Source organism: Podarcis muralis, chromosome 15 (assembly GCF_964188315.1).
Source record: "Podarcis muralis chromosome 15, rPodMur119.hap1.1, whole genome shotgun sequence".
In the NCBI taxonomy this organism is placed as follows: domain Eukaryota; kingdom Metazoa; phylum Chordata; class Lepidosauria; order Squamata; family Lacertidae; genus Podarcis; species Podarcis muralis.
In genome coordinates, this window is record NC_135669.1 from 38,349,260 (window position 1) to 38,491,846 (window position 142,587).

A 142,587-nucleotide genomic window follows, 5' to 3' on the forward strand; every position below is an offset into this window, starting at 1 on the left:
ACCTGTGTGTACAGGTTTAGGGGTGAGATAACTTGCAGAATCCACTGGCATAAAAGTCTGGGGGGTTTTCTTCTTCCTCCCTTTGGATTTTGCGTTTTTTCACTCAAGGCTCTGCCAAAGTGCTTTTTAAAACAAAAACAAACCAAGACTCCTCCAGCTATATGGCAAAGGAGCCTCCTTTGAACTCAGGTATTGTTTTCCAGAAACAACCACACACACACACACACACACACACACACCTCATTCCATCACAGCTTAAAATAACCACTGCCCACTCTGGAAGTTAAATTATTATTTTTTCCTGCTGCGAACACAGTCAGCTGGACACTTCCTTGTTGGAGCTATATTAAACAGTCTTCTTTTCTCTCTAGCCACCCCCCCTTTCAAATACACCTCTGGAGGAAAAACTGGAGAGTGTTTAAACAAAACCGCCTAGGATTCTTTGCTCAGCCTAAATGGCCTTGGAACCGGCCATGCCCTCAGTTAAGGTTTTTTTTAGTGGAGGCAGGTAAACAGACCTGGAAAGGAGCAGACACCTTTGTTGTGTGTGGCTGTTAAATTTCATTCAGCTTCTCAAGTAATTTGGTGGCATGCATATATATATCTCCCCCAAATTAAAGGCGTTTTGATAGTCAGTAAATAAAGAAAAATGTTTCACTGGGACCTGTCCGACACAAACAAATAAATAAGCAATCGAGAGTGCGATCCTATACTGGTCTACTTGGAAGTAATTTCCACCGACTTCGGTGGGGCTTACGATCAGGTAAGCAGGCGCAAGTTAGAGTCTTCCGTTGTGATATCCAATCTCCTGCTGCTGAAGACATTTCCTAAATGTAGATTGGGAGTGGGGGGGGGAGTTGGTTGCAGATCTGGTGGGGGTTCCGTGTACTACTTCGCTCTGCCTATCCGTGCAATCCACGGCCACGTGCAAGGTTGAGCCTCTTGCGCACATCGCCACAAGTTTAGTCGCTTCTCCAGATCACCGGCTGAAGTGATTAAAAAAAACGAATCTCATTTTTAAAAGCCATACAGACATTAGGACCATATTGCTTTTCTTTGACATGTTCAAAGGCAGCAACTACATCGCCCACTGACACTGTGTGTATGTGAACTTTAAGGCTGCAGTTCTATGCACGCTTAAGCTAAGAGTAAGTTCCATTGAACACAGTGGCACTTACTTCTGAGTAAACATGCATTGGCTTACTGAAGGAAAGAGAGAAGCACATGTCTGAGACTGGCCACACTTCTACCAGGAAGTGAGTCCTTGGACACAAACAGCGGAGCTTACGCCACAATCAACATACCACCCCGTTCTCTGCTTGTGTTTACTTAGAAGCAAGTCCCAGTGAACTCTGTGGGAATTACTTCTAAGTAAACACGAATCATTTCAGAGGGCTGCAAGCGCTTAACTTTAGCCGGACCCTGCCTGCAAAGTGTTTAATCGTTTTGTTTTAACTGAAATGTATTGAGTTAAAATGAAAGTTTGCTCATTACAAATCACAAGCAGGGTCTTTTTCGTTGTTTAATTAAGAAATGTTTGTTGACACATGTACACATGCAAGGAAAGTTTACCTAATGCGTTCTTGCAAAGTACAACTTATTTTTTCAAGTGAAAATAATCATTCCTAATTTCAATTCAACTTATTCTCAAGTAAGTGGATCTGGGCTGCAAATAAAAACCAACAAATCCTCCAACGTGGAATTATTTTTAAATGAAATATCATATTTCATTTGAAGTATATATGTTTTGACCAGTTTAATCATGCAATATATTGTTTTCTATAGTTCAAATTTGGACCCAGATCTCGAATATAAAAATACATACATCTCAAACGGCTTCTGCCGTTGTTCTAAGTCTTGACAAATTTCTCTCTAATGAACCTCAGAAAATTGGAACTGGTAGTGAGTACTCGGGGCATAAGAAGGAGAAATAAATCATAATAATAATTTGGTAGGTTCTTCTACCTTGCGAAGTGACAGGTAATATTTGTCCTGTCAAGGTTTTCCTTACCAGACTTGAATCCAAAAAGAAATCGAAGGAGATAGAAAGAAATCAGGGGAGTTATAGCTATAAAAACGGAACGTGAAATTGACCAAGCCACTATTTTAAGACAACGGTGAAACTGTGATCCCGGCAGAGCCGGTCAAGGGATCGGGACCCATCTTTCCCCAATTTATTTTCTTTTTAAGCGAACGGGGGGTTGTGGGAAGGTTTCGATCCTGCACGCTTAGCTCAATTTTTTGAGTTTACACGACGAGGCGAATCGATCTAATCTCCCCAGCGGTTTCCAGATTAGCTCCCCCCTCCCCACAAGAAGGAGAGACTCTCGGTCGCCCTCGATAGCTCACCTCACCCTCCCTCTCACTCTCTCCCTAAACAGGTTCAAAGTACAGTGGTGAAGAAGAAGAAGAAAAAGATTTGGCGATCTCTTAGACACCCTGGTTCTGAGCGCAGCCAATTCTAGACGCCGGGCAGGGGAGAGAATCCTGGTGCGGCTCCCTCTCTCCCTCTCCCCCTCTCCCCTCCCCTCCTGCCCAGTACCACCCCCCTTGCCCAACATTTGCATGCTGCAAGAATGCCCCCGCCTGCCCACTTCATTTGCATATCTTATATTGCCTAATGGAGATCATCAAATTGGAGTAGAGGCCGGCCGAGGCATCCTTCGAGGGCGATTCTCCAGTGATCCTCTCGGCAGAAACAGGTGTCAAGACTGGAGATTCGGGGGGTTACCATCCGAAAGGGAAGCAAAGCTGGATTTCTGAGGGTCGGGAGTTTTTTGGAGGGTCTCTTTCCTCACCCCTTCCCTAACCCTCCCCCCCCCCTTTCCCTCCCTTTTCTCTCTCTCCTTCCCCCCTGGTTTAAAATGGTGTCCAAATTGAGCGCTCTGCAGCAAGAACTTCTCGAAGCGCTCCTCACCTCGGGGGTGACCAAAGAGGTCCTGATCCAAGCTCTGGAGGAGCTGATGCCCACCTCCGGCACCGCCAGCGGGAATAGCAACGCCGCCAGCAACGGCGCCTACGGGGTCAAACTGGAAAACTTGCAGCTCTCGCCCAGCAGCGGCGGAGGCGGCGGCGGCGGCCCCGACGTGGACAGCAAGCCGGTTTTCCACACGCTGACCAACGGGCACGGCAAGGACAAGCTGTCCGGCGACGAAGGCTCCGACGACGGGGATGACTTCGACACCCCGCAGATCCTCCGCGAGCTGCAGGCGCTCAACACCGAGGAGGCGGCCGAGCAAAGGGCCGAAGTGGAGAGGATGATCAGGTAAAAATTAGGCAGCGGGGACGGACGGACGGATACCCGGGCTCCAGGCAAGCCGGGGGCGCAGCACCGCGCGCGGAGTGAAAGGGAGAGGATGGAACGTTCGGATCAAAAGGGGAGAGGATGGAACGTTCCGATGGAACGTCCAGATCAAAAGGGGAGGATGGAACGTTCGGATAAACGGAACGTTCGGTCGGAGGGAGCGTTCGAAGCCGGCGGGAGCCTTTGGCGCAAAAACTCTTTTTTAAATAGAGCACGGAACGCTTAAAGAAAAATGGGGGGTGGAGTCGTTTTAGAAGTTTCCATTTAAACTCCCCCTCTTCGCCCCCACAGTGCATCCCCATTTATTTCATGTCTCCTATTGAAACATGGATCGATTGGGGAACCCACCCACCTAAAAAAAAAAAAGTTTGCCCAACCACGTTGTTGTGATCCCCGTGGCCAGCATACATATGCCTCACCCGCGCGCAATTTGAGAAGGCTGGTCTGGATTCAGGACGGAGGTGTTCCCCTTATTCTGCCACCCCCTTTTAAATGCATGAAAACTGATTGTCATGCTCCCTAAAACATAAGCCGAAAAACCTAGGACGCGGGCGGCTGGATCTTGTGCTTGTTTTACTCGGGAGTTAGTCCACTGTGTTGAGTGGGGTCTTCCTTACCTAGGGAGCCTGTTTTAGGGGTGCAAGTCCCGAGAGAAATGAAAAACTCCCGCCTTCCCAGAACCCCCCCACGTGAAACCCTTCCCTCTCACGCCCAGCAAGCTAGTAAACAAATTGTCACGGTAAGCGGGGTATATACAATGTTTTTATTATTATTATTTTACAGAATTTGTAGATTGCTCAAAATCGAAAATAAATTAAAAAAAAACCCTCTAAACCACTTACCATGATTTCACCCGCCATTTCAACAGGTTAAGCGGGAGGAAAAGTAATATTTGGACTGGAACTTTTTAAAAATAGAAAAGCCGAAATATTAGCCCCGCTTAGGGGAGAGTAAGTCCCATAGAATGCAAGGAAATGAGCGAAATTCGCCTAGGATTCCGCTGCAGGGAAGAAGACGCAAAAGAGCCCCGTCGCTGCTCCGCTGCTACAGCTGTTCTTGGGGTTGTGCTTTTTGAAATCGACTTACCTAGAAGTTGAGTTTCCAGCTGCCCTCTGCCCCTCCCCTCGGACGCTTCTTTGCCCAAGGTGAAGGCCAAAAGGGAAGAAGGACGAGACTTAAACCGCCTGAGGGAGGGAGGGGGGTGGAATAACGTGGGAATTCTTCCTTTATTTCACACCATCTTGTTTAAATGCGCTATTCTTCGTGTGAGCGTGCACCTGTGTATACATAATTTGTATAATACCGTATACATAGAGTAGATAATCACAACTGCTAGATACGTATGTACTGTATTATGTCGTGCCTTAATTAGGCATTGCACGCGTTATATGGATGACGCACGTGTCATTCGTGAAGGTCAAAAATTTGGTGGATTTTGACAGTCTCAGGTGAATTTCGGGACGGTCGGAAACTAGGCAGGCAACTCCTTGTGATTCAGACACAAATCGCTGGCGATTAGTTTTGGTTAACCTCGGCGTATTATACCCGTGCATATAATCGAGTTTTCGTTTATTCCCAAAGACTGCCTGGAATTGGCAACATCGACGCAATGTCGAGAAGTGGCCAAGTTTTGTGGGATTCGCTGACATTCTCTAATTTATATTGATGAATATACAATGTTTTCATGAAATACACACATGGTGGGGAATTTTCAGCACCTATATATGTACATGAATATCGACAAGCGGCCAACTTTTCCGAAGTCGCTCTTATACAACGTTGTCTGACCCATATTGTTGAATATATAATATTTGTGTGTGTGAGTGTGTGTAGATATATACTCCTCAGTTGCTTTTCTAAAGACAAATCATAAGCAAGATAATCCATAATAAATAATAATAATAATAATCTGCCATCATCTAGTCAATAAGCCATCCATCATATTCAATCATAATAGCGATATAAAGTCCATAAAGAGAAGTGGGAGTTTGTTGTTAAGGGGTATATAACAACAACAACTAGTAATTGTAGTAGTAGTGGAAATATATTTGTGGGTAGGCCCCAGAGAGAGAAGTGTGAGTTTGATTAAAAGGGAATCTAATAATAATTAACTCCGAGTAAACCCTTCCACTTCCTAGTAAGATTTCCCTCCCTCCTCTCTCTGCAAAAACTTTTCTTTTGTCAAATAAGCACCTCGTTTGCTTCCATCCCCTTCTCCAGTCCAAGTTCCTCTTCTCTTCCCTTCGATTTGTTAGCTAAAGATCTTATAAATATGTGTGTATCTCCTAACTGAAAGTCAGCTGAACGGCTTTGACAAGTTGGTTACTAATTATCCCGCGTAGTTTACGATTTTTTTTTCCTTTAGCAAAATATCAACTAAATAAACTCTGCTATTTATTAACCCCACGCCTCAATTTAAAGAGAAGCTGGGGATTTCTTCCCGGTTTAGCTCGACTCTCCTCGGCGGCCTAGAAGCCAACAGCTCAAAAATGGCTTTCAGTCTAAAGGTAACTTTTTAAAAAATAATAATAATACTTTTTTCTTGATTTATTCTGATGGAATGTGATTGACTAGAATTAGGTTAGGTTAGGAGAGCCAAGCATAAATATATTTCCCATTATTCCCATCCTGCTTTTTTAAAAAAAGCTATTTAATTGGAAAAAATATGAGGTGCTTTGTTTTTTTAAACAGAATCCAGGAAATTCAGTAGTTTATTGAACGATTTGTTTCGTATAATTCAATTTCGTTGAAGTGTGTTCAGTGGGATATGCTTAATGTTTTGAGGATCGCAGCCTGAATTATTTAGGTACTTTTTGGCACCCGATCCAACGTATAATTTACTCGGCAGCAAGTTCCAGGGAGTTCAGTCGCGCTTACTCCAATGGGCAGCATAGGATTTAGTGAACGGGGCTTTTCCGAAGAAAGGTGGTCAGGAACGGGGGCTGTGGGGGCTGCCAGTCTACTATTGCCCCTTTACTTTGGAAGCAACTCCCTACTCCCATCCAAAAGAAACTGTGGCTTACTTCAGAGTAAACCTACCAGAACAAGGCCACGCTTTTGGATCCCATGGGTTGGCTGGGGAAATTCATCCCGGAGACCACGTTTCCTTCGTTTATTTCCAAAGGCGCTTACTTCTGAGTAAGCGTTTTTTAACAGCCTATATAAGAGGCAGATCCTGCGCGCGCCTTTGTCCACAAGTCAACCCCAGTGAGTTCAACGAGGTTTACTTTCCGGTAAATACCCAACTGCTTGGTTTAAACTGGTAGGCATATCGCCCCAAAGAAACACTCCGGTCCCATTTGGACGTAGCAAACTTCCCTTGATTTTCAGTGCAATTTACGTACGGGTAATAAATGTCACGAGGGGTGGGTTTGGGGAACGGACAATCTCCTCCCCCCCCCTAACCCCCTGAGATTTTCAGGCCAGTATGTCAATCCAATTGTCTTGGAGAAACTCTGGAATAAAAAAAAAAGTTTGAAACCACTCTGCCTCATTTTAACAGCTCCGAGAGAGCAGGGACCAGAAGCCCCTTCCCCACCGCTTGGTCCGTTTACACGCCATATCATAAAACCGGAGCATTTGTATACGTGCTGCCCGAGCATTTGGAAATTCGCAGTACGGTGCTCTTTCAACATGTCTGTCCTCAGAAAGAAACACCGCCCCCCCACCCCCAATCTAGGATTGCGGCCTAAACGTTGTAGAGGCTGCAATCTTATCCACGGCTCCTCGATTAGAAAGGAAGAAGGAAGCGAAGTCCGGGGCTGACTCACGAGTAAACACGCACAAGATCAGGCCGCGCCCTTCTGGGAGAGAGAGAGACCCTTGGCATCTCTTGCAGGCTAAAGGGATTTGGCAAGGCGTTTTGTGGATCCTAATCTGGTCACTTTCCCATTGATCTGAATTATCTCCATTCGCAAGAGGGCCAGGCCTCTCTCGATCCACGCTCGGACCGGTTTGTAACAGTCTGATCCAATGAATGCGTATTTACTTAGAAGCGAAGCCCGTTGAGTTCAATGAGTTGGGCTCCCAGGGAAGTGTGGGCATAGGATTCCCAGGGCGAACTTACTCAGAAGTAAATTCAGTGGGGATTGCAGCCTAGGAGAATTCCACGGGAAAGACCCCCAGCAGCACGCAGAAACATTTCTTCAGTGACTGCATTTTAGCTCTGTTCCACGAGGCAGGAACCAGTTTGGAGTGCCTTTGCGCAGCATAGAAAACATGCAGAGAGGACCAAACCCATTTTTATGGAGGGCTTTCATCCAAATTCCCAAGTTTTCATATTAATTTATTTTGGCAGATATTGTTGCAAATATTCAGTCCACCAAAATGATGGTTTTGGTGCGTGTGTTTTGGTGTATTATCAAATGTTAGGATGTATGGCAAAATGGAACCTCCCAAGTCTGGAGCAGTCTACCTCTGGGTCACAGCTGCTTGGTACTGATAGCAGGGGAAGTTCATCTCTTGCCAAGGGTTCTGAAACGCATGTCTTTCAAGGGGAGGTTGCTCAGCTTGTCAGGAAACAAGAATGATGGACACTTTCCCCTGATCCGTACAATGAAGCAGTTCTTACGTTTAAATAAATCTGACCCAAATCTGATGGCTTGGAAGATACTGGAGAACATAAACTTCCAGCACGTGGGGACTGGCTGTTATTAATTTATTTCTATAAATCATCAACAGAAAGATACACAAGAGCTTGCGATTAAAAAAAGAGAGAGAGAGGGGAGGAGGGTTATTCATTGGCGAAGTTGTAAATCAAATCCTGGTTTTGTGTATGTACCCACATGTGTCTCTGTGTAGCGGTGGGGGGAGATGTTGGTTGGTTAAGAAGTGAAGAGGGAAAGCCTACACAGAGATTTCCCGCCGCTGCCACGTCTTTCAAAGCACACTCTTAAATAAATCAGCAGAAGCATGGTAGTTGTGCTCTTGCAGGAAGGCTCCTCAAATATTGCCTTGGCCTGGCCAGCTCTAGTCAATTCGCTCCAAGGCAGGTCATTCCAGTTGGCACCCAGTCTTACCTGGAACAGGGACGCGGGTGGCGCTGTGGGTTAAACCACAGATCCTAGGGCTTGCCGATCAGAAGGTCGGTGGTTCGAATCCGTGCGATGGGGTGAGCTCCCGTTGCTCGGTCCCTGCTCCTGCCCACCTAGCAGTTTGAAAGCACGTCAAAGTACAAGTAGATAAATAGGTACCACTCTGGCGGGAAGGTAAACGGCGTTTCCGTGCGCTGCTCTGGTTTGCCAGAAGCGGCTTAGTCATGCTGGCCACATGACCCAGAAGCTGTACTCCGGCTCCCTCGGCCCATAAAGTGAGATGAGCGCTGAAACCCCAGTCAGTCACGACTGGACCTAATGGTCAGGGATCCCTTTACCTTTACCTTACCTGGAACACAGGAATCAGCCTTATACTAAGTCAGACCAATGGTTCCTCTAGACCAGTGTTGTCTACACTGACTGACAGCTGCTCTCCATGGCTTCAGGCAGGGGTCTCTTCCAGCCCTACCTGGAGATATGATGCAGGTTGAACGTGGCGAGTTCTGCATGCAAGGCAGATGTTGTACCCTTGAGCTAGGGCCTTTCCTGTCATATGGTGGTGCTGGATTCACATTTGTGGCTGGTTGAAAGGGGCACCCCCTCCTTAGAATCATAGAACGGTAGAGCTGGAAGGGACCACGCGGGTCATCTAGTCCAACCCTCTGCAATGCAGGAATCTTTTGCTCATGACCCTGAGATTAATAGAATCTCGTGCTTGTGCGGGGAGTGGAGGTGAAAATGGAACTGTGAAATCAAAGGACGCTAATAGGGGAACTGCTACAAAAAACAATTTCCTGTAAGCCTGCTAGATGCCATTGGACTTCAAATCCCATCAGCCCCAGACAGCATAGCCAGTGGTCATGGATGATGGGAGCTGTGGTTCAGCAACATCTGGTGGTTACAGGTTCCCTATCTCTGCCCTTGGGACATCTGGCTAGTTCCTGCTGCAAAGAAAGGCTGGACCTTATTGTATGGTCCAGCCAGCCAGTCCTTATATTATTAGATTCAGGTAGGTAGCCATGTTGGTCTGACGCAGTCGAAATAAATTTAAAAATTGTCCAGTAGCACCTTAGAGACCAACTAAGTTTGTTCTGGATATAAGCTTATACCCAGAACAAACTTAATTGGTCTCTAAGGTGCTACTGGACAATTTATTTATTTATTTATTTATTTATTTAGACTTATATCACTTCTGGGCTCTTGCAAGACTAACACCCCCACGTCAGCCCCCCCCCCCCAAAAGTGAGGAGATAAGCTCCCTCTTGATGGTAGGAAAAGCAGGGTGGGGTCATGTGATGCTAAAATTTGGCGCACACCCCCCCCCCCACTGTTCTACACTGCAGCCAACCAGTCACGCTTCCCTAAAACTGCCTCTGGTTGGGTTGTGAGTGTTAGAAAGTGCCAACGTTTATTAATCTGAATGAAGTGTTTTGAAAACCACTTTGTGACTAAGGTGGAAAGTTGCAGGGATCCTACCCCTCAATATTGGTCTCCCATCCAAGTACTAACCAGGCTTGACCCTGCTTAGCTTCCGAGATCAGACGAGATCAGGTGTGTTCAGGGTAGTATGACTGTAGACCACCTTAAGGATGGTGTAAAAGATGGTACTGTTCCTGCACTATTTAGAAGAGGGATTTCAGCAGCTATAGCTTGTCATGTGAAGGGCTGCCTTTTCTGTCTTTCCCATGTTCGCAAACGGAGTCTGAATACTGGCAAGACGGAGGGTCTGTGGGTGAGTAGATCCCAGGTCCTAGTCTGGATGGGATCACAGTCCCCTTGAAGGAGCAGCAGTTTGGGGGGTGCTCTGAGATCCAGCTCTGTCACTGGAGGTGCAGCTGTCCTTGGTGGCTAGCGAGTTTTTGTTGGTGAGACAGCTAAGGCCATTCCTGGCTTGGGATATCTGGACCACAGTTGTCTGTGCATTGGTAACCTCACGGTTAGAATACTGCAATGCACCCTACATGGGGCTACCCTTGGGACTGATCTGGAGGCTGCAGTTGGTGCAGTGGCAAGGTTGCTTGCTGGAGGCAAGCTATTGCCAGCATATAACAGCTTGCTTTCAGGATTTGCAAGCTGGCTGCCTATTTGCTATCGAACCAAGTTCAGGATGGCAGTGCTAAGGCTACTTGAGAGATTGCCTTGATGCTTATACACCTAGCAGATCACTGCAAACTTCGGGGACCGTCTTTTATGCAAGGTCCAACATTTACAGAAGTTCCCTCGATGGTAATGCGGAGCAGCAGGGCTTTTAGTGTGGCTTCCCCTGCCCTGTGGAATAGCTTTTTCCTGTTGAGATACAAAAGGCACCCACAATCTGCACTTTCCAGAAAAAGCTGAAGACTTACTTGTTCCAGTGGGTAAATGGACAAATGGGTCTTTACCATTAGTGTTCATTTGTAACAGTTTTATTCTTGTTTTATATGTATTTGTTGTTGTTGGCTTTTAAACGATTTTAAATTATTTATGTGTAAATCACCTGGAGACGGTGGTTTAGGTGATTAATAAATTAATATAATAATAATAATAATAATAATAATAATAATAATAATAATAATAATGGTGAATACCTAGCTCATAGGTGACCAACCTCTGCTGGATGACTTAATTAACATCAGAAGTTGCCTTATATTGAGTTAGATCTTTGCACTGTCTAGCTCAGTATTGTCTACACTGACTGGCAGCAGCTGTCCAGGACATCTGGCAGGAAAGCTCTCCCAACCCCTTCTGAAGATGTTAAAGGTAAAGGTAAAGGAACCCCTGACCATTAGGTCCAGTCGTGGCCCACTCTGGGGTTGCGACGCTCATCTCGCTTTACTGGCCAAGGGAGCTGGCATACAGCTTCCGGGTCATGTGGCCAGCATGACTACGCCGCTTCTGGTAAACCAGAGCAGTGCATGGAAACGCCGTTCACCTTCCCGCCGGAGCGGTACCTATTTATCTACTTGCACTTTGACATGCTTTAGAACTGCTAGGTTGGCAGGAGCAGGGACCGAGCAATGGGAGCTCACCCCGTCACGGGGATTCGAACCGCCAACCTTCTGATCAGCAAGTCCTAGGCTCTGTGGTTTAACCCACAGCGCCACCCACGTCACCCTGAAGATGTTAGGGATCATGTAACTTTCTGCCTGCAAAGCAGATGCTCTTACCACTGAGATGCAGCCTTCTCCAGCAAGGCAGAGCCTGCTCACCCTTCTAGGCAATTGGATCCATCCCTGAAGAGTTCCTAGCATATGTAAGTTTATTCTAATTTGAAGTGGTGGGTTTTATTCCCTTGAAAAGCATTGCATTAGAAAGGGTATGGTGTGTGTTAGCAAAATCCCTTCTGTGTGGTTACCACTGGCACTATTTGCACTCGCGATGTTGCAGACGTCACACAATGAGCACAGCTGTGCAATAAAAGTGTAACGCCTCACCTGTGCTGAACACATTGCTTGAAGGACTAGTCCCAGCAGTTTGTCAAAACCTTTTAGATAAATTTTGTGCTAACTGCTGTCGGATTTATTTTAATGCTGTTACTGTATTTTTAATGAATGTTGTTGTAAATCGCCTTGCGATCTTTTCATATTAGGCAGTACTATTTTTAATACATATTCATATTTCTAAGAGAGAGAAGAAATGAAAAATATCTGATTTGGCCTCAACTGAGAGTTCAAGGGAGTTGGATAATGGATAACCAAGACAGTACCCAAAACACTCAATCAAAGCTACACTAAACTTTCCCTTAAAAACCTATAAGGAAGGAGATTCCCTAATTTTCCTCAGCTGGCTGTTAATTGCCAAACTGCTCATCTAGATCCACGGTTTTCCTTAATATTTAACACCAGCCTTTCTTTTTTTTTTTGAATAAATTTTTATTAGTTTTCCATAAGTAAAAAAGAAACAAAACAAAAACATAAACACAAAATCGACTTCCCCATACCACCCCTTTTCTGCATTCTTGTTTCAAGATTTTTCAGCAACCCTTTCGTAATAAACTTGTTTATATTTCGTAAATTTAACTTCCATAAGTTATTAATACAACTGTAGTTCTTTATCTCTTATTACCCTGAGCCCCTAATTTTCCAAATTACAACAGTTTTTAAGATAAACTTTGAATTTGTTCCAATCTTCATCCACCGCCTCTTTCCCCCGGTCTCGAATTCTACCAGTCATCTCTGCCAGTCCCATATAATCAATCACCTTCGTCTGCCATTCTTCCAACGTGGGTAAATCTTGCGTCTTCCAATACTTTGCTAAAAGAATTCTTGCTGCTGTTGTGGCATACATAAAAAATGTCCTATCCTTCTTTGGCACCATTTGGCCCACCATGCCCAAGAGAAAGGCTTCTGGTTTTTTAATAAAGGTTCTCCTCAGAACTTTTTTAATTTCATTATAGATCATTTCCCAGAAAGCCTTAATCTTCGGGCAGGTCCACCAAAGGTGATAGAAGGTTCCCTCCGTTTCATTGCATTTCCAACACTTATTGTTGGGCAAATGATAGATCTTTGCTAACTTGGCCGGAGTCATGTACCACCTGTAGATCATTTTCATAATGTTTTCTCTTAAGGCATTACATGCCGTGAATTTAACACCAGTGGTCCATAACTGCTCCCAGTCAGCAAGCTCAATGTCATGCCCCATATCCTGTGCCCATTTAATCATGCTAGATTTCACCATTTCATCTTGGGTATTCCATTTCAACAGCAAGTTGTACATTCTTGACAAATTTTTAGTATTGGGTTCTAACAGTTCTGTTTCTAGTTTTGACTTCTCCACTTGGAAGCCTTTCTTTCTGTCCTGTTTAAAAACTTCATTTATCTGTCGATAATGTAGCCAATCTCTAACCTTAAACTTCAGCTTCTCGAAACTCTGCAATTTTACTTTTTCACCATCTTGTTCTATGATTTCAGAATATTTAGGCCAATTAGAACCCATATTCAATTTTTTCACCTCTTTTGCCTCCATTGGTGACAGCCACCTAGGGGTTCTACTTTCAAACAAATCTTTATACCTTATCCAAACATTATACAAAGCTTTCCTCACCATATGGTTCTTAAAACCTTTGTGCGCTTTTACCTTGTCATACCATATATATGCATGCCAACCAAATCTGTTATCAACACCAGCCTTTCCTTGTACGCTTGGGCGTATCTTCATTCCCTGCTAGGGAGGTCTGAAAATACTAAACATACATTGTAAACAACTTGACTCACCCACAGCCAAGCAGGGGTTATCTTCAATCTGTGACACAGAGGTAAAAACGCTCAGGTGTATAATAACCCATAATCCAGGATGCCCCTCATTTGAACTCCACTGAACAAGGTATGGAGCTCATGGCTGATGAGAAGAAAAATATGAAAACAGGTGTTCTGTTTTGTTTTACAATTCCCATTCCAGGTTAATGGGGCTTCTGTTGCTACCATTGTTATTTACGGCACCTGCATCTGTAGAAACGAATCTCCTAGCACAAAGGTAAAATGTACATTTGTTGTTCTGCGCGCTTTTGCCATGCCCATCATATGCATAAGGCCCTCGGGAAGTTGCTCAGTAGGGAATGTGGCCCTCAGGCTAAAAAAAGATTCTGCCGCCCTGCTATACACACCAGTGTGGTGTGGTGGTTAAGTGCAGTGGACTCGTAATCTGGTGAACCGGGTTTGATTCCCCGCTCCTCCACATGCAGCTGCTGGGTGACCTTGGGCTAGTCTCTCAGCCCCACTCACCTCACACGAGTGTTTGTTGTGGGGAAGGAAGAGAAAGGAGAATGTTAGCCGCTTTGAGACTCCTTAGGGTAGTGATAAAGCGGGATATCAAATCCAAACTCCTCTTCTTCTTACCTGGGACTGAGTCGCACTGAACTAAATGGGACTTACTTTTGAGGAGAGCTGCATAGGATTGCGCGCTGCAGAGCTACAAACCTTTGCATGTGTTTAACCTGCGAGTAAGTCCCATTCCGTTTCATGGCATTTTCCTTCTGATTTTGCCATCTGTACTGTAATCGGTCTTTGCTTTACACAAACTAGAGCAGCTATCCCTGTCCTTATCCGAGTTGCTATATCTTGTATTTTCCTTAGAATTTGCTTGTCCTAAATGCATTCTAATTCCCCAACGCCACCCATTACTTTTAGTGATCTTGATCTGCTGAAGACCAGAGAGTAGTTTGTAGAAAAGAAGGGAAAGAACAGACTATATTGTTGAGATGATATTTTCTAAATTGCTTTGGGAAGTAGTAGATTAGTGGCCTGCTTGTCCTTTCCAAAATAATATTCCAATCCTTCCTTCCTTCTTGAGTAAATTATATCTTGAGAATCGGGATGAAAGGAGTAAGAAAGCACAAATCATGTTTGTGATTGCAGTTTTATAATACAAATGGTATTTAGTTCATCTCTAAATTGCAGCTCCATTTCCCAGTACAGCAGAGCTTTCCAAACGGTGTGTTGCAACACTTTAGTGCATGGGTAGGTAAACTAAGGCCCGGGGGTCGGATCAGGCCCAATTGCCTTCTAAATCTGGCCCGTGGACGGTCCAGGAATCAGTGTATTATGAGTAGAATGTGTCCTTTTATTTAAATGCATCTCTGGGTTATTTGTGGGGCATAGGAATTCGTTCATTCCCCCCCCCAAAAAAAAGTCCGGCCTGCCACAAGGTCTGAGGGACAGTGGACCGGCTCCCTGCTGAAAAAATTTGCTGACCCCTGCTTTAGTGTGTCAGCTGCAGTGTATAAGTGTGTTGTGCCATATGTGTCCATATCTCTTATAAGGGGTTAGTTGAACCTCTGGTTTGCTAGTAAAACTGAATTACTGTATCGCGAAATTATGCATGTCACCTGCATGAAAGGTTTGGAAAGCTCTGCTTGTACAGGCTTCCATAGGCTTGCATTGTAGCATGTGGTACAGGGATTATTATTTATTTATCTGTTTCGTGCACTTGTACCCCACTCTTCAGGCAAAAAGGCACCCAGGGCAGCTTACATATAATCAATTCATAGAATCATAAAATTATAGAGTTAGAAGGGACCCCATGGGTCATCTAGTTCAATGCAGGAATTAAATCAAGACAGTCCCTGCCCACAGGCTAATGATGATGATAATGATATACACAAGGGGAAAAGGACAGGAAGGGAAGGGAGTGGAAATCCAGCTCAGTCTCTATAGACATTGTTGTCTTTATCCCCCTCCCCTTTTGAAACATGTAACAACCAAAGATAGACACTGTTGAGGAATTATCATGCACCTGGGACATAATTTTGGGTATTTTGGTAGGGGAGGACCTGTGTTTTGGAACAGATCCTTTCCCACCCATCCCAGTAATTCAGGACTGGGGAATTTTTTTCACTCTTAGGTCTTCATTCCCTACTGATCAACCTTGCAGGGGCCGGTGGTGGGTGGGGCTAAAGGTAAAAGTGGCCTAAGCAGCAAATGTAAATATTACCTTTGTGTAGTAGTTGACTGTTTCCTACACACACTCCCACCCCTCTCTCTATCCTTCATTCAGGCAAGTGAGAGGCGTTATCACAGTCCAAGGACGCATTCCAGACAGGCAAAAAAGATTTTGGGTGCAATACTGTGCTGGTGGGGGGGGGTGAGGTGTGGGGAGAGACTTCTTGAGGGCCAGACAGAGAGGTCTGGAGGCCACATTTGACTTCTGGGCCTGAGGTTCCCCACCTTACTTGATCACCTGTTTCTTTTGTCTTTTTGCCTTCTGTGTTGGGGTAGGAGGTGATTTTCCACAGCTGATGAGTGCAGACTGGTTATGAACTGGATTGAGTCAGAGATGTCACAGTATAGCTTACCTGGTGCTGTTCAGCCTAAAAGCTGTTTCTTTCTTTCTTCCTCTCCCCCGCCCCCCCCCCGGGTCATGGGGTGGAGGGGTGGGGGTGGTGGACTGTAATGACAGTTCTTGTGACTTGACTAAATTGTGTGTTCTCATGGCTCATAAAGCAGACGACCAAAAGAGACCAGTCTTCAGTGCATAATTAAAAAGTAAACAGAAGTTTGCCGTTTGAGGGCCACCCAGAGATGCAACTTCCTGGTCCATTGGGGACCTATAACCTATATTAATATTAGAGCAGCGGTTCCTTCCTCTTTTTTTTACCCGCACAGACCATTTGAAAATTGCTTAGGGTCTCTTGGTGGGTTTTCCCTGTGTCTTCTGTTGATTGCCGTTCACTGTGTTTGATGTTGAATGATTTTCAATTGTATTCTTATTGCTTCTTTTATTGCAAAACACAATAGAAGACATAAAAGAAGCAATAAAAATCCCATTAAAAACAGTATAAATATTCAATGCAATGGATGTGCCGTCTTTCAACACACACACACACACACACACCCGGTTTTAAAATAGTCTGTACATTGCTTTTGCCCTGATTACTATTTTTTTTAAAAAATCAGCTGACTGCTTTTAATATTCTCATTTTAATGTATTTCTTTTAATCTGTTTTACTGTGATTGCTTAACTTTTTCACAAGCTTACCTGGGAGGGGCGCAAGGGCCGCTTTCTCTCGTGAGCAGCTTTCCAGGGGCCACATGCCCATAATGGAGAGAGGCCAGAGAAAAAGTTGATGGAGCCAAAAACAAAAGTGGGCAGAGCAAGAGAGATATGTGGCTTTTACCTTTGTGGAATAGCCAACATTCCAACTATGAATAAACCAGGTGTTCCTGCCCATGCACAACCACTCACTTCTCTCATGCGGGCAAGGAGGAGATATTATCAAGAACAGATTCCAGCTAAACAAAACACCCAACGTGGACCAGTGGCTGGCATGGGCTGCGGAGACTCCTACGTGCCTGACAAAGAGAATTGGAAGCCCATTTCCAGCCTCTGAACCAGAGGTTCCCCTCCCCAGGCTCAAATAAATATCCAAGAGCGGTGAAGAGGTAGACCTCAGCTGAGGAAACACAACCTGAATCACGATGCCATTGCAGCTTCAGTCCTCTCCCCTGATGCAGTTTTGGATGGAGAAGACCCACAGAGCCCCTGCCCCAAGTGCTCCCGGGTTTCCAGTGTCAGGGCAAAGTTTCCCTCCTGTGCAAACAAAAGATCAATCCCATGGCCGTCCCTGTTTGCTTTAAAGGGAGCCTTTGTACCTGGAGAAGAGGCTGGCTTTAGGGAGCCTAGTTCAGGGCTGCCCACAGGCCCGCTGTGTACCGGATGATGAGCACAAAATAATAAGCACACATCCATCCCATGAGAACTTATTTTGCCATCTAGGGTAGGGGCGGTGACCCCGTGGCTCTACAGATGCTGCTGGACTATGGCTGTCATAATCACTGGTCCTGTTGGCTGGGGTTGAAGGTAGCCCAACACCTGGAATCCTTGATTTAGGGAGCATGGACACATGTTTCATGGCACATATGATTATTCTTCAAGAGCATCTAGGACAGCGTACCTACCATATATTTAAAGCACATACACTGAAAAGAATCCTGGGAACAGTAGTTTATACCCAGAGCTACAATTCCCAACACTCTTAACAAACTACATTTCCCAGTATTGGGGGAGGGGGAAAATATGCTATAAATGTGCTTTCAATGTGTACGCTGCTGCTTCTGCTTCTTCTTCTTCTTCTGCTTCTTCTTCGGCAATCACTCGTAGCCAAGTAAGGTTGTCTTCCATAAACACGGTTTTAACAATGAGTCTGTAAGTGACTGTGGAGGCCAATTCTGGATCCACACATCCTTCCACAGTGGGGACAGTGGTCTGACCACCTCACTGTTTTATGCAACAAGTTGTTATTGCTATTAAGATTTCAGGTACCTTGTTGTTTCATAATAATAATAAAACCAGAAGTAATAACAGCATGATAAGAATGCCTTTTGTAGGAACTCAAGAAAGCTTGCTCACTATGTTAGGGACACAGGTAGCTGAGTCAGACCATTAATATGTCCTGCTCAGTATTTCCCACGCTGATTGGCAGCACCTCTCCAGGGTTTCTGACTCTGGTTCCTCCAGTCCTAGTGGTTGCCTGGCACCCTCCGTGGATTCAGTTGTTGGCTCATGTCCCCATGAGGGAAGAGGGGAGATGGGAGTCCTGGTTCCTCAGCAAGGACAAGTTTTATCCTGGAAAGGGGGAAGTACAAGCCTCCTCCAGTCTCTTTCCTGGGACTCATAAAACGTTTGGAGTGTGTTTTACATGCAATATACAATGTGACACTAGATGGCGATGGTGAGCCTTATGGAAAATTCAATATATTTTTAAAAACGCTTTTTTAAAAAATCATTTTCAGGACGTTTTTTAATATATGTTTAGATTCCACCCAGGTCTCATCCTCCTGCTTCCCATCCTCCGTCATCTTAAGGTCTGCCACTCCACTCCTGAGCCTTGCAGGACTTTGGGACTCATGGCAATGTGGATGGGGAGGGAAATGAAGAACTGGAGGGGAAGGGGAGCAGATTGGAGTACCATGGAGGAAGGTATGGCTGGCACAGGCTCCATAAACGCCATACAATTAAAAGCACATTTAGATCACATTTCCTGGCCCTGTAAATAATATTGGGAATTGTAGCTGTGAGGGGTAAACAACAGTTCTTGGGTGTGGGAGAAACACTTCATACGACGACGTTTTGTTACTGGTTAGTTACAAAAAAGTAACAGAGAGTCTGGAGGAACTTTGTAACTTGGGATACCTCCAGACACCCTTTTAATTGTGTGTTCATGATTATTTCTGATCGTTTTAGTATTAGGGTCAGTCCCACACGGTCCCGCTTTTCAATGCTGTTCGTGCCTGCTGCTTTGTTGCCAAACAACACATATCCTGCAACTGCCTGCTGAAATCCCATTGCTTTCTGATACCGCCAATATTCTGGTTTATTTTTGCTCTGCTTTTGTTGCGCTCTACCCCTTCCAGACGGGACGCGGGTGGTGCTGTGGGTTAAACCACAGAGCCTTGGACTTGCCGATCAGAAGGCCGGCGGTTCGAATCCCCGTGACGGGGTGAGCTCCCATTGCTCGGTCCCTGCTCCTGCCAACCTAGCAATTCAAAAGCACGTCAAAGTGCAAGTAGATAAATAGGTACCGCTCTGGCGGAGAGGTAAACGGCATGAAGCGGCTTAGTCGTGCCAGCCACATGACCCGGAAGCTGTACACCGGCTCCCTTGGCCAATAAAGTGAGATGAGCACCGCAACCCCAGAGTCTGCCACGACTGGACATAATGGTCAGGGGTCCCTTTACCTTTACCTTACCCCTTCCAGACAGCAATAATGGGATGTACCACTAGGGAAGCCCCACGGCACCAATGAAAACAGGAGAAATCCACCACAAATGCTCAATTATTGGGTCAAAAACACATTGTAGAATGTACCCACAACCCCCACCACCACCGATCTCAAGGAACCCTTAACAGATATAAAACAGGTGAAAGGGCAGATTTTGGAGGAAGAAGTTTGTGTCTCTGCAATGCCTGGCTGAGCAGAATCCCCTTTCTACGTGAGTGGAGATATAGTTAAAATAGATTTTCTTAATCCAGAGAGCCAGGGTGTGTGTTTTTTTATAATCCAGGAGAATAAATTCTTGGCATATTTCTTGGGAGGATGTTGTGGGGTTTTATTTGCCTACCCTTGTTGTGAAGATGGCTGAGACGCTGAGGGCGGGAGAGCAGGGCAGGTAAACTCAGTGACAAAACTTATCCGAAACCACAAACTTACGAGCCGCCTGTGATTGGGCAACTTCCAATGTTTGTCGGAGGATTGGTGTGTTTTCCTGACCTCGTGCATGTAGCTATCGTACGTTTCTGTGACTCAGCAAAGGGCCTGACTTCCATTCAATAACTCTGGGTACACAAGGCAAGAAAAGATCACAAAGTAGTGTGGTTTTATAAGAAAAGTTGCCACTGTCAAATATGCACTCCCTGGTAGAGTGAGAAAATGTTCAGAGGCCACATTTTCAGTTGGTTAGTGACAAACTCCAGATGTATAGCCATATTGGTCTGTTGCAATAAAAAGACATTTTAAAATAATAATGTGGCAGGATAATTTTTTTGGTGTGGGGTACTTGTGAAGGGACTGAAGGCAAGAGGAGTTTACATTTAATTTCTACACTGAGTGCAGATGGTGGATACTCTCATTTACGCCCCCCTTCCCACAAAGAAGCACTTTGTCCATCTGTTGAAGCTTCAACGTCCTGCTCAGATGTGGATTAATCGCAGAGATGAATCTGGCCACCCTCAGGCAGCTACTGCCCCCTGTTCTGGACTTCATATTGGTAATAGTGGTGAGTGGCCATTTTGCAATGCCCAGTGTGGGATAATGTGTGAAATTAAAATGCCACTCTCTTATGGGATGCCAACATTATTAGACTACTTCCACATGTCCTAAAGACCTGTAATTTGGTCCATGAGTAACTCAACACGCTCTGCTGATTTTTTAAAAAATCAGGAAGGCAATTTCTACATTTCTCCCTCAAAATGAGAGCATGAAGTTTTACCTCACAACGGAGGCCAGCCCTTGAGAGCAGAGCAAATGCGAGGCCATCACATCTGAGGTGAAATTTCAGGCTGTGAGTGTTCTGCGTCTTCTTCACACACTTGAGTCAGCCTTCGAGTGATTTCCAGTTAGAACCAGTAATGCGTATCTAGAATTTCCCAGAGTAGCTGTATGATTCATTTTATAAAAGTCAAAACAGAAATAACTTCGTGTATGTGTTTGTGTACGTACATGTGGGTTTCTTGGCTTATTTGAAGACCTGAGTCTATGAATGGCTAATTCTGTCCTGTATCATTGCATCATGGCTTCTAGTCAGCTTCTGACCGGCCCTGTCAGTAGGCATTGTGAAGTGGCTTGCCTAGGGCAGATGCTTTGGGTGACATAGTTATTTAATTATTTGTTGTTGTTGCATTTTTACTGAGAGGAATGGGGAACTCTCTGCAATGCAGGGATTTCAACTACAGCATTCATGACAGATGGCCATCCAATCCCTGCTTAAAAACCTCCAAGGAAGGAGAGTCTACAACCTCTTGAGGGAGTCTGTTCCACTGTCAAACAGCTCTTTGGCCTGGGTGCCTTTGTTGGGGGCGGGGGAAAGGATGCTGTTTTGCTATTCAGCCTCAGGCGGCAAATATTTTAGAACCACCCTGGGTTGAGTCATCAGGTAAATTTTAAACAAATTTCTCTCCAAATGTGCTTTCCCCTCAAGAGAAGAAGCATAACTCCCCATCCTACTTTTTGATCCTCAACACTCCAAACATTTTACATGCCTAAAACTGTTTCTTCTAGTGCCTTCTACAGAGTGGTAGTTAACTGTCATTTCCCCCCTTTCTTAGCGAGGACCCTTGGCGAGCGGCGAAGATGATCAAGGGTTACATGCAGCAACACAACATCCCCCAGAGGGAGGTGGTGGATGTCACTGGACTGAATCAGTCCCATCTCTCGCAACATCTCAACAAGGGGACGCCCATGAAAACGCAGAAGCGGGCGGCTCTCTATACGTGGTACGTCCGGAAGCAGAGGGAGATTCTCCGGCGTAAGTATATATTTTTTTGCATGTTGTTGTGTGTGTTTGTGTGCATGCGTCCACATTGTGTAACTTGACAAGAGAGTGGGTTCCAGCGGGCGACCTGTTGACGTGCACTTGCCATGCGGTTGAGCTGCTGTAGTTCCATCACCACAGAAGGATGTTCTACATTGGCTGCGCTCTACCTCCACTGCCTGAGGCAATGTGCCTTTGCTGGGAACCCCAAGTGAGGAGAATAGTGTTGTTGCACTCAGGTCCTACTTGTGGGCTTCCCATCGGGGCATCTAGTTGGCCACCGTGAGAACAGGATGCTGGACCACATGGGCCTGATCCAGCAGGGCTCTTCTTCTGTTAACCCCAGCCAATGTAGCCAGTAACCAGAGATTATGGGGGTTTTATTCCAACCATAGGGTCCCAATATGCAGCATCTCCAGGCAAGATTAGGAAATGTTCTAGCACATTTGCAAAGCTAAGCAAGGTTTGGTATGGTTTCCAATGGAAGGACCATGTGTTTGAGATTACAACATTGCAGGGGTGTGGATTAAGATGACCCTCTGTCTCCTTTACAACTCTACAATCCTATGATTCTAAGTAGACCAGGGGTAGCCAATATTGATTATGGCTCCCATCATCCCTGACCATTGGCTATGCTGGCTCATGCCGACAAGAATTGTAGTTAGTCCAAAACATCTGGACTATACCATGATGGCTACCCTTGGCATGGATGATAGTGAGCTAGACGATGGGTAGGCAAACTAAGGCCCGGGGGCCGGATACGGCCCAATCGCCTTCAAAATCCGGCCCGCGAATCAGCATGTTTTTACATGAGTAGAATGTGTGCTTTTATTTAAAATGCATCTCTGGGTTATTTGTGGGGCATAGGAATTCGTTAACCCCCCTCCCCCCCAAAAAATATAGGTCTGAGGAACAGTGGACCCACCCCCTGCTGAAAAAGTTTGCTGACCCCTGAGCTAGACAGACCATTGGTCTGACTCAGTATTAAGGCAGCTTCCTGGGCTACCCTTCAATTTTAGGGGATGGGGGACCGGTGCCACCCATCACATGTTATTAGACTACAACTCCCATCATCCCCCAGCTAGCATGGCCAATGTGAAGGGAGTGTTAGTCCAACAGTATTTGGAGAACCACACTTCATCCTGCTCCACCGTGATCTGCAGACAAAGGACAAAAGTGTCTGAGTGCTCTATCACAGAGCCTCACCTACCCTATTGATCAGGGAGCTGAGGCTAAGATAATCTTGTTATCACTTATCTGGGCATTAGCCCCGTTGAGCTCAGTGGGACTTGAGTAGCTGTTTATAGGATTGTGCCACATATTCTGTCACCTCCCATCTGGAAAGTTGGGTTTCTGTCATCTCTGCTCTCCCCCCCCCCCCCCAGCCAATCCCATACACAAACGTTTCATTTTGTTTTTGTTGTTTGGCATTGTGGCACCGGAAACCTTCCAGGCTTGTCTACAGAGATCTGAGTAAATTTAAATAGGCTATTGTGTCAAAATGCAGCATGATCGCCTTGGGGAGGACAATGTCATGCGGACAGAGTGATCCAATTAGCTGGTTGCGTTCTGACACATCCAAAGATAAACTGGTTGACTTTTGTTTTGCTTTCTTTTGTTTTATGGCACCAGGTTTAAGCAGGGCACAAGATACCAAGGAGGTATTGCAAAGTATACGTAATTATCACTGTTTTTGATGAATAGATCTGAGGTAGATCAGAGCTTCTCAATTAGCCAACACGTATAAGATTCTTGCCACACCCTAAAAAAAACCCCACCTCTTTTCTTTTTATCTTGGCAAAATTTCTGAGTATTTAAACAGCCGCACAAAAGGCAGAAATATAGCAGCTCAGGTTTTCAACATGCAGGAAAAAGCTTAACCTTCTGAATTTCTCGTGTGCTACTGAAGCCTACAAGGAAGAGAAAGAGAGTTTGTCCACACGAGACCAAAATGTGAACATCATTCCAGAGTCTTCCTGGACCCATCCCCATTTCAAATGCAAGATTTTCGAACCCTGGCTGTTTCAAAATTTCCAAAGATCAAAAGGCCCACATTTAAAGCGGGGAGAGATCTGGGATAACGCTGGGATGGGGAGGACATCATATTGATGTCCCCAAATTAATGGGGAAACAGGCTGGTGCAAATCCACATTTTTCTCTGGTGTATGCAAGCCCAGAGAGAGAAAATGTCAACCTTACAGGCAATTCAAACTCAAAACTTGATTAGGGTGTTGGTGGCCCAAGGGGCTTAGACCAACCTCTCTAGAGACATAGAACCATACAGAGTTGGACAGGACCTTGGAAGTCATTCAAGTGCAACTCCCTGATTCATACGATCTTCAGTGTAGGATCCTGTGGTGGCCTTGACTGGTGGCCCATTTCGCCTCTGCTCAAACACCATGGCTTGCTGATGGCTTATAACCATGGTTTGTTACACCTCTGAGCCCAAGCCTTGAATAAGCGTGGCTTGTTGGGGCAGTCACCTCAAATGCTTGTCAAGAGCAGCTGGAAAACCAAAAGCTCTGGCGGAACACACCCTGGTTTGTTTGCTCATCTGTGAGACAACTCACAGTTTGTTTGAACCAACTGGTAAAACAAAACCCTGACTTCACATTATGTTGTGAACGCAGCTGCAGTTTGTCATAGCTTTTGGTTAGTTTGTGGCTTCTCCTCCTATTGAGGGTAACAGTCAGGCAGGCAGTCATGCCCTAAACCAGACAATCCTTTCCACCTCCTGCTTTTCTGCCCCTCTCACAGTCAGTCAGTAGTCTGTGCCCACTTAGGATTCTCAGTTTTCACTGAGATCTCCCGCCGCAAATCTTTTGTACTTGTGCAAACCTTGGGTTCTTCCAAGTCGGCTTCTTCTGCATGGATTTTGGCTACATAAGGACCCATACTTGGGGCCCACAGCAATTTAAACTGGTATGATACTGCATTAAAAGTCTAGTGCAGATGGGACCTAAGCGTACACAGAATTATAGCCGGAAGCTATATACAGTATTCTGCTCTTCTATGTCTCTTGTGTTGAAATTTTTAAACTCTTGTTTGCTTGTTTAGCTTTTTGCTTTCTATTTTGTAATGGCTAATAGCTAAGAAAATACAGTTATTGCCTACAAACAATGGGTATTTATTGTATGTCTTTTATCATTATTATTATTATTCAGTTGTCAGGGGGATTTTTTTAACGAAAGGGCGGGGAATTCTCTAAATGCAATAATTGACCAAATAAACAATAAGCACACTGGAGCCTTTTTGAGCTATTTGTCCCTCGCTAGATTGGAGTTTAAACATTTCAGCGTTGCTTGTCTTGGGGTGGAAGAACTATATGTCGAGCCTGGGCCTTTGAACATGGACTGCCACTGAGCAATTTTCAAGGGAAAAAACACCTGCTGGAAGGGGAGGCTACTTTTTCTTTTAACTGGGATTATCTCAATGTGAGCTTGGAGTGGAAGAAAAATAGCTTTGGGGGGGTGGATCCCAAGAAGGGTTAAGGATTCCCTTCTGTTCATGGATATACATGGGGCGGGTAAGGGGGCAGCCCCCGACCTGATGAAACATAACCCCCAGATTCCCAGTTTTCATTTTAAAAAATATGTTTCTAGCATTTGCACCTATGAGGTAAAATTTAGACGCACTGTTCTCCCCATTATGCGTCAGAAACTAGTGTGCTCACCACTTCCATCGTTTACTAAAGCCCTTCACTCTGTAGCCACAATGCCTCCCTGTTTTGAAACAGGGAGACATTGGGGCTGCAACTCAACAGAAATATTCCTGCAGATTGTGGCTTCTCTGCTTGAAAGCAGGTTCCCAACCCACCAATTCACTGTAGCACGTTCAAAGAAATGGGCCCGCCATGTGCCTTTCTTCGCTGGAAAGAGGTTTTTAAAAGCTCGACGTGTTTCCTTAATCACACAATCTGTACAAAATGGAGGATCGTAATTGTTGTAGTGGGAAGCAATTGCAGTCCCTTGGGCCAAATAAGATCTCCAGAGGGGTTGTTGCCTGCTCTCCCCACACTTAACCTAGCAATTCAAAAGCACGTCAGAGGAATAGCCAAGGGCAGTGCCCTCCAGGAGTGGATGGACTCCAGCTCCCATCATTCCTGTCCACTGAGGCTGATGGGAGTTGTAGTCCAATAACATTCAGAGGTTGCCAGGCCAACAATTTTTTTCTGTCTGGGTTTTCACAGTTTGAAATATGGCAACCCTAATGTTAAAGCTACCCTTGCCCCAGATGCGGGCCTAGCAAACTGCATCATATAGGCATAGCGGCCAACTTTTCCCTTTTCTTGCGAGGAATCCTATTCGGAATAAGGGAATTTCCCTTAAAAAAAGGGAAACGTTGACAGCTATGCATATAGGAGAAGCTTGATCAGACTGTCTGGCTTCCATGAAGTGAAGTTTACTCTTGTGCAATGAAGGTTTTCTTGTTGAGTGGCGGCGGCTATAGGCCCGATCAAAATCTGCTCCTTTCTCTTTTCAGAATTCAACCAGACAGTCCAGGGTTCGGGAAATATGACAGACAAAAGCAGTCAAGATCAGCTGCTGTTTCTCTTTCCAGAATTCAACCAGCAAAGCCAGGGGGTGGGTCAGCTGGACGACCCCTGCGCCGAAACGCCCAGCAAGAAGATGAGGCGGAACCGGTTCAAGTGGGGCCCCGCTTCGCAGCAGATCTTGTACCAGGCCTATGACCGGCAAAAGAACCCCAACAAGGAGGAAAGGGAGGCCCTGGTTGAGGAGTGCAACAGGTAAACAGAAATAAGGGGGGGAAATAAACGCCTAAAACTTAAACCCTGCATAAAAGACAAAGGCGTCTTCCCCCCTGTCTTGCTCCTAATTAGTTGTTGGCAGAGGGCAAAGCCTGCATTGTTTTCGTTAACCCCCATTGTGTGAAGTGTCTGGCACGTCCTGTGTCAAAGGAAAAAGAACCTGGTATTCTCACCATCTAGAATAAGTCAACAACGGAGAGGAAAAAAATACCGGGGAAGAGGGTAAGGCTTGCAGAAGTGTGAGATTCAGCCCTCCACCAAGTTAAATTCAGTCCCTGAGGAGGCTTATTAAGGACGGACCCCCAAATTAGGGATCCCCTCCAAACCTGTGCCCAAACGTGGGTTTTCACTGCAAAACTTTGGCACAGGTTTGGAGGGGATCCAAAGCTGTGGGGTTCATAGTTAACGGAGCCTCCACAAGGGATGTATAATGGCCCCTGGTTTTGTAGGCAGCTGAAAGAAAAATATAATCTGGTTATTCTCAGTGGGATTTCCAAGACGCCCTTCACAAAAATTGCCCCAGGGCAGATTATGACGATATAAAAATGCAATATTGAAATGGATTAAATAAAACGGTTGAGCTCCTAGTGTTGAGTTGAGCAACTTCTTCCTGTCCAGTGGCAATATTTCATTGAGGGCAGCATTTGGCGATGTGCAACCAGTCACTACTGCAGACCTGGGCAAAGCAATGGTATGATCCCTACATTTTACAGTATGTTGTATTTCAGCCATGCAAAAGGCAGAGGTTTATATACCCACATCCTTGGGGGGGGGGGTAGAAGGCCCCAGAAGCATTCATAGGCATGTGTTTATGCATTTTAAAAAGATGTGCTGGAAAGGGTTCGTGGTGAATAACAAACTTTTACATCATTATTATATACCTGGAGCAGTTTCAGAAATATTTTGAATGTATTTTTGTACTTTTGTTTCATCCGCACAAGTTCCCATGTAGCCTTTTCAAGGTTGATGATGATAAATACGATAATTTAAGCAAACAAATATTTGTTTACTGTATTTAATAAGATTCATACAATGCTTGACTGCAAAAAAACCCTAAAAACATTTTGCAAAAAGATAAAACAAGGAAATCAAGAAAAAATTACAGCCACACTTCAAAACATAAAAAGTTCAATTGCTAAAACAAATGAAACTTCAACCTTCTAAGCCAGGACCACTGGTCCTCTTAGCTAGGGATGATGGGAATTGTAGTTCAAAAACATCTGGAGGGCGGGAGTTTGCCTATGCCTGTTCTAAGCATCCGGGTAAACTTGTGTAAACAAGAAAGTTTTTAGCAGGTGCCAGAAAGAGTCCTGTGACGATGCCTCCTTGATCTCAACAGGCAGGCAAATTTAAATTTGTCTTAAATTAAAAACACCAACCTGTTACAGTACTTTTATTTAGAGTCTCTCTTTTCTGTAATAACATGGCTTAAAAGGAAGGCCACGTTTTATACAAGCATGTTAATTTCCTTCTGCAGGAACCCTATAAGAACGTCCCACCTTGGAGGCTGATGGATCTGTATGGATTCCTGAGAGCCCTTTGTGAAGTGGAGGCTGGTTTATTTCGGGGAACTGCCCTACCAATCCCAGTCTGCCCTCAGCCAGCCCCCAACTCGCCTGCCCCCTTACTAATCATCAGGCCAGGGGTTGAGACTGGCTGTCATCTTCCTCCTCTGCAGTCTCAGTGTCTCCCTTGTATAACTCAACAGGGAGGAGGATGGAGACAAAAATAGAACTGGTCCCCTCTCCCTGTCCAATGGGCACCAACCAGTGCAGTGCACTGCCTTGGATCATTTTTGCTTTGTTCAGCTGGTGTTCCTGTTGATGCTTAGATTGCTCTGAAGGGTAGAGAAGATAGCCCAGGTGATGCGATTGATAGAACCAAAGTACCCTCTCCTGCTGTGCAAAGCTTGACTTGCACCTTGGGTTTTCGGCTCCCATAAGTCCCTATTGAGTGTGGCCAGTGTTCAGGAATGATGGGACTTTTGCTTATTTATGTGGCAAAATTTATATACCCATTGACTGTAAGTCAAAATTCTAAGCCATTTATTAAAAAAAAGTCAATAAAAGACTAAAGTTGAAAATGTGTGTATGCAATCGTAAATATAAGTAAAATCAAGAGTTAAGCTAAAAACAGATTAAAGCACATTTCAGCTTTTACATGTCTGTATAGGTTGTCCTGAACAAAAATGGTTTTTTATCAGGTGCCGGAAGGAGTACAGCAAAGGCACTACCTGATGTCAATAGGCAAGGAGTTTCAAAGTGTAGGTGCTGCCACACTAAACTGTTACAAGTGCCTCATAATATTAGTTCTGAGCTCGTAAGAAATCAGTTCAACAGCTCAACTTGAAGCACACCAGCAGCAGATTCTAGACAGCTGCTGTTACCCCCATTAAGTCCACATATGGTTTTCTGAATGCCAGTGGAATCTGTTATCCGTAGAAGCCTATCCCATAATAAATTTGTTAAGTCTTTAAGGTGCTTCCACTGCTGGAGGCAGCATGCTTCTGAATGCCAGTTTGCTGGAAACCACAGAAAGGACGGATCCTGTTGTGCTCAGGTCCTGCTTGTGGGCTTCCCATAGGCATTTGGTTGGCCACTGTGAGAACAGGATGCTGAACTAGGTGGACCACTGGCCTGATCCAGCAGTGCCAGGATAGCTCTGGTTGCCTACCAAAGGCTTTTATTGCAAGCTTTTCCAATGAGCTCTCTTTATTCTTCTCCTCCTAGGGCAGAATGCCACCAGCGGGGCGTATCCCCCTCTAAGGCACATGGACTGGGTTCAAATTTGGTGACGGAAGTCCGGGTCTACAACTGGTTTGCGAACCGGAGGAAAGAGGAGGCTTTTCGTCAGAAGCTGGCTATGGATGCTTACAGCACGGGCCAACCTCACAGCATGAACCTTTTGCTCTCCCACAATTCCCCCCATCATGCGCAACCCAGCTCTTCCCCACCAAGCAAAATGTCAGGTAAGGAAATGCGGGGAGAGAGAATTATGAGAATTACGTGTTTCCCCAGCAAACACTGTTAAAAGCACTTGCGGTGTTTGCTGTTTATAGTACATTTCAGAGTAAATGACGACTTAACAAAGTGACATAAACCAAAAGTAGTTCATTGCCTGCAAGAAGCTTACAATCAAAAACAGACAACGGGGAACTCAGTAACAGACTGCTTGTTATACCAGCATTTACGAAATCTCGTAAATGCTGGTCTTGAGTTGCTAGGAATTGCAGGTGAGCAGAGTGCTATTGCATTTGGGTTTTGTTTGCTGTTTGCTGGCCACTGTGAGAACACAGTGCTGGACAGATCTATGGCATGTCCACATTTGGAAGACTCTGCGCAGTTTGGAAAAGGTTCAGAAAGGGGCAACCAAGATGAGGAACCCCTATGGGGAGAAAGGTTGCAGCATTTGGGCTTTTTTAGTTTAGAGAAGAGGCGAGTTCGAGGCAGTGTGACAGAGGTGTATAAAATTTTTCATGGTATGAGAAAAGTGAATATAGAGAGAAGCTTTTCTTCTCTCAAAACACTAGAACTTTGCGCTATCCAATGAAGTTAAATGCTGGACAGACAAAAGAAATACTTATTCACACCGTGCATAGTTAAAACTCTGGGATTTGCTCCAAAGAGATGTAGTGATAGTCACCAATTTGGATGGCTTTAAAACAGGATAGGGATGCAGATGGCACTGTGGGTTAAACCACAGAGCCTAGAGCTTGCCGATCAGAAGGTTGGTGGTTTGAATTGAAATAAAAAACCAAGGTCATATATACATACAGGCAAACATGTACATAAATGTATGGGCCACATGTCTGAGGCAGCACAGGAGGGCAGTCCTGGAGCCATTTTGGCTCCCAAACTGACCAAATGTTTTCTCTGCAAGGTCAAAGGAAAATGGAAAAGCCTCCCCATTGTCTTTTCATTCACAAAAGGGTATATCTGTGTATGAATAGGGTGAGCCTGTGACCTGGCTCAGGAACTAAGTATTTGTCACTACAAAATACTGGCCAGGCTCCCCAGGGTATCCAATCAAGTAAGCATTAACAGGTAACCTGCCAGACAGGACAGGAGATAAACAACGACAGGAGATAAACAATGCACTCAGATTTCTATGATGTAGGTATGATGTGTCTGGGGGTGGTCTTGAGCTACACCCCTTCTGTGATGTATGTATGATGTTTCTGGGGGTGGTTTTGGACTCCAGGGCGGGCAATTTAAAATGTCTATATAAGGCCGGGCACACGTGGGTTCTGGGTCCTGCTCCTTTCCTGCGTGTGAGGGGAGCACCCTGTTGCAACAGTTCAATAAAGATCAGGCTTACGAGCTGCTTTGCTTCTCAATATTCTCTGGTTGACCTCTGTTCTTTTCTCCGACCAATGGAGAACCTACAAAGGACTCTATAAGGGCTCTTGTGTCCCCCATAAGGGAATAAGGGCAGATTTTCGTTTATTACAGAATCCCCACGACGGGGTGAGCTCCCGTTGCTCGGTCCCTGCTCCTGCCAACCTAGCAGTTCGAAAGCACGTCAAAGTGCAAGTAGATAAATAGGTACCGCTCCAGCGGGAAGGTAAACAGTGCGCTGCTCTGATTTGCCAGAAGCAGCTTAGTCATGCTGGCCACATGACCCGGAAGCTGTACGCCGGCTCCCTCGGCCAATAAAGCGAGATGAGCGCCGCAACCCCAGAGTCGGCCCCGACTGGACCTAATGGTCAGGGGTCCCTCTAACTTTAAAACAGGATTAGACAAAATGACGGAGGATTAGGCTGCCACCAATGGCTGCTAGCCACAGGGGCTATACTCTGCCTCCACTGTCAAGAGGCAGTGTCCCTCGGAACAACAGGTTTTTTAAACCTTCCTGATGCCATCATGGGCACAAATCCTCATGGATGCACAGTAAAAAAGGGGACACCCAGAGGGGAACTTTCACTGCCTGTCTCATGCTCTCTCCCATCTGTGTTTATGGCAAGCCTTTGGTCATTTTATAACTTGTGGGGTGGACCAGAGGGTTGTCACAAAAGCAAAGCAGGATAATGGGGGAGGACGAGAGATGGGGAAGCAGGCACATTTAAATCAGGAGAGTTTGGAAAGGGACAAGGCTGGAAGAGAGTGGCGCTTAATTGGGGGAGGGGGGAGGCTATCTCAAGTGACTGAGTGGTGCAGAGCAAGGAGCATTGTTGGCCAGAACAATCCCCATTGTTCTTGTACCTGTAATCTACACACCAAAGTCAGCGAGCTCAAGAGGCAAACAACAGAAATCAGCTTTCTGACAAGCGTTAGGGTTGTGTTGGGGTCAGTGTGGGGTCACTAGCTCTTTTCTTTTGGGTCTCTGCTGCTGGTTCCTTAAACAATGCAGCATCCTCAATCTCTATCACTCTCTCTCTCTCCACCCGCCCCCCCCCCTTTCTAAAGGAATGGGTGGAGGGAGACAACTAATGTAATCCCACCCAGTTGCAGCATGGAAGGCTGCAGAACTTCTATCCAGCATTGCTGGTTACAAACAGGGAACTGATAAATGGGTCCTTCTGAGTCATCTTTTATGATGGAAGCACTCAAAATCTTGCATCACACTTAGGAACAGCCACTGTGCTAGAGTTTCTGTTTTCTGGTTGGGATTGAATCACATGCCAGCAAATTCAGGTTATACGATTAAAGCTGATTTGGTACTCTTGCGCAGCACAGCTACTTGCCCCCTCCCTCCCCAAAAAGGATTTTATGTGGTAAGGAAAGTTATGGGATCATCCACTTGGAAAGTGTGGGATGATGACTGCTTTGTGCAGTGTTGTCTGACCCCTCCACCCACCAGCCAGAATGAGTTCTCACTAAATAATTAAATAATGTTTTTGTTTAAGAAGGCTTTTCCTGATGGTTGACCCGGTCATTTAAAAGATATCAATTATAGATCTGCACAAATATTCTTCTTTGGTTTTTAGAATTTGTCAGAACGATGCTATTGTTGTGAGAATGTTACATTTTGGGGTCTGGGTCGGATTTCATCTTACACAGTGCTTTGATGGCTTTATGCTATAAAGCAATCTTTGAATAAATGTCGGTTGCACGATCCACATAATGCATTCAAAGCACATAAAACCATAAAAAGGAAGCCTGGGACCTGTCATTTGCTAAGGGTGCTGGGAGTTTTAACTCCGGGAGGCTACAGTTCCCAGGATCCTTTGGGGGAAGTCATGTGCTTTAAATGAATGTGACTGTCTTCCGATGTCCTCACAGTGCAAACGAATCATCAGAATAAACACTCAATAAACAGGGTGTCTGGGAGCAACCTGAATTCAGTATAACACTGGCGGTTCCACAACCCTGGTGCCACCAGTGTAGAAGCTCGCCTCCATGCTGCCACACGCTGGTAATAATCAGGCTGTGGCAAAGCTATATAGATCCCATTAACTGATTGCAGCTTGTTCTAGAGGGGAATCACAAAACCACTCCTTGCCGCCAAGATTGAAAGGGGACGGGTCCTGAACCTTAGAATTACAGAGCTTGAAGTCGTCTAGTCCAACCCAATTGGAAGCTTACAATTATGATTATTGTTGTTATTAATTACCCACCTCTGAGCTGATAGGCAGAAAGGTGGGTTGGAAAATACAAATACAGTGGTATCTTGGTTCTCAAACTTAATCCGTTCTGGAAGTCCGTTCCAAAACCAAAGCGTTCCAAAACCAAGGTGTGCTTTCCAATAGAAAGTAATGCAAAATCGATTAATCCGTTCCAGACTTTTAAAAACAACCCTTAAAACAGCAATTTAACATGAATTTTACTATCTAATGAGACCATTGATCCATAAAATGAAAGCAATAAACAATGTACTGCAGTCACACAATCAATCAACCAGTAGCTGAACCGGGTTCCACACAGTCACAAAAACAAAACAAAACAAAAAAGCCACAAAAACGCAAAATAAATAGCAAAAACAGACAGACCTCAGCATAACGCTCAAAACGGAAGCGTAACTCTCAAAACGGAGCACGTTCGGCTTCCAAAAAATGTTTGCAAACCGGAACACTTATTTCCAGGTTTGCAGTGTTTGGGTTCCAAGTTGTTTGAGTACCAAGGCGTTTGAGAACCAAGGTACCACTGCATAACAAAAATACAAATAATCATGGGAACTGTAGTTGAAGGGTGCTGGGAGCAGTAGCTCTTTGAGGGGTAAACTATGGTTCACAGGGATGTTTGTTTTAAATATGGTTTAGACGTATGGTGTGTATGTAGCCGTGTTCCTTCCTTGTAGCAAATGCAACAAGCCAAATCTGGATGTGCTTTGAAGCAGCTGCCTAAAGCGGCTCCACTGTCTTCCCCACTGACCACGATGTGACCCTAGTGGTGGAATGTCCCACACAATACCCGTGTGACAGAGAGAGGAGCTTGCTCTCTTCTGTCAGGGCCTGATTGCTTACAAGATGCACTACCAGCACACTGTCAGCAAAATCAGCTGTTTTCAGTGTTTTCCCTGCTTGCCTTTACAATAATACGCCAGCATGGAGTCGGGAGGGGGGGGTTACCCTGGCTTTGTTTCCAGCCCCCCCCCCCAGCCCCACACAACTCCTCCCGGTTATGCATGCTTAATTGACAATTAAAGTTGGGGCTTTGAACCGTTGTGGATGCCTTTGATGTGTCCTCCGCATCCCTCCAGCATCTGTTGAGTTAGCCGATGACTCTCTTTTGTTTTTCCTCTTATTACGGGGCCACTGAGATGGTTCAGCCAGTGTCCAGTTTATTCCGAGAGGATGGAGAGGCTCTTAAATGTGGTCCTTTTAACCCATCCTCCCGATATCCCTTCCTTTAAACAATAAAATAAATAGCATTGTACTGTGGATCAGCAAGGTTTGCCATTACAGGCCTCGTTTGCCTCAGACTTCAGTCTGAAAGAAGAGGGCTCTGCCAACCAAATTGAAATTAAACACTCTGAGAGACATGGAATAGTCACCATGCTGATTGCTGCCTTATACTGAGTCAAACCAATGGTCCATCTGGCTCAGTATTGTCTATACTGACTGGCAGTAGCTCTCCAGGATTTCAGACAAAGGTGTCTCCCAGCCCTATCTGGAGGGGCCAGTAATTGAACCTTCTGCATGCAAAGCAGGTGCGCTGCTGCTTAGCTACGGTGCATTCCAGGAACATTGGAAGCTGCAATATACTTCACAGGTCCATTTAGTTCAGTATTGTCTGCACTGACTGGCAGCAGCTCTCCAGGTCTTTCCCCTCACCTGTTACCTGTTCTTTTTAATCTGGGCATGCCTGGGACCTTCTGCATGCAAAACAGGAGCTCTACCACTAAGCGGCAACCCTTCTCTCTCCTCCCTTTCCTGGAAATATCTACTTAGTTAAAACTTGTACCCCTCCTTTCCACAAGTTTGTAATGGGTTCCAGGAACTGTAGCTCTGTGGAAGGTAAACTACAGTACCCAGGAATCTTTGGATGAAGTCTTGTACTTTAAATGTATGGTGTGTGAATAAACATCTGAAATATCTGAAAGACCATCTCCTTTACAGACCCTTCTTGGGTGTTAAAACTGGCACAGGGGAGGTCCTCTTGAACTTAGAATCCTAGAATCATAGAGTTGGAATAGACCACAAGGGCCATCGAGTCCAACCCCCTGCCAAGCAGGAAACACCATCAGAGCACTCCTGACATATGGTTGTCAAGCCTCTGCTTAAAGACCTCCAAAGAAGGAGACTCCACCACACTCCTTGGCAGCAAATTCCACTGTCGAACAGCTCTTACTGTCAGGAAGTTCTTCCTAATGTTTAGGTGGAATCTTCTTTCTTGTAGTTTGGATCCATTGCTCCGTGTCCGCTTCTCTGGAGCAGCAGAAAACAACCTTTCTCCTTCCTCTATATGACAATGCTGTTCTTGAGAGTTTGCAAGTTTGCACAGAGAGAGCATCATGATAAGGTGCTCTGTGGCAGCCCCTGAGCTCTGAAATTCTCTCCCGACGGAGATGTCCCTGGCTCCTTCATTGCACAGCTTTCGTCATCTGCTGAAGATGCGTCTTTTTGCTCTGGCCTTGGACACCTGGTAAAGTAAAGGTAAAGGGACCCCTGACCATTAGGTCCAGTCGTGGCTGACTCTGGGGTTGCGGCGCTCATCTGGCTTTATTGGCTGAGGGAGCCGGTGTACAGCTTCCGGGTCATGTGGCCAGCATGACTAAGCCGCTTTGGCGAACCAGAACAGCACACAGAATCGCCGTTTACCTTCCCGCCAGAGTGGTATCTATTTATCTACTTGCACTTTGATGTGCTTTCAAACTGCTAGCTTGGCAGGAGTTACTTGCACTTTGACGTGCTTTCAAACTGCTAGGTTGGCAGGAGCAGGGACCGAGCAATGGGCGCTCACCCTGTCGCGGGGATTTGAACCGCCAACCTTCTGATCGGCAAGTCCTAGGCTCTGTGGTTTAACCCACAGCGCCACCCGCGTCCCGGACACCTGGTAGATATAGATTAACCCATATATTTGGGGCCCATCCTATTCTTATGATTGTAAATTGTTTCAAAATAATTTTCATCCTGTGTTTTTATATTGTTGTATCCCACCCTGGGAGCTTATGGTGAAGGGTGAGTAAGAAATCCAATATATAATAATAATGAAGAGGGAGAAACCTTTATCCATTCCTGCTACCTCTCTTCAATGGGCCAGATATTGAACCAGGGGCTTTCTGCATGTGGGCATGTGCTCTCTTGCCGAGCTGTGACCCCCCCTCTCAATAACTGGTGTGTGGTCTGTAGGGCCTGTTCTAATTGATTGATGGAATCTATGATGATGTCTACTGTCTAAGTTGGCTTTGAAAGGAGATTAGACAAATCGAACCGGAGGACAAGTCTATCAATGGCTCCCAATCATCTTGGCTATATGCTTCTCCCAGGTTCAGGCCCAGAAGCAGTATGCCTTTTAGTAGTAGAGCACCTGCTTTGCATGCAGAAGGTCCCAGGTTCAATCCCTGGTATCTCCAGGTAGCCCTAGGATATACGTCCTCTCCGAAATCCTGAAGAGCTGCTGCCTGTCAGTGTAGACAATACTAAACTAGGTGGACCCAATGGTGTGACTTGGTATAAGGCATCTTCCTATGTTCCCATGTCTAGGGGGAAGGGCCATAGCTCAGTGTTAGGGCACCTGCTTTGCATGCAGAAGGTCCTAGGTTCAAAACCCAGCATCTCCACGTGGTTGGTGATGGGAAAGACCCTTTTTTTGCCCTAGCCTCTGCAGAGCTGCTGCCTGTCAGAACAGACAATAGTAAGCTAGGTAGGCAAATAGTCTGACCGGGTATAAGGAATCTTCTTATATACCAGTGGCTGAGAATCACAAATTGGGGAGAGCGTTCTTGCTGTTATGTCTTGCTTGTGGGCTTCCTTAAGACATCTGGATGGTCTGTGTGTGACAGAGGGTGGTGGGCTAGATAGACTCTTGGTCCAATCTAGCAGGGCTCTTCTGTGTTTAGAATGTATCCCATAATCTTTTGCCACACACTGGAGATCCTTCCACAGCTGATGTGCAAAGGATCCCTTCCGGAGACTGAAAGAAAAAGAGCTGAAACCTACGGCCGCAAAGCTCTTCGTTGGAGGTTTAATATCCCCGCTTTAATTTACTCACCTGCACAATGCAAGGGGCAGGGGAGAGATGGAATTTGCAACTCCCCACAGGCCGGCTGTTGTTTTTTTTTGCTGACCCCACTGATGACTCTCCATGCTGGGATTTGAACTGTCCTTGCACTGTTTCTGTAGGGTTGTCTGGAGCACTAAATTCCTTAACTGCTTAATAGCATGCCTCAAATCGTCTGCAACCCTCTTCTGTCCCAAGCCACTCTAGCCAGTACTAAATAATGTGCAACAGTTGTATGCAATTAAGCTTTGAATTCTGAAGGGATGAGGAGAGAGGTATAGCATAATTTATACATTTTGTGTGTATGTGTGTAACTTTCTTTAAACCTTCTTAAGAGGATGGCAAAAGGGGAGAGTTTTTAGTACTGGCTAGAGTGGCTTGGGACAGAAGAGGGTTGCAGACGATTTGAGACAACCCTACAGAAACAGTGCAAGGACAGTTCAAATCCCATCTGATGACAATTTTCATTGTGTCTGCTTGCACAACAACCCTGTGATCTATAACTCCCTATAACTCTATAGAGAGTTCACTATAACTCCTATTTTACAGATGAGGGACTGAGGATCCAGACATAGGTTGCTTCCAGACCACTTGCTTACTGAGCGCTCATCCTGATTTGTTTGCACAAGGTTTGTGGGGAGGTTAGACAACATTGGCTGTTTATTAAGCATTCGTTCTGATTTGTGTGCAGGAAGGTTAAACAGCGTCACATGAAGCAATTGTTATTCCATAGTTTTCCAGGGCATCTTCTCATCACTTTCCTTATCGCAAAAAGTCCCCTTTGTCTTTGTCTTTTTTCTTTCTTTTTGGAAGCAGGCTTGTTGCTCAAGAGCTCCAAATGAACTTTCATTACACAATCCTGAATTTGCCAGGATGAGGTTAAATCCCACCTGAAAACAGTGACAGTCTGCCCCATAGATACTTCCCTAGTGCAGGTTCAGCCCAATATACTTTGCTGCCTGAAGTGTTATCCTCCTTTCATGTGCATTTCCCTATAACTTTCTGTATTGCAATCATCATCATCATCATCATCATCATCATCATCATCTTTTCAGCAAGTGGATTTGTCGCTCAGGAGCTCCACTTCAACTTTAATTCTGCAACCTGAATTTCCCAGTAGGCAGTTAAAATTTACCCGAAAATAGTGACAGTCTGGGAAGTGCCCTCTATAAAATCAGACATTTGAGGGTAGGAAAGTAACAGGTAAATGTACTAAAGAGGGTGGGATAAATGACTGCATAACCACCCTGCAAGCAAATAAGGACAAATGCTCATTTTTGTATAATCTTCCTGCAAACAAATCTGAACAAATGGTCAATGAAGACTGGGCATTATTTAACCTCTGCATAAGCCTTGTGCAAGCAAATGAAGATGAAATGCTCAAATAAACAGTTCATCTGGAGAATCCCAAGATGGTACTTGGGACTTAATTTGGGCCAGGATTGAGCCTGGGCATCTGCTTTCAAATAGCTAGACTTGACCCTGAAATGTGTGAATTAAAGAAATTAATTAATTACATTTCCCGTGAGTGGATTTCACTCACTGTGGAGTAGCTAAAGAGAGTTCAGCCACACCAGAGATGAACTGTGGTGTTTTGGAATGGATGTGGCATCCATTCTGACATCTCTCTTTCTAGTATAAATCAACTCATCAAAAGTCAACCAAATCAGAGATATTAGCACAACATACCAACTTACTCTTCACGTAAAGGAGACAAGTGCTTTCTTCTTTAATTATACCTGTTTCTACGTGCCTTAAGATTTTCAGTCCTTTGGAATAAAGTTGTAGGGGTTAGTTCTCTGGGGGAAGGGGAGCACTTAAAAAGGTTCTCAGTGATTTATTCCCCATTCTACTGCTAGGAGGAGCAACAGAATGCTGGATTTGAATGCCAAAGGGGGACAGCCCATCCAAGCCCCATATTTTACGCTTTCTTGCTCATTATTGTGTTGTATCAGCTCAACACGTTGTTTAGGAACCTTTTCTGGTTTTATTGGGGATAATTAGAGTTTTATGGCACCAGCCAAATAGGCAAAAGAGGACAGTCACAATAAACTGGTTTATAATGGACATAAATGATTCGCACTACAACCGCAGGAGAGTAACGCTTTCAAGCAGCTTTTGAGTGGCAGTCTCTTGTAGTTTTTGCTGGCTCTCTCAATAGGATCCGTGGGCTCCTGTAGACGAAATGGTACAAAGGGAGAAATGTTTGGTTGATCGGCCTGTTGGTGGTGGGGTGGAAAAAGCTCCCGCCGCGAGTCAGAAGAGTTGGGGGTTATCCACACTTCCTCTATCCCTGCTTCTTCCCCAGGGAGAAACCATTCCTTAGTGCTCAGTCAGAGGCAAAAGGCACTCCGGTTTTCAGTGGATTACTGTTTTTTCTGATTTAGAACCACTTGTGTGTTGTTGTTTTTTATAAGATATTTATTAGCGTTTTACAAAAAACATAGGTTTACAGAATAAAAAGAATTAAAACAGAAATTAACATACTAAAAAGAAAACATAAAAGAGGGGGGAAAAGAAAAAAAGAAAAAATACCAAATTCAAAAAACAAACAGCTAAGAATTTTTTTAAAAAAAATATCCATTTTTCAATATCTTTAAGTTCATTTGCTTGTTTCCTTGACCTCCTCGCACCTCCCCTTTTTGTATTCCCATTTACATAATCAATTCAGCAAATCCTTGCCCTCTTTCATTTATCTTAACTCTATATCTTAACCTATTATAACTATGCATTTTCATCCATTATCAATCCATATTTGCATATTCTTATTAACCTTGTTACCAATACCACTTATTTTCAATCCAACATCATTTTAACATTCATTAATGTTACAGTATTTCTGCAAGTAGTCTTTAAATTTCTTCCAATCTTCTTCCACCAACTCTTCTCCCTGGTCTCGGATTCTGCCAGTCATTTCTGCCAATTCCATATAGTCCATCACCTTCATCTGCCACTCTTCCAGGGTGGGTAAATCTTGTGTCTTCCAATACTTTGCAATAAGTATTCTTGCTGCTGTTGTTGCATACATAAAGAAAGTTCTATCCTTCTTTGGCAAGTGATTTAGAACCACTTGGACCCATGCCTTCAGAATTGTAGAAAAAGCCCTGAGTGACTTGGAGACTTTGTGGATTATGGCGTAGGTTTCCTTCCTCTGCTATGTGTGGCTTATGAACTAAAAAGTCACAGCCACCCCATACATTTAAATCCCTGTTGCACCACTTCAACTGCCATGGTTCCCCGCCTAAAGAATAATGGGGACTGTAGTTTGTTAAAGATGCTGGGAATTCTAGCTCTGTGAGGCGTCCCCTAAAAAACAACAACACCAGCATCCTTAACAAACGACAGCCCCCAGGATTCTTTAGGGGAAGCCATGGAAGTTCAAAGCTTGGTATCATAGTGTTTTCAATGCATGGTGTGAATATAACCGAAATAAAACATCCAGTTTTAGGAGGGGAAAGTATTAAAAATAAAACTGCTGGTAATGACATGCTTTTATATTATAAATACAGTGGTACCTCAGGTTAAGTACTTAATTCGTTCCGGAGGTCCATTCTTAACCTGAAACTGTTCTTAACCTGAAGCACCACTTTAGCTAATGGGGCCTCCCGCTCCCGCCGCGCCGCCGGAGCACGATTTCTGTTCTCATCCTGAAGCAAAGTTCTTAACCCGAGGTACTATTTCTGGGTTAGCGGCGTCTGTAACCTGAAGCGTATGTAACCTAAAGCCTATGTAACCCAAGGTACCACTGTATATGGCATGTCCTGTATATGGCATACAGTGGTACCTCTGGTTGCGAATGGGATCTGTTCTGGAGCTACGGTCACATCCCAAGGAATTCACAACTGGAGGTGGCGCTTCTGCGCATGCACGTGGCGCGTAGAGCGCTTCTGCACTTGCGCACGAGGCGAAACCCAGAAAAATACTTCTGGGTTTGCCACATACGTATCCTGAAGGATACGTAACCGGAGGTGAACACAACTAGAGGTACCACTGTACTTGAATATGGTTAGGAGCAGAGGGACCTGCCTTATACTGTGTCAGACCGTCATCCATCTAGCTCAGTATTGTCTACACTGACTGGCAGCTGTTCTCCCAAGGCCAGGGACATTCCCAGTCTTGCTTGGAGATGCTATTGGGGAGTGAACCTGGGACCTTCTGTATGCAAAGCAGATGCTCTCTACCGCTGAGCTACAGTGGTAATAAATTTATTAAATTGGTATACAGCCCTTCACCCAAAGATCACAGGGCAGTTCACAACAACAACAAAAAATACAAAATGAAAACACACATGATAAAAACAAGAACAAACCCATACCCCCCCCCAAAAAAAACACATTTAAAAGGACATAGAATGAGCCCAAGGCCTGGTTAAAGAGAATGTTTTCGCCTGGCACCTAAAGTTATGTAATAAAAGCGTCAGGCAAGCTGAAAAAGTTGGAAAGGGGCAGAAAAAGGCAATAGGACTTGTGTATGTGGAATACCTCCCATAGGAGGAAAAGACAATGCATCTGAGGCTTTCTTGTTTGTGCATAGGGGAGAATGGTTAAGGTGAGGTTTTATGAAATTATGCATGGCATGGAGAGTGAACCTTTTCTCCCTCTCCCATAATACTAGAATTCAAGGTCATCCAAGTTAAATTCATGGGTAATGCATCCAGAACAGACAAAGGGCCTCTCCAGATAGCTGTTTTATTGTGGGTCTGTTCTGCAGCATGGTGTTGACACAGAAATAGTGCATTAGTGGTTGATTTATTCTGCTTTACTTTATTTTGTGGTGTTTTTCTATGAGCACTGTCTCAAGGGGCTATAGTGGAACAAAAGTGGAACAAAAATAAACCCAGGACATGGTGGTGTAAAAATGGGTTTGGGGTTCCATCAGGAAGTTACGGGATATGAACCACTGAAAATGAAGCCGTGTGACTGCCCCAAAACTTTCGCAGGTACATACAGTGTTGGAAGTGGGGTTGTGTGTGACCGCCCAGATGCTATCATAAGCACAAATCATCATGAGTGTTCAATAAAAAGGACGTCTGGAGGAACCCAAAAGGAAATATCCCCCCCCCCTCCACCTACCCACAATGTGAATTTGAGATGGGATCTGCTTTGGAAAGTTTCACCAAACAAGCCAATGTGGTTAGGAAACCACATATTTTCTGTGCTTGGGCAGGAAAACATGAAGCAGCCAATAAAGGCATTTGATGGGCTCTGCAACCTGGAGTCGGAAACAATAGTTCAGGTCCCATAAACAAGACTTTTATATTCCGTCTGCTCCTCTACTAAAGCCATCTTTATGAAGCAAGGCGCAGTCACGCAGAGGTGGTTTTTCTGTCAGGCTTTGCTGCTGAGAACTAATGGCAGAGGGAGCTCCGGGAAGAATGAAACCTCTCCATGCCACAAGAGCCTCACGCTGTGGCAAGGGAAGAGGGCGAACAATGGGCTGGGCTTTTCAATGCCTGTCTCGCCCAGGTTTTCCATAAACCACAGACAATATCCTTTGCACAATATATTATCCCAAGACATTCAGAAGCCAGGGAATGTTTACCTTCCAGGCGTGCTGCTGAGGATTCTCAATATTTATTCATTTATTCCAAGCCAGGGATATCATGTTGGTTGCTGCCATTTCATTTCCAGGGCTAGTTCAAAGGGCTCACATTAGCATTTAAAGCCCTGAACGACTTGAGCCTCAGATATATTTCAGAATCCACCTCCTTCCCTATAGACTGTCTCAGGTGTTAAGATCATCAGGGGGGGATTCCTCTTGGCAGTCCCTTCACCATCAGATTTTTTTGGGGGGGTGTCTGCCCAGGAGAGGGCATTATTTGTGGCAGCCCCTGAATTGGGGAGAATTCCCTCCCCACAAAGGTGTACCCGGCACCTTCACTGTGTAGTCTTAGTTTGTTGAAGGCGCAACACTTTGACCTGGACATTGACTTCACACACCCATACAGAGAGAAGGCAGGCAAGAGAGATCAGGAGTGGGACTGGGCAATATATTGATTTATCGTCCAAAACCGGTTTGAAGTCCATATTGTGATATCCGTTTCATAATTTTTGACCTGGCAGTATTATCACAAATCATGATGTGTGTGTGTTATGCAAAAATCACAATGGAGGAAAAACCATGAAGCCAGCCAATGTGTCTACATAGCTCCACCCTTATTTCAGACATTGTGATATATCAGTACAGTGGTACCTCTGGTTACGTACTTAATTCGTTCTGGAGGTCCGTTCTTAACCTGAAACTGTTCTTAACCTGAAGCACCACTTTAGCTAATGGGGCCTCCCACTGCTGCTGCACTGCCGTCGTGCGATTTCTGTTCTCATCCTGAAGCAAAGTTCTTAATCCGAGGTATTATTTCTGGGTTAGTGGAGTCTGTGACCTGAAGCGTATGTAACCCGAGGTACCACTGTATATCACAATGTTTGGCTGTGATATATCATAATGTTGAAATCCAGGTGTCGGCCAGCCCTAATTAGGAGCCTTCCTGTTGTCTTCCTTGTAATCTGTAATGACGGTTAATCCATCATTAACTGTTATAATATTGTACTGTTAAATTGTCGCAGCCCACCCTGGTCCCACCTGCTCCCAAACAAGCTTCTGAAGTAGAGATCTTTCCAGTCTGCATCTTTACTGGAATTGTTTTTCAATGACTTAACTGTTTTATCGTTTGTGAGTTTGGGCTCATCCACACAGCCCTGAATGGGAACATTTGTCACTGAGTTTTCTCCAGATTGACATTTGCTCTGATTTAGGTTCTAAAGAGCTGGTTTTCCAGGGGAAAGCAGCAAGTCAAAGGCTTAACCACTTACGTGGTTAGTGGCCTAGAAAGCACAAGACAAGTGGGAAACTGTGGGATATGAACTATTATTAATGATAATAGCAATAGGCAAGTAAGAAACGTTGTTGTTTGTTTCCTTCTTTTGGTATGTTACGCTGCTGTCCCACCAAAGCACCCCCCCCAAACGACTTGCCAACCCATTAAAAACACACATGGCAATAAAATTCAGTCAGTTTTGCCCTACACTGCAACTGCATTTTCATAGAATCCTAGAAATGTGGAGTTGGATGGGACCATGAGGGTCATCTAGTCCAACCCCATATGCCTCCAAGAGCAAGGTTGCTGAACTACATAGGCCTTTGGTCTGACCTAGCAGGGCTCTCCTGATGTTCTTGCCATCTCCGCAGGTAGGGTCATCTTGAAGTATTTCTCTTCCTGAGGTGAAATACAAGACAGCACCATTGCAGAAGCTGGGTGGACTGGGAGTTGAACCTTGCTTCAGTCCTAGCTCCAGGCAATGGAAGAGTGTTCACTGAGAGCCAGTGTGGTGTAGTGGTTAAGAGCGGTAGACTCGTAATCTGGGGAACCAGGTTCGTGTCTCCACTCCTCCACATGCAGCTGCTGGGTGACCTTGGGCCAGTCACACTTCTCTGAAGTCTCTCAGCCCCGCTCACCTCACAGAGTGTTTGTTGTGGGGGAGGAAGGGAAAGGAGAATGTTAGCCGCTTTGAGACTCCTTAAAGGGAGTGAAAGGCGGGATATCAAATCCAAACTCTTCTACTCTTCTTCTTCTTCTCCACTGCTCCTTAGGGGAGCAGGCTAGTTATGATGGTGCAGGGACAGACCACATGGCCTGCACACACTCAGGCCTGTCCTTCAGCAGAAGGGTACAGCCAGGGGGTTGCCAATGCCATCTCCTAGCATCTTCTGCCTGAAGCAGTTCTCCTCACTGCCTAATGATAGGGGAGGACCAGAGAACATGATCAGAAAAAGCATATTTGTACTTGGTTTCTGCAGTGCTTAAAAAGAAATCCATTCTGTCAGAAGACCCTGTATCAGCTGTAACCACCAGTCTGTAACTAGAAAGTTTAGGATTTGGGGGCCCAAAAAGTGTGGGGGGAAGGGTGGGGAAGTGGAAGAGAATCAGCACAAGAATCTTCAGAACTCCAAATATACAGGCACCTTAATATGCTTGGCATTATTTAATTGTATTATGTATTAATGCAATAAAATACATAGAATGTCCCATAAAGCTTTAATTATCTCTTAACGGGATTTTTCACCAACTTTCCTAAGCAGAAACTGATTCTCCTTTTAAAATGGCAAAATCCATGTGGATTGTGGGTGGGGGAGGAGGTAATGAAGGAATCGGTGTTATTTACGTTTCAATTAAGAAAAAAACAAACCCCCGTCCCTCAAACTCAGCTCTCTTTGTTCTAATTATCTTCCCTCCCATTGTTCAAACAATGTTTCAGACTTTCTGATCTGGCCCGAGCCTGGGCACCCTTTGCATGAGGTTAGGAATACAGTCGAAGAATGCGGGTGTACAGCGCTTCAGATTGAGCAATGTTTACCCTGTTCATGTCTGGGGCATCCACTTGCGCTGGCAAAGGTCCATTTGTCAAAAGAGCATTCTTCCATTATCAGGGATGGGGAAAATAGAGGGTGCCAAAGACATCTCGAGAAAAAGGCCTCTCAAACACTTTCCGCATCTGTGGCATGGGGTCTATATGGGTCGCAACATCCACACACCATACATTTAAAGCAGATTCCTTCCGCCGAAGAATTCTGGGAACCGTAGCTTGCCTTGCCTTTCACGGTTCCCAGCACCCTTGGCAAACTACAGTTCCCAGGATTGTTTGTGGGCGGAGAACATGGGCTTTAAATGTATGGTGGGTAGATATATTCTGGGTTGAGGTCAACTCAATGGATTTGCATGGCTTGACTGGGTAAGTGTATATATCCCCTGAGATACATCCACATGGTTTTCTGTGCAAAATTGCATCAGATATCCATCTAATTCAGAATCCTGTTTCCTGCATTGGTCAACTGGCTACTGGGCTTCAGTGGAGTAATCTGTTGGCTCAGGAGTCAACAACCCTCTAGAATGTTGCTGGACCACAACTCGCATCATCTCCAGCCTGCATGGTCCATGGTCTGTGATGATAGGTGGGGTGTTCCAATAACCTCTGGAAGGCACCATGTTGGTTACCCCTGCTTCTCCAGACCTAGACTGCAGGGCAGCGGTGGGGCTGAGTTCGAGTCTCATCTGGAGTGCAAATCTTGGGAAGGGACCTTGGACTGGTCATGTTTCGCATGCTGAAGTTCCCAGGTTGAAGCCCTGGTGGCCTCGCCAGTTGAAAGAATAAGCTGGCAGGTAATGAGAAAGACTTCTATGAGAGCTGCTGCTGCCAGTCAGAGTCAACAGTACTGAGCTAGATGGACAAAGGGCTCTTCCAGACGGAACTTTTATCATGGGATCGGGTGCTGCTTACGCCACAAGCTTTTTGCAGCATGCACACCCACGTTTGTGTTTGCATTTATTCTGTGCTTTTCCCCACTAGAAAAATAGGTGCAGGTACTCACCATGAAGTTGTTACAGTAAGTAATAAAAAAAGGAGAGGTGCCAGTGCTGCATACCCTTGGGTACCCCCTGAAAAAAAGTATTTATTATTTTTATATACCACCTTTTCTTTGAAGGAGTTCAAGGTGGTGTACATGGCTCTCCTCCTCCCATTTCATCCTCACAACAACCCTGTGAGGCAGGTTAGGCTAAGATATGGGCTGCTGGCCTGATCCAGCAGGCTCTTCTTAATTTTTTAATGCTAGGATTTGAACCCAAGACCTTCTGCAGGCAAAGCATGGGTTCTGCCATTGATTCCTCCTTTACCAGGTCCACTGTGGTCACTTTAGCTGCCCAGGTGCTGCCTGGGCTTTATCTTCCTCCAGCGGCTCGCCTTCCAACAATGCTTTTGGTTTGTGGCGCATGACGGTGCATAACAAATTACCTCTTGAGCCCCAGGACTGATAAAAGGGATTTTGTTTCCCAGCTGGCTTCCTCAGTTAATTATTTCTGATCTGCTCTGTGTGCCTTTCAGTGCCGCATCCACTGTATCCCATGGCTGAAGGTTTTGAACATTATATTAAAAAAAAACCCTTAAACACACCTACGGTGAATCATTTCATACCTTCCAACTGCTCCTTGTTTAACAAGACGAGCTGTCTGTTTTTCTCACAGCTGCTGGTGTGTATTGTTGGACACACATCTGGTATATGGGAAGGATGTACAGTGGTACCTCGGAAGTCGAACGGAATCCGTTCCGGAAGTCCGTTTGACTTCCAAAACGTTCGGAAACCAAGGCGTGGCTTCCGATTGGCTGCAGGAAGCTCCTGCAGCCAATCAGAAGCTGTATTGGACATTCAGGCTCCAAAGAACATTCGCAAACTGGAACACTCACTTCCGGGTCTGCGGCATTTGGGAGCCAAAACGTTCAACTCGCAAGGCGTTTGACTTCCAAGATACGACTGTATAGGGAAGGACCACAGCTCAGTGGCAGAGCATCTGCTCGGCATGCAGAAGGTCCCCTGGCATCTCCAGGTAGGGCTGGGAGAGACCCATACCTGAAACCCTGGAGAGCCTCTGCCAGTCAGTGTAGGACCTTACTAGCTTGGATGCAGGACATCTCAATGACTGCCTGATTCCTTATATGCCCAGTCACTTGATTCGGGGGGGGGGGGTGTCTCTGTTGGTAGTCCTCCATGCATTCAGTGTTGTGGGCCCAGGCCTGACTTGAGATGAGACAGGAGCCCTCCTTGCTGAACTTCATGTGAATGACAAAAGGGGTGTACAACAAGTGTACAACCCGCGTGCCTGTGTGATACAGATAGTGGAGCTGTACAATAATTTGCATGTCCTGTTAAAACAGTGTACAGTCTTTGCATGCATGTATACAACAGGTGAGCTGTACAAGTGAAAAAGTGTACACTTTCACACCAGAACGTGTACTTGTGCAGAGACAACCTGTGCCTGCGTCCTGTCAAATACACGTGTGAACAGCTCTTTCGTGGACACAAAACGGCTGAGCTGTGCACTTGTATAGTTATTAACATGTCATGTTCAACATGCACACAGACTCTGTGTACAGAAAATCTCAGCTGTAGAAAGCAACACACCTGCACGCTTTCACCCACACACTTGCACAGCTTGTATCTGTGCCCAGTGTAATCTGTGAACAATCCTAAATACTCTCTGATTCCAGGAGGCATTTTAAGGTAGCATCCAGGTTTCTGTGTGGGTTTTATGGTGATCTTTTAAGTTGCTTTATTCCCTATATGGCTTTTTTTATTAACAAATGTACACCGCTTAGAAAGTGCTAATGGTGAAGCAGCATATAAATGCCTTTAAAACAAATAAATAACATGCCTGAAACTATTTGAATTATCTTCTCCCCAGGAGTCCGCTACAGCCAACCGGGGAGCAATGAAGTCACTTCCTCCTCCGCCATTAGTCACCATGGCAACAGCTCCATGGTGACCACCAGCCAGGCTGCCCTACAGCAAGTGTCTCCAGCCGGTTTGGACCCAGGCCACAGCCACAGCCTGCTCCCACCGGACGGCAAAATGGTGAGCACACCTGCCCTATTGTAGCTCAGGGACTGATAAGATAAGATGGCCTAGCAAGCAAAACAAACAAAACTTTCTCTTTTTCATTATTATTTTTTTGAAAACTCTGGGGGTTTGTGTGTGCATGTGGGTTTTTTTTGCACAAGACCTGTGTTAAAACAATGAGGCATTTGTAGGGACGGGAAGGGGGAAGCCAGAGTACACTGAGGAAAAAGTCATCATGCTGACCTTACCTTTTCCCTGGCAACAGGTAGTGACACAGGCTTTGAAACCCGCCAATAAATGTGACACAGAGCCGTTCTCAGGGTATTGATTGAATGCCTGCTAAATTGGAACGGTGGGGTGGATCATTGTTTGCTCTTCGCTGTTGATGACATTCCATTTGATTAAAACATACACACACACCACCTTCAATCATTCCAGCCCCACTGAAGTCATTTAGCAAACTCCCATGATCCCTTTCTCTTTTAACCCCTATGACTATCTACATTCAGGCCAACAGATGTTAGCAATGTTAGCAAAAGTAATAATGGCCTGGTTCGTATGTAACAGTAAACTATGGTTTATTAAACTATGGCATAGTGTTATGTGTGAACCCAGCTAAGCAGTTTAACTATGGCTTGTTAACTATGGTTAAAGATGGATAACTAAGGTTTGCAGTTGGTTTATTAGCCTTTGTTAACATTAACCATGGCTTAACATTACAAGCAAACCTCCTTCTTAATTATGATTAAGGAACCATCACTGCAAGTGAAGAGCGGTAAAAAAATTCAAGCCACTCTCAAAGCTTGGCTGCTGTTGCTAATGCTTCTAACAAATCTGTGGCATAAAAAACACCCCATGGTTTAAGTAATTGTCTGCCAGATGCTTCAAATCTATGGTTCATTAACTATGGTTATCATTAGGCATGGTTATCATTAGGCATGGTTTAGTGTTACTTGTGAACCAGGCCACTGTTTTTTCCAATAGAGATAGAAAGAATGACAACACTAATAGCAGGGTGAGCTCTCTATCTCAAGCAGACATTATATAAAAAGAGAGCTCAGGGCAGACTTCTTGGCCATTGGCTGATCCCAGCTTTGTCCCTCCTTGACAAATGAAAGGCACCTGTTGGTCTTTCTCCCTCTGCCATGTTTCAGGTGGACTCTGCCTTTTGGGGGAAGGGAGTGTTTGTGTGTGATTGTTTTCAAAAGCAGAGTTTGCATATTGAACCATCCCTTAATGACGTAATTAGAATCTGAAAGTGTTTTCTTAAAAGAAACCCTGCAAAACTAACTTGAGATTGGGGGTATGGGTGATTTCCTAGCGATGTCATGGGCACTGGCCAATCAGTGTGTGTGTACAGGTAGCATTTAAACTGTGCTGTATCATGTTTATATGTTACATAGAAACTCTTAATGCAAGGTACTGGGTCCCCTGATTAGAACTGGGACAGATTTAGGTTGTGATTGCCCTGTGAAACTAGTTAAACACAGCATGTTTTTCAAAATCCCTTGGAGCCTTTAAGAACTACAGTGGTTCCTTGGTTTAAGAACAGTTTAGTTTATGAACAACTTGGATCAAGAACGCTGCAAACCTGGAAGTAGGTGATTTGGTTTGTGAACTTTGCCTTGAAATAACTCACTTCCTGTTGAGTGTGTCCCATTTGTAAATTGAGTCCCCCGCTGCTATGGGAAAGCACACCTTGGTTTAAGAACGCTTTGGTTTAAGAATGGACTTCCGGAATGGATTAAGTTTGTAAACCAAGGTACCACTGTACTTTTTATCTAAGCAGAGGTGGGGAACCTTTTTTAAACCCTCTAGGAGCCAACTGGGCAGACCAAGGGCTAAGGAGGCAGGTCTGAAGAGGTGGGGCTACAAAGGTCCTCTTCTGCTAGATATAAACAGGAGCTGAGCTTTTGTGCAGGTTGGTGGGTGTCTAGATGAAATTTAGTTATAATACTACAGATTTACTTCTTTTCCATTTTGTAGGCTTATAGAATTATTACCACATTGATATTTAAAATGGTTTTATGCTGCCTTTCATTTAGACTTGGGATTTCTGTTTTGATGTATGTTGTGAGTGCTTTGTGGTGCATGATCGTCAAAAAATATTATACATCCTTCAAATAAATAAAATCAAATGAAATCTGTCTCCTAGCCCCATCGGGTAAAAATCAGAATTTGCATTGGAATTTGCCTAGGCATTTTGCCAATGTTTTAATTCCCGACATGTGTTAGTCTGATCTCTGGGTGTGCAGTCAGTCTTTTATGACTCTGCACTCAGGGTCATAACGCTGGAGAGTGCCTCTGCAAGTTTTCTTTGTGACCATGGGGTCGAATTCTTTCCTGGTCAGGTGACTCCCCTCCCCTGTCCTTATTAATTCATATATTTTTCTGTCCCTAATCGCTTTTTCAAGATTTGCTGATGCATTAAATGGTTTGTGTAAATGGGGTGGTTTTTTTGTATCACATGCATGCCTGACTGAGGCGACCTGGACTTGAGGAATTTCTCCTTCCTCAAGGTAAGCATACAAGGAATTGTGTCCTGTGTTGAAGGCAGCCCCCCCCCCCCCTTCTTATAATGTATGATCAGAGAGTGCTGAAAGCCTTAGTAGATATGCCCTCTGTAAACTGCTTTCAATCCATCTGTGTTTCTGGTGGACTGTAAGGTAGAAATAGACAAATCTATAGTGTTTGGTTTCTTTACATCTCCGCAGCAATTTACTATTAAAAAAAAAATCTTCATGAAAATTTTCAGCAATTTAGTGCAATTCCCCCCCCCCCAATAAATACATATTTGTATGCAGTTTTGACTAATATAACCATTTCTGCAAGCCAGTTCTCATAATCTAATGCATTTTTCTATGTTAACTTCACTAACGCACGCATCTTTATGCACACTTTCACCTAAGCATGCATTTTTGGTTGGCTGGAGAGCTGCATCACAAAAATTCAGAGACGTGCCATTTTTGAAGGATACTTGCATTTCAATTTGCGTATTGGTCTGCAAAGTGCAAATACCTTTCTCATTAAAAATGAAAACACAAGCCAGTTTTCTCCCCCATTCCTTCCCTAGGTTGCCTCAGAGGTTTATCAGAAGTTCCTCAAGGAGAAGGGATAACTCCAACCTTATTTGTTATTTATTTAATTATATTGATAACCCATCTTTCCTCCAAGGAGCTCAAGATGGAGTACAAGGTCCTCCCCATTTTTAACCTCACAACAACCCTGCTAGTCGTGTTAGGTTATAATAATAATAATAATAATAATAATAATAATAATAATAATAATTTATTCTTTGTACCCCGCCCATCTGGCTGGGTTTCCCCAGCCACTCTGGGCGGCTTCCAACAAAGACCAAAAATACCCTAAAATGTCACGCATTAAAAACTTCCCTGAACTGCCTTCAGATGTCTTCTGAATGTCAAGTAGTTGTTTATCTCTTTGACATCTGATGGGAGGGCGTTCCACAGGGCGGGTGCCACTACCAAGAAGGCCCTCTGCCTGGTTCCCTGTAGCTTTGCTTCTCGCAATGAGGAAACCGCCAGAAGGCCCTCGGCGCTGGACCTCAGCGTCCGGGCAGAACGATGGGGGTGGAGACGCTCCTTCAGGTAGACTTAATATATACTTAATAACTTCAGGTTGAGAGGCAGTAACTGGGTAATTTATAGTGGCAGCTGCCCAGCATGCTTCTGTGCACCGGAAAAGAGAGCCCTGGGCAGTGGCAGTAGCTGCCCGAGGATGCCCCTCTTATGACACCAGGCTTGAAAGACTGCTCACCTATCACTAGATAGGCCTATCACTTGATCTTCCACTCAGTGTGTGGCCAGAATGGGTGTGTTAAGTGTGTTGGGCGGCATGTCCTCACTGAGGCCGGCTGCCTGGCCAATGACCCCCGTGAGGAGAATGCGAACTTTAGCACAGGCAATGATGCCGTTGCCATGGGGCCAGGCAAATGGACCTTCCTGCCCAAAGTGTAATGGCAGCCATCTTGAAAACAGTTCAAAACATCCACAGTTCAACCTCTGAGCTGTTTTTGCCCTCTCTTAGCCCCTTGTTCCCGAGCCCCCGGTTCCTGGTATTATAACACTTATTTCCCCTCTTTGTTTGGGCAATGCCAGCTTTCAGTACCAGAAGTGTGAGAATATTCTAGAAATTCACCTTGTGGGGTTATTTTCCTTGGCCTAGCTTGACTGATTCATGTCACACTGGGTGGTTTTTATAGTTGCTTTCTCTCCCTTGGCCAGGGATGCATAGTTCTCTTCTGAGACAACCTGGCCTTCCGTCCAGAAAGTCGTTTATTGACTACCGTAGCCAGGCTCACACGGCACTCTACAAATAATGTTGCCCCCCTCCCACGAAATGTGAGGCCAGTTTTTGGAAGGCCAGGTGATGACGCCTGTAGGAATGTTGAAGGACTTTTGAGATATGAATAGCAAAATCATTCAGGGCCAGGGAAGAGCATGTGTGGTGTTGTGGTAAGTGTGTTGGACTTAGGACCTGGGAGCACCGGGTTCAAATCTTCACTTGGCCCATGAAGCTCACTGAGCGACCGTTGGCCAAATGCCGTCTCTTAGCCGGAGAAGGGTTGTGAGCATAAATTGGGGCCGTGGTAAACAGTGTTAAGGCCCTTGGAGAAGAGGGATGTTAAAGTAATAGTAAATATATAAAAATCTCAGGTGCTACTGGGTTTCCCCCAAAGGAAAATCTGAGGCGAATTGGAAGGCCTCTGCTCAAAGTAAGCATCTCTGGGAATTCTGAGGTAAAACAACAAAAGATTTCCAAAAGGACATACAACAGTAGTAAAGACTGCATCACAAACCTCTGTGCACAATCTTACTTATTTGTAACTTTTATATCCTGACTTTCTGCCTGTATGAGAAACACAGTGGAGCCAGAGCTGTTTGGCTGACTGTCCATGCCTCAGTTTTGAATTGCCTCTTCTTCCTTTCTTGGCAGATTACGGCGCCAGGAGGTGGGCTTCCCCCGGTCAGTACTCTCACGAACATCCACAGCTTTCCCCATCATAATCCACAACAGTCCCAGAACCTCATCATGGCGCCGTTATCAGGTGTCATGGCTATCACACAAAGTAAGTGCTTTTCTGCTGGACTGGAAGGCTGTATCTTTCTTTCGTATTTATATGATATGTGTGAAGGGCATTTTACAGGGAGCAGGAGACCAAGTCTCTCCCCTGAGGATCTTACAGCCCAAAGTTCAACAATGGGAGCAGTGGCGTAGCGTGGGTTGTCAGCACCCGGGGCAAGGCAAGTAATTTGCGCCCCCTAACCCGTGGATTTGCGCCCCCTAACCTGTGGATTTGCCCTAACCCCAGATGTTGCGCCCGGTGCGGCCGGCCCCCCCTGCACCCCCCACGCTACGCCACTGAATGGGAGAAGAACCGAGGAAAATGGAAACAGGTGTGAACACGGAAATAACATGTTGTTATTTCCGTTACACATACTTAAGCTTAGGTACAGTTGGATAGGTATAGCCAACATGGTACCCACCAGATGTTGTTGGACTGCAGCTCCCATCTGCCTCAGCCAGCATAGCCAATGGGAATGGATGATGGGAAATGTAGCCCATCATTCGTATGGGAAGCACCACATTAGGTGTCTTCAGCAGAGCACGTGGTGATGAAGGGGTTGGGCCAGAGGCTTCATAGAAAAAGTGGGCTTTGAAGAGGGGAAGGAAGGAAGGCTCTTTTTGGCTAGCTGTGGATTGCATTGAGTGTTAGTCATACACAGAGTAAACCCATTCATGAACATAGCTAACTTAGGTCTACTAATCTCATTGGGTTTACTCTGAGTACACCTTTACCTTTACCTTTTTCACTCTTGAGTAAACTTTAGAGACTTTCATTAAGAATTTCTAGAAATTTTATACAGTGGTACCTCTACTTACGTACCCCTCTTGTTACGTATCCTTCGGGATACACATGCGGCAAACCCAGAAGTACATTTCTGGGTTTCACCGAATGCGCATGCGCAGTAGCACTCTGTTGCGCCATGCGCATGTGCAGAACAGACACCTCCGGTTGCGGAAGCCTCGGGATCCAACCGGAGCTCCAGAACGGATCTTGTCCACAACCGGAGGTACCACTGTACCACCATGTGTGAATCAAGGCAGGAAGGTAATTGATGTATGTTAGGAATAATCTGGGGGACTTTTTCCAGCTCAAGGAAGCATTCCCTTGCAGGAATTGCGTGACAGTGGTGGTCAGAGCTGGAAGCAAAGTGGGAAAAGCAGCGGATGAGACTCATATGCCTTTGTACTGTGGATTACATTCCGGACATGCAGAAAGCTGCAAGGGCCCAGATTCCTCACCCTGCTCTAATTTGTTTCCCCTTTCCCCCTCTTCCTCTCTCTCTCTCCCAGGCCTAAACAGTTCCCAAGCACAGAGCATCCCCGTCATCAACAGCGTGGCCAGCAGCCTGGCAGCCCTGCAGCCCGTCCAGTTCTCCCAGCAGCTGCACAGCCCCCACCAGCAGCCCATCATGCAGCAATCGCCCAACCCTATGGCACAGCAGCCCTTCATGGTGACGCAGCTGCAGAATTCACACAGTAAGGATCTTGTCAGGTATTTCCCGAGGTGAAAAGAGCGACTAATTGTGCCCACGTCTCCACCTTACATTTAAAGCGGTATTATAGCGCCTTCACAGCCATGGCTTCCCCCACAGGATTCTGGGAGTTCCTTGGGGAGGAGGGATTGATTGTTAAACTGCTCTGGGAGATAACAGCTCTCTGTGGGAAAGAAGAGAGTCCCTAAGAACTCTCAGAACCCTTAGTGGACTACATTTCCCAGGATTCCTTGGGGGAAGCCATGATGCTTTAAAGTGCTACAGGAGGACTTTAAATGTATGATTCAGATGTGGCCGAGGTGCTGTCTGTCTGTATTGTTGGGAGGAGCAGTTGCTACAGGGGCCAGAATTTTAAAACATTGAATCTCCTTCCTAGTTCCCGGTTTCCCAGGGGAAAAAACCAGAATCTGTGAATCACTGCCTTAGCGAAAGTAGGGTTTGCCTTGCTTTTTACAGAACACAGCCCTGCCTGGTCCAAGTCCAGTTTAAAATAAAGAACCCTAAGACGGGAGAGTTGGGGGGGCCTGGACAGCAGACTGAGAAGCGAAAACAGGGCAGAAGGGACACTGTGGTGTAGTGGTTAGACCTGGGTTCAAATCCTCATTCGGCCTCAGAGCTTACAGAGTGATGTTGGGGCCACTCAGCCTTTCTTAGCTTCAGTTCTGTCATTGGTTTGTTCCAAAGATAAGGGATGGCAGGGGCACTACGTTAGGGGCATAAGATGGAATTGATTTCCGTTCTGACCCATATTTATTGCATGCAGCACTGTATCTATTCTGCTGCAGTTCAGCTCCCAATATTACCGTATTTTTCGCTCTATAGGACGCACTTTTCCCCCTCCAAAAATTGAGGGGAAATGTGTGTGCGTTCTTTGGAGCGAATGCAGGCTCCTTGGCTTCAGCGATAGCAACGCTAAGCCTCCGAAGTGCAGAGGGAGCACTCCCTCCGTGCTCCAAAGGCTTTGAGTTGCTTTCGCTGAAGCCTGGAGAGCGAGAGGCGTCGGTGCGCACCGACCCCTCTCGCTCTCCAGGCTTCAGGGATAGCCGCGCGCAGCACCTCTGCCTGCACGGGGCTATGGCTTCTTTAGCCCCGCGCAGCCTCTCCCGGCATGGAGAGGTTGCGTGGGGCTAAAGAGTAAGCCAAAACAGCCAGCGGGATCCATCCCGCTGGCTGCCTTGGGTTGTGACATACCGCACGCAACCCCTCCGGCAGGGAGAGGTTGCGCATAGCCTGTACACTCCTCTTTGGGGCTGGGGGGGAAATAAGATTTTTTTTCTTAAGTTCCCCCCCTAAAAACTAGGTGCGCCCTATGGTCCGGTGCGCCCTATGGAGTGAAAAATACGGTACATTATTTGCCTCACTGTCTGCTGGGGTGGGAATTTACATAATTATTATGTAATTATTCAGTTTCCAAGCTGAAAACAACAGCAAATACCAACGCATTCACTGGATTGGTTTCTGTTCTGGATGGGGGACCAATAAGCGTAATTTGTGCTCCCGCTTCCATTTCTAACAAATTTTAAAACTCCATAAAATAAAAACCCCCAACTAATAATATAAGAGTCATCGTCTCTTGGAGTGAGTCTTTCTCCATTGATGGGGTGAGCCTGTTTATACTGTAGTTGCACGCTAAAAGGGCTGCCTGTCTTCCCCACTGCCTCACATGACAGAAGTGCTGTTGTCGTTTCCCTCCACAGTGTACGCGCACAAGCAGGAACCCCCTCAGTATTCCCACACATCCCGGTTCCCTTCAGCCATGGTGGTCACGGATACCAGCAGCATCAGTTCGTTAACCAATATGTCTTCCAGTAAACAGGTAAATAATGATCAGCCAAGTCTTCTTTGTGGAAACTGGTACGCCAAGCAAAGGCACAGGTTCAGAGCACAGCCCGATATGAGCTGGGGTTCTGCCAGCCTCCTAGCTGACTGACAACACTCCTATACAACTAGAGTTGCCACATCTCCTGAGGGAGGCGAGCCCGGGAGTTAGGGGCTGGAGCCTGATGAGATGAGGAAGGGCCTAACAATGTGTTAGCACTTGGAGGGTCTGAGGAAGAACCTTGTTGTGCCTAGTGCCTCAGGGGTGGGATTTGAAGTCAGGAGAGGATAGCCCGGCCCTTACACCTCTTTTTATGAAACCTTTGGAGACACGTCAGTGCACCCCCCCTCCAAAAAAATGAAATAAAAATCCCCTAACCAGTCCATTTTGCTGTAAATGGCCTGAGCCATTTAGCGAGGAGTTCTAACAAAAGGTCCTCTTTTCTCCTGCTTTAAAGGCAGCTTTGCAGACCGTGGGAAATATTCAGCCTTTATCGATTAACAGATAGTTAGAGGAGAAAACCTTGAACTTCTCAACAGATAAGCTTTCGCGTTTTAAAAGAAAACAAGGCGTGCCAAAATTATTATAATGGGCTGGGTTCAAGAATGTCTAGAACGAGAGCCTGGATTCCCATACAGGGCCAGTGTTTACTGGAGGTTGCTCAGAAGGGGCTGATGAATGGAAGTCTCTGTGGGTGCTTACAGCGGGGGTTTGCATGAGTGTTGGGTGCGTTGAGAAAGGGCTGCCCATTGCTCAGTGATTAGAGCACATTTTTCACTTGCGAAACTTTCCAGGCTCAATCTTGAGCCTCTCCAGACAGAACTGGGAATGTCTCCATTCTAAAACCCTGGAGAGCTGCTGCCAGTCAGTGTAGACAATACTGAGCTAAATGGACAAATGGTCCAATTGATGTCAGGCAACTTCCTATGTTCCTAAGTCCTAACCTCCTAGTGGTGCAGCAATAAAACTGCTAGCACATTTTGAAAGGGTCCATTATGGTTTCAAAATGGATAGAGGAACTGTGTTTTGAGATTTCTGCACTGCAGGGGGTTGGACTAGATGACCAGGGCTCCCAACCAACTCTACATGGTTCTATGATTCCACAGAATTTGATTTGACTGGAACTTCCATCCCCTGGCAGACTGCTGAATGGGGCTAAGTCTAGTTTAACTGATCATTATGACCAGCCTAGCAACCATAACGCCAAACATGGATCAATGAGAAATGGGTGTGAAACCCCCTTGGAGAATTTTGCTCTTAGCTAAAGTTTAATTCTCCCCTTAAAACTATTCATCAGATATTTTTGCCTGATGCGAAAACCTCATTCCAGTCCTAAGGATGTCTATAAACATACAAATAACCCTCCAAGACATTTTGCCCGGTTTGGTAAGGATGCTTTTGAGAAATCTCTCAATCGTTTTGCCTAAGAAAGAACCACAAGATTAGGTCCCATCACAAGCAGTTCAGATCCATCACAGCCAGTGTGTGAAATCTTTGTGTGAGCAAAAATAATTTCCCCCTCTAGTTTACACCAATTTACAACACTGAGCTTTTGTTCACCTTGTCTGGAGAGTTCCTTCTGGACATCTTCAGTTTGCACCATCCTGCCTGATTTGTTTATATGAGGGTGTTGTCCATATTGGTTGGTGGCAACCGTCTGGATTTGGAACCACATGGGGCCTGCGAAGAAGTGTTTACCACACTGCACTGGAAGGCGAAAGTGTTGTTTTCAAGGCCCCCCACTCCTGTTGGGTTCCCACCCTTTGTAGTGAGCCGGAGAAACCGCTTGCCCACCATTCTTCATCAGTCAAGCAATCAGGCGCATCCACACCACTGGGGGAAGAAGACCATTTCCTTAGCAAGGCTCTATCGATTCATCTGCCAGGCACTCAGCCATAACTCTGTCCTTGATTGATTATTCCATCTTGCCCTCCAGTTGACTTTGATGCTTGCGTGTTGGAACAAGCCCTCCTGGATTCAGGAAGCGTCCTCTTAATCAAAACCCAGCACGATGCTGCTTGCTCGGCCTCGCTGGGGCAGTCAAACGTGGGCATGGGTGGTGGTGGTAAAGAAAACTCAGCTTATCGTTAAAAGAGAGCTGTTTGGGATAATCAGCAGCAATTAGCTGTTTCCCCATATTTATATTTATATTCAGCCATTTATTTACACAAAAGTTTTACACACACACACACACACACACACACACACACACGAGTGCTTAATCAAAAACAATTTCTTTGTTATTAAATTTATTTGTTTGATTCCATTTATGAGTCACCTCCCATAAAAATACCTTGTTATAATGAGGTGATTATTGGACTGTAATTGAAAACTAATAAAAATTATTATCAAGAAAAATACCTTGAAGCAATTTGACAGCAAAAACCTCAACAATAAAAAATACCATTATGTCAAATCAATTAAAGCAATTCCGCATGTCGAAATGACTGCCGTACACATACACAAACAATCAGAAGCAATTCCATATTATAACAACATATTAAAAACAATGTCATATGTAAGAACAATTTCAAACCCAAGTACAGTTAGAGACTGGAATAAATATACCTATATATGTATTTTTAAGCTGCCTTTCAGACTGTATCCTTCTCAATGTGACTTGCATTAATAACAGCTAACAAACATTAGAGCATACAATCCAATTTACAGTGTAAACAGTCAATTTAAATAAATCCAATATAATAAGAAGAGCCTGCTGGATTGAGCCAATGGCCCATCTAGTCCAGCATCCTGTTTTCACAGTGGTCCACCAGATGCTTGTGGTGAAACCAGCAAGTAGGGCCTGGGCTCAATAGCACTCTTCCCTTTTGTGGTTCCCAGCAATTGGTATTCAGAAGCATTGATGCCTCTGTCAGTGAAGGTAGAACATAGCCATTGTAGCAAGTAGCTATTGAAAGCCATAGAACCATAGAATTGCAAAAGTGGAAGGGACCACGTCCAACCCCCTGCAATACAGGGTGTGTTTTTTTTTTTTTGCCCAAGGTGGGGTTCAAACCCACAACTTGAGATTAATTGTCTCATGCTCTACCGACTGAACTACCCCAGATGGCCTATTTGAAAGCCATCCAAGTTGGCGGCCATCACTGGCTCCTGTGGGAGCGAGTCCCATAGTTGAAGTTTGCTCTGGGTGAAAAAGTACCTTCTTTTGTCTGTCCTGAATCTCCCAACCTTCAGCATCATAATACAGTTCAGTAGTCGGCAGCAAAGACCCCAGCAGTAGCATGTGAAATCAAACCTTCAAATAACAGCCACAGAAGATTTTTTTAAAAAATCCTTTAAAAAGTCCTTTAAAAAACAAAACAAAAAACTTGAATTGATGTAGCTGGCTGCATATTTACCAGACACTGAGGAATTGGGGATGAGGTCAGGGGGGTTCAGAGTGGAATAGTCTTTGGTGCCATCCCCAGATGTGCCTACTAAGCCAGAAATACTTGCACAAGAGAAGCCCATTGTGCAAGTAGCTTTCTAGTCCAATGTGGCTGCTTTGCCTTCCTCTGACTTGGGAAGACTCCAGCTCAGAAGCCCTAGTGCAGAAATAGCCCTCCAGAGGTTATCCTTGACCAGGCTGGCTGAGGCTGATGGTAGTTGGAAACCCAACAACACCTGGAGGGGCACCATGTTGGCTACCACTAGTGGTAGCCAACTGAATTCTCCCCTGCTCTATCAGAGCTAAAGTGCTAAAGCAGGGTGGGCCCCTTTAAACGAAGAGGCTCATCTCAGCTAGCTACTGAGGACTGAGCTCCTATTTCAGGCTCAGTCTGAGGGTGGCTGCTGCTGAAGCAACATTTGAGTGCTGCTCTTATGGAGCTGCCAGGCTGAGCTCTGCAGGGAGCTGTCCAAGGTGCTATTGAAGCCCCGCCCTGTCTCTGTACTTTAACCTAACCAGCTGAACTGATTTGTAAATGTCTGGAACCTTTCATACACATACCATAACAAACAACAATAACAACAATAATTGTATGCCACTCTTCATCTGTAGATCTCATGGTGGTTTACAGCATAAAAATGTAAGATCAAAACACCATCCTACAGTGTAAAAGAAGGGACGCGGGTGGCGCTGTGGGTTAAACCACAGAGCCTAGGACTTGCTGATCAGAATGTCGGTGGTTCGAATCCCCGTGACGGGGTGAGCTCCCGTTGTTTGGTCCCTGCTCCTGCCAACCTAGCAGTTCGAAAGCACATCAAAGTGCAAGTAGATTAATAGGTACCACTCCATTGGGAAGGTAAACGGCGTTTCCATGTGCTGCTCTGGTTCACCAAAAGCGGTTTAGTCATGCTGGCCGCATGACCCGGAAGCTGTACGCTGGCTCCCTCGGCCAGTAAAATGAGCGCCACAACCCCAGAGTCGGTCACGACTGGACCTAATGGTCAGGGGTCCCTTTACCTTTACAGTGTAAAGAAATGCTCTTTTCTCCACTCAGTGCTACTTTTCTTCAAGGTAATCTTTTTGTATGTGGCAGGTGTGGGAAACCCTTTTGATCCTGAGGGGCCACATTCCTTTCTGAGCAACCTCCTGGGGGCCACATGCCAGTGATGGGCTAGGCAAAAGTGGGCACAACAATGAATGTAAACATTACCATTGTGCAGTAGACTAGCTGATACACACACACACACACACACCCTTCTCTGTCCTCCCATCTCAACAAGCAAGAGACATAATCAGAGTTCAATAACACATTCCAGCCGGGGAAGAACACTCAAGGAGGGCCTGAAGCCTGGCCAGTGAGGGGGTGGCCTGGGGAATTTAGCCTCTGGGCCTGAAGTTCTCCACTCCTGGAATATGACTTCTAACCTCTGCCTCCCTCTTCTTTCCCTCACCTAATACCCCTGCCCCTTTTAGTGTCCGCTGCAAGCTTGGTGATGCTCCATACCTCACTTCCTTTGCCTATAGCAACCAGAGATTATTTCCCCTCATCATCCTGCCAGCGAGCGACGACAGAGTCCTGGGGCCAGGAGGTTATCAAGAGGTCTGGCACCATACCAAAGAGAGCCCACCAAACCTGGCGAGAGGGCTGGAAGTTTCAAAGACAAAACATTTCGGTGACTTTTGCAACGGGTGCAAAGATGACATCCCTGTGGGTCTCTGTCACACCACACACACCCCAGCCCACAGTATTTTGCAAGACTTACTGTCTTTTAAGGATTTTGAAAGTATTTTTCCTTCCCTGGGGGCATTTCTTTGCGAGAGAAGTGAGAACAAAATGGATATTGGACCGAGGAGGAGTTTGGAGAGAGTGCAAAAGCTGAAGATCAATCATATTTATAAAAAGTTACATTCCTCTACCAAAATGGACCAGAGAGTGAAATTGGGGCTGTTACTTCAGGTTGTGGAGGATGAGCTGCCTGTGCTGTCGAACTGAGCCAACGGAACTGTATATAGAGAAACGCGGTGATTTCCCGGCTCCTCCCTTTCCTCCCCCCCCCCAGCCTATCCAGAGAGATTTATATATTAAAGAAAGTTAATGTTGTCCAATGGATGTAAAAGAAATTAAGTGCAATGTTCCCTATTTGTACATAGAACTACAAGGTCTCTTTATTATTTCTCTCTCTCTTTTTGGGAAGGGCAGAAGTTAGGTTTGCAGTAATCCCAGGGTTTTTTGTTTGTTTAGGGGTTTTTTTTAATACACACAAGAGGGAAGGAGAGAACAACCTGAGGACATAAGAGCTTGCTGGATCAGGCCAGTATCCCACTTTTCCCACAGCATATTGCCTCTGACTGCAGGTGGAACACCTCCCTTATGGGTAGTTGTCTTGTCTCCCATGTTCCTAGCCAAATGCGATCATTTACCAGCATTCCCTGTGGTGTGTTTCGGGTGGGGAGATAGAAAGGATTATGGTCCAAGCGATGTCAGAACTGAAGACCGAAAGTAACACTTGGATTATTGGCCACTGTCAGGCTTTGGGAATCAGATCCCTCCCCCAGTGGCAGTAATTAAACAGATCAAACGAAAGGGAGCATTCTTGCCAGATAGTTTCTTTAATAATCACAGCGAGAGACAAATGAATGCATATCTCTCTAAAAATAGTGTGGGTCCTAGTTAAGGTTCACTCCCTCCATCCCCATTAATCTACATCACTCCTACGTTTGGTAATCTGATCTTGTTACCTCTGCGCTTTCTGTTCTATCACTCTCAGAGCCCGTCTAGTCCTAGGCGAAGGGGAGTCAGGAATGCTGTCCAAGGACACTGAATCTGCCAGCTGCCCCTCTCCTAGTGTTCCCTCTTCTAACTGTTCCTCACCCAGTATTTCCCAGCTTTTCCACTCTGGACTATGCCCCTCTGCAAGCCACTGTTCTAAATCAATACTGTCCTCCTGGCCTTGGGAAGGTGGGGGGGGGGGGGCTCCCACCATTCCTCCAGCCCCTGACATCCACACCTGGGCAACATTGCAAGGGCCACCTACCAGGGTGAGTGTGTCCAGAACACATGCAGCATTCTCCATCCAGGCAAGCAAAAAATACCATCTCAGTTCAAAGACACCTTCTGGCCAAATAAACATTCATGCAGGAAGGGTCAGTGAGGGGTGTGGCCCGGGCAAAGTCCTGAAGACTGGACAAGAGATGGCTGGAAGACTGCATTTGGCACCTGGTCTCAAGGTAGAGGGTGCCTAACAAAATCTGCCAGCCCTTCTCCCCCTAATTTAAGCCAAACTCTTGCTTCACTGTGGCCTTCTAAATGCAGCAATTCAAGGAAGAGGCCCTCTCCCACCTTCGTAATCCAGGCCACTGCCACGAAAGGGACTGAATTGCGTGTCTTGGGCTTGGGTGCATCAACACCATAGACAAATGGTTCTGAATGGTTGCTTTGTCTCTGCAAGGCAGGACCACATTCCCTTCTGGGCAATGTTTTGGGCCCCACACGCCAGTGGTTGGGAGAGCCAGAGGCAAAAATAAGCACATTATTAAATGTGAATTTTGCCTCTGTAAAGTAGACTTGTTTCTACACATGCACACCCCAACCATTGCCTCTCTATCCAGACAAGCAAGAGGCATGATCTGAGGGCACAAACCAACTGGCACAAAAATTCAAGGAGGCTGCAAAGCAGGGTTGGCAAGGGGTGTGGCCTGGGAAGGTCCTGAGGGCCTGATAGGGGAGAGGCTGGGGGCCATAGTCGTCTCTTAGGCCAGAACTAGGCCATCCTTGTACTAGGACTTTGAGGAAGAGGTCTAGACCCCCGTTATCAGCAGCGATGCGAGACGCAATTCTTGTTATTTATTGCAAGCCTGGTACCTGGCGACTCCCAAGGAAGGCCCTTCTCCCAATAAAGGACTGAGCCTCTTCCCACCAGCTGCCATTCACTCTCCGGTACCTTCACACAGGAGCAGAGGTCACAACTCCATGGTGGCAGATCCATGAGGGCAAATGGCCCACCAACCTCCACCTGCCTTCTTCAGCCAGTGAACATCTGCCTGCCTTCTTACAGTCTCAATGGGCATTAGTCCCCACCAGATCACATAAAAGGATTTGTCACGGGGAGGCGTTAGAGCACTTAGCAGTGGGGCTTGTGGGTTGCCCCTGAAAGGAGCTTCAATCCTCAAACAGTGGGGCAGAGTCTGAGAAGAGTTTGGGCCTAGAGAGAAGTAAAGTTTATGCCTGCAGTTGGGTCTCTGGGAGCTTCTGTCCTATCAGGTAGCAGCAAATTCAGGTTGTACACAAAGCTGATTTGTTGCTCCTGTACACCTAGCTCACTTCCACCCCTCCCCCCCAAAAAAAACCCAACCACTGGGCTTTTTGCAGTTAGGAAAGTGAAGGTGAATGCACTGTGTAGTTGTAGACAACTCAATAAATAGCTGGTGCTGCCCAGTCTTCCTGCAAGCAAATTGGGAGGGATGCTCCATAAACAGATTGTCTGGAAGACACCTCTGTTGCAGCAAGGTGCTAGCTCTCAGTGACCTGTCCATGGTCCTGCAAGCCTTGAGAATGACTATCCTTGCTATGTCTGGAGGCAGTTATAGCCCGGGATCATCCAGAGACCCTGAAGTGCATGCCTTGTCCGCCCTGATTCTCTCTAGCATGTCAGTCTTCCGACATCACCTCCTGTTTCCTTGACTGTAAGCGGCACCTGCCCTCCCAGAGGCAGAGCAAGGGCCAAAGGTGAGCAGCTGAGAAACCACAGGTCCAAACTGCCATGCTGCAATAAATACGCCGTAGCTGCTGCTCAAAACTGGAACTGCCCTTTCTGCAAAACTGCAGCGTTTACCATCATGATTAGGGACAGACATACCTGTCGATTTCAGTTCCTCCTACTTTCTCAGTCGTCCAATCTGAAATCCCGTTCCCCACACCACCTGCAGCAATTTGAATTTAAAAAAAAATCTTCATGAAAATTCATCAGCATTTTTGTGCTAATTTCTCCAAATAAAAACATATTTTGTATGCAACTTTGCCTATTCCCGCAATCACTTCCTCCTGATATAATGCATTTCTGCACGTTGTTTGCACAAATATGCATTTGTAGGCACACTTTTCCTTAATGCAAGGATAAGGAACCCTTTTTCAGCCGGAGGGCCAAATTCCCATTTGAGCAACCTTCTGAGGGCCACATACGAGTGGTGTGTGTGCGGCAAAAGGGTGTGTGGCCTAACGTACAGCCCTCTCAATCCAGTCAAGAAGAAGAAGAATAAATTTTATTTATACCCCGCCCTCCCCAGCCAAGACCGGGCTCAGGGTGGCTAACAACCAATAAAAACAAGTTGATTAAAATACAAGTTAAAAAACAAGATTAAAATACAACATTAAAACAATAACATGCAGCCTCTTCACAGGAGGAGAAAGGAAAAAAGAAAGAGGGGGAGAGAATCAAATTGATTCTAAGCCAAAGGCCAGGCGGAACAACTCTTACAGGCCCTGTGGAAAGAAATCAGATCCCGCAGGGCCCTGGTCTCATGAGACAGAGCGTTCCACCAGGCCGGAGCCAGTGTTGAAAAGGCCCTGACTCTAGTTGAGGCTAATCTAACTTCCTAGGACCCCGGGACCTCTAGGGTGTTGCTATTTATGGACCTTAAGGTTCTCTGTGGGGCATACCCCGGGAGAGGCGGTCCTGTAGGTATGAAGGTCCTAGGCCATGAAGGGCTTTAAAGGTCAAAACCAGCACCTTAAATCTGACCCTGTACTCCACCGGGAGCCAGTGCAGCTGGAAAAGCACTGGGTGAATATGCTCCCATGGCAGAGACCCTGTGAGGAGCCTCGCTGCAGCATTCTGCACCCGCTGGAGTTTCTGGGACAGCTTCAAGGGCAGCCCCGCGTAGAGTGAATTACAGTAGTCAAGCCTGGAGGTGACCGTTGCATGGATCACTGTGGCTAGGTTGGGGCGGGAAAGGTAAGGGACCAACTGCTTAATGCGGCGAAGGTGGAAAAATACCAAGAGGTATAATCCTAGTTAGTTCAATGACACTTTCAAGTCAGTAGGGGGCGATGCACAGCAGGGCGTGGCCTGGGTAGGCTCCCAAGGGCCGGATACAGAGCCCTGGAGGGCCAAATTTAGCCCCTCCTGCCCTAATACAGTCATTTTTGTACACATCATTGGACAGGGAACTGCATCACAAAATCTAGAGTAGTGTGTGCATTGAAAGATGGATGTGTTTCACCTCACCCGTTGGTTTGAAAAGTGTGGATTTGGCCATTTCTCATGAAAATGCAAACAAAATCAAATTTCTTTCCCCATCCCTATAGTCATGGGTATAGAAAAAGGGGGCTCCTGATGACTGGAGAGGGGAGGGAGCCAGAAAAAAAAGAATGCCACAGTGAGAGATTAGATTTACTATAGGCAACAGGAGGGTAGTTACTTGAATTTTATTACATTTCTAGCCTTCCTTTCGCTCAAGCAGCTCAAGAACACAACCCTCATTTGATCTTCACAACAATCCCCGAGAGGGAAGTTAGCTTGAGGGATAGAGATGGGCCCACAGCTTGATGGCTGTGTATACATTTGAACCTGGATCTCATTGGATCTGATCTGGCTCCACACTGGTTCTATTTGGTTGCAGTCCACACATTCCCTGTTAACAACATTTTGACCCTCATCACCCACAGCAAGCTGCAACCCCCAGGATCCTTTGCAGCGGACATAGAGCCGTGATAGTTAAAACCAACGAGAGTTCGTAGTGCAGAAGGTAGGTTGCCAACTGACCTCAGACACCCGTTGCGACCTGCTCTTGTGCCTCTTTTCAGAGCCAGCTGATGTGCAGTCATCAGGAAGCGTGGGTTCCCCCCCCCCCAGCACAACTGGAGGCAGAAGTGTTTCTGAATCCCAGTTGCCGAAAACCACAGGAGGAGAGAGATCTCTTGTGCTCAAATCCTGCTTGCAGATTTCACACAGGTTGGCCACTGTGAGAGCAGGAGGCTGGACCAGATGGGCCATGGGCCTCATCCTGCAGGCTTCTCTTATGTTCTTCTTTTCTGTTGCTCATGTCTGCAGCTCAAGCTGGTATTAAAGCACAGGAGCACAACCTGTTTAATTGGGGGGGGGGGGAGAGGCAACTTGGCAGCTGTCATAGACACCTTCATCATTTAATAACCAGACTCAGACCACTGAGTTTTAAACCCTTGCCCTGTCCCAATTCAGTTCTGATTGACACTCTCTTTTTGTATTTTTCTCTTGTCGCTCTGGATAATTAATTGCACAGGACTGCCGTTTTAATGTCAGTGACAGACAGCGGGGATTTACACCAGCAGAGGGGAGCTGGTCCTGTCAGAGTCTGCAACAGCATCCCTCTTTGGCTCGCTTGCCAGATGAAAAGCCGTCACTTTGCTTTTGGATATGTGGTCAAAATTAAATAGTAAGGGACACAATTAACCTGGCCTGAAAGGAATGGGCAACTATGCATTGGGCCCAGACGAGGACTCATTTGCCCCCACGCCTTTTCTGATGCTGGTACGTTATTCAGTGTTAATAGAAAAACTGCTCCTTTCCCCTTATGGAGTACCCAAGAGCCCGTATAGAGTCCTTACATAGGTTCTCTATCGGTAGGAGAAAATAACAAAGGCCAACCAAAGAATATTGTGAAGCGAAGCAGCTAGTAAGCCTGATCTTTATTAAACTGTTGCAACAGGGAGCTCACCCTCCCCACACACCCCCACGCAGGAGGGAGGAGGAGCCTAGAACCATGGTGTGCAAGCCCTTAAAAAGACTTTTAAAATTCCCACCCTGTAGCTCAAGACCACCCCCAATACATCATACATACATCACAGAAGGGGTGGTCTACAGCAGAATCCTGTCTGGCAGGAAACCTGTTATTTATTTTATATCTTAGACCTTAAAATTCTCATAACATTCAGCATATCCAATTAGGAACTTAAAGAATTGCAGAGTTTGCAATGCAGGGGTCATAGCTAAAGTCCTGGCATGTGGCCATCCCATCTCTGCTTAAAAATCTCCAGTGAGGGAGAGAGTCCGGCACCTACCGTTCCAGCTTCTGCGACTGCCCTGTGGAAAAACAAGCCTAGACCTAGACCTAAAAGCCAATACAGTGGTACCTCGGGTTACATACACTTCAGGTTACAGACGCTTCAGGTTACAGACTCCGCTAACCCAGAAATAGTGCCTCGGGTTAAGAACTTTGCTTCATGATGAGAACAGAAATCGTGCAGCGGCAGCGGGAGGCCCCATTAGCTAAAGTGGTACCTCAGGTTAAGAACAGTTTCAGGTTAAGAACGGACCTCTGGAACGAATTAAGTACTTAACCTGAGGTACCACTGTATAGAGACCTCAATCAGATGGTTATCAGGAAGAAACCATCGCTGTTGCCTTGAAAAGCTCAGCTGTGACGCAGAGGTGCGCGGTAGCAGACCTCTTGGTAGGGGCATTAAGAAATTTGGTGGGAAGAGAGCTGACCTCTCGGTCACCCTCCCGAAGAAAGTGAGGCCCGGCCCACACCTGTTCAGACAGGCAAATCCTCTTTGCCAACAGTGGCGGTGTTTGCTCTGGAGGAGGGCAGGTGAGATCGGAGGGGCAGATGTAGCCAGGTCATGCGGAGGTTACCAATTCCACTGGCACCGTTGGCATTAGGGCCTTTGATAGCACGGCCCTGTTTTGCATGGTGTGTGTGTGTGTGTGTGTGTGTGTGTGTGTGATGCTGGTGCATCGCAAGCAGAGGTCGTGACCCACAAGTGAGTCAACAGATCTTGAAATTCTTATGCCCACCACCAATGCCCTCCTGGCCAAAATAAAATAAAATCATAGATGCTAATATCAAACATAAGTGCTGATGGTTATGAAAACCGAAGCAGGGTTAAAGAGAAATGATAGATCCGTATGCTTGGTTTGCAGAGGCAGAAGCAATATTTTGGGGTGGGAAAATTAAGGGAAAACTGTCCCTCCCCATTAAAATAGCCCGATGGGGATGGTGTATGCTGTCTGTTGTGGGAGAGAAGCCTGTGGTGTGTAGTGGTTAGAGCAGGACCTGAGAGACCAAAATTCAAATCCCCACTCGGTCATTAAGCTTATTGGGCAGCCTTCGGCCCAATCCTAGCTCTCTCAGCCCAGCCTACGTCATGGAGTTTTTGTGGGGGTAAAATGGAAAGCGGGGTGTGTGTGTGTGTGTGTGTGTGTGTATGTCACCTGAAGCTTCTTAGAGGGAAGGTGGGGTAAAAGCAATAAAACCAGGAGGAAGGAGGGAATCAAATGGAGAACTTTGAAAGAAGACATGGCTGGCTGGCTGGAGCACTGAACAGGAGCGCTCCGTGCTGCAACATTTTATTGCAGTGCCATCCTGTCGGGAAGGAAAATGACACATTTAGAATAAAATAAGAGGTACCAGTTTGATTAATGTTCAGTGTTTGAGACAAGGGTGGAAGATTACCTTTCTTAAATAGGAGGAAGGGAGAACAGAGATTGAATGACACAACTGACTCTTCCAGGCCATAGACAACAGGCCTCTGAATATTGTTGTTTGACTCCAATGCTCGTCAGCCCCAGCGAGAATGGGAAGGTAAGAACATAAGAAGAACTTTGCTGCTGGCTATCATCTGGAACCAGCGTGACGAGCTGTTTGAAAAGGACTGGAGTAAATTTATACAATATATGAAAGAACATTGTAAACATTTGAAAACATTTGCAGGCTTTACTTAAAATATTTTGTAATGTTGATATGTGGAACTGGTTTACAAACAGGGAAGTAAATTTCTTTAAGGATAAAAAGGGGTGAGATAAGAATGCTAAGACGAAAGCGTATACCTAAGAAAGCCAGGGAGTGGGGGGGGGGTAGTCGAGGCTCAGGATGAGCAAAGATGTTTTGATTTCGTTGATATGTGACAAAGTATAAAATGAAAAACCTAATAAAAATTATTATTATTATTTTAAAAAGGGAGCTGCTTGACGGCAGATTTTACTAGCGTATTATTTACTTGAGGGAAGTGAGAGCTAGATTATAAAGGCTGATTGCCGAAGAATTGATGCTTTTGAATTATGGTGCTGGAGGAGACTCTTGAGAGTCCCATGGACTGCAAGAAGATCAAACCTATCCATTCTGAAGGAAATCAGCCCTGAGTGCTCACTGGAAGGACAGATCCTGAAACTGAGGCTCCAATACTTTTGCCACCTCATGAGAAGAGAAGACTCCCTGGAAAAGACCCTGATGTTGGGAAAGATGGAGGGCACAAGGAGAAGGGGACGACAGAGGACGAGATGGTTGGGCAGTGTTCTGAAAGCTACCACGTGAGTTTGACCAAACTGCAGGAGGCAGTGGAAGACAGGAGGGCCTGGTGTGTTCTGGTCCATGGGGTCACGAAGAGTCGGACACGACTAAATGACTAAACAACAAACTTACTTGAGGCGCAGCAGGCAGCTTCCGAGCATGCATTGCAGGGAATAACAATACTTGAGGACTGGCATGGAGTTTCCCAGCATGCATTACAGGAAGACACAGTACTCAAGGAGTGGCAGGGATTTTCCCAGCATGCACTGCATGGGAGAGACAACGGGAGCATCTCAAGCAAGCGCTTCCAGTCATACCTTCGCAGGTCGGCTGTCACCAGCCTCTTTCCTTTGATGATGAGTCAGGTCAAAAGGGAAACAGTGCCATGACTCCCCTGCAGACAGCAAATACGTACAAGTCCTTTGAAGTCTGCTGGGAGATTTGCTTAGCTGAATCCACCTACTTGCCATGGGAGAGGAATGGAGAACTCAGTTGCAGTCTGGCCCGGCTGCTAAGCCCCAGGGATCTGTGTGGAGCTGATGTCTGCAAAAGGCCAGCTCAGCGCAGAGGACGGTGGGATCTGTTGCTGTTGAGATGTGCCTCTGCGTTCCAGCTAGGGAAAGGGAATTAATTTGATTCAAGCTTGCATTGAAAGGTGACCCTGCCAAGTTTACATATTCCAAAATGTTAAAAAGGTAAAGGACCCCTGACCATTAGGTCCAGTCATGGCCGACTCTGGGGTTGCGGCACTCATCTCGCTTTATTGGCCAAGGGAGCCGGTGTTTGTCCGGAGACAGCTTCTGGGTCATGTGGCCAGTCACTTCTGGCGAACCAGAGCAGCGCACGGAAATGCCGTTTACCTTCCCGCTGGAGCGGTACTTATTTATCTACTTGCACTGGCGTGCTTTCGAACTGCTAGGTTGGCAGGAGCAGGGACCGAGCAATGGGAGCTCACCCCGTTGCGGGGATTCGAACCGCTGACCTTCTGATCAGCAAGTCCTAGGCTCTGTGGTTTAACCCACAGCGCCACCCGCATCCCGCTCCAAAATGTTATGTGAACTGAAACATAGCCACCCTTGGGACTTCACGCTTTTCCTGATTTTGCAAGGCACACAACATCATCCAGCCAACTTGCAGACAAATGAGTGCTCATCTAATAGCTAACTTTGGGCAACCAAACTGGGACGAATGCTTAACAAACTGGTCTTTTGGAAGCGACCTTACTTCCAAAGTTCTTACAAGCGTTGCGTCAAGGCAAGAGTTTCCCTGTGCCTTCGAGTGCCTTGTAGTGCCAAGCTGTTGTTTTTCCTCCTCCCTCCCCAATCCCTTTCCCCTTTTGTGACATGTCTTTTAGATTGCAAGCTTGAGGGAAGCGACAGTGTGTTTTGTTCTGGGCTGCAGAGCAGGGCAAAACTGCTTCAGAACAAATAAATAAAGAGGAACTTTGCACTGATCCCTTTGCGGAATTTAAAGCCTTCTGTCTGCCGCCTGCCCATCACTTTAGTTGCTGGCTCTCTTTCCTTGTGAGTCTGTCTCCTCCCCTCCAAGCATACTTGAAAGCTGCCTACTGCAGATAATCACAGGTGTGTCCTTCTGGGTAAACCTCATAAACCTTACCTCTCCAGTGCTCTCTGTTTACTTGGAAAAGACAGCCTTGATTTTCTCCCGGGACAGCCACCTAAGTTCTCTCGCTGACCTTCCAGCTTCCCTCTGAACCATACCAGATTTCTGTCCCAGATTAGCTGGGCAAGGAGAGGCTCGTTCTGCCTTTGATGGGATGGCTTTTTAAAAAAAATGAGGTTTTTTGGGGGGAGGACAAGAGGGGGAAGCATCTTCATTTGAGGGCCAGTTTAATTGCTTGGCAGCTTGATGCTAATGAACATCTTGGGGAGGAGATCGGGAAGCAGCTATTGACTGGGAGGTGTCAATCAACAAAATGGGACTCTTAAAAGTTTCTAAGGATCCATAATAAATAAATGTGGAGGGCAATGGGGTGTCCTGTTCTGAGCACCACCTGAACAAGGTTGTGAAAGTGAGCCTCCAAAATGTACAGTGGTACCTCGGTTTATGAAAAGCCCTGTTTACGAACTATTCAGTTTATGAACTTCTGCAAAACCAGAAATTTACCTCGGTCTATGAACTGTACCTTGGTCTAAGAACTGAAACCGAATGGTGGAAGGGCACTAGCGGCGGGAGACCTCATTAGGGAAAGTGTGCTTTGGTTTAAGAACGGCTTCGGTTTAAAAACGGACTTCCAGAACGGATTAAGTTCGTAATCAGACTATGTTCTATATATAGACTATATTCTATATTCTATATATAGAATATACTATATAGACTATATTCTATATATAGAATATACTATATTCGTATTGTAACTTATTATTTATTTTAGATTTGCATACAATGGTCTGGTTTTCTCGTCACAGTTAACCGTGGTTTAAAAACAAGCTGTGGTTTGCGGAAGTCCCATGGCACAATGGACCAGTGAGTTTGGCTGTTGGCCAGGGACGTCTGTGGGCAGGATTCCTGAATTGCAGGGGGTTGGGCTAGATGACCATCGGGTCCCTTCCAACTCTTAAGATTCTGTGAAATCTCTTGTGCAAATGTTCAGGGTGTGGGCACTGCAGGGCAAGAGCTGTAGCTCAAGGGTAGAGGTGGATGTCCCAGTATGAATCCTCAGCATCTCCAGGGTGAATGGAAAATACTCCTACCTGAAACACCTGGAATTTGGCTGCCGGTCAGTGTAGACACCACTGAGCTAGATCACAGAGCAACTAAGAAAGCGAATTGCTGTGTGGATGGCGCAGTATAAATCCACCACTAATGCGCTTGCAATTTCAAGCAGATTCTTAGGTATGGCAGAAGGGATCTGAATCGTGGGAAGTTTTAGATTTGTCAAAGGGTGTGTGTGTGTGAGAGAGAGAGAGAAGAGGAATGGTTCATTATTCCGCAATTGTTCCGCTTTTTGTACTCCTCTCTACTGGACACTGCTGGAGACAGGATACAGGGGAAGAAGGATGGGTTTGGCCTCCCTTGTTTTAATTCACACCTCTGATGAAAAGCCTCTGTGTTTCCTTTTCTGCCACCATCAGCACTTACTCAGCAGATTCCTTGAGGGCTGCCGCTGTATACAAACGAGACTCTCCCTTTTACATGACCAAGCATTCCCATTGTCCGCATGACCTTCCCAAAAGCTCCAGTCCTCAGAAATGGCTAGTTCCATCAATGATTGGCCACGAGACGGATGCTTCACATTCAAAGCGCCAATGGTCAGGTTAAACTGTATGCCCCTTGCAGCAGCAACACTCTTCCCTCCTCGAGTTTCCAGCAACTGGTGCTCAGAAGCAAACTGCCTCTGAGGGAGGCAGAGGACAGCCATCCTCCTGGCTGGAAGGTGCTGGTAGCCTTCTCCTCAGTGAACTTGACTACTACTCCTTTAAAGCCACCTGAGTTGGCGGCCATCGCTGCCTCTCGTACGGTGTGAGGGCAGACCATTTGACGGACAAAGATAACTGCTCCTCAGCCGATCTGCCTCTGTGTGCCTGTGTGTCCTCTGTGGCTACAATTGCACTGTGCATGTAAAGCACTATGATGGCCACTTTAAACAGTCATGGCTTCCTCCCAAAGGATTCTGGGAGCTGCAGTGTGTTAAGGGCACTGAGAGTTGCGAGGAGTCCCCTGTTTCCCTCACAGAGCTGCAATTCTGAGAGTTCCCTGGGATGAGGGATCAGTTGTTCAGCCTTTCTGAGGGAAACGGGGGCTTCCTCACCCCTCTCGGCACCCATAACAGACCACAGCTCCCAGAATCCTTTGGGGGAAAGCCATGACCTGATGCATACCTAAGGGTTGCTGAAACGGGCCCTTGCCAGGGGCGCAGGCCCAGGGAAGGGGTTGCAAAAATTACCTTTCAGACCTATGGAGTGCATGACATATATGTGCGAGGCAACATATATGTCAAGATCAAACATGGGAGGAGCTTCCCGCCCTTCTGGCCCTTACAGCACAAAGGCGTGCAGATGTTTTCTGCCCTTCCTTCTCACCTTGCACTCACTCTGGACACTTCAAGTGCTTGGGTCATGTAAAATGTAGTAATTCCTAAGGTGTTTATTGAAGTAAAGTGATTTTTGGGGGGTGGGTGGGGGGACAATACAGATCCTTGCCAAGGGCACAAGAGACCCTCCATATGCCTCTGGCTATGACTGCTTAAAGAGGCATCATAGTGCTTTAAATGTCAGGTGTGAATGTGGCGTGTGTGTCTGTGTGTGTCTGTGTGTGTCTGTGTGTGTGTGTGTGTGTGTGTGGAGGGTAGCCACCGCACACACTTGGCCACACCTTCTGCCAGCATATAGCAGTTTAAACACTTGGGGAGGACTATGTAAATGCTATTCTCATTAGCCCTCCGACTCAGCTAAATGAATTCTAGCTAATTGATTAATTGTATAAGGGGGGGGGACAAAAAAAAGGACACTTATTTGATTTCAGACGAACTGAGGGAACGAAATGGAGTATCATCTAAAAGGGCATGGCTGGCTGACTAAGAACCCTGAACACTCCACACTGCAGTGCTTTGATGCAGATCACACATAAAATCATAGGATTGTAGAGTTGGAAGTGACCCTGAGAATCATCACGTAGTTTTTTAGGACAATGACACGCACAGGCCCAAAATCCCTTAGTGCGCTTAGCAGAACTGAACCTAGGTCTCCTCAATCCCCGTCTTAGCCTCTAACAACGTCATCACAATCCATTCGCGTCTTAATATGTACAGCAATTTATATCCTTCAGCCGGCGAGTTATAAATACAGAAGCGTTGCAGACTTGGCCGTGACCCTCGCTTAAACTGCGTTCGCTGCTGAGCTTTCTAACTCTCCTCCTCAAATTAGGACGGCAGAGACCAAATTGACCCTTGAATCCAACCCCAACCTGGGCAAGCGCCCCTCTCCTTTCTCCAGGCAATAAACGAGAGGTGATTTGTCTTCTTCAGAGGGACCAGGGCAGCTCACTCCATGGCCCTCCTTCCAAAGGAAAGCCATGTTTCACAGGAGAGGAGTTAGGGAGTGATGGAGAGAGACGGATCAAAGCAGCTCCTCCCGGGGTGGCGAGAGAGAAAAGGAGCCCTGCTTTGGATGAAAAAGGGATCCCGGTAGACAAACGAGAGGACGATTACAGGGCCCTCGGGAGAGGCAGGAGGTCAAGAAGTTGAGGACGGGTTGGCAACACGGGGAAACAGAAGGGCGAGACAATGGGACACCAAGTGGAAGCAGAGGGATGAATGGGGCAGGCCTTGTTTCTTTGCTGACAAGAGAATAGAGGGGACATCAATATACACTGAGTGCCAAGGCCTGGGGTGGGGGTGGGGTTGCTGTAAAGAGATTATATGATGGGGGGAGACACAGCAGGGGTCAGAGGTCACCGGGGCAATGATGCAGATGAACTAGGAGACTGGAAAAAAAGAACCGAGCAGGATCTTGGAGGAGAAGGGAGACGGAGGAAGGAGATCGCAAAAGGGTCATTTACCAAAGCACAAAAAATTCCTCCGTCTTTTTCAGGTGCCACTGAATGCGAGGCCATCTCTTGAGCCGTTTACAAAACAGCAGCAATAATAATAATAATAATAATAATAATAATAATAATAATGTATTGAATGAAACTGGAAAACCTCAATAAGATCCAAAACTACAATAGGTTACAGTCAAGACCCCAATCAAAAACACAGTGGTGTATTTGTTGTTGTTGTTGTTTAGTCGTTTAGTCGTGTCCGACTCTTCGTGACCCCATGGACCAGAGCATGCCAGGCACTCCTGTCTTCCACTGCCTCCTGCAGTTTGGTCAAACTCATGCTGGTAGCTTCGAGAACACTGTCCACCCATCTCGTCCTCTGTCGTCCCCTTCTCCTTGTGCCCTCCATCTTTCCCAACATCAGGGTCTTTTCCAGGGAGTCTTCTCTTCTCATGAAGTGGCCAAAGTTTTGGAGTCTCAGCTTCAGGATCTGTCCTTCCAGTGAGCACTCAGGGCTGATTTCCTTAAGAATGGAGAGGTTTGATCTTCTTGCAGTCCATGGGACTCTCAAGAGTCTCCTCCAGCACCATAATTCAAAAGCATCAATTCTTCAAGAATTCCTTCCCTCTTCACCAGACACCTCGCTCAAATTAATCTGCAACCCAATTGTAAATATATTTACACTGAAATGCAGTACAAAAGGCCAGCCTAGCATTCTTTAGTCCCAGATTGGGCTTAGCTCACTGTGAGAGCAGACCCACTTAAACCAATGACTCCCTTATGCCCCATTGATTTCAACGGGTCTCTCAGGCTGCAATCCTAAACCCAGGAGCACCCTATTAAATGCAACAGGATGTTTGGACACAGGCTGGAAAGGGCTGATGGGAGTTGTAGTTCCAGACCTAGCAGTCACCAGGTTGGGGAACGCTGCACTAACAACCGTGGCATAATAATTGGAGTTGCCTCTATTAATCTAGTCCTCTAATGAAGGATTCTGTTTTTGGAAGCAGAGGTGGCTCACCTGTGGCCTTCCAGGTATGGAAGGGCTCCAACTCCCATCATCCGCAGCCAGCATGGCCAATGGTCAGAGAAGCTGAGAGTTGCAGTCCAGGTATATCTGGAAGGCCGCAGGCTAACCACCGTGGCTAAAGGGTCCCAACTTCCTCTACATAAGTTCTTTCAAGATTTGGTGTTTGGATGTTGCGATGGATGACTGATGAAGAACCCTGCTACCAAGGCAGGGAAGGAAAAACTCCGAGGGTGGGAGTCTGAGAGAAGAAATGGATGCTCCCAGGTGATAACTGGGAAGGTCCACCCCCCTTTTGTGTGAGATAAGGGTTAATATTGTTGCAGAAAAATTTGGGCTTGGGCTGTGGTCTTTGGTTACAGGGTTGGGCGATTTCAAGTCTTTAAAGGTTCTTGCAGACTTTTGTTCTTGGTCTCCTTGCAAGGGGGGGGGGCTCTGTTGCAACAGAAAAATGAAGATTTTCCTTGTTTTCCTTCTACTGGTTCCTGCCTCCATCTATTCTTCTCTGACCGGTTATGGACTTAGGGAACTCAGAGTCTCTTGGGGAGTCGGGCAGCAAAAGCTAACCCCATTTCCCCCCCCTACAAGCTCTAGCCCTGATAGAGAGTTCTGTATTTTATTTCTCTCTATCGTCCCTCCTATTTCCCCCCTTTGTTTTCTCTCCCTTTCTTTTCTCCTTTGTTTCTTTTCTTTTCTTCTCTATTTTTATTTAGATGAGTTTGGTTTTTATCGTATGTTGAAAACTTTCAATAAAAATTCATTTAAAAAAAAATAATTCGGTGAATGGAGAAGGAATTGCGCTTGGCTCTTCCTTCCGCTCTGCAACAGCGTGCGCCGTATTGTTTGCCTTCTACAAAAAGGAAACAAATGATGAAATAAGAGGCATCAGAAGTCTGCTTGTCAATGGAATCTACCCAGGCTGATTGCCACGGCCGATTGCCGTCCGGTGACGTTAATCAGCCTTGCATAACCTGCGCTGCAGCATGAAAGCAGGGCTTGTAAAATGGGGCCAGCACCTTTCATTTCAGACTCCCATCAGCCCCACGCAGCACACAGAGAGACAGTGTGGCATAGTGGTCAGAGCACTGGCCTTTGGGAGACCAGGGTTCAAATCCCTACTCAGCACATGGAAGCTCAGTGGGTGACCTCGGGCCTCTCACTGGACTGTCAGCCCAATTTACCTCACAGGGCTGTTGTGAGGAGAAAACAGGGAGGGAGAAAGCCCTGTACCATCACTTTGAGACCCTAGGAGGAGAGGTGGGACATAAATATAATGTCATATAATAAGAGTTGTAAATCTGAGAGTGGTTTAACAATTTGTCAGCCACAGCTGACCAACGATTCAGGGGCCCTGGCCTTTTTTTGTGTGTTTGTTTGATCTGCCCTAAGCACCTCACAACTATTCCCCAGTACTGAGGTGGGGAATCGGCTTTAGCCTGAGGGCCGAATTCCATCATTCAGGGGCCAGAGACAGAAAGTGGGTGAAGCTATGGGCGGGACTCATACCCTATGTATATTAAGTCAGTAGAGAGCCTGTCAGAGTGCTGGACCAGAGTGTGAATCCTCACTTAGCCGTTAAGCTCGCAAAGTGACCTTCAGGCCGCTCACTGTCTCTCCACCTTCCCTACCTGTACCTATGTACCTACCTCACAGGGCCGTTGTGAGGAAAAAAATGGGGAGGGAAGAACCATGTACAGCACCTTAGACTCCTTGCAGCTGTCCTCAACCTGTGGGTCCCCAGATGTTGTCGGACTACAACTCCCATCATCCCTGAGCTCTGGCCTTGCTAGCTAGGGGTGATGGGAGTTGTAGTTCAACAACATCTGGGGACCCACAGGTTGAGAAAGGCTGCCTTAGGGGCAAAGGTGGCATATAAATAAATAAGGGCATTCCAGCTGCACAAAATTCACACACCCCCCTCTCCATCCAGCCCAAGCAAGAATTATCACGGTTCAAAGACACATTCCAGCCAGGCAAAGGCTCTTGAAGCAGGGCTGTGACAGTCCCAAGGACCAGATGGAGAAGCCTAGAGGGCCGCAGTTGCCTCCAGGCCTGAGCTTCACCATCCCTGCCCTACAGCTTAAGCTCTGTTCCTCCTGTGAGCAGCGGCACAACCTCAACGATGAGGTCGATTGTCCTGTGAGAACAGCTTGAGCCTCGTGCCCCTACACGTTGTGGGCACAAGTTGCCGTTTGCCAGGTGCCCACCGCTGATGGCTAGAGAGGAGCTGTAAAAAGTTCTCATGGGGCCGAGGCTTCCCGTCAAGAATCTCGCCCGACGAGTTTTGCCAGAGCGAGAGAGCTCACTCCCTCTTTCTTCATCGCTCCCATTGTTGGGGCCGCCCTCCGAGCCACTCAGCCACAGCTAATGGAACGCCAAGGCCATAAAAGTGTTCAGCGTCTTTACAGTCCCACACTGGCGTTTGTGGCCTTTTGTATACCCCCGCAATTGCGAGTTCATCCAGCCGGCTGCGTTCCCTCATTTTTATCTCCCCGTCCCCCAGGAGAGCGAAAGCCAGGCACATGCCCTTGCCTCGCTGCAGCAGATTCTCGTCGCCATACTGGCACATGTGTTGACATGACCTCACGCAAGGAGGGCCATGGGTCAGTGGGCAGAGACCCATGTGTGTGTGAGTGGAGAGCCACAGGTTCAATCCCCAACAGCAACTCCAGGCTCTCCCCAAACCCTGGAGAGCGGCATCAGGGGTGGTTTGCACCCATTGGAGCTGGTAGGGCCGGGAGACCAACAGGAGGTGGAGCCAAGGAGAGGCAGTGCCAGCCCCTGATTGGCTGGAAGGAAGGAGGGAGGCTGGCTGTGGGCAGGCTGAGATTGGTGGGGCAGTGCCCCATTTGCCCTGAGGAAATGCTTCCTCCCACTGCAGCTGTTGGCTGTCAACACAGACAGTGCCGAGATACATGGACCAGTGATCTGACTCCGTATAAGGTAGCTTCCAAACAGTCCCGTTTGAGTTCTGTCCCTTCCATCTGAGCTTGTCAGTCGCTTTGTAAGCTCCAAGTGCTCTCATTTACCCGGGGGGGGGGGACCCTGTCTGCTAATATTTCTCCCCAGTCAGTAGCCCTGTCTCTGTTTCTGACTTCCATGGATAAGGACCCTGGAGAAGCTTCTGCAAGCCAGAACCCACCTCGTCAGATGCATGAAGTGTTATCCTTCCAGACACAGACGATTTAGTGGCCCCCCAGCATTGCTCTTCTGCTTTAATTTCAGGGTGAGGAGAGAAGAAACGAAGGCAGTGCTACTTGGGTAGGACAGGGCTAAAGTGACCAGGATAGTACCTAGGGAGAAGAGAGAGAAATGCCTAGAGCAGGGGTCTGCAACCTTTAAGACAAAAAGAGCCACTTGGACCAGTTTATGAAGAAAAAACAACCTGGGAGCCGCAAAACCATTGCGACATTTAAAGCATGCGCGCCGCTGCCCTCCGATCTGACAGCGGGTGGGAAGGTGACGTCGGGACGGTGCGTGAGTAACGCACGCACTGCCCCCATGCGACGTCACAGCCAGTACAGCGCCCGCCACAGTGGGGAGTGTCGGGGCGCACAATACACCTCCTCCCCTCGCCAGTATCCGCCCCGGAGCCGCGGCAAAGGTGTAAAAGAGCCACGTGCGGTTCCGGAGCCGCAGGTTGCAGACCCCTGGCCTAGAGCAATTGAGAGAGGCAGAACAGCTGTGCTATTTAAATCCCACTGAATTTAAGAAGCTGGATGACCAGATAAAACTTTGGGAGGGGCTCCACTCCACCCTATATGTACTGTTTGACACAGAATCGTAGAATTGTAGAGTTGGAAAGGACCCTGAGGGTCATCTAGTCCAACCCCTTGCAAGGCAGGAATCGCAGCCATAGACTCCTTGACAGATGGCCATCCATACTCTGTTTTGAAACCTCCAGCGGAGGAGAGTCCACCATCTTCTGAGGGAGTCCATTCCGCTGTCGAACAGCTCTTACCGCCAGAAAGTTCTTCCTAATGTTTAGTCGTAATCTCCTTTCCCGTCATTTGAATCCATTGGTTTGGGTCCTATCCTCTGGAGCCGTAGCAAACAAGCTTGCTTCCATTTCCCACACGAAAGCCCCTCAGATATACAGCGGTACCTCAGGTTACAGACACTTCAGGTTACAGACTCTGCTAACCCAGAAATAGTACCTCAGGTTAAGAACCTTGCTTCAGGATGAGAACAGAAATCGTGCAGCGGCAGCAGGAGGCCCCATTCGCTAAAGTAGTACCTCAGGTTAAGAACGGTTTCAGGTTAAGAACGGACCTCCGGAACGAATTAAGTACTTAACCCGAGGTACCACTGTACAAGGATGGCTCTCCTATCACCTCTCCGTCTTCTCCAGGCTAAACACTCCGTCCACCGTTCCTCACAAGGCTTGGTTTCCAGTCCCACAAGTACGTACCATTATCAAAACAGGTGTTAGTCACTTTGATGCAAAGTTTTAAGGATGTTATCAGTCTCTGTTACGTTGGCTGCTTTTAATAACCGTCCGGCCTGATGAAAAATGCTGTTGCCGTTTCCCTCCCTTACAGTCTGGGACTTTCTGATTAATGGTGCCCTTTACGGCCAACCTTTTGACTTTTCTGTGTGTTGGGAGGGGCCCAGAACACTGATAAGAAGGCCCTGGGTGGGCACGGCACCCAGAAAACAGTTTTCCTCACAACTTTTCTCTCCCTCTTTTTCATTGCAACGATTCCTTGCTACCCCCTTCTATTTTCTTTATACAGGAAACAAAGAAAGGACACTCCAAACGAATTCCGCTAGGGTCATTAACTGGCTCTCACTTGCCTGATCTTCATTTAGACGGCGGTGACTAATGGCCGTTGTGAGGGGTAAGGGAGAAGAGAAGGGGCATTTGTGTAACAAAGATCTATAAATCATCTCAGAAGCGCAGGGAGGATCCATCACTCAACCAATAAAATCTATTCAGCGGGACAAAGAGAGGAAGGGAATCCCAGAATATTCCCTCATCGTCAGCTGGTTTCCCCCCCCAAAAAAAAGTGTGGGGGGGGGTGTCCTTCCATTCATAATATACTTTCCACACACCCCTTAATAGAGTATCCGGATTTGGGGAGCTCTGTCTGTAATAAATAGGACCAATGCTTCAAATTGGGTTTGTCTGGTTTGTTACTTGCGATGGCTGCTGAAGAAACAGAAATGAAAGTTAGTGGGGAACCACACAAAAAGTCAGAGCACAGCAGTAATGCTATTAGGACCCACAAAGCAGTAAAAAGAATCCCAGTGGATGGCAGTGAATTTTGCACAAATGACGCGACGGTGATAATAATCCATACTTGCATTCAGTCTCTAAGGTGCTCACATCGCTTTAGGTAAAAAGGCCAGTATTACTGGCCTGCCATAGACAACAAGGCTGGTGACTGAGGTGGGCTGAGACTTGAGCATGCACGCTTGGCTTGGAAGGGAAAAGGGAAATCTTACTTCTAGGCTGGCTTTCCCCCTCCGAATAAAACTTCCAGAGTAAAATACAAAGAACTCCAAAACATAATAATCACAATAATAATTGTGCCACTCAGTGTAAAGCAATTTAGGCAAATTTTGTAAACAAACCAACCAACCAACCAACCAACCAACCACAAGCTTTGTACAGAGTACAACGATGTTTTTCCTATTCATTGTGCTATCAAAGCTGCTGTTTTGTGAGGTTATGTTGCATATTTTAAAATAATAATGTGTTTTTGTGTTCATGCACTTTTATAATAATATGTATTTTTACCTACGCTCTTAAATAAGTTGAAAGCTCCTTGGAGATCTTTTTTGTGCAGAAAGCAACTAACATATATGTAGATAATGATATTGATGGTGAACCTGTAAAAGTGAAGTATTTTATAAACGAATCCCGGCTCATTAATATGGATAAGAAAGTCTGCACACCCAACCCAACCCCACTTAGATGACTACAGTATTAAAAATTCTATTCCGCCCTTCATCCAAGGATCACAGGGCGGGTTGCAATATAAAAACACAAAAATGCACACCATAGTAACAAGCACAAACAATAAATCTCTCTCCCCTCCCCCGTTTCAAAAGCCACACTTTGCTGGGAGTCAGCCCCACTGAACTCAAAAGCACTTCTGAGCAGGGGCAGCCAGTTGTGCGAAGCAGCTGAAGTCCTCACTGCGTGCCTCGGGTGCCCTCAAGCGGTAGCCACTGGAAGAGCAGCCAAGACTGCCTCGCGCGAAGCGGCGTTCTTCTCTGAGACTCAGCCTGACGCCAAAGAGATGAAGTCACTATGGACCTATAAATACACTTCCGGGAACCCACGCAAATAACTGTAACACTGTATATCATAAATATTTTGGGCTAGAGCGGCTCCTCTAATTTTTTAAAAAATATTATTAGAAATGTAATTTTATTGCTTTTTTTTAACCTTGTTCAAATATTTTGATGATATCTGAAGACTGCAGTCCAGTGGCTACTTACCTGAAAGTTAAGTCTATTCTGTAGAAGCCTATAAAACTCCACTCAGAAGGAAGTTCTATTGACTTTACTGGAGCTTACATACTTTATCTGTCCTTCCCGATCTGTCCTTCCAGGAAGGATATTGTCCTTCCAGGAAGGACAGATCGTGAAGCTGAGGCTCCAATACTTTGGCCACCTCATGAGAAGAGAAGACTCCCTGGAAAAGACCCTGATGTTGGGAAAGATGGAGGGCACAAGGAGAAGCGGACGACAGAGGACGAGATGGTTGGACAGTGTTCTCGAAGCTACAAACATGAGCCTGACCAAACTGCGGGAGGCAGTGGAAGACAGGAGTGCCTGGCGTGCTCTGGTCCATGGGGTCACGAAGAGTCGGACACGACTAAACGACTACACAACAACAACAACAACATACTTTATCTCTGAAGCCAAAGCAGGTGCTGTAACTTGCTAGCGGTTTGACTTTACCCCCGGAAGGCGCACTCTTCCGTCGTCTCCCGAGGCGTACAGATGGATGCCAAACCACAAAAGGAGCTTATACTGTATAGTCAAAGTGAGGGCGCCATATGGAAACCGGAACGTAGGGCTAGCCGTAGCTCACCTTCTCCTCCCGCATCTCTATAACTTTAAAGAGAAAAGCGACTCTCTACCTTCCTTACCCTCTCTCTATGGTTCTACGACCGGAACCGCTCCGCCTTACTTCCGATTCTTCTTCCGGGTTCGCTCCCCTCCCGCCCGTTCTCCGAGTCCCCCGTTGCCGAGCAACGCGGACACTTCCTTCCGGGCCGCGCGGTGCCTGTCGGGAAGCATGGATTCGCACGAGCTCTTCCGAAAGCTCGGAGCCGGCGCCAAGTTCGACGTGAAGCGCTTCAGGAGAGACGCGGAGCGATTCAAGGTAAGGGGGGGGAGGCAAAAAGACAGCCATTCTCCCCCTGCCTGGAAGCCCCATCCCTGGCTTCACTTTTGTGGTTGCGCCTAGTTCCACGGGAAATGCGCTCTGTTCACCCCCAGGAGCCCTTGGTTCCTTTATTATTATTTTAGTCTCAGCCTTATTCTCTCGTTCTCATTTACGGACAGTTTAATTTTCATGCCCTTGACATAAGTGGACTAAGAGCTTTTGCCCGGAGTGGGGAACTTGCTTCCCACCAGAGGGCCGCCTTTTGCTTCTTGTCAACCTTCTGGGGGCCACATGACAGTAGTGGGCAGGGCCAGAAGAAAAAAATGGGTGCGGTAAATGGAAGTAAAATGCAACCAAGTACAGTGGTACCTCGGGTTAAGTACTTAATTCGTTCCGGAGGTCCGTTCTTCACCTGAAACTGTTCTTAACCTCCTGAAGCACCACTTTAGCTAGTGGGGCCTCCCGCTGCCGCTGCGTCACCGGAGCATGATTTCTGTTCTCAACCTGAAGCAAAGTTCTTAAACTGAGGTATTATTTCTGGGTTAGCGGAGTCTGTAACCTGAAGCGTATGTAACCCGAGGTACCACTGCATATGGTTAAACCCGGTGGCTTTTTTGCTTTAAAAAGTGTTTAAGGGTACTCTCATTTTGACTCAAGAAAATGACCATTTTATAGATCAAATCGGGAAAGCTAAATACAGTAAATGGACAAAAGTACAAGGATTCACAAAATGTTTAGGGGTAAGTGTACCCCTGCGTGCCCCCAGAAAAAAGTACTGGTTAAACCAGTTTCTACACACACTTGCACACCTCTCCCCCCCCCTCCAAGCAACTGCCATTTTCACAGTTCTGGGGCACGTCTCCGGCCAGCCAAAAACACTTAAGGAGACAGTAAAGTAGAGCTCATGAAGGGTGGGGCTTGGGGAGTCTTCTGAAGGTCAGATAGAGAGCCACAAAGGGACATTTTTGGTCTATGGGCTTGAGGTTGCCCCATCCTGTCTTACTCCACAGTGGTCTTTAAGATGCCACCAGGTGCTTTGATTGTTTTTACTCCAAGAGATGCACACAGCTATGCCTTTGGAAGTAATTTTTATCACGCTGCACATTTTATTCTTGTAAAGCAGTGGCGTAATGGAGCAGGAGCGAAGCACCGTTTATTTTACGGCAGGAGTGAAATGATGTGTTCTCCATTTGAAAGTCCTCTGCATGGCAAATGAAGTTTTTGAGCCCTGGCTGGCTTTGTGACCAGGCAGGGTTCTTGGTACCTGGTTTTCCCTGGGGAAACAAGAACTCTGTTAAAACCACAGGGATGTTGTGGATCTGTTTGATTTCAGGTGATCAGAACTAAGGATAAAGAAGCCGGAGCATCGGAGATTCTGGGAGAGCTTGACTTCTTTGCTAACCAAAGCAAAAAACCACCCAGTCCTTCCGATGATGGTGGAGGAGGAAATTGTCTTCGTGAACCCCAAGTTGAAGCATTGGAATCACAACCTGAAAATAAAGGAAATGAACCCAGATTGGTGGGCAAGGCGAGGGCTGCAGAGAAGAGAAAAGGAGATGGGCAAAGCATGGAAGGGAGGGGCAAAAAGAAAAAGGCTCAAGGTAAACGAATGAGCAGTTCTTTTTAAACAGAATACATTCTTCTTTATTCTTGGTAAATTACTGAGGCATCCAGGAAGCATGGGCAGTTGTCAAGTGATACGAACTCATTTGTACACAGTTGTGGCAGCAGAGTAACACTTTAGTATGATTAATCTCTGAGTTGCCTTCCACATATATACTCTAAGCAAATTTTGGGACATTTTCTTAAAAAACAGCACAACGGAACATAGGTATAATGAACAACGCTGGTCTTCTGGTGGCTTATAATGTTTTCTTGCTGGGTTCAGAAGCTTCTTCTTGTATATTCTTCTTGCATCCTGATCTCCTGTTTTACTTCTGTGATGTACACTGGGCTTACCTGTACTGAGTTATGCCTTTATTGTAATAGGTAGCTTGGAGGAGGCGGTGTAGTTGCTGACTTGTGTTGCACTAGCAGTAATACTAATCTTATTATTTGTACCCCACTCATCTGATTGCATTGCCCCAGCCACTTTGGGTAGCTTCCAACATAATATAAAAAGTTTGGCCCGCAAGGCCACTTCCCCAAAACCAAACCCGCCTGTCAATCAGCTGATAGGCCAGGAGTGGGCAGGGTTCAATCTTTCTTGATGCTGCTTTGCCAAACTGCCCCCCCCCCACGGGTCAACTTTGACGGGTGGGAGGGAACACCCACCTTTCATTCACCTAATTATTATTATTTACATTTTGATTTTTCTGTGAGCCACTTTGAACACATTATTTGGGTAAAATGTGGCTTATAAATGACAATGGCAAATGGCAACATCATCACTACCTGTCAAAGTTGGCCTGTAGGGGTGGGTGTAGATAAAAGTTTGGGCCCACTGAGCCAAAAAAACGTTTCCCATCCCTGTCTGAAGTGGTGATTACACAGCAATTTAGTTTTCATTTTTTCGTTCTGGTTTATATACATGGATGTTCTTGAAACTTTCAGAGGCAGCCCCCATAAATACTGAAAATGAGGGGATATTGTGGATGTCCACTTTGGAAGCAAAGCTCAGCACTCCAAAGAGCAAGGGGGAGAAGGAGCCCCCTGCAGCAAAATTGGAACAAGCTAGACAAGAAAAGGTGAGTTGGTTCTCTTTAGTGTGCTACCTGCAAGCAATTTGGAAGTAGTAGCAAGTGATAGCCATGAAACGCTCTGGGCTGACCTTGGTCCAGTTGCCTCCTTTCTGTCAGTCTCACCTACCTCACAGGGTTGTTGTGAGAATGAAACAGGGAGAAAAACAGGGTGTACCACCTTTAGTTCCTTGGAGGGGATAGGTGGGGTGTGAATGAAACCAGTTAATTAAAAATAAAGTCTGCCGAAAAAATGGCATGTACTTTAATCTCCATCTTAAATGATTGAGGGTTGAATTTGAAGGTTAGCACGAGTTAAGAGCATGATCAAGGGATCCTGGCTATCATTTCATCTCAGAAGATATGATAGCAGGGATTGATTTCTAGCAGGTGAGATGTCACGTTTCTAAAAGTGTTCAAAAAGGTTTTGTGCGAGTGAACTTCAAGTCTGCATCCCCAGGGACCCGAAGACTGCTGCAGTAATGAGCTTGCATTTTCAAAAGTTGTATTAGTTACTGGCATTTTATAATTGCAGGACATGTTTAGGTCTCTCCTCGCCCCCCCGAGCTGAAAGTTTACATGTCAAAAATTGTGTGCTTTAGTTCAGTCTTAAGACTGGCAACCAAAGCATGTAGATGTGGGGTTTCTTTTTAAATTTAATAAAATAATGACTTCCACTTTAATGTAGCATGTACACCTTGGAATTTTCTAGGTAAATCACTTCAGAAATAAGCACAAGATCTACATTCAGGGAACAGATCTTCCGGAACCTATTGCTACGTTTGAGCAACTTGCAAAGGAATACAACGTCCACCAGAAGATTATGCAGAACATTGAAGCTGCAGGGTTCCAGACTCCCACACCGATTCAGATGCAGGCTATTCCTGTCATGCTCCATGTGCGTCCTGGTTTAATCTTTCGCTTTGAGTTGAAACGGTGACGTAGTCTGTGACGTTCCTTAAGTTATCCTTGTTTAACTTCTCCACCAGCAAGAGGGTGGGGGGACGGCGCCTATTTTGCAGGTGTGTTATGAACTCAGATTGAATTATTACCCAAAGTCCTTTTTGTGCGTATTATATACTATCAATGACAGGGAGAACTGAACATTTCTGTGGTGCATTTTTCACCCATTGTGGCTTTCAGCGCTGTACCAGCTGCCTAACCCAGCCTTGGCTCATTCCCTTTTCTCCTCCACCCCACCAGGGTCGCGAACTTCTGGCCTGTGCCCCCACTGGTTCAGGGAAAACATTGGCTTTCGGCGTTCCTGTCTTAGCACACCTGAAACAACCTATGAATAAAGGTTTCAGAGCACTGATAATATCCCCTACGCGGGAGCTTGCCAATCAGGTATGACGATGTTATTGTATTGTATTGTATTGTATTGTATTTTTGCCCTAAATTGGATTTGAAGGTACATTTAATGCTTGCTGTCAGGCTGTGAAAGCTAAACAGGGAAGTGCTTCACCCATGTGGTACACCCATCATGTAGGCTTCCCAAAGGAATAGTGGGCAGTAAGTAAGGTGTTGACTAATAGGTGAGAGCAGTGAGTTGCTTTAAATGGTCATATATCTATCTTTCTAGCCCCTGACTACGCACTTTGCTTGGGGTTGGGGTGTACCTTTTACTTATTTACATTACACATTTATACGCCGCCACCGTTTAGACAAAGAAAGGGCTCTCAGAGCAACTTTCAAAAACTCAGGCTCACAATTTTAAAAGACATGTCATCCAAGGAAAAAAGGAATAGCAGGGAGGAGGAAAAAGCAAGCTGAAGCATAAATTTGTAAAGTTGCATCTGATACCAGTGGTAGTTCTGACTTCCAGTGTATTTGTCCATCTAGCCCAGTATTATCTACTCTGATTGCCACCAGCCCATTCTGGGTCTCTGGCAGAAGTCTTTCCCATCACCTGGTACTTGATCTTGTTTTTTGAGTTGGAGAAGCTGGGTTGAACCTTGAATCTGTGCTGAAATATGGGCCCTTCAGTCTGTCATTGCTGTTTATTGTTGTTATTATTCTGCCCTTGAACATAACTCTGAATGTGTAGATAATTGGGTCCTTTTTAAAAAAAATGGCATTCATGTTCATTTTTAAAAATAAATGATTTTTCCTTTATGTTTTAGACACATCGAGAGCTGCTTAAGCTGTCAGAAGGTATCGGCTTCAGAATACACATGATCCACAAAGCTGCTGAGGCTGCGAAAAAGTTTGGGCCAAAGTCATCTCAGAAATTTGGTAACTTAGACATAAACTGGAGTTCACAGATTCCAATCCACTCCCTATTCCATTGCCCTGCCTGGCTAATTGTGTGTATGTCCCGTCCCCGTCCCCCGCAGATATTCTGGTGACTACTCCGAACAGACTTGTCTATCTTCTGAAACAAGACCCTCCAGCAATAGATTTGGCCAGGTAAAAAAACAGAGCTCTCATTTAAAATAAGTTTCTTCTGTCTACCAGCATGTTTGACACATGTACTAAAATTTCTGAGTCCAGTCTCTGGCACCACCCTGAACTCCTTCGAGAAAAAGTGGACCGTAAATGTAATAGGTAAATACTAAAGTTTATATACCTCACTTTAATACTAGCCAGGGTTGAAACCAATGCAAGGATTCATTCTTAGCAAGGCCATCTGGAAAAAGGGTGTGCCCTGTGTCTGGTCCTACTGGCTGTGTAAGACTTGTACACCTTTCTCCCCTCTGAACTGCAAATGACCGCCTTCTGCTTTGCCCTAGGGTTGAGTGGCTGGTGGTGGACGAGTCGGATAAGTTATTTGAAGATGGGAAGACGGGTTTCCGAGACCAGCTCGCCACCATCTTCCTGGCGTGCACCTCCCACATTGTCAAGAGAGCCATGTTCAGTGCAACCTTCGCCCACGACGTAGAGCAGTGGTGCAAACTCAACTTAGACAACATAGTGTCTGTCTCTATTGGAGCAAGGCAAGTGTGGAAGATTGAACGTTGCCCCTTTCTCTCTCTCTCTCTCTCTCTCTCTCTCTCTCTCTCTCTCTCTCTCTGAATGTTCTCACATTCCTGTTTCTAGCTGGAGAAGCTGGTTGATTTCTCTCACACTTCCTTGAGCTTTGCGGAGCATTGAGTATTTTTGCCTTAAGGCTGTCATGAAGGAAGAGGACACTTGAAAAGTCCCTTTGCCTGCTGTCCTCCCCCTCTGGGACCTAATTCATTCCATTTGGTTCCATTCACTGTCATTGCGTACTTTTTACAGTCTCTTGTGCTGCTGAAGAGGCAAGCGGTTTTAACCTGAAGAGTCTGCTTGCCTCTTCAGCACATAGTGGAAACTTTAGGGACCTCTGACTCTTTGGTGTTGTTTTGCCAAGTTTTAGGGTTGGCCAGAAAGTGTGTTAAGGAGTACTGCTCATTAACTGTGGAATTAGGAAGGAGTACTTAAAGCTGTCTCTCAGCTGATGCTGAACCCCCCCCCCCCCGATGCAAAAAGTCCAGTGCTGTTCTTTACACTGGGCTGGGTGGGTGAGAGAGGAGGAAGTGTGAAGAGTGCTTTCTTTCTTTCTTGGGGCTGCGTGGATGGAGCAGAACTGCTCTAAATAGTCACCTGTGCTGAGGTCTCCCTTATCCTGTGACAGCTTTAAGGAAAGGAAAGAACGCTGTCCAGTGAACCCCATCAATCTGGGAGCCTTGGCTGCAAGCTAGTATAAAGTGTTCTGTGTTCTCAAAGCTTTCTCATCTGCAAAAAGGTTGCAGCGGGCTGGTGGGGAACCTGGGGCCTAAGCACCAAATGTGGCCCTCCAGGTCTCTGTCTGGCCCTCAGAGCTCTCCTTAGGCCACACCCCTTACCAGCCCTGCTTTGCACCACCCTTCAGTGCCTGGATAGAGGACAGAGAAGGGTTTGCGAGAGAGAGAGTGTGTGTGTGGGAGAGAGGGAGAGAGAAAGAAAACTAGCCTTCTGGAGGGAAAAGTTGTTTTCTGGCCCTGCCCACCATATGGCCCTCAGCCCCACTTCAGGTTAACACCCATTCTGTTGGTAGTTTTCTCACTCTGACAGTTCCTTTTGAAATAACTTTAATCCCAGTCCATCTTCAAGCCTTGACAATGCCTACCTCTTCTTTGATTTCAGGAATGCTGCGGCTGAGACAGTGGATCAGGAGCTCTTGTTCGTTGGATCGGAGACGGGAAAACTGCTAGCGATGAGGGGCCTTGTGAAAAAGGTTGTTTCCCAGAGTGGTTTGGCGGCCAGTCCTCCTTCCCAGAAAACTGGGGATTGCAGCTGTCTGAAGGGAATAGTGTTCTCCCAACAGCTCTCAGCGCTCTTAACAAACTGCACTTCCCAGTTTGACTAACACCCAATGCAATCCATTGGAACAAGTGGGGTGTCCAGTTAAACATAGATAGGGCTTCATGGCACGAGTTGTTTGGTGCCTGCTACCCCTGGGCTTGGGTCTCCTGACTTTTGTGACTAGAGTTCCCCCAACTTTTGGCCCTCCTGATGTTTCAGACTACAAATCCCATCATCCCTCGCCAGCACAGGTATGCTGACTGGGGAAGCCCAGGGAGAAAGTGAATGAAGCAGCCCACCTGTGCACTGCTCATATGCCTGAGATCCCCAGGGTTGAATCACTGTTCACATTCTGTGCTTTGATTGCAAACTCCCTGGCACAGAAATGCTTAGGCCATTTTTGCTGGGTATCTTTGTGAAGCTTGTGCTGGCAGAGGCCAATTGGAGCCGTCGCCCGAAACAGCTGGCAGCCACCAGGGTGGGGAAGGATGATCATGGCTGACTATTTCAAAAATGCTACCAGGCCCTTTTTGCACGTGATCAGCCACCAAGCTTACTTTCCCCCCCTCCTTCCCTCTTTGCAGGGTTTCACACCACCTGTCTTGGTGTTTGTCCAGTCCATTGAACGGGCAAAAGAGCTTTTCCACGAGCTCATTTATGAAGGCATCAACGTGGACGTCATTCACGCAGACAGGACCCAACAGCAGGTAGGAGAAACGCTGCTGAACGCGGAAGGCAAGTCTCAGCAGCTAGGTTGTTCCTTCGTTTTCCTTGACATGTTTAGAAGCAGGTGTCAGGGGAGGAACCTGCATCCAGGAATTGATGCAGCTTGAGCAATTCTGTGTTGCCAGCTTGGAGTTATAGAAGCCGCAGTGTAATTGTGGCTTTTGTGAACTTGGAGGGGGGAAAAACCACCGATACACGTTTCTGTTTCCCCTAGAGAGACAGTGTCGTCCACAGTTTCAGAGCGGGGAAGATTTGGGTCCTTATCTGTACTGCTCTGTTGGCAAGAGGCATCGACTTCAAAGGAGTGAACATGGTTATTAATTTTGACTTCCCGAGTAGCGCTGTGGAATACATCCACCGGATTGGTGAGTGTGGGCTGCGCATTTCCATCACACGGCTCTTGGTTATTTCAGACTTCTGTCCACTCCCACTAGAGGTTGGGAGGTCCTGCATGTGGGTTTCTCAGAAGAGGCACCTGGCTGGCCACTGTGAGATCAGGTGTTGGAGCAGATGGGCCTTTGGCCTGATCCCACGGGGCTCACCTTATGGGGAAAACAATAGCACAAGCCATAACTTGCGCGCGCGCACACACACACACACACACACACACACACACACACACATATATATATATATATATGAATGAAGGATATGTTTGTTGTTTTCTCAGCTGGAGTGATGCACTTAAAAGTACAGGCAATGCTTGCTGAATCTTGGGCACCTGAGTGGCACCTAAAGGGTTCTAAGTCATGTTGGCTGGGGCTGCTAGGAGTTGAACCCCCCTTATAATGTTTATTCTATGCTGGCATGTGCTCAAAAGGTAGATTTGCTTATATGTTCCTTTCCTCCTCCACAGGCCGCACAGGAAGAGCAGGGCACACTGGAAAAGCAATCACCTTCTTCACTGAAGATGACAAGCCGTTATTGCGAAGGTACCTCCTTTGCTCACTGCTGCTGCTGCTGCTGTGACTTTTTGCCGCTTGCTTGCTTCCGTTGCGATTTTGGTCCCTGGTTGGCGACTCGTTTTCTTTTGCTTTTTCTTCCCCCATTGTGAGCATTTACAGAAGCTTTGGGTGGAGCTCTTTAGCAGCTCTCCCCTCCTACTCTTGACTTGGAATGAGGATAATATTGTAGCAAAACACATAATAAATGGCAGGGGGCCGCCTCTGCCAAAGCTTCTTTTCCTTTTTGAACTGTGGGGATGGTCAAGTGCCCTTTTCCTGTGCCTTTGGACCCAAGAGAGACTTAGGAAGCTGCCTCTTACTGATTCAAACCATTGCTCTGCCTAGCTTAATAGTATCTACACTGATCGGCAGGGGCTCCAATTTCAGACAAGAGGTCTTTCCCAGCCCTTCTTGGAGATGCCAGGATTGAACCTGGGATCCTCTGTATGAAAGCCACTGAGCCATGACTCTTCCCTTATAGTTTCTTCCTAAGAGGTTGATGTATTTACATAGTGGGGGGCTGACAACGGGGAAATTTGGAGGCCCAGTAACCTTTTGCAAATATCAACTTTTGCCAGATCAATTTTTTCTACAGTGGTGCTCTTGCTCCTCTGAAACAAACTTTCTGAAGTTGGCAGAAAATTATTGACTCTCTCCTCTCCCCCTGCACCCCTGCCATCCCTCACTTTCTTTCCTTACAGTATCGCCAGTGTCATTCAGCGAGCTGGCTGTCCTGTGCCAGACTACATAAAACATTTTCGCAAGCTTCAAAGGTAAGTGAGCATTTTGATGGAGCCAACTAGGAGAACGATGGTGGAAGAGCGCCAGGAGTAGTTCTGCTTCCCCTCTCTTCCACTCCACACCCTGCCCCCTCGGGGGTTTTTTTTTGGCTTGAAAGCCACACCTGTTGGGCTCTGGTCAGTTGTGGTCCTAGTGATCTTGGACGGCTGGTCCAGGGACATGGGACTGCAGCTGATGCTCTTTGGCTCTTGGCATTGAACTCTATGCATAGTGAAGCCTTTGGCCTTAGGTGGCATGCTTATTCTCTCACTTGTTCTCTCTCACACACACATCAGGAGGGAATGCAGTAGGAGGTTGAGCAGTTTGGTGGGCGGAGGGGAACATGAGTGTGATGGTCAGAGGGGAATGAGGGAAGGTAGAAGCGTTTGGTAGTGGTTGAGAATTAGGCAGCAGGAGTGGCTTTGAGCCCTCCAGGCAGGGGCAATACAGAAGGCTGGCAAGGACCTTAAGCTGCCTGCATGTGCTCTAAGTGAACCACCTTCAGCTGGTTGTGGGATTTTCTGCTCTCCTGAAAGCCTTTATACTTTCCCCCCCTCCCCTTGCCCCAATGTCATTTTCAGCAAGCAAAAGAAGAAGTTGATTAAGAAGCCTTTGGAAAGGGAACACATTCTTACATCTCCACAGTTCTTACGCCGGAAAGCCAAGAGAAAAAAGTAAGCTGAATTTTACTTGTTAAAAGCTTTTTGAGGGGTGGGGAAAGAGGTGTAATTTCACTTAACCAGTTCTGCAGGACAGAGGAAAAGAGTGTGAGAAATGTTATTCCCAGTTCTATTTATCCAGGTAAACGAAGTAGAAGCAGACCATTTGTGCATCTGTTCCCCTCAGAGCTACAATGCCCAAAGTTCCCTGGGAAGAGAGATTAGTGGTTAAACCACTCTGAGAATTGTAGCTTATTTATTGGGTATATGAAGGAAGTTCTATTACCCTTAACAAACTACAGTTCCCAGGATTCTTTGGGGGAAGCCATGACTGTTAAAAGTGTTATCCTAATGTTTTAAATGTATTGTGTACATGGGGCCTTAATACCTAGTGGGTCCCATCTACTTCAGTATTGCCCACACCACCGCTCCCCAACCTGGTGCCCTCCAAATGTTTAGAATTACCACTGCTATCAGCCACTGCTACATGCCTGTCAAAGTTATACAACATTTCTGTCTTGAAGAGTTTGCAATCAAGGGACAGAATTTCAACAGTGATTTGTCCCTGTGGATCTTTTGATGAATGAGCAGAGCATGGATGGGATGTTTTGTCCTCCTAGTTCACCCCAGGATATTTTCTCCTTAACATCTGTGCACAACTGGATTGAAGCCACCAGCCTGCCGGGCCTCTCAATGAATGGCAACCATCCATCTTCTCATAGAGAGGGGATCTGTGTTTGACCTTGAGAGGAGAGCCCTTCAGATTTCTTGGAGGTGGGGAGGCATCTGGGCCCCGTTCTGACAGTGGGGATGCTCCCGTATACCCAAACTGCTGTTGATTATGGCTTAATTTCAGGGTTAATGCACAAGCCAAGAGTCTCGCAACCATCTTAACCCATGTCCCTCTTATGTACTGTCCACCTGCCCTTCACTCAATGTGATCTTACGTTGACTGGATTGGAGGTGGTGGTGTGAGTTTTTTACCCTGAAATTTGATTCTGCTCCTAAGTTAGCTAGAGAGAGCATGGCCTTCTGGTGTTCAAAAGGGATTCAGGCTTAAAAACAGCACTTCCAAGATCTGGCTCCCACACAGTCTCCTTCTGTTCTTTTTCCCTCTACCAGGGAGAAAGAGACTTTGCAAAGCTGATTCTTGCAAGCTGCACATCAGTGACCAAGAGCAGTTACCAACATTTGTTGTTGTTGCATAAGAAGGGTGTTTCAGTAACATTCAGTGGAATGTAGAATTGGGAAGAAAACACAGAGAGAGGAGGAGGTGTCTTCAGATTTGAGCTTCAGTGGGAGAGAAGGTAGAACCACCTTGGGGAGGAACCATATTTCAGCAGCATCTCCAGCTAACAGGATCAGGTTGCAGGAGACAGAGAAAGACATTCCATCCTGAGACTCTGGAGGGCCACTGCCAGCCAGAGTAGACAATTCTGGAAAGCAGCTTCATACATTCCTATGTAGCTCAGTGGTAGAGCATCTGCTTTGCATGCAGAAGGTGCCACCTTCAGTCACTGGCATCTCCAGGTAGGACTGGGAGTGTCCACTTGTCTGAAAGCCTGGAGAGCATCTGCCAGTTCTGCCAAATCTCATCCACACAGTTCTGCCCTCTGAACATTTGGGCAACACGGGAACCAAATGGAGCCCAGAAAGTGCCCTTTTCCTGGCATGTGGACCCTTCATTCAAGTTAGTGCTTTTCACATAAATCCTCAAGTCCGACTGCTTTTAACATTCACACCTTTCTACTTAGCTTTTAAAAAACCAAAACCCTTTAAATAGGCTTTCTCATGCCAGCTTTTTTGTTTATTAGCAGCTAGGCACAGTGCTTCAGTTCTCTGTAGCTCATATTTATACTCAAGTTACATAAGCACCTGCTATGTATTAAACTCTGCCAGAAGTGAAATATTGAAGATAAGAAATTACCTTAGACTGAACACAACCATCAGTCAATCTAGCCTAGCATTGCCCGTTCTACCTGGCAAAACCCAAGGCCCCTTTTTAGCTGGATTTGAACCTGGGATCTTCATGCGCAGAGCGCACTCTACAACTGTAGGTCCCACTCTACACAATCTGCTTTTTTGACAGCTAGTAGATTGCTATAAGAGCCTGATGATTGTTATTAAAGTTGGTTACATGAAGGTACTTTTTCCCCTTTAGGAGAATTGCTCAGAAAGGAGTGAAGAAAGATTCCAAGAAAGCCAAAACCGAGAATTCTCAGGCACAGACTGTTCCAGAAAACTGATGTAGCGCTTTGAAGCATTGCTCAAAATAAGCAGGGATGCTATGTTATTTGCAGGAATCTGGGACCACTGATGGAACAAAGAGCTTCTTTTATATTGGGCTGCATTTTACCTCTCTCTGTTATGTTTTTTGGCAGATTTTCTAAGCAAGCCCTTTCCTGCCATTGTTTGGGGGGGGGGTCAGGCCATCCTGTGCTGTGACATTTTTTTGCCAGGCTTCAAGGACGACAGCACAATGGCAGAAATGGCTCATCTTCCTTCACTGATGATAAACATCCTTGCATCCCTGAGTGCTGAGGGGGACTTCCCATGTCAGTAAAGGAAGGCAGGAGGGCCGAAGGGGTGCCCTGCCACTTATGCCTTCAGATTGCTTTCTCTTGTACCCCAGTCTAGCAAATAAAGCAGGGATAGGACCCCTCCAGATGTTGGTTTTCCAACTTCCATGTACTCCAACAGCATCTGGAGGACCCCAGGTTCCCCATTCCTGCTTGCTATACAGTATTAGGTTCTGTAGCTGCTATAAGGTGTAAGACACAGTTGTTGCAGGCTTGATGCTGCAAATTTATAACACACAGGACAGTGAATTTTAAATCCACAGTACGATATCTGTGGATGGAAATACCAAAGAGTGTGTTCTTCTTGCACAAATTTACATGCTTTACACAGGTTCATCGGCCATAAAATCTGTAAGTCTCCCCAATAAACTGCCTCCAAATGATTTTGCTATGCCTCTGTCTTATATTCCTAAATATCTCTTCATTTTTTGTTGCAATTTTTTGGGTTAAGCTGTTCAAAGGAAAAGATGCACCATAACGAGAGAGATGTCTCTATAGAGCAGAGGTGTGGAACCTTTTTGGCCTGCCCTACACTGCTAAGAATGCTTTCCTTCTCCATTCTAGAAATAATATATTTTACCAATATCCTTCCAAAGGCTCAGAGATGGGTAGCAAAATGAGAAACACCTCTGCAGCCACACACCCCTATTATTAAAAATTCAACATCTATTTCTTTTATGAATTTAATAATGGGGTTTTATTCACCTGAGTCATACAATAGTCCACATAAAATGTTGGTCATGTCTGTTGATCGGAATGGATCCATTTTAAGGCCTCGTTAGATACACCTCAGGGGGAAAAACATGCAATATATTGAGAAATCTACACCTGCATATATCTATAGATATTTACTCATTTAGATCTGTATATGAGCTGTCAAAATTGTATATTTAATAGAGATTAATACATATAGGAATCTGAGAACTATATACCCATCTCGATAAATCTTTATAGCTGTTAGATCTCTAATCTTTATATAGATTACAAAGAGCTTTAGGTCTACAGCTAGAAAAAACACAAGCATACATCTTTCTGAAGATACAGTGCTGAGTATTGACTGACATATGCATATAAATCGAGATCCTACAGGTACCGACTGTAGTTTGTTTTACTCTTTAATGTATCGTCAGTGTTTTTTTGGGCATGTGTTAAAACTTATCTTTAGTGTGTGCACCTTGAGGTGACTGCAGAGAAGGCGGTTAAAAAGTATATTTATTTATACCCCTCCTTCCCCCCCCCCACCCGGGGGAGGGGGGTCTCAGGGCAGCTTTGTCAAACGGAAACAGGTAGTAATAATAATGATGATAATGAAAAGACTAGTAATCTAATTATTGGTGAAGCAGAGCGGGTGGAGATGAAGAGACCTCTAGGATGAATAATAACCTCCATCCTGCCCCACACCTGGAGGGCACCTACAGCGACCCCCCCCCCCCGCCTATAGGGTGACTCTCCCTATGCCTCACAAGACCCCTAGGCCCAAGACAGGTAATAATAATGAAAAGACTAGTAATAAATCAAATTATTGTTAAGGCAGAGCCGGTGGGAATGGATGAATAGTAGCTTCCCCACACCTGGAGGGCACCCAGGTACTTGCCTATAGGGTGACTCTCCCTATGCCTCACAAGACCCCTATGCCCAAGACAGGTAATAATAATGAAAAGCCTAGTAATAAATTATTGTTAAGGCACAGCCGGTGGGGATGGATGAATAGTAGCTTCCCCACACCTGGAGGGCACCCAGGCACCTGCCTATAGGGTGACTCTCCCTACGCCTCACAAGACCCCTCACTTCCCCACTTTGTGGGGGGAGAGAGAGAGATAGAGAAGGCTAGACCCCGCTCCTTCCCGCCCCTCGAGGCGGGCGCTGCCCAGTCGGTGGGCCGGGCCTGGCGGGGGCGAGGCGAGGAGGCTCTGCCCCGGAAGTGGCGGCGGCGGCGGCGGCGGCCCAGCTGACAGGAGCCGGAGAGGGAGGCCCTGCTTCGGGCTCCTGCCTCAGTCGCCGGGCAGCAAGATGGCGCTGCGGCCGGGCCAGGGAGCCGGCGGCGGCGGTTCCCTCAGCACCTCGGCCGCCGCCGCCGCTCCTCTGCCGGGCACCGCCGGGCCGCCTCCGGGAGCAGCAGGTGGCGCCGGAGGAAGCCCCGGGCCTGCCAGGTAGGAGGGGATCCCGCGGCCGGAGGGGAGGCGGGAAGGGAGGCGCGCTGCTTCTCAGGTGACTTTGGCATCTCGGATTATTCCGGCTCCCCGGAGCCACTTTTAAAGCCTTTGGAGGAGGGGATATTCCCCACCCCGCACCAATTAAACCTAAATATATAGGAGAATACATAGGAGGAAGGAGAAGATAGGCACCTACATCATACCTAACACGTACATCATGGTTACTTCAGTTTAGAGCCCGCCCTTCCACCCAAAGGTTTATATGTGTGTGTATCTATCACGTTTATATGTGTGTGTATCTATCTATATAGTGCACAGGCTATAGATATTAGTATTTGCACGTATAGGCAAAGTGGCAATGCGCAGCCTGTATGTTTGCTGCTTGCCTATGGTTATCGTAAATATTTTCTTTCAGATGCTTTCAATGTGATTGATTGGGTGGAGTCTTACTCAGCAAAGGCAACACACAAACCTACAACAGGCAACACACACATAGTATACAGTAGCATACAGTACACAGAATGTGTGTGTACTTAATCTGCTTTCTCAGATAGTTATGGATAATGGTTGGGGCAGGGGGATCTTTCGCCATCTTCAAATACTGTAAAGCCATTCTGATGGATACCTAAGAAGGTGTTGTATGGGCTTATATACCTTATCTGGTTGGTGATCCTTAACATAACAGCCTTAGAGGTATTTCACACCCAGTATTTAACCTACGGTCAGTGAATGGTTGCTAACCAGTTGACTGAGCCCCACATGGGTAAGAGGTCTGCTTGCAACCACAGGGTCTTTAAGCAGGTACTCAAAATAAAATATTGAGGCTTCTGGTTAATAATACTAGGTCAGGAGTCCCATAATCTAGGATTAAGGACGGTACGGAAATTTAATTAATCAGGTGCTGCAAGACACATTGAGATACTCATCTCATTTACCTGGGGGTAAGCCCCACAGAATTCAGTAGAACTTACTTCTAAGTAGACATGGTTAGGCTTACCCTGTGAGTGCCCTATTTCTTCTAGAAGTAAGGTGAACATCATGCGCTCATTGTTGCCTTTCTGGCTGAATGTAAAGATTGGGCAGATATCTGTCTATTAGGCATTTTTAAAACTTACGTTTAATTTCAAGGCAGAGGAACACAACTTGGGTTTGTTTTAGGATTGTTGTTGTTGTTGTTTAGTCGTTTAGTCGTGTCCGACTCTTCGTGACCCCATGGACCAGAACACGCCAGGCACCTCTGTCCTCCACTACCTCCCGCAGTTTGGTCAAACCCATGCTGGTAACCTCGAAAACACTATCCAACCATCTCGTCCTCTGTCGCCCCCTTCTCCTTGTGCCCTCCATCTTTCCCAGCATCAGTGTCTTCTCCAGGGAGTCTTCTCTTCTCATGAGGTGGCCAAAGTACTGGAGCCTCAGCTTCACGATCTGTCCTTCCAGTGAGCACTCAGGGCTGATTTCCTTAAGAATGGATGCGTTTGATCTTCTTGCAGTCCATGGGACTCTCAAGAGTCTTCTCCAGCACCATAGTTCAAAAGCATCAATTCTTCGGCGATCAGCCTTCTTTATGGTCCAGCTCTCACTTCCATACATCACTACTGGGAAAACCATGGCTTTAACTATACGGACCTTTGTTGGCAAGGTGACATCTCTACTTCTCAAGATGCTGTCTAGGCCTGTCATTGCCCTTCTCCCAAGAAGCAGGCGTCTTTTAATTTCGTGGCTGCTGTCACCATCTGCAGTGATCTGTTTTAGGATAGGGTATAGGTATTCTGGAGTCCTTTTTCTATTAATAATCCTTTTTCCCTCCTGTGTAATTTTAATGGATGTTTAGGAACCCATAGTGCAGTAATGTCACTTACTTATTAATTAGTTTATCTCTTCCCGCAGGGTATGCTACCCTCCCACCTGAACAACAACCGTATGAGATAGGTTAGACTTGAAGTTCCCATGTCAAAGTTGCATCCTCAGCCACCATCAGGGGCTACCATTGCTTTTAAAAGTTATTAATAGCAGTGGCTGAGCAATTTCAATCATAACTGCAAGGCTGGGTAAGGGAGAATCTAACCCTTTCTTCTGACCCTGGAGCCATTTCCCTGTTAACAGTTGTGTTGTAAAACTGCTTTTTGCCCCATGGAGCCAAACATACAGGTATCTTATGGCTGCCAGTATTTTTTCCCTACGGGGCAAATACTAACTGAGGAAGGGGGCGAGTGATTTTAGAATCATAGAGTTGGAACGGACCCCAGGGGTCATCTAGTCCAACCACCTGCCATGCAGAAATCACAGCTACATCTCCTGTGCTGGCGCTCAGTCAAACCCCAAGCCCCTCTGCTACCAATATTCTTTGAAAAGAGGTTAAACTACAGGTTACAAAGGTATGACATTCCTGTCCACCTTCCCCATTGTCTATTTTAGATAGCTTCTTGGGGTAGATACTTCTCTGTTTTTATTTACATAAATAAGTGTATGGCTTTATCTAAATGATAAACAAAAGTGTGTTGGGTATAGGCTAAGCGTTTTCTTGTTACGGGGTATGGTTGGTGCAGCACTTGAGGGGGATTAATGGACGTGGAAGGTTGAGATGATGAGAGTGCTTTATCAGTCCATCCCTCTTCCCAGTTTTATTTATTTTTTGTTTTTATACCAGCTTGATGGATTGAAGGTTTGGATTGCAGTCCCAATATCGGTTAGCCACTCTCCCAGAGAGAATATGGCTGCTGTGCTGGGCTGTGCCTTGCTAGGCTGCTTAAAATTCCACCAACTTCAAAGAGGCATAATTCTTGGAGCCTATGAACATTCCTTTGGGAGTTCAGCTTGCTCTGGGACAGGCAGTTATGTGTAGGTGAACAAGTAAAAGGTTCTGTTGGCTTTAGAGAATGTTGAGTTTATACCCACTCAAGTTAATATTTCTTCTTCTTACCAGAGCTACTGATGTATCTCTTCCAGTTGAATGTGTGGATTCGAGAATTCATTCTGATGGTGCAGATAAAATATAACTGATAGAATTCTACAGGTTGGGATATTAGTGTGTGAAAACCATCCAGATCCAATGATCCCTAGATGGTCGAAAGTGGTTGAAAGCCAGATGCAAAATGTCCCTGGCACACTGGCGGTATATAAATATATTTTATAAATAAGCAAACGTAGGATGCTGCCCTCTGCTAAATCAGACCATTGGTCCATCTATCTCAGTACTGTATTGTCTACACTGACTGGCAGTGGCACTCCACGATTCCTCCCAGCCCTACCTTGAGATGCCAGGGATTGAATCTGGAAGCTTCTGCATGCCAAGCAAATGTTCCACCACTGAGCTACGGCCCTTCCTGATTTAGCATCAGAGAAAATGTTGGTCTTGTGTCTTCTTTTCTCTCTGACTCTAATTAGCAGGAGTGTGTTTTCTCCTTTGTAGCTGCTTATAAATAAGTCACCGCTTCTCTGGAAAGCCATGCATGTTTAATGATTCGGCCTTTCGTTGCTTGCTGTGTGGAATGGCAGCGAGCCCCTCAGATCAAGTCATGGTTTTGCCCCTTCTCTCCCTCCCCCCTCTTTCGCGGTAGGATCCTGACACAGAAGGATGGGGGGGGTGTCGTGCGTGTGGAGCGCTGATGCAGATGTGTGACTCCCGCAGGGGAGTTTAAACGTGACATGTAGGTTTGAATTAGCACCAGTTTGAGCAAGTAGTAGATTGAAATTGGGCATGTTGACCTCAGTGGCGGGTTCCTTATGATTAATGCAAACGTTCATCAAATGCCCTTATTCTTTTGTTCTTAGTAGTGTGCACCTGCTGGTTTTTAAGGGCAGGAGAGACTGTCCTGGGACTTTAACACAGAGGTAGTAAAGCGCTTTCAGATGGAGGGCCACGCTCCATTCTGAGCAACCTTCTGGGGGCCGCATGCCAGGGGTGGACAGGGCCAGATGCAAACGTGAGCAGAGAAATGAATCTGAATCTTACTTTGGTATACAGTGGTACCTCGGGTTAAGAACTTAGTTTGTTCTGGAGGTCTCTTCTTAACTTGAAGCACCACTTTAGCTAATCGAGCCTCCCGCTGCTGCTGCGCCGCTGCTGCACGATTTCTGTTCTCATCCTGAAGCAAAGTTCTTAACCCGAGGTAATATTTCTGGGTTAGTGGAGTGTAACCTGAAGCGTATGTAACCTGAAGCGTCTGTAACCCGAGGTACCACTGTAGTAGGCTAGTTCTGTCTTGCATCCAGCACTATCAGAGCATTATCAGAAGCATTATCAGAGTTCAAGGACACCTTCCAGCCAAGCAAAACACTCAAGGAGAGTGCAAAGCAGGACTGATGAAGGCTGTGGCCCTGGGGTGCGGAGGGATGGCTGAGAAAGAGCTTAGGGTGGTTCCCAAGGGCCACAAAGAGAGACCTGGGGGGGGGGGGCTGCTTGAAGAGGAAGCCTTCCTGTTGAGGAGCACCATGGGTTTGCAAGGGCTGGTCCCCTAGAAGCCTTTACTGTGAGGCAGTTGTTTCCCCTCCACATATTGGGATGTCTTACAGAACTCCAAGCTGATCCTGTGAAGTAAAAACTGCTAACGAACAATTCATTTCACAATTTCAAAATTTAAACCACAATCGCAAGACTTGCTTACGGCCCTCTTGACTCCCCACGCAAGGCGGCTCTGCAAAGCACTGTATACAGGCAACGGCCGTGTTGTGCATGTTCAAAGCACATGGGACCGTGCATGCCTGCATCACTGCGAACACGGAAGTGGCAGGAAAAGGGGCGGAACAGGGCAGGGCAGGCTTATGTGGGCTTCGCAGTTGCATGCGATGACCCGGAATGCAACCCCCGTGCAAATCTGGAGTTGCCTGTAGTGGAACAGGATCACATCTCTCCAAATGCACAGGTACATCTCCTTGAGACACTCCTTGAAACGGAAGATGCATCAACCCAACTTAATGGGCTTGTTATGGTCCCTTGTGAAAGGGAGATTAAAAAGGGTGTGTGCCTGTGTTAAATGGCCACTTTCCCCCTCCTTATTCAGCAGCTGTGAGTAGCCCTCAGCCTCTGAATACTGAGGAGTTGCCGTAGTGGAAGAGGCAGATTTCGTTCCTTCAAGTCCTGCTTAGGAGCATCCAGGTTCTTTGGGTTTGGCCATTGTGGGAACCGGACTGCTGGGCTAAATGGACCTGATCTGTTGTGACTCTTCTTCTATTAGTGTGCTTTTCAAGCAGGAGCGGGAGGAACCTCAAGCTCGGGGGCTGAATGTGGCCCTGCAGGCCTCTCTCTCTGGCCCTCAGAACTCTCCCCAAGTCGTACTCAGATGTAGCCCTCCTTCATGCCCAGAGCACTTTTGCCTGGCTGGAATTTGCCCTCAATGCCTCTTTCATACCTGGATGAATACTGCTTGCTTACGTTCTGTATGTGTATGCGTGTTTTACTGTTCTGTTCCATAAAATGTAATGAGAGTAAAATGCTTTTATTATTGTTTTAAAAGTTCTTTACTCTAATTCCATTTTATGGAATGAAACAGTAAAACAAACTGCTTTTCATAGAACATATGAATGCGGAAATGAGAACGAAACCCAGCTTCGAATCTGGATTGTGACTTGTCCTGATGGACAGAAAGGAAATTCCACTAAACTGCCCTGTTTGCAGACAGCTCCAACACAGGAGAGAGCTGCCTGCCACAATTCATTTACCAAACAGTTGAGGCAATGCTTTGCATTAGAGCTTGCACTATTACTCAAAATGGAAGACTCACGATTTTTACCACTTTCTGTTTCAGCTTCATGTTTCCTGTTGCGGGTGGTCTTGGTCCTCAGGGTACGTAAAAGTTCAAACTTTAATGGGAGGGGAAGGCAAAGTATATTATTACTCAGGAAAGGGGAACCTTTGGCCTTCCAAGATGTTCTTGGACTCCAGTTCCCATCATCCCTGATTGGTTGGGCCCAGGCTTTCCAGGGCTGATGGGAAATTGACACCATCTGGAGGACTCTTTGCTAGAACTGAACGAGGTTCAAAACTGCAAGTGTTAAATATATCTCTCAGAGTTGTTGTTGTTTTAAGATCTGACTCTTCCCAATATGTGAGATGTGATGCTCAAGATGAGGGTGTTGAAACTTGGGGTAAAAAAATTTGTAGGTTCCTCTTCCATAGAAGTGGAGCTCCAAGGCTTCCTTGGGGAGATACCAGGACACGTGACAATGCAGGACTGGTGCAGATAAATCTCTTAAATCAGAGTTACATTTCAGGTGCTTTCCCTAGAGGTGTTAACTGTTCTTAAGGAATATGCCGGTGCTGCCATTGACCAAGGTCAATTCTAATTAGTTGGCTTCAGAGCTCTTCCTAATGGAAGCCCCAGTTAGATTAACCATTATCAAGGCTTGTAATGATGTAGCCCTTAATCGTGACGAAGACTTGCAGAGAGGGGAAGAGCTGGAGGAAGGGATCCCGGGATGGCATCCTTGCCTGGCAGACTTGGGGCAGATCCCACCTCTGATACCTGCCCTGGGTGGCTTCGGTCTGCCTGCCACTCCACTTTCCCAAGTGCCAAGAATGACCCTGCCTCAATGGGAATGTGTGAAATTAAAAATGGCAGCTAGCCCCAGCAACCTGGCATTGATTGGAGCTACCCACAGCCACCGTATGTTAGGTCCGGTGGCAGAAGAAGGGGACCTGCTGGAAGGCACTGTGTCCAGGGCCTCCCCCCTAAATCTGGAGCCATCCCCAGAAGGAGTATGTGATCTTGCAGCCCATCCCCAACCCCTTAACCAAGCCCTGCCATGGGACAGCAAAGCAGCTGGAGGAGGAGGAGGAGGAGACAGTGGGGGAAGAAAGAGCTGGACCCCCTGAGAAACTCAACAAACTGCTATACCTGGAACTGGGTGTAGGAGTGCAGCTGAATGGGACACAGCTGTAGGCAGCCTGAGGAAGTACCATCCACCTTGGGTCTGCCCATAAAAAGCAAGTCTAGAGTGAGAGACCAGGGTGCTACCTGCTCTTTCCAGGAACTCTTCTCATTGTGAGACTTTTGTGGGTGAACTGAGAGTTTGTTTGGACCCTGGGTGAGAACCCAGAGGCTGAGAGGGAGGGTGTGTCCGAAGTAAAATGAATTAATATTCATATCACTTTATATGAATGTAACATTTTTAGATGTAGCTGTGTTTTTGTAATGTTTTGTTTGTTGCTGTTTTCAGTTTTTATGTACACTGCTTAGATATATTTTTTAATATACTAAGCGGTTTAGACATTAAAGAATCAATGAAAATAATCAGTTGATTAATAATATTGAAATAATGGTTGGGCCGGACGGTGGTCTATGCTTGTAGTTGTGGATTAATAAAATTTAGCTCTAACAGGGAATCCTAACCAAACCTTTCATGCCTTGGCGTAGGTATGATTCCCATGCAACAGCAAGGCTTCTCGATGGTGTCGGTCATGCAGCCCAACATGCAGGGCATGATGGGAATGAATTACGGCTCTCAGATGCCTCCTGGAACAATGACCATGCAGGTTTGAGACTTGTGCTTAGTCAACAGGAAGCTCTTGGGCTTTGATCTGTATCAGGAGGAGTGGAGTTTGCTGATTTATGTGAGAAACCTAAGGCAGCGGCCCGGCAGGCTTCCCCTTCCTGAGCTTCCTTCTCATAAATAAAATATTTTAATTCGTATCCTTGCTCTTGCACCAAAGCCACCCTGTGAGGCTTCTCAAAATACCATCTGGGTACAACCAGTGTCAGACTTTGGGGGGCCCTTGGCATTTGGCATGGGGCCACGTGCTCACTGCCTGCCCCCAGGCGTGCCAAAGCTGTGGCAGGTGGGAGCCCTTTTGAATGGGAGCTAAGCTTGGCTGCTATCCATTGTGGCCTCCTGCCATCTTAAAGTTACTCAAATGCAATGCCCCAGCCTGTAGATTTATAGTCCTACTCAGACGCTGCTAGGGCAGCCACCATGGGTGAGCTGAGCCCTTATTCGGAAATGAGCTTGCTGCTAAAAAAGAAAAAGAGACAGAGCATTTGGTGAATAGCAGTGCAGCCAGGTTGGGCTGGTGAGGTGCCCTTTCAAGCCCCTGTGGCCCTTGGGTCAGTGCCCCACCTTGTCAACTGCTGGTGCCGGCACTCTGCCACCACCTCCTATTTGTGTCTCGGGTGTTACGGGTTGGGGATGAGGAACTCTTTACGCAGCAAGCCCCAATGAGAGTGCAGAATCTTGGGGGAAGCATGCTATAGGGCAATGAGGGCAAAGCATGCTCAGTGGTGACAGAAAGTTGAAATGGGAGATGGATGGAATGGATTGTATTGGAATGGAATGGAATGGAATGGAGCTGTATTGGAAGTGTGCATGGCTGGTTGGAACTCCCATAAAGCAGGAACCCTCCACATTGCAGTGTTTTGTTGCAGCAGGTCCCGTGGCCATTGCAGATTGGACCAGAAATTTTCTGCACGCAATGCAGGTGTTTTCTCACTGAGCTGCATCCCTTTCCCAGATTCCTGGGTTGGCTTCCCCCAATGTTTCTTGCTCTTAGCAAGGTGGGTTTTTTGTTTTTTTTTAACATTAAATAATTGAATGCCATATGTTTCATTTGCTTCCCAGGGTGGCATGAATCTGGGCCCGATGCCAGCGGCTGGGATGTCATACATGGGGCAGGCTCCCTTCTTAGGAATGCGCCCAGCAGCTCCTCAGTACACCCAGGACATGCGGAAGCAGTTTGTGGAAGAGCAACAGTAAGTGACGCTTAGCTGTCTCCCCCCAAGTTTTGGGATGGAGATGAGAAGGGTCATTAGGGGCCTTATACTAGGGGCGGGGTGCCTTTATAGCCCAAGAAGAACATTCCCTTGTGGGCAACCATATGGGGCTGATATACCAGTGGTGGGTGGAGCCAGTGGCAAAAGTGGGTGGAGCAAAGGAGATGACTGACCTTTGTACAGTAGGCTACATTCCAACTTTTCAGAAACCACAGGATTCTAAACGCACACAAACACCCCTCTCCTTCCAAGCAAGCAAGGAGCATTATCATGAGAACCCATTTCAGCCAGGCATCTGTGAAGATCACATCTGAATTTGGAGATGAAGAGTGCCTCGAACAAGATTGGGTCTTGGACAGTGCTACTTTGTCCTAAGGCAAGCCTGGGGTCAGTTGCAGCCCCCCATTGGTGTGCTTACTTGGCTGGTGTTGTCTTTGAACAGTGTCTCTTGCTTGTCTAGATAGAGAAGAGGAAGGGTCATGTCAGTGCGTATAGAAACTAGCCTAGGACACAAAGGTAAAATTTACATGGGTTGCTCCACCCACTTTTACTTCTGGCCCCGCCCACCAAGGGCACATGGCCCTCAGAAGATTGCACAGAAGGGAATATGGCCCTCAGGTGGAAGAAGTTTCCCTATCACTGGTTTAAGAAATGTAATACTTAGCTGCGGAAAGCAGGAAAATAAATAGTGGTGAAACATAGGGCCTAAATAATAATCCTTTAAAAAAAAAAAAAATGGCATGGCTTATATCTCGTTGCAGGAAACGATATGAACACCAGCAAAAGTTTTTCGAAGAGGAAAGAAAAAGGCGCCAGTTTGAAGAGCAGAAACAAAAGCTACGGCTTTTAAGCAGCGTGAAGCCAAAGGTCTGTTGACAAGGGGCGTTTTCAGCAGCACCCTATCGGATTTTAAATTCATTAACATATTTTCTCTTGAGCTGGGAAAATGAGCACAGCTGATAGAAAATGTAACCTTTTAATGAAACAGTGCAGAGCACTGAAATGTACAAGGCTGAACAAAAAGCAAGATATGAAATGATAAACTTCTCCAGGACAAAAAAATGTTTTAGTTTGACTGTTTCGGTTGGCCTCTTGATAAAGGTTGCCACTGAGATGCAAAACTGCCTTTTGTTAGGGGAAGAAAAAGTGTTTAAAACATATTTTTCACATGCCTTTAAGAGTTTCACTGTCTTCGCTGTCAGGCAGGGTGCTTCTGAATGCCAGTTGCTGCAAACCGCAGGAGGGGAAAGCGCTCTCGCACTCAGGTCCTGCTTACAGGCTTTCCTTTGGGGCAACTGATTGGCCACTGGCTAGAGGGGCCTTTGGCCTGATCCAGCTGCCATCTTTTTCTTACGCTCTAATGTCTCTGTTTTAGATGGGTGAGAAGAGCAGAGACGATGCACTGGAAGCTATTAAAGGGAACCTGGATGGGTTTTCCAGAGATGCGAAGCTGCACCCCACACCGACATCACATCCAAAAAACTCAGGTATTACGTTTTTCATCGGAGATGCGGAGAATGAAAACCCCTGAGCTGGTGCTCTCCTAGTGTTGTCCCAGCCAGCATGGCCAATGGCCAGGGATGACACTTGGTCCTGCCACTCTCACAGGCACACTTGGTGGGGACGTGGGAGAGGGCCTTTTTGGCAGCTGCTCCCAGACTTTGGAACTCTCTCCCTAGCGAGAGAGACTGATTCTCTCCTTGTTGTCCTTTCACTGGCAGGTGGACACCTTCCTGTTCCAAGAAGCTTTTGGAAACCAACTCCTTTTAATGAAAGGGCTGGTCTCGTGCTCTTTGTATTTTAATTATTTGTGTGATTTAAATAGATTTAATACATGCATATAGTTGAAATTTTGTCAATGCATAATTGCTTTTTCTATATTTTAATTTTTATTTGTAAGCCATCTTAAGTCCCGTCAGGGAAAAAGGGCAGGGTATAAATAAATTAACAACAACAACAACAACAGGATATGTAGTCTAGAAACCTCTGGAGGCCACCAGGGCAGGGCTAAGATAATGAGGTGCAGCTTCATAAAAACCATTTAGCATCTCTCTAGTTGATAATAATTTTATTCGTTTCTTCATTTGTTAATACATTAAGGACATACTGAAACCAGAGTTAAGCACTTATAAATCCCACTGATTCAACCTCTCCTTTTGAAATCAGCAGGACTGAAGGGTGCTTAACTGTGACAGGATCATAGCCACACCCATATAAAACTCAACAGGGAGAAGGTTGTTTGTTGTTGTTTTGTTTTTTGAGAGGGGAAGGGAACCAGAATTAATTGGCTCCACCTACTGCTGGACTCCCTGCCTTCCACCCTGCCAGTCCCAAGGAGCGTCAGTCACTACTGCCTCCATTCCATACACCTTCACAGGACAAATGCAGCAGCTTTAAAACTTAGTCACAAGATTAGGATGGGTACTAACAACATGCGCCTTAGGTGGCAAATCCCAGCATAAAAAGGTGCATCTTCAACATAATGGCAAAACCTATACAGTCGTACCTTGGATCTTGAATGCCTTGCGACTCAAACGTTTTGGCTCCCGAACGCCACAAACCCAGAAGTGAGTGTTCCTGTTTGCGAATGTTCTTTGGAAGTTGAACGTCCGACGCGGCTTCCGATTGAGTGCAGGAAGCTCCTGCAGCCGATCGGAAGCCGTGCCTTGGTTGTTGAACGTTTTCGGAAGTCGAACTGACTTCCGGAACGGATTCCGTTCGACGACCAAGGTATGACTGTATAGTGAAGTTGCCAGACGCCCTTTGAAGGGGAGGTGGGTTCCACAACTTTGGGGCTGCCACAGACAATACACTCTCCTGGGCCGTCGCCACCTGAACGCCTGAGGGCAGGGGAACTCTCAGGAGGACCTCCTCAATGCAGCAATGTTCCTCATCACAGCAGTTTACGAAACGCTGAGCAGTACTGCTTGGCATGGAGTCAGCATTGCCAGCAACCCCGTTCTGCCTTCATTAGAAATGGCCATTTCTCTCCCTCCCTCCCTCTCTCTATATTTATTTATTTATTAACCTTAGCAAAAAGCCTTGTTTTCCTCATTCGTTTCCATTTTGTGTGTACGTATGTGTGTGTGTTCATTCCATTTTGCAGATCATCCCACGCCATCCCATTCTACTGTGTCTGTCTCCCAAACCTCTGCCTTTCTTGACGATGACGAGTTTAGTGACTTTATACAGGGGCCTGTCGAAAACGCCCCGACATTCGTGCCTCCCACCTCTTCCCAGCCTTTTCAGTCTTGCCATCCTTCCTCCCAGGCTGGGCAACGGCTTTCAGAGAAGGTTGTGGCCCAGTCTCTCCCTCCAGCCCAGATTCCAGTGTCCTCCATCTTTCACGGCCCCAGGGGGCAGGTTCCTTATTTCTCTGCTTCTCCAGCTTCACAAAACACTCAGAAAACAGGTAACATACCATATGTTTGGTGTTTGGGAGGGGATGGGGTACGAAATCCAGCAGCTCTGAATATGGGAACTTGACTTTATGCTTGGTAAATTCCATCTAATCAAAAACAAGTGATTTGACTTAGAGCTGCAATGTTTAGGCTGTGATCCTGAGCACACTTCCTCTGGAGTAAGCCCTGTTACATGCAGTGGAACATGTGTCTAGCAAATATGCATGCTTAAAAATATTTTGATTGGTTTAAGAGGTAAAGATAAAGAGACCCCTGAACATTAGGTCCAGTCATGGCTGACTCTGGTGTTGTGGCACTCATTTTGCTTTACTGGCCAAGGGAGCCGGCGTACAGCTTCCGGGTCATGTGGCCAGCATGACTAAGCCGCTTCTGGCGAACCAGAACAGCACACGGAAACACCTTCCTGCCAGAGCAGTACCTATTTATCTACTTGCACTTTGATGTGCTTTCGAACTGCTAGGTTGGCAGGAGCAGGGACCAAGCAATGGGAGCTCACCCCGTTGCGGGGATTTGAACTGCTGACCTTCTGATCAGCAAGTCCTAGGCTCTGTGATTTAACCCACAGGGCCACCCACGTCCCGATTTAAGAGGTACCTACCCCCAATTAACTGGGCAGCAGAATTTGAAAGTTAGTACTTCTAAATCCATAGTGGCAGGTGCTTTCTTAGAAGAGGTATTCTCCCCTCTTTTGTCACAGGAAGGAATGCCTCTTGACTTACATACGTAACATCTAAAAAATAATAATCACTCCCTCTAGTGCCAAACTCATGTGGTGAGTGCCGACAGATACGAAGCTAAAATGGAGCTATTGGAAAGAAGAGGGAGGTATCAGCATGCTCAGGAGAACCTCTAGTTTTTGGGGGGAGGGAGTGGGTTGAAATACAGCTTAGGGGCAACTCCCAAGAAACTGAATGAGGCCTGAACATGCTCAGTAGCCATGGAATGTTGAGAGCTGGTTGGAAAGGAATAAAATGACATGTAGGAAGACATGACACCTGCACCAGCCTTGGGTATATGTGGGGCTGCTCATTCATTTTGTTTCTGCACCTCAACAGCTCCTTTTGTGTGTGGAGGCAGGTGTGTTTGTGTGTGGATTGGGGTGGAGTTCCAAACTTGAGATTTAACCAAGTGCCAACAATTCCTCCTTTTATCTGTCCAGGCCCTCCCTTGGAAGAGAAGCCCCTGCCACCCTGTGGGTTGAGTGAATTTGGGCAGGCACAAACCCAACTTAAAACTCCTGACGCTGAGCTCAGTGCCGCAGCTGCAGCTGCAAACGGCCCTGATCCCAGGTTAGGGGCCAGTAACTGGCAGCCCGTAGGGGCGCTCCCGAGCGGCAGCCCCAGTTCAAAGGCAAACAAGGCTTCAGAACAAAACCTGTCAGCCCAAGAGCGTGGTGAGCATATCTGTTTCTTGCAGAGCTTACGCTCCAGTGCTGCTTGAACATGCTAACCTCTTTAACACGAATGCCGGGTGATTTTGCTCTGAACCCCTGCTTGAATTATAACAGCGAAGCGCCGATTCTCCTGACTTAACATGTGACGTCCGCAAGTTCTGCTTCTGTTTTTCAAACTTTGTAACCTGTAAGGGTCAAAACCTAACAAGCTTCTTTGAATAAGATTTGATCCTGCAGAAAAAAAGTTCTTCCAATCATGCATGCCTTCTTCTGATTCTTGTCTTTAGCTGTCTTTTACCTTGTGGAGTGGGGGGGGGGGGAATAAACACCTCATCTCCTCAAACAGCAAAAAAAGGCACCCCAATACCATGAATGAAGTTGATGGATGGTGTGGACTTATGGGCAGGTGATAGGAGAAGGAACATAGGTCAGTTGTGGAGCTTCTGCTTTTGCATGCAGAAGGTTCCAGGTTCAGTCCCTGGCATCTCCAGATAGGACTGGGAATGCCCACTGACTGAAACCCTGGAGAGCAGCTGCCAGTCAGTGTAGACAACACAGGGCTAAGCAGACCAACAATATGACTTGGTACAAAGCAGCTCGCTGTCTTCCTACTAAATGCAGCACCAGGAGGAGTGGAATATTAAGGGGAAAGATGTAGCTCAGTGCTGCAGCATGTGCAGAATGTCCCTGGTTCAACCCCCAGCAGCTCCAAGTAGAAAGACCCCCTTCTGAAACCCTGGGGAACCGCTGCCAGTCAGTGCAGACAATACTGAGCTAGACGGACTCTGCCTATAATAATTCACACAAACGTAATTTGAGCAATAGAACCCATTATTAACTGTCCCAGTATTTCCGCTTCTCTGTTTAGTTCTCTGCGCACTGCCTAGATTGCTGTTCAGGTGGCCTCTCTCCTAACAGCAGTGATAGCACTTAACACTTAACCTCTGCAAATTAAGGGTTTTGCCCGCTTAAAGAACAGCTATAAAACGAAGTGGCAGTGGTGTGGAATGAACTCGAGATGGACTCTATGGCCATCGCTCTTTGCAGATGCTAGATTCCACCACCACCACCACAATGATGGCCGTACAAGTGCTTGCTGCCAGCATCACTCAAGCAGCCTCTTCAGTTCCATTTGATTCCTGAGGAGAGGCATTTGCAGAAGTTGGCACTCTGCAGCTGCAGGAGTGGAGGCTCTGAGGGCCGGGTGTGTGTTTAGACTTCTCTGGCCAGAACATTACCCCTCCACTCCTCTTCAGGAGAAATCTCAGTATGGCTAAGGAAAGCTATTGCTCTTACTATGGCGATTTGTAGAAATGGAAAAGCCCCGCCCAGTTGCCGTAGAGGCTTATCCATTAGGGCAAATAGGACTCTGCCCCACCAACCTCAGGCAGCCCCCGTCTTCCTGCCTTCTTACTTACAACAAGTCAGAGGGTGGCTTCACCTGCCATTGGCTCTGTCTCTGCCTGTCATTGGCCTCGGTTCAGAAGGCTGGTCTCCTTGCCAGCGCTCAGCTGGTCCTTGGTCCCGCCAGCGCTCAGCTGAATTGCATTTATTTTTTAAATTTCCAGCAGTCCTAGAAATGCTTCCCAAGAGCTCTGTGTAGAGAGGCTCTGTTGCATATACAGAGTGTTTAAAGCTTGATTTGTGCACAGAAGGAGAGTCTCTTCCCTCATTTCTTTGAGCGTGCCATTTTATTCCGGACTGCTTGCAAGTGAGGCGATTCCTCCTTTGAAATAAGATGACGGAAGTGTTCCAGATGAGTCATTTCGCTGCAGATATTTCCTAAATATAGTTTTCCTTTCGTGTGTGTGTGCCTTTTAGGTGTCGGAGTCTTCCCTTCCCAGGATCCAATCCAGCAACTGATGCCTCCCTGGATTTACAATGATAATTTAGTTCCAGGTAATATTAATGGCAATGATGAAACTGAGCAGGAATAGCCTTTGAAGGTATTAGAAAAGGTCATGCAAGCTCACCTCCCATTCTGGATGCCTTGTAATTAAACCAGCTTATTTCTTAAGATGATTTGCCCTTTCTGCAGGTGAGGGGACTGGTATGTAGACTCTGTGCTAAGTGCTTAGTAGGCAACACTAGATTTTAAACTGGGCTTGCTAAGGGCGTCTCACTTTTATTTTATTTATTGAATTTTTATACCACCCTTCTCCCAAAGGAGGCTGGGAGCATCAAAATGTTAAAACACTACCATTTAAAGTAGGAACATAGCTAATACATGTAAAAAGAGCCAGTGTGGTGTAGTGGTTAAGAGTGGTAGACTTGTAATCTGGTGAATTGGGTTCACTTCCCTGCTCTTCCACATGCAGCTGCTGGGTGACCTTGGGCTAGTCACACTTCTCTGAAGTCTCTCAACCTCACTCACCTCACAGAGTGTTTGTTGTGGGGGAGGAAGGGAAAGGAGAATGTTAGCTGCTTTGAGACTCCTTCGGGTAGTGATAAAGCGGGATATCAAACCCAAACTCCTCCTCCTCCTCCTCCTCCTCCTCTTCTTCTTCTAAAAACCTTCTGAAAACATTTAGAACAGGGTCTATAAGCTTCATTCAGGTGGTCTGTTCTCTCCCGCTCCCCACCCTGCCATTTTATTCTCACAACAATCCTGTGAAGTAGTTAAGGCTGGTCCAAGAGGTCACGGTGGGCTTTTGTGGCTGAGTAGAGGTTTGAACCCAGGTTTCAGCCTGACACTCTAACTGCTAGGCCACACGAAACCACACATGTTGCAGAATTGTTCTGCCCACACACTGAGGTCCAGCGCCGAGGGCCTTCTGGTGGTTCCCTCCCTGCGAGAAGCAAAGCTACAGGGAACCAGGGAGAGGGCCTTCTTGGTAGTGGCACCTGCCCTGTGGAACGCCCTCCCTTCAGATGTCAAAGAGATAAACAACAGACATCTGAAGGCAGCCCTGTTTAGGGAAGTTTTTAATGTGTGACAGTTTAATGTATTTTTAATCTTTGTTGGAAGCCACCCAGAGTGGCTGTGGAGACCCAGCCAGATGGGTGGGGTACAATTATTATTATTGTTATAATTCCATGTAGAATTCTGTACATGCTCTGGTTGTTTTCCAGCTCCACAGTGGAGCTGGAGGGTTGGCATTTGCTGGTGTCCAAGTCCAAGTTCATCTTGTCTCTAATTTGGGTTCTTATGTGTTGGCAACTCCTGATTATGCGAAGTCCAATGATGGCTTTTTTCTTTGCAGATCTGTACAAGAAAATTCTAGAAACCACTATGACGCCCACTGGAATAGACACTGGCAAACTTTATCCCATCCTGATGTCATCTGGACTTCCGAGGGAGACACTTGGGCAAATATGGGCCTTGGCCAACCGCACCACTCCTGGGAAGCTTACGAAAGAAGAGCTGTATACCGTTCTGGCGATGATAGCCGTAACTCAGGTAGGAGCGACTAAACAGTGGGAGGCAAAGCTGGGGGAAGGTCAGCTCACATCTTTTGAGTGGGTTCTGTGCACCTCTTATTAGAAAAGCGGGAAAGGATGTGCTGTGGTCCAGAGCTTGTAGCGCTCCTGCATCCAAGAAACTGGCCAGATTCTGCACCCCCTTTGCTACAGTGATGTGCCAGTCTCCAAATGGCTTGCTGCACCCCCAGGCATTGGTGGAAAATTACACCAAGTCCTGTATCAATTCAGTAGAGTTGGAAAAATCATTTGAGCAGCAGTGGTCACATACATAAATAATTTTTTATATTGTCTAGGTAACTCCAATCCCATAATTCCCCCTCCCCCAAGCCTCTGGTTTTTTAATTGAGGTTATTGCAAACATTTTTTTCAATTCATTACACATCATCTCTCAGTAGGCTTTTACCTTATTACAAGTCCACCACACATGGGAAAAAATACCTCCCTTATTTCTAACAAATGCTTGATTCCGATTTATACATTCTTGCTAGTTTTGCTATAAATCATTTCCACAAATTTCCCCCTCACACCATAACTTGATGTAAACTTTAATTCTGTGTTCCACAACCGCTCCCATGCCGACATTTCAATATTGTGACCAATATCCATTGCTCAGTGTGTTATTGAAGTTACTACTTGTTCATCTTTTGCTTCCCATTCTAATACAGTGGTACCTCGGGTTAAGAACTTAATTCGTTCCGGAGGTCTGTTCTTAACCTGAAACTGTTCTTAACCTGAGGTACCACTTTAGCTAATGGGGCCTCCCGCTGCCGCCGCGCCACCGCTGCACGATTTCTGTTCTCATCCTGAAGCAAAGTTCTTAACCTGAGGTAATATAACTCGGTTAGCGGAGTCTGTAACCTGAAGCGCCTGTAACCTGAAGCGTATGTAACCCGAGGTACCACTGTAGCGCCTTATACGAACAGTGCTGCTGTCTATTAATGCTCCCCCCTGCCCCCTCTTTTCGCTTACAGAGAGGCCTTCCGGCTATGAGCCCCGACGGTTTGAACCAGTTCCCCTCTGCCCCGCTCCCTACACTGAGTGGGCTCCCGATGGCAATCCCTGTCACGGTGAGCCAGCAGTCGATGATGCCGCCGGGGCCTCCCGTCTCCATGCCTCTTAGTATGGCGCCCACCGTGGTGGGGATCAACATGGCTGCACCAGTGGCGGGACCTTCAGCGCCGGCGCCCAGCGGGTTCATGCCGCCTTACCCTCCAAGCCAGGTCAGTGCCGCGTATGCCATGCAATAAGCGAGAATCCTTCTTGAAGTGGATTTAAGCAAGAACTTGTCCTTTCCAGCCAATATTTAAGCAACAGAGCGTGAACATGTCTCTTTCTTTTAATGCTCATTTGCCGTTCTCACATCCTGTTTGTTTGCTTTCAGTTTTGAAGTATTTGTGCTTCATTTTTAACCTGCATGCCGTTTCTCCGCATGACTGTATGCAAGGCAGCTTAGAACCCATATAAATTACGGGGTTTTTAGATGGCTTTCATTGTGTTTCAGTGCCTCTTTTCTTTTAAATTTTATTGGGTTGTAGTCAGTGTTGGTCTGACTCAGAGTAGACACATTGAAGTTAAAGGGTACAACGGTAGCTCGGTTCTCAAACGTAATCCATTCCGAACGACCGTTTGAGTTCCAAAACGTTCGAAAACTGAGGCACAAAGGGCTGTCTGCAAATTCAATTGAGAAAATTGAAAAAACACACAGCGGAAGCCATTTGACTTCCAAGGTGTGTTCAAAAATGGAAGCATTTGCTTCTGGGTTTTTGGCGTTCGGGTTCTGAAATGTTCATCAATGGAGATGTTCAAGAACTGAGGTACCACTGTACTATCGACTTAGATCCTTTCATTTCAAGGGGTCTGTTCTGAGTGAAACTTAGTCGGATACAGCCCTGTGGTGGTTGTTTTTAAATACTGCTGTTTTATTTTTGTTCAATGTTCTAACAATATGTTGTTTGTTTTTTAAAACTTAGGTTTTTTTTAAAAAAGCAAGCAGTTTATAAATGCTTTTCAATAAACGAATTAACAATGTCCATTCATTTCAATGGGTTTTATGCAGCTATGTTTAACTACAGTTTGCCTCTGCTGTGCATCTGTATGCAGTGCGATAGGATCACCCAGTCACTCTTGATGCAGACATGCAGCAGAATGACTGCTAGCTGGGATAGCTCAGTCAGTAGAGCGTGAGACTCTTAATCTCAGGGCTGTGGGTTCGAGCCCCACGTTGGGCAAAAGATATCTGCATTGCAGGGGGTTGGCCTAGAATCAGTGTTTCCCAACCTTGTGCCTCCAGCTGTTTTTGGACTACAATTCCCATCATCCCTTGCCACTGGTCTTGCTAGTCAGGGAGGATGGGAGTTGTAGTTCAAAAACAGCTGGAGGCACAAGGTTGGGAAACACTGGCCTAGATGACTCTTATGGTCCCTTCCAACTCTACGATTCTGTACTCCTTGGAAGGACTCTCTGCATGAGTCACTGACATGGGAAAGAGCTGTGCTTTGAACAGTGACTTATGCGGAAGCTCTACAAACACCCTCCTCTGGGAGCCGACGCTTCTTTCTCCTTCCAATCCAGGTGTGGCCAACAGACCACTCATGAGCCTGGAGTTTTCCTGGATTATTTGCTTCATTAGCCTTGGGTTGAAAGTACCGTATGTTGAAATTTTGGCCTGTTTTTTCTGTGGGGCAGTTGTTACAGGTTCTGTGGGTGAAATCCCCAGTTCTTTGCAACATTGTCTTGTAAGTACAGTGGTACCTCTGGTTAAGTACTTAATTCGTTCTGGAGGTCTGTTCTTAACCTGAAACTGTTCTTAACCTGAAGCACCACTTTAGCTAATGGGGCCTCCTGCTGCTGCTGCGCCGCCAGAGCACAATTTCTGTTCTCATACTGAAGCATAGTTCTTAACCTGAGGTAATATTTCTGGGTTAGTGGCGTCTGTAACCTGAAGCGTATGTAACCTGAAGCGTATGTAGCCCGAGGTACCACTGTACCATGCTCGGACTCAGAAATAAATAGGGCTACTTTATCCAGCCCACAGTTTTAAGGGCTTTGCAAGGGGGGAGTTCAAAGTTGATTTAAGTAGCTTCAAAAGGGAGGGGAGATTTGAAAGTCCACCCGACAGCTCCCAGAGTCTTTTACTGATAAAATTTGGCAGTTATTTTCATAGGTTGAGCCTTTTTATCAGAGTAATTTGATAATTAGAGTTCCTACTCACACAGCAGAGACTCAGTGGAGACCTGACCTGGCGCCATCATCTCCCGGAACGCTTCTTTTTCCTGTGCACTATGAAAGCAAATCTTCTGGGGTGTAGGAACAAAGCATGCTTCTGGTTTTAATGGGAGAGAAGGAAAAGTGTGCATCTCTGCTATTGGAAGCCTCCTGGGAACTTTAGGAGTAGCCAATAAATAACAAAATACGTAGATAGCATAGTAGTGTTAGTTTTAAAGAATTCAAAGCAGCTAGGTATAAGATTGCTCTCACCCTGAAAGGGGACTTTATGATTTCATATTAATCTAGGCAGCCAAACAGGATGACGACGACTTCCAAGATTTCCAGGACGCTTCTAAGTCTGGGGGGCTTGATGACACCTTTACAGATTTCCAGGGAGAAGTATCTGGATCAAGCAAGGCGTGTGCTGCACAGCAGCAGAGCAGGTAGAGGATTTTTAAAACGTACTTTTACTGTAGGGGTTTTTGCTGGCAAGTGTGTATATACTTGTGTGTCAAAAACAAACAAAAATAGCTTTTCACATCTTCCCACTTAGGAGGCATAGAAACAGGACTATGTCCATGCCTCATTCTAAATCGGATCCAGTTACGTTTTAGGCCAGTCATGCCCAAGCTTTGTAGGAGAGCCACTGTTTAGTTCTGTTGTAAATGGGGAACGATTATAGCTCAGTGAACATGTGCTTTGGGAGGCAAAACGTCCCAGGTTCAATCCCGAGCATCTCCAGGTAAGGCCAGGGGGGAAAACCCATTTGAAACCTTGGAGAGCAGGTATAATTCAGAACCGTGATGACTGGAATCTTGCTTTGCCCCCCACCAGGGAAGGTCTGTGGCTCAGTAGTGGAGCATCTATTTTGCACTGCCAAGTGTCCCAGGGTCAATCTCTAGCATCTCCAATTAGGACTGGGAGACAAACCTGGAGAGCAGCTGCCTGTCAGTGTAGGTGGAGCCATGGTCGGACTTGATATAAGACAGCTCCCCGTTTTCTTCACTGTATCTTGCATTGAAATGAATTGCTGATCTTACTGCAATAAGTAACAGTAATTACGTTTAACACAGTATAATGACATATACCATAAACACGGCAATTACGACTTAGCCATTCTAGCTGCCTTTTTTATTGCATGTTACCTTTCCTCTTACACTTAGAAGCCAATACATATAAATATGCAGAATGCATTGCAGCCATTCGTCTTTGGCACAGGAAATGTCCTCCCGTGACGGTCTAATTGGGGTGTGAGTCAGCAGATATGTAGCTGTGGAAGGGAGAGGTTGTTTTTCCTGGAAAAGCCTCACCTGCGTCTCTGTCCCGTGAGACTGCACCTCCCCTCTGGAGTGGCGTAATCGTTTGCAGTCTAATATGCTGGTCTAATTGTTTGAAAGACTTATTTTTGGAGGGTGGAGGGGTGGGGGGTGGGGGAAGTCTCCAGCTCTACAGACAGCTGGTGATTAGACTTGCCATATAGCATCCTGCTAGATTCCCGGTGTGAACTTGCATAAGATTTCCATAAATGTTGCCTCTTGCTCTCTTTATTTGTGTAGTCCCTCTCTCTTCCCCCTTCTGCAGGCTTCATGGGTCCCCATTAGCATGCATCTGTGAACCGCTCAGCTTGTAGGCCACTGATAAGGAGATTTATTTGAAAGTGTCTTGCTCCCAGTCCATTTTTTCCAAAAACAAAACAAAACCCCTATATCTGTGAATCCCACAGAAATCCATATTTTCGATTTGGTGGCGTGGATTTGAGGTTAAACAAAAGCATGAGTTGTTTTAATGTCGAGGATGCTGTTCCAAGCTGTCAGCAGGGAGATAAAATATGTGAGTCGTGCGGTGAAGCTAATCCAGGGCGGCTTTGCTTTTTCCCACCACAACAAAACATAGATTTGCATGGGAGCTGCAGTGTTTTGATGCGTAATCAACTAGATCAGTGTGTATTTAACTGCTTTTTAGCTGTTTCTATTGAATTTTGTACATCGCCTTCCACCCTCCCTGTTGAACTTACAGTGCCGACAAAAGAGATTTTTTTTTTTATTCCAGCAGGCATTTTAATTAAAGTCAGATTTTATAGTTCTGATTGATTTTTATCTATCTGTGTTGTGGGTTCTTGTACACCACTTAGAGACGGTTGTCATTAAGCTGTATATAAATTGTTCAAATAAATAAAGATAAGAGAGGAAATGGTGGATTTATCCAAAATGAGAAGGGGGGGGGGTTGGATGACAGAGGGAACAGGTGTGTGAGGAAAGGATGCAAGAAGACAGGTTCTGGGTGGGCCAGAAATCTCCATCCTCTGCCTTTTTGCCTGGATTTTTTTTTGCACCCGTCTAATTGCTCTGCCCTCCCTTTTAAACTCAAACGGATGATTTTCGGCTTAAGGTAGGGACTGTCAATTCAGAGCAAAATCTATGTAGGTGGTAAAGGGGTGGGGGAACATCATGCAGCTTGTTACTGATTTTTTTCCTTCCCTCTCTTACCCTAAAAATATTGTAAGGAAATATTGCAGCATAAATTTCAGCATTGATTATATATGTGTGTGTGTGTGTGGTTTTCTTCACCCTTGAATGGGGGTAGGGAACCTTTTCCAGCCCAAAGGCCATAATGCCTTCTGGACTAGCTTCCTGGGAGGTCACATGCCAGTGGTAGGCGGGGCCAGAGGCAAAAGTGGGAGGGGCAAAGGATGTAAATATTACTGTAGGCTAGTTGACACCCCTCCCCCTGTCTATCCTACCTCCAGACTGGTAAGAGGCGTTATCTTGGTTCAAATGTGAAGCCTGGGAGAGTTCAGGCCTGGGAGAGTTCTGAGAGCCAGATAGAGAGACCTGGAGAGTCTGAGGTTTCTCCCCCATTGCTGTAGAAGTCCTACCCTGTGCTCTGCCGCAAGTAGAAGTGCCCTCTCAGGCCACCAGAAGCTGTTCTTGCATCAAGATCACTCCCAGTCCCTCCTTTGACTCCGTTTCCACCCTAATGCAAAGCTTGAGAATGTCTTCTCTGACAACTGAGCCGGTCTCTGCGGGAGCAAGGCCCTTTGTGCCCAGACCTCTCCTCACATTTTCCCATTCCCTTGCTTTTTTATGCAGCGCCCCTCCAATGCTGATCCCGCTCTCCGGCGCGAAGGTGCCGCCCGCTGTGGATAAGTACGCCGTTTTCAAAGGGATTGCCACCGAGAAGGCTACAGAAAGCACAGCTTCGCTTGGAGGTAAAAAAAGCAGCTGTCTAAAGTATCGGTGCACTCCTCTTTGTTATGACCTTTAGTGGGTTGATCACTTGTCTAGGAAGGGTTGTGGTGGTGCTGAGAACACTTCTCCTTTCCCCATGGGTGGCCCAAGACATTTTGGTACCCGAGGCGAACAAAAAAATGTAGCCCCTTGCCTCGGTCCCCACCAGGGAAGGAGGGGTGAGTGGAGGTGTACATCAGGAACAAGGGGGGAAGAGAGAGCGACCTTGGGGTCTGCTGCGCTTGAGGCAGCCACCTTCCCTGGCCTCATGGGTGGGCCGGCCCTGCCTATCCCCATTTACCAGGTTTACCTTTCCCTCCTCATGCACCAGATCCAAGCATGAAGCTGTCGTGTGTCAGGCTAATATGGAGAGAGTGAGATCCATGTAGGCCACCTTGAGCCCCTTAGAGGAGAGGTGGGATATACAGATAACCTTGGTGTAAATCTGAATCCAGTGTGATGTCGTGGTCAAAGTGCTGGACTAGGACCCAGCGGACGAGGGTTCAGATTCCCACTGGGTGACCTTTGGGCCTCTCAGCCTAGCCTACCTCACAGGGTTGTTGTGAGGATGAAATGGGGGGGGGGAGAGCTTTGTACACCACCTTAAGCTCCTTGGAGGAAAGGTAGGCTATAATTGTAATAAACACTAAGCTAAAGCCCTTGCCCTTGCAATCCTTGATTTCTATGTGCAAGGAATATTGATTGTTGTACGGGGGACACCGGTTTGCACAAAACCTGCACTTGCTGATTGCTATACACAGATGCAAATGTAGACATGGTGACTAAAATTGAAATAAAAACGCCATATCGCTTAGCGATGTGATGAAGAACTTAGACTCTGTGCCTGCTGAGTCTTATCCGGGCACTAACTGTTGATGGGTGACTTTAAGGCCCCTCCTGCTCTTCCTCTTTAGAGTTCTTTAAACTAGAGCGGACAGCCCTTTGGAGAGAGGATGGAATAACTGGGAATAAGCCGCAACTGAGCACAGTGGGACTCAATTACTTAGGGAGCAGCCTTACATTGAGTCAGAACATTGGCCCGCCTGGCTCAGTATTGTCTGCCCTGGCTGGCAGCAGCTCTCCAGAGTTTCTGACCTGGGTCTTTCCCAGCCTTACCTGGAGAGGCTGAGCATGGAACAGAAGAGCTTTTGCATGTAAAGCAGGTTCTCTGCCACTGAAATATGACCCTTCCGTTGAGATTCCTGAGCAGCATAATCCCTGCTTCCAACTGCTCCTACAAAATGCCTAGGCTGCAAGGTAGGATTGGGAAACAAAGGGGGGAGGGAGAGGCATGTTGATCACCAGGAAAAGTAAAGGAGAAAGCAACTGATTTTTCTCAAGTAGTGCCCAAGAACACATCTCAGAAAGAATTCTTTCTTTAGCGGCTGATCTAAAGACAGTCATGCACAGTCACTTTACGTAATGTGCCAATTTTTAACTTGTGATGATGATGATGTGTGTGTGTGTGTGTTTTATTCCAGCCTTAATTTAACTATATTGTGACTGAATTTTCCTTTTTTTAAAAAAATTAATTATACCCACAATAGATTATGGAGACAAGTACAGTGCTTTCCGAGTGCTGGAGCAGCAGCCTGAGAGTAAGCCCTTAGGTAAGTGTGCCAGATTTGCAAACCTTGATATCTTTGCCTTGTTGACTCTGTGCTTCTTTTTCAGGTTGTTTAAAGGGTCTCTGTAGGTTTGGCAAAAATCCTACCAACACCAATCTCAGGGCATTAATACTGTGTGTGTAGACATTTATTTAAACCAGGGTTCCCGAAGTGGTGAATATTGACTCCCTCTCTTCCCCCCCACCCCCATCTCTCTCTCTCTCTCTCTCTCTCTCTCTCTCTCTCTCTCTCTCTCTCTCTCTCTCACACACACACACACACACACACACACACACACACACGGTCAATGGGACCTAGAGGTGCAGAGTTTCACTTTTTAAACTTTTTTTTTTACAATGTCTCAATTCTAACCACCCCTCTTTCACTCCCCCACAAAGATGCAAAGGCATAAAAGGAAGCTGCCTTTAATATTCCTTGACTTTGTCTCATTTACATTCCTAAGAAGTTGGGTTGGGGTCAGTGGCAAGCTCATCAAGGGGGTCAGTGGACTCAGAGATTGGGGGCCACCCTACTTTAAATAATTGAAACAACCTTCGTGCTACCTCAGTTGTTGGACTGCAACCTCCATCAATCCCAGCTGTTAGGAAGCGAGTGTAAGTTCTGGCTTAAAGGTAAAGGTAAAGGTACCCCTGCCCGTATGGGCCAGTCTTAACAGACTCTAGGGTTGTGTGCCCATCTCACTCAAGAGGCCGGGGGCCAGCGCTGTCCGGAGACACGTCCGGGTCACGTGGCCAGCGTGACATCGCTGCTCTGGCGAGCCAGAGCCACACACGGAAACGCCGTTTACCTTCCCGCTAGCAAGCGGTCCCTATTTATCTACTTGCACTCGGAGGTGCTTTCGAACTGCTAGGTTGGCAGGCGCTGGGACCGAGCAACGGGAGCGCACCCCACCGCGGGGATTCGAACCGCCGACCTTTCGATCGGCAAGCCCTAGGCGCTGAGGCTTTTACCCACAGCGCCACCTGCGTCCCTAAGTTCTGGCTTAAATGCCTGTTAATATGCAGCTGCTTTTCAAAGCTAGGCATTTCTTCCTCTGCTCTTCCAGGCTGTGGGAAAATGCTGCAATGAGCCTTCTTCCCTCTCAGTTTATTGCCATTTTATATAACTGCAGAAAAGTACAGCTTTCTCATGGCTGTTTCCAGGAAAGCTCATTTCCATAAGGTCCCCAAGGGCGGCGTAGTTACATTTTCTGGGAAAGATGCAGTTTCCTGGATCAAAATGGACTAGAGTCCTTTTTTTAAAAGCACCTTTTTCAAAAGACTGGCAAATATGCTATGGCTAATTAACTCAGTGGGCTACAGGCTACAGGCAGATGTTGTGTGCATTTCAATAATCTGAGGCCAGGGGAAACGCATTACGAGTCTCAGTTTCTCAATAACTGGACTGTAGCGCAAGCTTTCCATCGTCTCAGTGTAACCAGTGAAAATTGGAGGCAACTGCTTTGGAGACTTGGAATGCCATTAACAGTTTTAAAGCTAAGCAGGACTTCATCTTTGTCAGCACCAAGACCGGAGACTTCCTAGGGAGCCTCTCCCTGAAGGAAGTACAGAATATTTTATCTGTGAAGCTGCCTGGCATATCACTCAAAAAGTCGACAGTTGCAAAAATACCTTTATTAAGGTCAGCAACAAAAAAGTCACAAAATCGTGGCAAGCTTTTTGAGATCTCCAGCACCCTTAAATCAGGTTGGAGTGTTGCACCAAGCAAGGGGTTGGCTTGGCCTGAAAAACGTCTGAGCCCGTCCAGTATTTCAGAGAAAGAGAAGTTGGTTTTGAATTGCCCTCTTGTCACTTTTAACCCTTTCACCAGCTTACATTTCTAACGGAAAAGCTTGCAGCCCACCAGTAAGTTGAGTTTTGCTGTACCTTGCCTCGGTTTGGGTTGACGTCAGTTTCACAAAGGTGCTTTTCTCCCCACCTGGGAAAGCTGGAGTTTGCACCACCTGAAAGAACCAGATCCGCGTAACAGGAGTTCTGTTTGATGTGACCTCAGTACCTTTTCCCTCAGTAGCAGGTGGTGGAGCAGCATTGCTCACCTCCAAACACCCACATCACTGTTGCATCCTGGGAGGTGCAAGGTTGGTGCGGAGCCAGTTGGAGTTCTGGATTGGCTCTGCTGGAGTGTTTGCACTGTATCAACCTCACCACTCCCTTGCTCCTCCTCTCCATCCTTGTATGCAGCAGCGTCACAGGCAACTGGAAGTCAGGTGACTGTTGCTACCCCATCTTGCCGACTTTTGCCACAGCTTAAACTGGCCTGAAGCGTTGATTTGCTCTTTCTGTTGACTTATGGCAGCATTTGTGAAACTGACTTAACTGGGTTTTCTGTTTTCGTGGTGACTGTGATTTGAAATATGATAAAGCAAAACCTCTCTCTCTGTGTGTGAGTAGATATAGATAGAAGTTTTGCATTGCATTACCTTTCACGTAATGTAGACATATTTTAACAGCAGCTTCTGTGTAAATATGTCTTGCTGGTGAATGGGTTAATCAAAATTAAGTGAATTCAATGGGGCCAACTGTGTGGTCTAGCTCTGTGTAAGGGAGCTCTAGTGTCTTAAGAGAGGGGCTGTAGCTCAGTGTCTAGAGCCCCTGCCCTGCATGCAGAAGGTCCCAGATTCAGTTCCTGGCATCTCCAAATATAGCTGGGAATATCCTCTGCCTGGAACTCAGGAGAACCACTGCCAGTCCATGTAAGCAGTGCTGAGATAGATGTGGCTGTGGTCTGACCAGGTATAAGGCAGCTTCCTACATTCCTAAGCATCCTGTTCTAAGGTAACAACATGTACACAGGTGATAACTGGAGAAAGCTGAAGTAGGGCAGGGATTTCCAGCATCGTGCTTCCAGGCCATCTGTTGTGCCCAAGCATGACCAAGAGCGTATGTGAAAAAGGCTTCAGAAAATACCCCTACAAGAATCCAGACTGCACAAGAGACTGTTTGCTCTTCTTGCTCAGTTCTTGTTCGCACAGGTTCAGCCTTTCTGTCTTTGAACATGCCCATTCAGACACACTTACATTTCTTTGGGTGCCAGGATTGGATGCTCAGCCTCCTGTTAGCATATAAGTTGTGGAATGGGCAGCTACACACCTAGCAAGCAGCAGACCCCTCTGGTCCACATCAGATAAGCCAAAGTAGCTTCCAGCCTATAACTTGGCTCCGTTTCTCCTTGTTGAAGCCCCTCTCCACTCCAAAAAAGCCCTCTGCTCCTGTGGTTACTGCAAACATACATAGACATCACTGCCTGCTGTCCTTATCTGGAGTGGTAGCATCTCCCCCAAACTCCATTTCAGAGATATTTGTGTATCAAGAAACCATCTTCTAATAACTTCCAGAGGGACGAGCTTGCTAGTTTGCTGTAGCAAAACCAGCAAGAAGTTCTGTAGGACCTCAGGAAAGCCGATTTACTATGTCTTAAGCTTTTTGTAGGTAAAACGTATCTCCCACAACTATCTCCCACTAAGGAACCATCTACTTGCCTTCCTGATTCGTTAACGTGGATTTAGCTTTAAAAAGGAAGGCTGGCCACCACCAATCTTGGGAGCAGGAGACAAGCTGTTTAGAGAAACTGGGTTTTTTAATTCTTTTTTACTATTATTTCCCCAAGAGATAGCATTACATTGCCGATGAAGACAGTACAAAACATTGATGCTAAATAATTAACTCCAAGCAGAATAAAAAACCATTAAGCGATGCTGGTAAAAAGCAGTACCATTATTGGGGAAACGGCTTTGAGGGGTTGATATTGATCATTTAAAGTTCATGAGGAAGGTGATGGGCTTGGAACTGGTAGCAATGATGGCGCCCCATGAAGTTACCTGAGGAGGAAATTGATGCATTGAGGCAGCCCCAGAGAAAAAGCCACCCAGATGATAACTTAGGGATAGGCAAATTCATTCATGTTTGTTTCTCTCAGGTTCTATTTTTTTGCAATCTTAAGTTCAGCTCTCCATGTTTCTGCATGAGTTTGCACTGTGTGTGATGCGTGTGTTTTCTTTAAGTCCTCATGATGATTCATAGGGATGTTAGTGCAGATTCTAGTACACAGCTTTGCCTAAAATACACATTTTTGCAAAGCAATCTCCCCATATAAGATGCATTTTGTAAGTTAATTTTCACCAATGTCAGCATTTTATACACACTTTAGCCAACCACTCTTGCACGCGTTACTTGGCTGGGTAAGCGCAGTGCAAAATTCAGAGCAGTGTGAATTTTGAAAGCTTACCTGCATTTTGAGTCATGTGTTGTTTCAGAGAGTCTAAATGAGGTAGATTTGCCTTTAAGTGAAAACTGAATCGGATTTCTCCCCCACCCCGATAAGAGTTGCCCACCTAACTTGTGAAATCAGGGACACTCGGGGAATGGCATCAGGTTATTGATTGATTGATTGATTGATTGATCGATCGATCGATCGATCAATCAATTTGATTCACTATATAATAAATAAATGAAATGCTTAAATTGAATTTGAAGCTTCTCTCACTTTGCCACCAGATGGGCTGTTGCTTCTGAATAGCTAGTGCCTTAAGAGCTTTGGGTCCGCTACACTGCCGGGGGGTGGGGTACATTTCTACCCCGAAGAAAATCTAGTTCTTTGACTTGTATAAATTATGCAAATGGAGGCAATTTGCGTCAGTTCTTACAGCACATAATTACAGTTTTGTAATCTCGACAAGCTGTATTCTTCTTTTATCAAGGCTCATTACAATACTGTTGATGGGCTAATACAATTAAGCATGTGTAATCACAGCTTTTTAGTTATGTTGAAAGCATTTGTGCCCACCTATGAAACAGTGATAGCAGCTGATTCCCTTCCCCACCCCAGACAAATTACCCAGGCTTCTAGGAAACCCCTTCTCAATAACCAGACGACCACAGCACAATTTAGCCATATCCGACTGGCCGCATGCCCATGATAAAAATCTCTGTTTAACAAGTTGAGAGATGCATAGACTTCAGGAACCTGCACAAAGCTGCTTTGCTCTTCACATGTAGATCCAAACAAGCCAGGAAGCTGCAGTTGACTATTATTGCCTGTTACATGTGAATGAGGAAACTATGGTTCATGTCTTCCAAACAAGCCAGGATTTGGAAACCAACTTTAAGTCACAGCTTCAAATTATGGTGGTTTGGAAGCCATCGGCCATGGTTTCCTGGTCTGGATGTAACAGGAAACTATAGTTAACTGGGGCTCACTGGTTTGTTGGTTCATTCATGTGAAGGGAAGAATGAAGTGGGGGCAAAACAGCTACACAAAGTGTGTGTACACCTTGACTTTCTAAACTGGGAGTTGATCGCATGTGAACATGGCCTGCGTAGGATTGTATTTCTTCTAGTTACTTTACATTAGGGGTAGCTAACCTGTGACACACACACCCCTTCAGATATTTGTTAGACTCCAGCTAGCTAGCATGACCAATGGTCAGGGATGACGAGGGTTGTAGTTCAGGGCATCATGTGGGCTACCCATGTGTACATCACTTCATTGGTATTTGAGACAGTAGTTTTGCTCAAAATTTCTCTTGGGGCAGGCTAGTTTTTTTGTTATCATTGTAACCCGCTCTGCTCCCCTGTGTACAAGGGATTTCCACTTGGCAGAGAAGTCCTTTTCAGAAATGGGTGGTCCTTTTGGTGTATTATACAAAACTGGGGAATAAGTCTGCCTTGGGGAAAAACAGGAAAAGCAGCTGTGAAAAATTCTTCCTACTGAAAGGCTGTAATGCCTGAATTAAATGCAGACTATAGCTCTGTTCATAATTCTAGCGTATGAAAGAAAGACCCAGGATAAATTAAATTATCCCCGATACAGGAAATCACAGAATACTTCAGGAATGAAAATATATGTGAAAAGAAGAAAATGTATTGATCAAAGATGTCCCATTGGTTTGAATGGTCATCTTCAGCAGAATTTTAAATCTCCCCTGTTGAAATCTGTAGGACTTTAAAATGCTTGATTTTGACCGGCTTGTGCTTGCTGCCTGCCTGCCAACACACACACACACACACACACACACACACACACACACACACACACACAAAATTTGCCTTGAGCCCTTGGGAAGAACTGAGATGGAAAGTGAACAAAACAAACAAATTACCCGTAAGCCATTTTGAGCATTTGTGCGAATTAATACGTTTATTGCTCAGCTGAGAGAGTCACATATGTCGCTCTCGAGAATCCTGCTGACGTTTTCCTCCTTTTCCCTTCTCTTCAGGAGACAGCTTTGCAGAGTTCAAGTCTGCCGGAGCAGATGACGGCTTCACGGATTTCAAAACCGCCGACAGCATCTCTCCGCTAGACCCGCCGATGAAAGACAAACCTTTCCCTCCGCCTTTCCCTTCTCTACCTGCACAGTCAAAGCCGCCACCGCCGCAAGGAAAGCCACCTCTGAACCTGGCGGACCTCGATCTGTTTTCCTTGGCCCCTGCCGGCGAGAACAGACCTCTTCCCTTTCCGCCCGCCTACAACTCGCCCCAGCAGCCGTCTTTCCCTGCACCACCACCTCCGGCTTCTGCCGCTCCTGCGACTCTGCCGGCACCCGGCAACAGCTCGATCCTGCCCGACGACTTTGCCGACTTCAATCTCTTTGCGGGGTTGTCGAATTGTACCTCGGCAGCCACTCAGGATGAATTTGCAGACTTCATGGCTTTCAATAACAGCGTCGGCTCTTCACTCAAGCAAGAGGCCAGCCCCATTCCTCCCGCTGGCTCCTTGGCCAACACTCTGAAGAGCGGTCAGAGCTCGGCCCCCGCCTCCACCAAATACGACATCTTCAAACAGCTGTCTCTGGACGGCCCTGGCATAGGCTTTGAAGAACTGAAAGACCACACCCCTTCGTCCGTGAAAAGCGAGGACGACTTTGCCGACTTCCACTCGAACAAGTTTTCCTCCAGTTCCGAGAAATCCCTGGTCGACAAACTGGCAGCTTTCAAGCATGCGAAAGAGGACTCTGCTTCGGTCAAGTCTCTGGACCTCCCGTCCATCGGGGGCAGCAGCGTGGGCAAGGAAGACTCTGAAGATGCGCTCTCTGTCCAGTTTGACATGAAGCTGGCGGACGTGGGAGGAGACCTTAAGCATGTCATGTCTGATAGCTCTTTGGATTTGCCAACCGTTAGTGGTCAGCATCCGCCAGCCGCAGGTGAGGAACTAGTTAGATTGCTCTGGTAACGAAAGGCAATGGAAATGTCTAAAAGTCTTGCTCCCCGAGCTGAATTTCAGTATTACATGCCAGTCCTCTGAACTTGTGTTCTTTGGCAAGCTGCTAATCTCTTAACCAAGCAGTATTACTCATTTTTCTTTGTTGTCGTCCAACGTAATTTTTCGATTTGGATGGTTTGAGGTGGATCCTGTGCCCCGCAGTATTGCCAACGCCCTCTTAGCAGCCCCAGTTCCGGGGGGGGGGGGCGGACCTCTTGTGTCCATGGCGCCACTCCCTGAGGGCGCCCGAGACAAGACTGCTGCCAATGAGAGGCTGCCTCAATACTCCATAGGTGTTATCTAACTATTTTGCAAGTTAGCCTTTGCCCCCTCCCACTGTGCCAAGGGTTGCTCCTCTTTGGAAAGAGACCCGTCTGCTCTTGGAGACCTCATTCATCTCTGAAGATCTGTAAGGTTGCAATGTCAGAGTGAATGTGGCACATCTCTCAAGAAGTTTGGTGTGCATCTCCAAGGCCCACTGCAGACGTAATACCAGCTCCCTCTTATAAGATGGCGAGTTAGCCTCAAATCCTTCCCCAGTCTTTTTTTCAGGGGGTGGGGGTGGCGAACTCCCTATTGCTGCCTTAACTACATTGAAGCGATACCTTAGCACTGAGGCTCAAGCTATGTGGCATTTCAGTTTAGCTAGGATTTGATACCCACTTGAAGCAGTGGTTACAAGTCCTGATCAAACTGAAGCGCAGGTTAACCTTAACCACGGTTAGCAACATTGGTAAGGTACTGCTAAACTATGGCCGCAAGGTGAGGGAGTCGTACTTTTTAATTATTATTTTACTCTCAGTTTAAGGCATAACCAGTGTTAGCATCTTCTTCAGGCCCTCTGTCTGTATTGTGAATTTCCGTTCCCAGCCCCTCCACCTGTATTCTGAAATTCTGCCTCATGCAGCCTTTGCACCCTCATAATCTTCGAACAGTATAGCTGCCACGCTGTATTTGCACAAGTTGCTGGGCATGGGCGACCCCTTGGCAGGAGAAGAATAAAAGGCTAATGCAGAACTCTGATCAGTGCTCAGAACGGGGAGGCCTCTTTGGCCGGGATTGCTGCTTTACGTTCCGTTTTTGTACACGAAGGTCTGTACTTGGGTCCAAAGAATTCTGTGGCTTTTGTAAGGTCAGAATGCTTTCGCCACAACACATTTTCTTCAGGGCAGATCCAAGCCACCCATTTAAAGCACGTCCAACACACATGCAAAGCATATCACCTCCCCAAAGAATCCTGGAACCTGTAGTTTAAGGGCACTAGGAATTGTAGGTCTGTCAGGAGAAACTACAGTCCCCAGGATTCTTTGGGGCAGGGAAGTCATGCCCTTTAAATGTGCTTTAAATGCATAGTGTGGATCTGCCCTTAGTCTGGAAGGGGAGGTTCCCAGTGGTGTGTATCGGCATCAGAATCTATACTTGATGCCCACATTGTGACTTTACGGAGCCTACCTGTCTCTGTGCAAATAATTGACTTTTTGTAAAAATGGGACATGCCACCTTGTGTTGCGAATCTGGATCCACTGGTACGGTGGAAGACACTTCCCCATAGAAATTGTCCCATAACTCTGCATTAAGCATCAGGTGACTGTAACTACCTAGAAAAAGCGAATGGTGTGAGCCTCTTCCCGCTGAGCTCCATGGTGTATAGATGGGAAAGGCCCTTTTGGCTGGTCCACCTCGCAAGGTCCTGACTTTGGCTGCCAACTGGTGGTGGTGGGTGCTCATGCGTTTGCAAGCTTTCCAGAAGCCGAGGGGATCTTGTGTTGACTGTTTATAGTAGGAATCCTCCTCCCTTTTTTCCCTTTCCTTTTTAGATTTCCTTTATGAAATTAGAGTGAAAGCATAGAAATCCAGTTTGCTTGCAGCTCGTTAAAACGTCACACACGTGCCCTGTTTTTTGTTTGTGCTTTTTTTAAGCCTGTAAAAATAAGAGTGGGAAAACAACGAACTAAGCTTTTTGTGGCCTTTAAAAAAAGGAGAGAAATGGCAGTGTTCCGAAACAAAAACAAAAAAGTATTATTCAATGTTGGTATTATTTGTGGCAGGAAGGCTATTGCTGCAAGCATCACTTATTTTCACATGAACTAAAATTCCCTCCCCCCCACCCCAAGATATTGGGTAGAGCAGAAATTTACCATATTACAATCATTTTTTTAAGTGCTGAAGGCAGGGAGGGACTGTTGGTGGCTTTAACTATGGAGAATTCCTCTAACAGGGTGCAAAATATCAGGAAATAATTCTTCTTGGTGAAGAATGAAAACATTTTTTGTATGTTAAAATGCATGGGCATAAGGCCTGTTGGGTCGCTCAGTTCCCTGGCACCTACAAAATGTGTGTTCTTGGAAGTTTTTACTTTGGGTTTTTCCAAAAGCACTTTTTTCCTACTATTTTTCTAATCTTATCGTGTCAGTATCTTTATATGTGGCTCGTTTCCCAGAGATGAGTTTGGTGTCCGTAGCAATTCAGTGATAGACACTTGCCGTTTGATTTGTGTTGAGAGATGGATCTTGGGTCCAAACGCTGGGTGAAGCAGATCATGTTCTTTGATGCAAAGTGTGTTAACCTTTTTAAGTGTTGATAATCAGGAGGCTGACAGGGTGTTTTTGTTTGTTTGGTTTTTGTTTTGTCTTTTCCAAGACTGCAATGGAAGCTTACTTTCTAGTGCCAACTCCAATGTATTCCTCAAGGGGGCCAGTTCAGTCCTAATGCTTCTTATGCCCTAACCTCAGTCATGGCTCAGAAATGGATCACAGAGACTCCCTTTTGGCACTTGAGTTCACACCATTCATAACTATGGTTCACTCTTACAGCTGCATCAAAGCTAACCATCCTTGCTGCCACTTAGAGTTGACGGCTAGCCAGCATCTCAAATCTCGGTTGGGAGTCAATCCTGGTTAGCATTTCCCACCGTTAACTCCGTTGCAGCTGTAATGAGAGCTGCACAGCCCTTTTGCTCCTTCCTTTATGCAAGTGGAGAGATGAGCCGGGAACCTGCTGGCTTCCCCTTTATTTCCAGACTGAGAAATTATGGTTAATGGATGACACCCAGTGTGGGTTATTTCCAGAGTAAAGCTATTTAAAACCATGTCTGTTCATTTCAGCAGGTCTGCTCTCAGGTCTGACTTGGCTGTTTCACCAAAGGCTTCCAGGCAACTTAGGATATGGAGCCTTGATTTGAAATTAGTTTCGGAATCCTGGCTTGTTTGGGAGCCGTTGACCAGAGTTTCCTGGTTTGTGTGTAACAAGAAACTGTGGTTAAGTGCAGCTGCATGGCTTGTATCTTCACTTGGGATAAGGGAAGGGTGAAACACGCAAAATGGCTGCATTCAGCTGTACGGCCAGAGGGTGATCCCTTAAACATAGTAAAACGGCAGGAAGTATTACATCTGCTCTGGCCCAGACACTTTTTATTATTATTATTTGGTCCTTGTCTGAAGTCTCTTAGATCATTCTCTCAATTCTTGTTTGTTAAATCAACTTTTTTTGTGCTCTGGCGTTTCCATATGCGTGTGTATATATGTTCTGAAGCATTTCAAGCTCTGAATTGATAATGTTCAAGTGTCTATATAACTTTATTTGAAGTTTACATACTTTAAGTAGACTTTTGATTCCTGTTGGTCTGTAAACTGAAATGTCAGAAAGGGACAGTATCCCTTTTATATATTTATTCCTTGATTTAGGAGAAATGGCTGGTCAGCCATTGGGCGCTTAACTTTGTGTTGTCTCCAGACGGGGTTCCTCCACAAGTGAGGTTCCTGTCAAAAAAAGTGAGCATGTATGTAGAACTGAATTTATCTGAATGTTTCAGTTTTGGCACAGCAAAGAGAAGGACCTAGGAATTTAGAGGCAGTGATGAGTTAAAGTGACAAGAAGGGATGAATGTTAGGCCAGTTGTGGGGGGGGGGGAATGTTAGAATCTGTCCCCTTTCAGCCAAATTGCCTTAACTTCTCTAGGTTGGGGTGAAGCAGAGAGACTTATTTTTCCAAATTCTTTCAAGGGGATACTGTCTCTTTAAACTTTGCTATATGATTCCTTGTGCAGAAGGCAGCCAATATGAAAAATGTGGCTAGATTTTGAATGGGGGGGTGTTTAACCTCTGTCAAACTTTGAACTTTCTAAGCCCTTGCTGCATGTTAATTTCAACCAGGCTACTGCTGCTGCTTTCCTTGCCAAATTTTAACCCTTTGCCCCCCTCCAATGCTCTTGTCAATTTGAATTGCTTGGTGTTGGGGTCTTTTTCTTTCCCAATCCTTCCCTGTCTTTGAATAATGCAGCCAGGGCAAATACCCTCGCCTGCAAATTTAATGGAAGATTGCATAATTTCTTGAACCTGCAGGCCAATAGTCCTTCTCCCCAACCCCCACCACCACGCCTTGGTGCTTATTGGGGGGTAGGGGAGAGGAATCTTCATAAATTGAAATTGGGCCAGAGATCCCCCACTTTTTGCTGTCAGTTTTCCTCCCCCTCTGATACCTTTATTTGAACTCGATATTTCCTTGTGTGAATGTGCCTTTTCGAATCTGCTTCGATATCTCTCTCTTCTGCAAAAAGACTGACCTGCATGCTTTGATTCTGATGACTGCCCTTTCGAGCTCCTGTATAGCGTTCTCTTTTGCGATCTGTAAGTCCTGCTGTGTTAAATAAATATTTATCTTGGCATATTTTGAAAGTCTGAGCATGTGTGGTTTTTCTTCCCCCTCCCCACTTTTTTAAAGAGTCCAGAAATGCATCTGGTTGCCATCAGCAAAAAAAATTAAAAAATTTAAAGCTCTTAAAAGTTTAAAGCAATCGTATCCCCTTCCACTTAAAACGTCTCTCTCTCTCTCTCTCTCTCTTAACATCTTCCAGAGGGGTAGCTGCGTTAGTCTGTTGCTGCAAGAACAACAGAGTTATTACAACATAAGCTTTTGGGGACTAGACTGCACTTCATGAGATATGTGAAGTGAATTTATCGGTTTTCTGAGATAGCAATTATTATGTCATTCTTGCTGGCCATTCACAGAAGAGTTGTCCGTAACACAGACATCCTGACATTGGAAGCCAGTTAACACACATTGTGCGACAAACATGCATTGTTCTCATCCGGTCCCCAAGCGATAGCATTAAACCTCTTGACAAATGGTTATGCAACTGTTTCTCCTCTTTTTAGTGACTGTCAGGGCAGGGAGAGGAGAGGTGGTGGCAAAAGCCAGCCAGCCAGTCAAAGCAAGTACGCAAAGATGGACAAGAGCTCTGTTTGTGGCTGAGGGACACGTTGCTCAGGCTCAAGAGCTTGGGCACAGTTTCTAGGGCATTATAGGGCCAAGGATGACAATTCATGAAGGGTGATAGGTATGTCCTCCCTCCCTTCTTAGACGCACAAGCCCTGCTGGATCTGCCCTGAACCTCCGGACAGTCATCTTCCTTGGATATCCGCAAGTCGTAGTGTTACGAGAGAGGGAGGAAAACTTTTCTCTGTCCACTTTCTCTCTGCCATGCATATTTCTGCCATGCCACCTCTTGCTTGCCTTTTCGCTGTAAACAGGAGGAGTTGCACCATCCAGCCTTCCTCCACAAAACTATTGGGTTGCTGCAGCAAGGCATTCTATCCCACTTGCCTCCCTGTGCCAACTCCATTTTCTCCCTTCCTTTCCAACTGGCACTCTGTGTTCTTTGGGTTCTGAGCATGTTTAGTCCTCATTGGTGTATATATATATATTTGGAGGGCTTTTGGGCCCCCTTAGGGTCTGTTTTCAAGATGTTGTCCTCCTTCTGCAAACCTCAGAGTTCTCCCATATCATACTTCTCTGTGGCCCACTTCAGCTCCCGTTCTTCTGAAGCTCCAGTGTTCACTACTAGAGATAACATCCTTCCCCTGCCCCCCAGCCAATTAGGGTGGGGGTTCCCATGAAAGTACAGTGGTACCTCAGGTTACATACGCTTCAGGTTCAGACTCCGCTAACCCAGAAATAGTACCTTGGGTTAAGAACTTTGCTTCAGGATGAGAACAGAAATTGCGCGGCAGCAGTGGGAGGCCCCATTAGCTAAAGTGGTGCTTCAGGTTAAGAACAGTTTCAGGTTAAGAACGGACCTCCGGAACGAATTAAGTACGTAACCAGAAGTACCACTGTAATAATCTGCAGATGAAGGCTTCTTTCCAGGTATGGGGGAACATAAAAAGGGCTGCCTTACACCTAGTCTCACCGTTGGCTCCTCTAGCTTTTAGTATTGTTTACACTGACTCACAGCAGCTTTCCAGATCTTCCGGTAGGGGCCATTCCTAGCCCTACCTGGAGATGCCGAGGCTTGAACCTGGGACCTTGTGCATGCCGGGCAGTAGACACGGCGACTGTGTACACACTGCATGTCTAAAGCCCGTGACTTCCCCCAAAGAATCCTGGGAACTGAAGTTTGTTGAATCGTAGCTCTGTGCAAGGTGAACTACAGTTCCCATGATCCTTGCCGGGAAAGCCATGTGCTTTGAACATCTAGTACGTGAACACAGCCTGTGAGTAACAATGAGATGTTACATAATCCACATCAAAAGCGAAACAGCCTGCACTGAAGAATGTAAGGTTTGCAGGCAGTTGTGCTTCACGGTTTCTTCCCCTGTCTGTGTTGCCCCATACATCTTGGCCTGCTTTCATCCTTGTCCAAAGCGGCAGCGCTTTAACGGAGTTATTGCAGCTGTCCCGCATGTTTTAACTGCAGGTTTGCCATGTTAGCAAAGTAACCATGGGCTCTTAATATGCCCGCAGTAGTTAGAGGCAGCCAGCTGGGACTTGAAAGCAACCAGTCACAATGGCTTTGTCCTGCCACCACTGTTGGAGGCAGTATGCCCCTGAATGCCAGTTTGCAGGGAACTGCAAGTCGCTGTTGTGCTCAATTCCCGCCAGCATCTCGTTGGCCACAATGAGAACAGGAAGCCCTTCGCTTCCTTGTGGGCCCTTAGCCATGATGTCTACATTTTATATCCAGATGCCAGGTATCGCAGGTAGGGAGAATCCTGCCATTCTCAGGTCCTGCTTTGTGATTTCCCATTGAGGCATCTGGTTGACTGCTATGAGAACAGGATGCTGGGCCTCTTAGCTGATCCAACAGGTGTGCTCTTATTTCCTTACAGCATTTGCTCCATTGGCTAGGGTCGGAAAAGACTCTGATGGATCAGCACCATTTACAGTGGTACCTCGCAAGACGAATGCCTCGCAAGACAAAAAACTCGCTAGACGAAAGGGTTTTTTGTTTTTTGAGCTGCTTCGCAAGACGATTTTCCCTATGGGCTTGGCTTGCTTCGCAAGACGGAAACGTCTTGCAAGTTTGTTTCCTTTTTCTTAACACCGTTAATACAGTTGCGACTTGACTTCGAGGAGCAACTCATAGAACGCGGTGTGCTAGCCTTTTTTGAGGTTTTTAAAGACTTTGGTGATTTTTGAAGCTTTTCCAAAACTTTCCCGACACCGTGCTTCGCAAGACGAAAAAAATCGCAAGACGACAAAACTCGCGGAACGAATTAATTTCGTCTTGCGAGGCACCACGGTACTTAGCGAGGGGGCAGGTAGGGCATTCCATGCAGATTTTGTGGCTGTACCTGTGATCAGGCCTTAAGGCAGCCTGGTGCAGTTTCCAGAGGGGGGAAGATTTGAGGGCAATGACTGGATTATCCGCAAGGCCAACACACCAAAGAACTGTGTGGAGATGAGCTTTGCCAGGCGCGCTCAAGGAATTGTGGGGAAAGCTGGTAAAAGGGGCAGCTTTAAAAAGGGCAGCTTAACGTTTCATTTAAAGTGGTTTAGTACCCCAAAGGAATCCAAAATGGCTAAGAATTTAAGAAAAGAACCACGCCTAACAACACCCGTGTTGTTTCACGAGATTTATGCACCACTCCATTGTAAGAAAGCTTCAGAGAGGTTCACAAGAATAAAGCAACGGAATTGTCAGTAAAAAGGGTTGAAAACCATTATTTAAAATCTTCAAAGAATGCTTAATATCAATGATTAAAAGCAGATTAAAACATATGTCAACACTCTGCATATCTGGGTAAAGGTAAAGGTAAAGGTAAAGGGACCCCTGACCATTAGGTCCAGTCTTGGCCGACTGGGGTTGTGGCGCTCATCTCGCTTTATTGGCCGAGGGAGCCGGCGTAGAGCTTCCGGGTTGTGTGGCCAGCATGACTAAGCCACTTCTGGCGAACCAGAGCAGCGCACGGAAACGCCGTTTGCCTTCCCACCGGAGTGGTACCTATTTATCTACTTGCACTTTGACGTGCTTTCGAATTGCTAGCTTGGCAGGAGCAGGGACTGAGCAACAGGAGCTCACCCCGTCACGGGGATTCGAACCGCTAACCTTCTGATCGGCAAGTCCTATGCTTTGTGGTTTAACCCACAGCGCCACCCATGTCCCTTACATATATGGGTAGTCTTGCCTAAACAGAAACATTTTCAGCAAGAGTACTGGAAAGAGTACAGCAAAGTGGCCTGCCTGATATCACTAGGCAGGGGAGCTCCAAAGTGAGGGTGCTGCCACACTATCAGGCAGCCTTTCAACAAGGGCGATGACCAGCCCATTTAAAGCCACCAGGTTTTTGCTGGCCTCCTGAAACGGTAAAGTGGCCTTAGCATCTGGGTCCTGCCAGATGTTTTGGACTACGACTGCCTAGGAATGGTGGGAGCTGTAGTCCCAAACATCCAGGTTGCAGAAGGTTGCAGTATAGAGATGGCCTGGTGAACCTCAGTTGGCAAAGCATTCCACAGGGTAGGTCCCGCTACAGAAACGAACCGTAGTTTGTGCCAGCTTCAGCCGCACACTAACCAGGTGAGTGTTGATGCCTTTGGGGATGTGTTCCAGGGTATGTGGGTAGAAGCCTTATTCCCACCCACCACCCACTCCAGTTTTCTAAGTCAGGGAAGCTCCTGTGAGCACTGCTCGTGTTTCAGCCCCATTGCCAGAAATCCAGAATGAAACTTAAGTTTTAATGCAACATGAGCCTGCCAAGAGGTAGCGATGGTTTTATAGGGGAGAAGAGCCTATCAATGGCGTCTAGTCCTGGGGGCTGTAGGCTGCTTCTAGTATCAGAGGAAGTTTGTTTTAAAAGAAAACCCACACCTAGCATTTTGGCATCCGCAGGGTTGGGTTGTGGCTTTTCAGTAATGAGTCAAACATGTAAAGCAGAGGTGAGGAACATGTGGCCTTCAAGATATTGCTGCGCTCAGCATCCCTGGTCTGCTCACCAGGTTGACTTGGAGTCCAGCATCATCTGGGAGGGATCACACGTTCCCCATCCCCACCATAAACCTCTGCCCAGTCTTGTCTACTCTGACTGGCAGTGGGCCTCCAAAGTCTTGGGGCAGAGAAGCGTCCTTCCCAGGCTCTCCTGCCTTGGGATGGGGAAGCTGTGGTCCTGCAGATGCTGCTGAACCCCCAGCTCCCATCAACCCAGACTGGTCATGCTGTGGAAGGGCTGGTGTTCGTTGGAACTGGTGGGGCACACAGCAGGGAGCCCCAAATAGGTGAAGCCAGAGCCAGTGGGAGACAGGGCTAACTAATTCCAGTTTTGCCTCCACCCTCCTCCTCCCTGCTGAGTTGTACAAGGGTGGGCACTGAGGCTAAAGAGGAGGAATCTAATGGGCACTGCGACACCGTGAACCAGCTGTATTTAAGAAGGAAGGCAGGTGAGGCCTGGCTGCAGGCAGACTGAGCTACGTGGAGCAATGCCCCATTTGCCTTAATATACCAGCCTTCGCTGGAGTCCAGCAGCAACTGGAAGGCCACAGTGTCTCTCCTTCCCGAAGCAAAATAAGAACAGTCTAGTGCTGTGTTGAAACACAGTGGTTAGGAAAGCCACCTAGAAAGGGTATGTCTTAGCTGTCTGCTGAAGGACAAGTAAAGATGGAGTCGGGCCAGCTTCCCTTGTTCTGTAGCTGTGGATTTACAAGAACAGCAATCTTTGAGCCCTGATCTTTGAGCTCAGACACTGTACTTATGACTGCAGAGGATCATAGAACAAGTTTCAGAGGTCAGTAGGTACAGATGGGAGCTGCCAGTTTTTGAGATACTCTGGTGTTCTCCAAAATGGCACCATCTTTGGATTTGACTTGTGTCACTGTTTGCTGAAAACACTGGTCACTAGTGCTCTAATGGTTGGGTCTTCTCCTTCTCTTTTTCTCTGTCTCTCCCTTTCTAGATCTTGATGACTTGAAAGGGACCACCTTTGGAAGCTTCAGCAACGGCTCCAGTCTGGGTGGCTTCCCAAGCTATGATTGGTCTGACAAAGACGACGCCTACCAAAGCAGGAAGTCCCTCCCCTTGCCCTTTCCTCCAGGAAGTGGCTCCTCCTTGGCAACCTCCATCCTCCAGAAGAAAGAGACTCTGTTTGGCAGCTCGGAGAACATCACCTTGACCACTGTTTCCAAAGTCACCACCTTTGCAAGTGAGGATGCTCTCCAGGACGTGAAGTTCTCACCTTTTGCTAACTTCAAAGAACCTGACCCTCGGTCTGCGGACCAGAGTGACGATGACGTTGAAGGCTTTGGGGAGTTTGCAAGGCCCTTGGCAGAGACATCTGGAAGCCCAGCTGTAGGCACGCCCCAAGAGGCTGACTCAGCTGGCCTCTCCGTAGAAGCAGCCAAAGAAGGCACCGACGACTTTGGAGAGTTTCAGAGCGAGAAGCCCAAAATCAGCAAATTTGACTTCTTACTGGCAACTTCCCAAGGGAAGGTGAAATCGAGTGAAGAAATGATCAAGAGTGAGCTTGCAACGTTCGACCTCTCTGTTCAAGGTGAGTGGCTACATTGGCCTCCAGTTGTTCTGGACTACAGCTCCCATCAGCCCCAGCCAGGGAAGGGACCTTGCTCCCTGCTAAAGCATCTGCTCTGCATGCAGAACATCCTGGAGAAGCAAAATGCAGAACTACTTAAGCCTTTCTTCTGATTCAGCAGAGCTGCTTTTTAGGAAAGTATTTGCAAGCTACATTTGGCCTCTGATCTTCCTAGCCTGCATAGTATTAAGCAAATCTAACACTTTAGGGCAAGTAACTTGCTATTATTTTTAATTGAAGTTTTGATTTTCAAGGAGCTGAGTTCTGCCTCGCTGTGCAACATTCATATTGACCTGGTTTGCACAGAACACAAAGCCATGGTTCGTTTAACAAACCATAACTCAATCATGAGTTGTCCCACAGA

The 142,587-nt window shown here is 46.3% G+C and overlaps 3 protein-coding genes across 10 annotated transcripts in view; all 3 read left to right on the forward strand.

Annotated features, from left to right (window-relative positions):
• Window positions 1–2,473: 2,473 nt before the first annotated feature.
• HNF1B (HNF1 homeobox B) lies at window positions 2,474–62,422 on the forward strand. 3 transcript variants are annotated; one of them, XM_028707971.2, is made up of 9 exons: window positions 2,474–3,265; window positions 21,574–21,773; window positions 26,262–26,526; window positions 29,277–29,515; window positions 48,379–48,548; window positions 53,490–53,622; window positions 54,912–55,113; window positions 56,812–56,930; window positions 61,795–62,422. In XM_028707971.2, the coding sequence occupies exons 1-8, from the start codon at window positions 2,865–2,867 to the stop codon at window positions 56,924–56,926; spliced, it is 1,725 nt and encodes a 574-aa protein (XP_028563804.2). In that variant the 5' UTR covers window positions 2,474–2,864; the 3' UTR covers window positions 56,927–56,930; window positions 61,795–62,422. The 3 variants fall into 3 exon arrangements, with proteins under 3 accessions (XP_028563804.2, XP_028563805.2, XP_028563802.2); XM_028707972.2 differs by having other exon boundaries at window positions 2,478–3,265; window positions 26,340–26,526; window positions 54,912–55,097; XM_028707969.2 differs by having other exon boundaries at window positions 2,491–3,265; window positions 54,912–55,097.
• A 21,883-nt stretch (window positions 62,423–84,305) lies between these two features.
• Window positions 84,306–97,458, forward strand: DDX52 (DExD-box helicase 52). The gene is made up of 15 exons (XM_028708227.2): window positions 84,306–84,458; window positions 85,795–86,062; window positions 87,015–87,148; window positions 87,852–88,037; window positions 88,343–88,486; window positions 89,263–89,374; window positions 89,476–89,548; window positions 89,872–90,075; window positions 91,229–91,319; window positions 91,972–92,094; window positions 92,328–92,478; window positions 92,970–93,045; window positions 93,759–93,830; window positions 94,419–94,511; window positions 96,658–97,458. The coding sequence occupies exons 1-15, from the start codon at window positions 84,372–84,374 to the stop codon at window positions 96,740–96,742; spliced, it is 1,899 nt and encodes a 632-aa protein (XP_028564060.2). The 5' UTR covers window positions 84,306–84,371; the 3' UTR covers window positions 96,743–97,458.
• Window positions 97,459–99,011: 1,553 nt separating this feature from the next.
• The window catches only part of SYNRG (synergin gamma), a 57,647-nt gene continuing 14,071 nt past the window's right edge, over window positions 99,012–142,587 (forward strand). For 2 of the 6 annotated variants that reach the window (XM_077919356.1, XM_077919357.1), the window contains exons 1-16: window positions 99,012–99,225; window positions 104,973–105,010; window positions 106,581–106,699; window positions 107,779–107,909; window positions 108,692–108,797; window positions 109,306–109,417; window positions 111,037–111,342; window positions 112,512–112,745; window positions 114,567–114,644; window positions 115,949–116,145; window positions 117,140–117,388; window positions 119,682–119,818; window positions 122,465–122,583; window positions 124,150–124,212; window positions 130,445–131,368; window positions 141,591–142,184. In XM_077919356.1, the coding sequence (XP_077775482.1) occupies window positions 99,086–99,225; window positions 104,973–105,010; window positions 106,581–106,699; window positions 107,779–107,909; window positions 108,692–108,797; window positions 109,306–109,417; window positions 111,037–111,342; window positions 112,512–112,745; window positions 114,567–114,644; window positions 115,949–116,145; window positions 117,140–117,388; window positions 119,682–119,818; window positions 122,465–122,583; window positions 124,150–124,212; window positions 130,445–131,368; window positions 141,591–142,184 (3,547 nt within the window). In that variant the 5' untranslated portion in view covers window positions 99,012–99,085. The remainder of the gene's footprint in view (window positions 99,226–104,972; window positions 105,011–106,580; window positions 106,700–107,778; window positions 107,910–108,691; window positions 108,798–109,305; window positions 109,418–111,036; window positions 111,343–112,511; window positions 112,746–114,566; window positions 114,645–115,948; window positions 116,146–117,139; window positions 117,389–119,681; window positions 119,819–122,464; window positions 122,584–124,149; window positions 124,213–130,444; window positions 131,369–141,590; window positions 142,185–142,587) is intronic. The other 4 variants (XM_077919358.1, XM_077919359.1, XM_077919361.1 and 1 more) reach the window with 4 other exon arrangements.

Coding starts and splice junctions, on each gene's coding strand:
- DDX52 (XM_028708227.2), top strand. CDS start 84,372: ATGGATTCGCACGAGCTCTTCCGAAAGCTCGGAGCCGGCGCCAAGTTC. Junction 93,046..93,758: donor GACAAGCCGTTATTGCGAAG/GTACCTCCTTTG, acceptor CTTTCCTTACAG/TATCGCCAGTGTCATTCAGC. Junction 94,512..96,657: donor CGGAAAGCCAAGAGAAAAAA/GTAAGCTGAATT, acceptor TTTCCCCTTTAG/GAGAATTGCTCAGAAAGGAG.
- HNF1B (XM_028707969.2), top strand. CDS start 2,865: ATGGTGTCCAAATTGAGCGCTCTGCAGCAAGAACTTCTCGAAGCGCTC. Junction 3,266..21,573: donor GAAGTGGAGAGGATGATCAG/GTAAAAATTAGG, acceptor CCCCTTTCTTAG/CGAGGACCCTTGGCGAGCGG. Junction 56,931..61,794: donor ATATGTCTTCCAGTAAACAG/GTAAATAATGAT, acceptor TGCCCCTTTTAG/TGTCCGCTGCAAGCTTGGTG.